Source organism: Onychostruthus taczanowskii, unplaced genomic scaffold (assembly GCF_017590055.1).
Source record: "Onychostruthus taczanowskii isolate IOZ18803 unplaced genomic scaffold, ASM1759005v1 scaffold105, whole genome shotgun sequence".
Taxonomy (NCBI): domain Eukaryota; kingdom Metazoa; phylum Chordata; class Aves; order Passeriformes; family Passeridae; genus Onychostruthus; species Onychostruthus taczanowskii.
In genome coordinates, this window is record NW_024497078.1 from 582,075 (window position 1) to 726,253 (window position 144,179).

General features: G+C 40.7%; 2 protein-coding genes across 4 annotated transcripts; one reads left to right on the forward strand and one right to left on the reverse strand.

Annotated features, from left to right (window-relative positions):
- Positions 1-5,561: 5,561 nt before the first annotated feature.
- Positions 5,562-41,318, forward strand: RDX (radixin). 3 transcript variants are annotated; one of them, XM_041414288.1, is made up of 14 exons: positions 5,562-5,814; positions 13,982-14,053; positions 22,732-22,815; positions 27,738-27,833; positions 29,127-29,401; positions 30,649-30,732; positions 31,176-31,322; positions 32,772-32,868; positions 33,490-33,653; positions 34,268-34,398; positions 35,631-35,791; positions 36,745-36,837; positions 37,684-37,926; positions 38,900-41,318. In XM_041414288.1, the coding sequence occupies exons 2-14, from the start codon at positions 14,042-14,044 to the stop codon at positions 39,062-39,064; spliced, it is 1,752 nt and encodes a 583-aa protein (XP_041270222.1). In that variant the 5' UTR covers positions 5,562-5,814; positions 13,982-14,041; the 3' UTR covers positions 39,065-41,318. The 3 variants fall into 3 exon arrangements, with proteins under 3 accessions (XP_041270222.1, XP_041270215.1, XP_041270232.1); XM_041414281.1 differs by lacking the exons at positions 5,562-5,814; positions 13,982-14,053 and adding an exon at positions 18,948-19,047; XM_041414298.1 differs by lacking the exons at positions 5,562-5,814; positions 13,982-14,053; positions 27,738-27,833; positions 29,127-29,401 and having other exon boundaries at positions 22,757-22,815.
- A 15,484-nt stretch (positions 41,319-56,802) lies between these two features.
- ZC3H12C (zinc finger CCCH-type containing 12C) lies at positions 56,803-100,713 on the reverse strand. The gene is made up of 6 exons (XM_041414408.1): positions 100,591-100,713; positions 80,601-81,367; positions 68,690-68,829; positions 65,717-65,951; positions 64,730-64,836; positions 56,803-63,977 (listed from the first exon to the last, which is right to left on the reverse strand). The coding sequence occupies exons 2-6, from the start codon at positions 81,293-81,295 to the stop codon at positions 62,581-62,583; spliced, it is 2,574 nt and encodes an 857-aa protein (XP_041270342.1). The 5' UTR covers positions 81,296-81,367; positions 100,591-100,713; the 3' UTR covers positions 56,803-62,580.
- Positions 100,714-144,179: the final 43,466 nt, after the last annotated feature.

Genomic DNA, 144,179 nt, shown 5'->3' on the forward strand with positions numbered 1-144,179 from the left:
GTACTGGCAGATTAACTCTGAAATAAGCCAGTGATTTCAGTGGAGGCATAGATCATTTAAAATAAGAGAGTAATTGTATTCAGTCTCTTGTTACCTATTTACATAATGTCAATGCTGAGATGTTTTTGGGTTTTTCTTGCTATTTTTAAAGCAGTTTCATGATTAAGATTTAGCTGAAAACAACTTTGGCAAAAATGGCTTGAGGAGACTGTTGTGGAACATCCCCTTTAAAGAGGCAATGGAGTGTTTCCTCCAGGCATTTTTGCATCTTTTGTGATGCTACTGGAATGCCATCAAAAATGTCCCATATCCGGAAAACACAAACCTATTTCAATTTTCACTCTTCCCCCTCAATATATATAAGAATTCAAAAAAAATTCCCATACTTAAAAGAGGCTGGATTTGTGAAAAAAAAAAAAAAAAGTACTTCTATTTTGAGGTTTTGACATCTGTATTTTTGTAAAACTGGGAGATGACAAAATGTTGAGAATATATTTTGCCTGAAAAGTTGTAACACTCCTTCTATGGTTTTGCTTATTTCTACTTGTTAATAAAGAAGCAAGTAAATGCAGTAAAATTAGAAGGGACTAGGACCTAAAAATGGTCCAGTGATGGATTCCTAGTAAAAAGTTCTACTTTTTATTATGATTTTATTTATTCACAAAGTTTATGGATGTCTCTCAGAATAGTGTACATCCACCTTAGAAGAAACAAATAAAAAACCCACAAAACACAAACCCAACTATAACATAACTCCAAAAATATTTGCTTTGGCTCTAACAGGTGTATACATTTTTCAAGTTTTCAAACACTTGCACCCAATTCCCTGGTAATCATATTAATTTTTTGGGTTTTTTTGCCTGCAGAAATAGAATCTTCAAAAAGTTGTCTGGATTGATGTCTTTAAGTGCTTAGTACATTACATACTATTTATTTTGTTATAACATTATTTTGCTGAAGTGAATATGGTTATCAATGACTTTGGTTTCCAGTGCTATGGACATGACACAGCTACTGCCACAATCTATCTAAATAAACACCACCACTAAAAAAACAGTGCTGTCACTGCAGAACAACTTGTACTTGTCATAATAATTATAACTATGAATGAGATAAAAATATTAAGTGGATGCAAGCAGGAACTGCAGCTAAGTGTCAGCTGTTGGATGACAACCTTATGTATCAGTGAAGGCACATTTGGGTGACACAACACAAGAGCAGTGACATACAAGAAATCAGACAGCTTGCTCCAACCTTTACTGCAAGCAGCTTTATTTGTTAACCTGTCTCTTGTGCAATTACTGAGGTTAAAAAAAAAAAAATCATAACATTATAAAGGTGACTGAAATAATAGATGGAATGTAAGTGCTGCATAATACACACTTGGTGTACAAAAGTTAAATGAGCGAATTATTAACAAGTGATATGAATACTGATTCACTTAGAATGAATTGCTGAGATCTATATTTGGCACTTAAATAAACAGTCCTCTACAAGTGATTCTTCTACTCCCTGTCTTGAGTAGAAAATGTATTAAGATTTGACTCTGCGGTAGGTGGACACCACTATGGTATCTTTGCTGTAGTACCAGTGACTAAAAACAAGGGAAAAGCCAAAAATCTGTTAATGGAAGAGGTCACCATTTGTGACAGACCCTCAGTGATAAAGCCTTTGGGCTTCTTGCTCACCTGGGTCTTAGGCTTTGGGTGAGCACAGTCAGCAAGAGAAACAATGTTCTTAAATATTACACTGGCAGGAATTGATTGGGCTGCAGGACAAAGCTTTTTAAACAATCCTTTGGATTTTCAACGGGAAAGATGTGTGGTGGCCAGCCAGGCTTCACAGTCAATATCAGAGGCTAAGTCTCCTCAGCTGGGGGATCAAATCAATGCGTGAAAGACGGAGCCAGCTGCGAACACTGCGGCTCAATCCACCACTGATTTCACTGTTCTACCACTGCTGTTCAGGTGTTTTGTCCAGGCTTTCAGGTGCTGATCTGTCTCTTCTGTTCTCACTGTGTGTCTCTGAAGAGGAGCATTCCCCTTCCATGTAGCTTTCTGCACACTACATCTGTTCTCCCTCATTACCTGTGCAGGGGATTGTCCTGGACATGGACTCCTGGACTTCTTCACTGGATTCTGGAGGTGCAGCCCAAGTGCAAGATCTTGGCCCTGGAGGGCACCTAAATAAACTTCACACACCCATGGTATTTCAGAGAGGGAAAACCCAAATTCCCCAGGATCATGCCATATTCTCCCTTTTGAACTTGATCAAAGCTAAGACTGTACATACGCATGCAACGAAGACAACTTGGAATTCTCAGTGTTGCTACTGGAACCCTTTCATTTTTATTGGAATCTGGTATGTTAATACCATGCATGAAAAATAATTTTTGGAATTAGATACATTTTATTTTAAATGACAGACAAATTTAACAAGAAACAAAAACTACTACTTTAGACATTTATTGTAATTTCACCAAATATTTAAAATATCTGTGAATTGGATTTATCTGATGACCACAGAATACTTTAAATTCCGTTTGCTTCTAGCAAAGACTTTAAAGGGCAATCTAACATACTGTTTGGAAAAATAATTATTAATGTCCATTATCCTTTTAACAAAAAAAAAAGGCAATTTGGTTTTAGACCATGCAATTAGTAAGAGTAAAATTACCCTGCAATAATGTTAGACAATGTCAGGTCTGCTTCTGTAAACATATTAATAGCTGAGTATGTGTGTTGAGTCATATGTATAATTATTCCCAGAATGGCTGCCTTCCAGGCGTGTAGGCTGAGTCCATGTATAACTCTTCACGTTAGGGGCATGGTATGGGTAGCACTACACTTCTATCCAGGCTGCTGGCATAAATCATAATTGAATTAGGTAAGGTCAAGGTGTTTTGCACACCATTTGAAAATAAAAAATCAGAAATTTCTCATGGTGGTTTTTGGGATTTTTTTTAGTTCTCCTTTCCAAAATGCCTTGTCTAGTAAGTGCCCCTTGAACTGTACATTTGGCTTTAATAAAAGTAAATTCCAACACACAGCTGGGTATTCACTGACTGCTGCTTTATGCTTTTGCAGGTGCACTGAAGAAAATAAACCTTGGCCCAGCAATCATTATTTTCTAAAAGGATTCTAAGATTGATTTCGCAGATCAGGCAACAGAAGTTTAAAATCTGTTTTTTAATGAAGAGCTGGGTTTTGGCATTACTGCTGAAAGACAAACCTTTATGTCTTGCACTTAGGGCATTCTTATCATTAGCTTTATCTTTATAACCTACCTCTTAAAGAACTGCGTAATTTAAGTTGATAGGGGTATCTGAAAGCTCTCTTTATTGCCTGTAGTTCTTTCTGTAGTTTCAGTTTCATGGCTACAAAGAATATGATCTCTAACTACACTTCTGTTTTTACTGCCCTGTTTTATCAGACAAACTGCAATTTTACACCTTGTTAAGGAAGCAAGGTGAGAAGAAAACCACATTATACTGTTGACAAGGAAGATAAGACTATTATTTACCTTGACATTTCTGAGCAATAATATTCTTCATGTAACAGGATAAGAGATAAAGCATATCCTGCAGTGATAATGCACAAACTGAAAGGAACTGGCTTCCACAAGCTATCAACGCCAGCAATGAAACCGAGCCCTAGTGCAATAACCCTACATTTGAGCCCGTTCAGAATGGACTATTTGAGAAGAAAGCAAGCCTTTAATTCGGTCAGCTAAAGTAAACACATTTTATCTGCGCACTCCAGTGAATCACAGCCAATTTATTTAAGTGGCTGAATGAAACAGGGTTTGTTTTTCTGCATTTTGTTTGTTTGTTTCATTTCCCTTGCTCTGACTTGCAGGTAAAGGCCATCTGAACGGGGAACAGTACAATGCACACTAAGGGTGGCTGGTCCGTGAAACTGCGTATCTGCAGACACTGCAAGATGCCTTAGAAGTTTAATGTGCTGCAAAATACCGTTTCACACCAGGATGTTCTTCACAATGAAGAACAGAGACAAGAAGGAATTAGCCACCTTCACTTCTCCCTCGGAGCAAAACGGCACAAACAAAGCTGGAAATGAAATTTAACCCATGTGAGGAAACTGAACATACCTTTAGTAGACTGAAATGTTCAGATTCTGTGATGATGACTTAAGATAAATGCCGGTTTGAAACATACAACAAAATGCATAAAAATATCACAAATTAAACTTAATGTTTCTCGAAAAAGTAATTATGTTCAACCTTATATCAATAATTAATTTTATAATAGTTTGTATTATGTGGTCATTTACATTATCAGAATGTTCTTTAATGTTCTTTTTTATTATTTTTGAAAATGAATGTTCTTTTAATTCTTTTTGAAGCAGCTTTTAATTGAAAATTCCTCACAGTTCTTCCCCCAACTTCTCTTTATCAGACAGCCAGAGGGTGAGGTGTATTAATAGCAGCTGCATGACTCAGAGTTGGTAGCTCGAGTGGATCCCTTTGCACCGAGCTTTGCTGTTTGGCCTCCCTGCTTGGGCTGCCACTGAGCTCCGGGAGCACCTTCACTTCCTTGCAAACAAAAATAAACTGAGAAAGCACAGTGGGGGCTGGGATTGCCTCAACCTCTCTGTCCTTCAGAAGGATTCTCCTCACTGCTATTTCTTCTACATTCCCATTGTGACTGTATTAAAAAAAAAAAAAAAAAAAGAAAAAAAAAGGTGCGATCCCATCCACCAGCGTGACTGTTTCACACGACTGAGCGATGAAAAGAGAGAACGCCCATCGCTGCGATGATATGGAGAGGAAGAGGTCAGTTCTCTCCACTCAGACTGCATTCCACGCTCTTTCCCTGAAGGCATCCCTGTTCTCATGAGCCACCACAGCTCGACCCTTCCCAGCCCCTGGCTCACCGCTCACCCCGCTCCTGCCCGCCGCACCCCAGGGCTGGTGGCATCGCCCGCTCCGAGCCACCCTATCAGGGGAGACACCCGGCCTCCCACCGCGCCCCGGAGCACACGCCTGCCAAAGAGGCGGCACTATGCCTGGCGGGGCTTTGTGAAAAAAGAAAAAAAGAAAACAACCCCCCCAAAAAAACCCCACAAACCACGCCGCCAACTCCCCCTCCCTGGCTCAAGCCTTTTTTTTGAGATTGTCCTTTCCCGCCCGCCCGCGCTAACGGGAGAGCTGCTTCTGCTCATCCCCTCCTCACTCCAGCGAGCAGGGGGTTCCTGAGGGCAGCTCCGCCGCTGGAGCAGCTGCCACAGGCCCCCACGACACGGGCAGGGCTGCGCGGGGTCCCCGAGCACCGGCTCCGCCAGAGCGCGCGGAGGGGCGCGCAACTCCGTACGGAAGGCCCTCCGTCTCATAAGGCGAGCGCTCGCCGCCATCCCCTCACGGGAGCTCCGTGCCCCCACCCCCGCCGGGAGCCGCGCTCCCCGGGCCGTCCCCGTCCCTCACAGGACCCCTCGCGACCACCGCCCCCGCGCCCCTCCGGGCAGCGGCTTCGCGCCGCGCGCCGCGCATGCCCCCCCGCCCGCCCGCGCCGCGCGTGCGCAGTGAGTGCGCAGGAGCCACATCTGATAGGGGGGAAAATCCGAACGGCGGCGCCGGCCGCCATATTGCGGAGCTGTCACAGCGCCCGCCGCGCTCCGCGCCGCATCCCCGGCGAGCAGCGCGGGGCGGCCCCGCAGCGCCTCCTGCCCCGCTGCGAGGGGGCGGCGGGGAGGACACACCGCCCCGCCAGGAGCGGAGAGCGCCGCACCCCGAGCACCCTGCCCTGCGGGCTCGTCGCCCCCTCGGCTCGGAGCCGCGGAGGGAGCGGAGACCCAGGTGAGGCGGGGGTGCTGAGGCGAGGGGTGCGCGGGCGGCTGCCGGTGGGGCCCCGGGGGGGGCAGCGCGGGGGCGGCAACCCCAGGCGTGAGCCCGCCCGCAGCCCTCGGTGGGCGGGGGGCACCGGGCGACTTGTTGCGGTGGCGGGAGCGCGGCACCGCGCCGCTCGTGTGCGGGACACCGCCTCCGAGCGGGACCCGGCTCGCCGAGCCCCGGTTCGCCCCGCTGTGTCGGGGGGGCCCCGGGAGCGCGCCCCGGCGTGCCCGCGCAGCCTGCGCTGCATTATTCATGTCCCCGAGCGGCGCGGCTCGGGAGGTTACACCGTAGTAGACATGTGGCAGTCGGGTCGGGCCAGCTGAGTGCGGCAGTGTGGGAGAATAATAAGGAATTACTTCATAAACAAGTGCTGTGGAGCATCTGTTGCTGTCTATTGTTTTCGACAAATGCGCGTTTTTAAGAGTCCTTAAGTACTGACCGACGTAATGGGCGCAGCGGCCCTGAATGAGCCTTTGTGCATTGTTTTTTTGAATGGATTAATGTTTTGTACAAGTCGTGGGCATTGGTAATTAACCTTGTCTCTTAAAGTTTAGCGCAGATAAGGGGTTTTAGTTTCAACTTTGTGGAATTCACTTGTCTTTTGTCAGTTTCTTAATCTGAACGCGAAAAAAAAAACCTCTTTGGACTCCATGCCAACACAACTAATCACTTTGGTTGTAAGGTGCTGTTAAGCCGTCTTTTCCAGTCTGCGTAACACCCTAGACAAGTATTTCGTGTTCCTCTTTCTAGTACAGACTTTTAAAAAGATTCCATTTTTCAAACTGAGTTACTGGAGTGGCATTTTCTGAGTTTTAAGTAGTTCAGTCTCTGTGGCTGGTTCGTGTCAGCCTTCAGATATATCGCTGCATGTGGCCCTGGTTTTTTTCCATCGGAGGTGCCTGTCGCCCTGTGTGTGCCGCGGGAGCATTTTTGGGGTTGCGTGTGCCCGCGCAGCGCCTCGCACGTGGAGAGGATTGTGGAGATGCGGTTGTTGCTGTCAGCTCCGGCTGCGTTGGCACAGCGCTGCTGGGCAACCTGTGCTCCCAGGGAAGATGCGGAGTTGGTGTACAGTAACATTATGGCTACTGCAATGAAGTTGTTTTTTAATCATTGAAGATGGCACAACTTGGAACTGTTGGTTTAAAAGACTTACCTCTATTGATCTATTGATTTAGCGTGAGGGACTGTGAGAAAAATAAACTGCGAGTCAGTGCAATGTTCCCAGATAAGCAGACTCCCAGCAAATGGCAATTGCAAAGCAGTGGCGTATTTCCAAGCTTTGTACTGAAGTGACACAGTTGTTCTACTAGGTTGGGAAACTGGAGAGCAAAAGCAAAACATCTTTAGAAAATGCATGAAAAAATGACATGGTATGACATGTCTGGAGCTGTCCAGAGAGTTTTTGTTGAGTGCTGACTCAAAGAAAAGGGGTGAAAGTGTGTGTGGAGATGACAAAAAGAGTTCTGCTCTGGCTGTTCCTGCCATTGCAGGGCTATGGTAATAGTACTGCCAGAAAAAGGTTGTTTCACAGAAAATTGGGTAAAGCTGTAAAGAGAGTGAGGATTTAGATCCACCTACAAGCTGCAAAACCAGGAGGGTAAGACATGTAGATGTTATGACGTGAGAAGGCTGTTCCTGGCAGCGTTCCTTTAGCCTTTGCCAGGATAGGTGAACGTCCTTTCTTCTTCAGCAGCCTCGCTCCGCTTTTTGAGAAGGGCTGCCTCTGTTGCCAGAAGTGAAGAGGAAAGTTGTTGTAGGCATGACATCTTTCTGTTGGATGTGTTAAATACATCAAAGCCGTCCTATCGCTTCATATTGCATTAGAAGTCTGTGGGAGTAGAGGAAAGGGAGGATTTTCAAGTTTGTAAATGTAAACAAAGCTTTATACAAACTTCTGGAGAAAGAACTGATTGTGGAAAGATACTGATCCATTAAAGCAGCATCCAGTGTATCCTGCATGCTCAGCAAGTTTACTCCAGAGCTGAAGGAGCCTAGGTAAACTCTTTCCTTTCAACACTAAAGAACTGCTATTGGCTAACTGTACCAATAGGCTAATACTTAGCTGTACTTTGAATATAAAAAATGGTTCTTTTTTCCTTTCTGCTTTAGATATTTATTAAGCACTCCGTGAAGTGAAACCTTCAAGTTGTGTAGTACAAAGAAAAATAAATATTACATTGGCCCAAAACAGCAGTTAATCTTCACACTAGTACATTGCAGTTTAAGAACTCTAGCTAGTTTATATGGAGAATGATGAGTGGCCAGTTCATAGGTTTCCTTTATTTTATGGAACTAGTTGTTAAACTAAACAGAGATTTAACAGCATCATTCAGAAAATACCATACTTGCCTTTGATATGAGATATACCCAAAATTCTGGGCTACTTCTTTGCTAACTGTATGTTTAGAGACAGGATTATTACCCTTGGAAGCAACAGTACTTCTATCAGTTTATATTCATGATTTCCATTTTTGATGGTGCATGCAATGGTAAGATTGGCCGTTCTATCATTGTAGGACTCTTCAGAATCTTTGAATTATTTCCTGTAGTGCACTTGCGGGTGCTTGAAGTTAAGGTTACTAAACTCAATAAATATTAAGTGTATGTAAATCGTGTAGCACGCCTAAAACATACCAGTTAATAAACTGGCAAAACTGCAAGTAGTGCACCAATATTCTTTGACTGGCATGAAGTTGCTTTTAATTGAATACTGTGTTGGCAATTGCCAGGTTTTCATTTTACTTCTGAAGTTTGTAGGAAGTCCAGTTCAAAAGAAATACTTAACTCTTCAAAATGTATTTTCCTATAGATATGTTGAATACATAAACTGTACTAGTTCTATTGCTGTTTTTTTCAGACACAGCAAGCCTATTTCGGGTGTTTCAGAGAAGGGTGGGTTGGGGGAAATGGTGGTTTTAAGAAGGGAAGGATACAGTATATAAAAAAAGTTAGCATGTAAAACTCTGCATGTGATGTCTAGCACTGGTCAAATGTCAATTTTTGCATATTGGGTGTACAATTCAGGGTTGGGTTTTTGGTTGGGTTTTTTTTCTTTTTTTTTTTTTTTTTTTTTTTTTTTAGTTTTTTTTTTTCTTTTTATTTTTCTTTTTTTCTTTTCTTTTTTTTTGTTTTTGGTGAGATAAATGTCTTGTTTTAGTTCCCGCCCTGGTTTGCTTATATTGCAGACAACTGTGTAGGCGGTTGCTCTGTCCGTCTGAAAAAGATTTATGCAGAAGTAAAGTCTGTGGCAAATGAACTTCTTTATTGGATTGCAGCAAGTGTGTCATTAGGGAGCTGTTAGTGTGAAAGATGATTGCCCTGCAGACATTTACAGACTGCTTTGGAGTAGAGACATTTTTGTAGAAATCTGAGACCACTTAGTCAGGTCCAATGGCCTGTGAGTTGCCTATTGCGTCCCCCGCAAAGATCTAAAACTTTTAGGTACCACAAGAAGTGTAATGAGATAAGACTTTGAAAAGAAAAAGTATATTATTTTTAAATAAGTTTCTGGTAATAAATGAGTGAATTATATTGCTGTGGGTAAAGCTCTGTGGTCCCTGACATCTATCTGTATTTAGGGAAACAGATGGTAAACCTCTTGCTCAAGTTTAGGAGTGATGCTGCTGGAGGGACTGCTTCTGAGAGAAGGCCCTAAGCTATTAGATAGGGATCCTGCTTTTGAGTGTTGCCTCTCTACCAGCCGAGCATCCTGCTCAAGCTTTCTGCCTGCTATCCCATCCTCACCTGACCTAGACCCATGGCTGTGTGTATGAATGTTTCTTTTGAAAACAGCTGCTGCATAAATTATTTGACAGAATTTTGGCATCAGGCATTTTATGCACCATCATTTTCTGAAGAAAGCTTTCATTGTCGTCTTTCAACAATTGCTTTATTTGTTGCTTTCTGTGGCATAACTTGAAACTTGGATGATACTGATTTAAAAATCTCAACTGCCTTGTAGTGAAACTACTGTAATTGAAATCATAGCTTTTCACTTCAAGAGAGTTCTTGATGTTCTGGATGATTTTTTATCTGTTTGTGATGTGGAGCCTGCTGATACTTTTGTTGTTTTGGTCCAGAGTCCAGATTACTGCATGCACTTCTGAATGTCCGGAGTGTTGTAGCAGTAGGAAGTCAGCAAAGTCACAGCCTTGTTAATCCTGACTTGGAAGAGGGACCTTTAGGATTTTAAACGCTGAAGTGATGAGCCTTTATGCCTTGTAGGTCACAAGCTGGTTTCAGAATGCAGGAATCAAAAGGAATAACATTCCCAATCCCAGTTGACTGGGATCTTTTTTGCTGTTGGTTCCCTCCCCCCCACACTATTTGCTATGCCATTTCCCATGAGTGTTAAGATTAAAGTAAGTGTAAGTAATTAGTTGCTTCAAAGTTAAGAATTTTGCATCTGCTAAATACAAATTTTTCTGAACTGGCATTAGCAGCAAAAGTGAACTGCCACTCCAGTAATAACAGTGGCAATACACGATATTTTGTCTGGCTGCAGTTTTTGGTTTCTTTTGGCCCAATGTTTCCCTCATGTTTGTTTTGTTTTTAATGTTAGCTGGTGCCAATGATTGGGAAAGATAGGGCGATTTTCTGTTTTTATTCAGTGCTTATTTGATGTCAATGTTTGCAGTTTTAAGATCTGTGAACTTCTTGATTTGTATATAAATATAATAGTTACAAAGCATTTATGTGAATGTACTGTTTCAAAATTGCACAGTATTTTGAATGTGTAAGCATATTCAGGCTGACACAGGCTGTTTTTTTGTATTATATATAGTAAGACTGGCACGGGTTGTTTTTTTGTATTATATATAAAATGAAAATAATGAAAATAAGTTCAGCATAGTTGACTATAAATTTGTATTTGGCTAAATTTTTTAAAAAGAAATTATAGATTTTTTTTTACATTTGTGAAAGATACTGCAAGCAGACACTTCAACAAAAAATACATGGGATGCTGTTTGTTTTGCATAGATTTTAATTTTTTTTCTGTTGCTCATATACTATGGTAATTTCTCAGGTCCATGAGATCTGTGGAACTAACAGTGAAACTTCATTTTTATTGAGTTTTACTTAAGAGCATTCTTACTTTTTGCTGATAACTTTGTTCTCTTGCGTGCAAAAGCATGTCTCCCAGTTGTGCTTTGATGGCATAGGATTAACCTGTAAAACTCTGTAGTAATGTTTCTGATTTTAAAAGTTACCTTCAGGTATTAAAGTAAGTTTTCAAATAAATAATTTATGGTTTGTTGGTAGTATTATAGCAAAATGTTTGAGTAAATCCCAAAGCAAAAATCTGGGACATGTTTATGAATGAATTTGTGGTGATAAAGTGTGTGAGGATATGACAGTCATTGTAGAAATTGCTAGATGCGTTGTCTCTTAGAAAGACCTCAGAAAGGAATCATTTGATAAGACAGCTCTTGGTCCTGTGCCATGTGCTGTCATTGCTCTCCTGGAGACTGGACTCCCTTATCAGTCATCTTACCGTACCCCTTCTTTTCAGTGCCGTGTAACTAAAGGCACAGGAAGGTAGCTGTGCTACTTTCTGTTCCTTTTGGTACTGTTGAGTTGGCACGCTTACAAAATGGTGGATGAGAATCTAATTTAGCTTTTGCATCCTTAATTAACTGAGTATAACTCTAGGACTTCAATCTGCCTTCAGTTTTTCAAGCACTGAGCCTTTGCTGTCAGAGGTGAGCGCAGGGATTACTACAGCTTGGAATCCTGCTAACTGTTAGCAGATATTAGAGCCAAGCTTGTTTGGCTTTCTGTTATTCTCTTGAATTTTTCCAAGGTGTACATTAGGGAAAAAAGGGAGAAGAGGAGGCAGTCTCTTCTCTGAAAGGGAAACATATAGTTGAATTTTTATCAGAAGCCATTTTTTTTCTTCCTCCCTAGGAAGCTCTTGTGGTTAAAAGCAGGGGAGAGGAATAGAGAAAAGAGCATTCATAATGTTCAAGGATATAGTTAACAGTATCTTAGAACAGTAGTCTTACTGCTGATGTCCAGTTGTTAGAAAGATAAATGACTTGTCAGTAGAATTGCCGTGTTAAGGTTTGGGGCTTGACATTCTTCAACCATCTCAGATCCGGGGAAAGTTAGCAAAGTTTGGAAGAAGGATATTTCATTGATAGTGGGCACAGGGAATGCAGAATTCACGAGCCACAAGGACGTTTGTCAGAACTTCCAAGATATGGAAGAAAGAAACAAAGCCAACTCAGCAACTGTGCTGAATCAGCTCCAAGTGGAGAAAATGTAATTCTGGCAGGAGGTGACTGTGACTACAGCTCCGGGCCCGCTGATTCCCTGAGCCCAGGACTCCAGAGGGTAATGGCTGAGCATGTGGCGTGATTGGCAGGAGAAGTGAGAGAATCACTGAACCAGTAGAAGGTAGAATGTTGATCAAGAAGAGAGCCATGTGACCTGTAGCCAATAAAACATGACTGCTTGCTGAAATGTATGAAAGGTGTGAAGTTTGGATGATTGGGGTGCCAGCCTTTGGTGTGTTCCCACCCAGCTCCCTGCTCTGAACAGATCAGAATAAAGAAATGGAAGTGCCTTGGCTCAGTGCGTAAATTGGCACTGCACATCAAGCAGTGAGCCTGCATTTGGGACATGACTGATACTGTCCAGTTCTCTAGAGTATCTTATGTAATTAAAAAAAAATCTAGTGGGATGTAATTGTCTTTATGCTAGGCAAGCAGAGTATTATTATACCTTTAGAGTTGGGCTGGATTAGTTATATCGTAGTGAATGCAACTGCAAGATAGTGTTTTAATGTTTTCAGTCTGATTGTTCATTAAACACAGTTTTGTTTCGTATCTGAATTATGCTGTTAGATCTCTGTTTCTGTAACCTTTAGTCTTATCATTTGTTTTCTTTACCAGCCAACAACAATTATGCTTCTTAAAGTCTGTTTTCATCCTTTACCTGTTTTTCTTTAAGTCTGTTTTCAAACAGATCTCTACAGATTAGAAGAAGAAATAAAGAATAAAGTGCTAGTACACCTTAAATTGCTGTGCAAATGTTTCTAATATTTACTGTATTTTTATTGCCAAGAAGCAAGGAAAATTTTCTGTAATTTTTTTGGTAAAAATACTTTATTTTTTCATTTTTCTTTATGAATGAAAGATCAGTTATACAAAAACTTGTTTTTCATAACTGGATTGCTCTCAAGTATTCTGTTTTTCTCTTGCTTTCTTTTAAGCACTTCTGAAGATTTTATTCATCTCTTGCAGCTGTGGGGTTATAATAATGAAATTTCATATTATTCTGACACTAGCATGTCACAGTCATTTTTTTTAGTATAAGTGTAATTCCAGTTAATATTATTTTTGAAGGCAATGTAGTCTTTGATGCTCCTTGCAAACCAGCAACAGTCTGATTTGTGGAAGTCATTACTGTAAGTGTGTGCAGGAAGGTGACTAGCTGCTTGCTCTAAGTTAGAAGGAGTTGAAAAGGAGGAGGTAGGATGATATCTCCCAATAACTTTGCAAGCATATGTTTTCAAGGCGTAAAAACTTTTTTGGAATACAAAACAATAATGAATACTTTCATCACCACATAGATATAGCCTTCTGCTTAAAAGGAAAAAATCAATGTTATTTTAAGTACAGCAGAATTTCTTCCTTTTTTTCTGTTGGTGTATTTGCATTTCTTTTCATTTGGGAAAAATTACTGTAATTCCTTTGCTGAGAGAAAGAAATTATTTTATAGACAGGAAATAAAAGTTTTGATGCTTGAAAATTATTAGTGGGATTTTTGTCTTCAGGATGTTTCTTATAAATAATGTTAGAGGTTTTTAATAGTCGATGATGTATGATAACAGAACCTTTAAAAGAATTTTAGCACTTAGGGAATTGTTGTCTCTTTATTGTAACATTACTGCATAAATGTTCTACAGAAAGTAGGAAGGGTGTTACTGCTTAGAGACCTGTAGATTCTGACTCTGGCTAAATTAGTTGCTCTTTCTATATGTCACCTATTGAGAAGTGTATTTTGTACATGTAGAGCACTTGCATACTTGTATAGGAATTTTTATACTATTTATACTGTTTACTGTGATTACTGATTAATTTTAAAACAACCCTTTTAATTTTTTTTTTTTTTTTTTTTTTGGCAGAGGGGTGCAAAGAGTTTTTGGAAGATTTAATTGGACAGGAGACTGCAGAAAACAAGAAAAATGCCGAAACCAGTAAGTAGCAGATTTATATTCATCTAAAATCTAGGAAGGTTTTTTTACAAAATGTAAATAAGAGATAAGAGATAATCTTATAACTGTTCCAGTTATTTTGACTCTGCTCTTTCTAGATTTCATAAGATTTGATCATGTACAATTGAAGTTGAGACAGTTTAGTACCAACATGTGGAAAGAAAGATCAAGAAAGCTTGGTACTGCAAATTGCATGGAGGACAGTTGGAAATGGGAGCAGTACTTGAAGCCCATTTGGCTGGCAGAAGGAGTGACTTTTCAGGAATTGTTGACTTTGCGATGAGCTGACTGACAGTAGTTACTGAAGGCAAAATTTGAGCCTGACTCAGTATCTGTGGGAATGGGTAGAAGGGTTTGCTGCAGGATTTGGCAGGGGAAGACAGAACACGTGTAAAGTGTCTGCACTAAGTTAGCAGTTTTACCATGGTAGAGGGTATCACATAAAAAGTAAGTCTGAATGGAGGAAATAAGTAGAGTTTGTGCTCTCCTGTTTCTCTCCTTTCAGCTAAGATAAGGGTTCATCCTCTTTCTACCCAGGGGAAAAAAAAAGATCTCCATCTTCTGTTTTGGTAATAATTCTAGAAGTCTTTGAGGAGATAATTATTCAGTAGGTTGATTCTTTTTCTGTTAATGTTATATTGCTACCTTAGGATTTCATCTGCCATGTGTTAAATGACTTTTGCTTGTCTCTTCCACTTGCATCCAGTGAGAAAAGCATTAAGAAAGGGAACTGAATTGTCAGATTATTTCTACTCAACTCGGTTGGTTTATGTAATAGCCTTTGGGCTTTCTTTGTTTACTGATGTTTCATTTTGGTAGCAGATTAGGAGCAGGGCAGGTCTATTGCTAAGAATAAATGTGTCTATGTGCATGTGTATACACATACATCCTGATTTGTAGATACAGAAAAGGTTTTTGCTATTAATAAGAAATTACCCATGTAAATAATCAGTTTTGTTATTTGGAACTGGTACAGCTTGATGAACAATGTGAGCATGGGACTAAGGACTTGAAGTTCTTTCTGAGCTTTGCAGTTGGTCTGATGACCAACTGGTCATACCTTGTTTCTGTAATTTCTTCTTTTCCTGCCAGTGGATTAGGGGCAGTATCTTGGCACTTTCTCCAGCTGGAAGTAGCTGTCTGTATCCTGCTCATTGGTGAGAGAAAGCTGCACTATAAAGGGCAGGAAAATGAATTAGCAGCGTACTGTTTTCTGACCTGTTTGAGTGCTGGCTATGAGAATTGAGTACTGCCTTTGGTGGAGCTTCTCAGCTTTGGAAAACTGTGTTTTAAGAATGAGGCAAAAAGTCATGGTGAGCTCATGCAGTTTCTGAGGCCATCAGCTCCATGCAGCGGGAGACCCATGGAGCCACAGAGGTCATGACTAGGAAAAAAAAAAAAAGCCTGGGTGAGGTAACTTCTTTTTTAAATTCTGGGATTGGAACCATGCAATTTAGGCAGGCAGGGTTCTTTCTATTTTAAGGACCAGGGAAAATTGAAGGAAATAAGAATTTTAGGGTTGTTCACGAGGAAAGCAATATCCTTAGAACTGAGATTGCAGGGGTGTTGAAAGAGTGCACAATCCACCCTAATACTGGATATTAGCTACCAGATCTTGGCAAAGAAGCTGGCCTTGTGCCAAAGATAATATTTTTCTTTTATAAGGACTTTTTATAAAGAGTTCATGTGTCTCTTGATGATGTAGGTGCATGTGAAATCCCAGAACGAAGACAAGCAAAAGGAGCCATTATAAATGAAATGAAATTGATTACATTTCTCAGTGTCTTCCTGTAAACTGCACGTTGCTGTAATTATATAGTTGGTAATCAGTGAATGAAGAAGTAGCACACTTGCTACTTCAGTAGTATTACCTATAAAAATCAAACCTCAGATTTTGTTCTGGTTGCTTCTTAAATGACAGATGGCTGTGGCACTCTCTTCCTTCCCCCTCCTCTTCCCCCCCCCCCCCCCCCCCCCCCCCCCCCCCCCCCCCCCCCCCTTTCTTCTTTGGAGACTGTAAGAGCCTAGCCATGGTTATGTTTAATGAATCCAACGTTGTTCTTTCAAGAGTCTTGCTGTTCTGCTCAGATTTGATAGTACTAGACAGTAGGAGGTCTCTTGCTATGGGTATTTACTGGAGCTCTTGGGAGCTGTCTTTATGGACAATCCACAATAACCAAAAGTACTTCTAGTCCAGAAATTATTTATGCTTTAACTCCTTGTTGCTTTTTTTTTGACAGCTGTTGCAATAAGACAGGGTTCTGTAGCTTTATTGCTGGAAATCATTTAACCTGAAAACTAATGAAATAATCATGGGGAAGAGCTAAGTTAACATAAGTGGTGAGATTTTTGACAGTGTTATTTTATCTCTTCTGTATTACTGCGAGCTATTTAGGTTTTCTTTTTTCAGACTCTGCTGTGATGATCCAGTTGATTGTTTTCAGAAGTCTGGTAGTCTTGTAAATATGTAAGCCTATGTAGTACAACTATAAATTCTTCATGGGTTTATGGGAGTAATTTTTGTTGAGAAAATAACAAATAAATAAGCCATAGATCAATTTAAGTGAAATCAGTACCCACTGAACCACATAAAAGGCAATTAAATAGATTTTGGTTTAACTTTTTTTTTTTGTTTCACATTGAAAAGTTACATAGTATTCCAGACAAAGTAAATGAAGACCAGTGGAAAGTCTTAGTGTATTGGAATTTTATAGCAAACATCTTTCATTTTTCTTGGAAGTCTCAGTCTGAAATAAGTTTCGTGCCACTGTGAATGATTCTTTTACATGGCAGTAAAAGGTAATGTGTTTCAGATTTTCTCTCTTAGAGGCTAGTAGGTTAAATAGTTTGGGTGAAGAGTCTGTTTTGAAAGGGTAAAAGCAACTTTATATATTGTCCTGGGATACTAAGGTAATATGTGACTGAAAAGTATACATAATTGAAACATTTTCATTTTTGATTGCTTCAGTAGAAAGTCTGTTCCTTCACTTTGCCTGGGTTTGTGACAAAGTGGCTTTCCAGTTTTTCAGCTGTTACTCAGCATCTACTCTGATTTCACAACCAAACAGGTTGTTTTTAAAAGAAGCTTAATATTCTCAGTTCTGCCTAGCAGTGTGAATTTTAGTTTCATGTAGCATGTTGTGATCCCTCTGAATAAAACTGATGGCTTCTTTGTTTAATTACATCTTTGCTGCTGTAATCAAAATTTGAGCTGTTGCAAGTGCTGTTCTCAGTATGCTTAGTTCTCAGCTTGTGGAAGAACAGAATATTTGTTGACTCTTATTTTCAGTGCTTTCTTCCTAAAAGAATAGATACAAAATGTTTCTCAGCTGTGTGGCATTCTCACAGATCTGCACTGAAAATAGAAACATAGAAGCTAAAATTAGACATCATGGGTTACATAACTGTTAATCATTTCATACGCTAAGAAGATTAGATTTGACTGAAATACTGTATTTATAGGGTGTGGAAGGAGTTAAATTATCATCTGCTTTTGGTGATAATTTTCAGTACTTTTGTACAAGACTGCAATGCATGAAAGAAAGCAAGCATTACACTAGGGAATAACAGACAGATATCAAAGTTACTGAGACTAAAAAGGATTTTTTTAGGTTTATTCAACATTTTATGATATGGCGTATTCAGAAGGATTAAATAACAAATTCTGGAATAATATTGTGGTTTAAAATTCTAATATTTGCAAGATCAAACTAATTTATTTAAGGTGGTTGAACCAAAACAGTGTATAATTTTTTTTTACTACAGTGCTGTTATCCAGGAAAATCTTTGAGTCTGTGTAATGCAGTATTTGAATTATGGCTTGAATTTATTATTTATGTAGTATAAATAGACAACTGATCTCAGCTTGGAGGACTGCTTTCTTGATTCATCTATTAGTAAAATCTGTTTGGCATTATTCTGTAGCCTTCTGTTCCTAATGCTGTTTAATCCTTACCTTTTTACCTTCTTCATAAAGTCTTTTTTTTTCATCTCTTCCTATATCTACTTTGATGTTGGTGTGGAGGGAGTGCTGTGCAGTCTGTAAAGCAGTGGGACTAATACACTGCTGCTCTTAACACAATTAAATATGCAAACTTGAGATTATAAATGGCTGAACCAGTGTGAGGAAGCTCTTTGAACAAACTTTTTTTTGCAATATGCAATTTTCTTATGAATCAGACTGGTTTTTGTGGCTTTTACAAATGACTCATTTGTATTGCATTTATTAAACCAAAGCAAAACCTCTGGAAACCATTTCAATGTTATTTTAAATGGCTTTTTTTCCTCAGTGTTGGTGCCTACTCAGTTTTGGAGTTCATGATGAAGTGCCATAACTAATATTTGCAAAGGATGGCTGAAGTACAGTAATAGAAAGTTTTAGATTATTAAGCTTACAGCCAGGTTTTGTGCATGTTTCATGGACTGTATCTGTTTGAGGAGAGGTTCAAAGGTTAATGTAGTAATGGTGTAATAGTCCCATAAATTGTGAAGGGTTGAAGTTAGGTACTACAAGAAAATGTAGACATACTTTTTCAAGTCCTTAAAGGTGAAAGAATGCATGCAATAAAAATAAAATTCCCTTATGAAGTGCGTGCTTTTATGAAGTGCACATCTGTGTTTGTTATTCCAGATAGTTTCAATGACTGTACTCTTTATTGGTTTTGATAAATTATTTATTGGATAACTTGCTGTGGAATATTTTTCTATAAATAGTATTTTGTGAGCTGTGGCAAATATTCTCATAACCCATTAGCTACATTTATTATCAAAACATCAGTTGCTCCCTTGGCAAAGAGTAATCAAAGTGTAATTCTTTAGTGTGTGTTCTTCCCTTTCCTTTGGCCATGTTTAATCGTTCTGAAGCAAGTCTGGTAAAATACAGATAAACTCGGCCTGCTGCTGATGCCAAGGATATGGACAAGCTCAAGAAGTGGGACAATGTGAATCTCCTGAGGTTCAACAAGGCAAAGTACAAGGTACTGCACCTGGGCTGGGGCATACCCCCATGTCAACGCAGGCTGGGGATGAGCAGATGTAGAGCAGCCCTGCTGAGAAGGGCTTGGGGGTGCTGGAGGGTGAGAGGCTGGACACGAGCTGTCAGTGTGCTCTCACATCCCAGAGAGCCAAACGTGTCCTGGGCTGCATCCAGCGGTGGGCAGCAGGGCCAGGGAGGGGATTCTGCCCCTCTGCTCTGCTCAGACCCCACCTGCAGGGCTGCTTCAGCTCTGGGGTCCCAGCACAGGAAGGACATGGTGTTGTTGAAACAAGTCGAGAGGAGGATCACAAAAATGGTTCGTAGAATGGAGCATCCCTCCATATGAGGAAAGGCTGGGAGAATTGGGCTTGTTCTGCCTATGGGAGAGGAAGGTGCAGGGAGACCTTATTGTGACCTTTCAACACTTAAAGGGAGCTTGTAAGAAAGGTGGGGACAAACATTTTACCAGGGCCTGTTGTAATAGGACAAGGCTAATGGTTTCAAGCTAAAAGAATATAGATTTGAACTACATATAAGTAATAAAGTTTTTATGATGCAGGAGGTGGAACTCTTAACAATTGCCTAGAGAGATAGTAGATGTCCCATCTTAGGAAATGTTCAAGGTCAGGTTGGATGTGTCTCTGGGCAACCTGATGTAGGGGAAGGTGTCTGTGCTCATTGCAGGGGGCTTGAACTAGATGACCTTTAAAGGTCCCTTCCAAGCCAAACTATTCTGTGATTCTATTTAATATGCAAACTTGAAATAGTAATTGGCTGAACTGTGTAAAGAAGGGAGCTGTCAGATTCTGTAACAAAGATGTGGGATCCTGGTGAGAGCAAGTTTGAAAAGCAGGCACTGAATGGATCTTGTGGTATGTGTAGCGGTAGCCTTACAGTACTTGCTACAGGAAGCGTTTGTGTGTTTCTCTTGTCACCATTGCAAGAGCTCCTTCCTGTTTCCGTATTTGTGTGGTAAAGTTGGTTCAGATTAGTGCCTGTCTTCGTAATTTGTGGTTCAGATAATTTCCCCACGTAAAGAGCATTGCTTCAAAGTATATATATACCCAGCAGAGGTTACATGAGTGACTGACCATTGCTGAAGCTCCTGGACCTTCTTTCTCTGTCTGTGTTTTCTCAATTCCATGCTGTATTTATGATGTGGAAACTTCCCCAATGACTCTTGTTAATGTAGTTTGCTAGCTTTATTTTACAGACAATGCAACTGATACCAGAGGTTTGATTTTTGCTGAGGGGCTGCTCTGTTGTCAAGGTTTGAATTAGATAAGTAGACCTTCAGGGCTCTTCAGGTTTACATAAGAAAAGTAATTTTCTTATGTTCCATGCCCAGAAATAATTGAAGGTGTGAAGTAATGTTACAAGTTCACAGAAGCCTGGTATTTGTATGCCAAAAATCAAAGTCGGTCCAAATTCCTTCAGAAAGAAAATGAACTGTAGTGTTAACTTTTGTCTTTTCTTAAGTAATTCATATCACAAAAGGTAATGTTTTAACATTGCCATCATTTAATTTTCACTTTGTTATTAAAACTGAATGTGTAAATACTGTTTGGCAGCTGAGTGATCTGTTAATTGGAAGTACAAAGATAAACAGAAATGCTGCAGGCTGAAGCAGTTACTGTAATGTGTATAAGTGGCTAGGTACTCTTAAGTTCTGTTTGTACCTGTTGGAGGTGTAGAAGCTGTGTACTCTTAGAGCACTTAGATTTTTTTGGGGCAGTAGCATCCAGAAGCAGACAGAATTTAGGGCTGTATTGTGTTTGTCTCTGTATTGCAGCTATTATTTTACTGTTTGGGTATTCTAGTTCTTGTGAAGGATAAACTTTCAGGTAGTATTTCTTGCATTTGTAGATGACGTTTGTTGTAAGGATATTTATATAAGAAGTTTTTGCTGCTGCAATTAGTTTTGAACTTGCTGTGCTTTGTAGATCTGTGACACTTCTTGTTTTGGCAGTAGTGTTGTTATATAACAGAGCACTTTGGCATTTAATGAAATTATTTTTTGGCCTTATTCTTTGTAACTTGCTTACTTGTGACTGCCCTAAAGAAGGCTTCATTTTTTTAAGTAGAAAAACTGTTGTCAAAAGTTAATATTTTTAAATTAAGGGGCAATCCCTCATGCTTAAACTAGTGTAACTGGCAGTGAGTTAGAACTACCATTTAAAATTAGTTATTTTGTTAGATGAATTATATTCTGTAAGGTGGTTTTTTTTTCTTCTTTTGAAATAGAGAGACTGAATCTACAGAAAACATCTTTTTCCCTCTTCCTGACACACACCCTCTATTTTTAAATTTTTTTTTTTTGCAATAAAACTAAACTATCTTTTACTCCAAAGTCTTCAACTCTTATTCTTTATCAGTGTTTGCACTTGCAAGTCTATGACCTATAGGTCCTTGGGCTCCTGCTATTCTTGTCTTGTATACCCCCCTCGTGTTTGACGCTGAAAGGAGCACTGGTCAAGCTTCATCTGTTGCTTGAAGACAAACTGCTCTGCAGTTTTCTTTACCCCACCTTAGATTTCCCTTCCATGTTTTGTCTTTCCTTCTTTTCCAGACAATCACTTCTCAAAGTATTCCACCTGGTGGCAAAATTAGGGAAATAGTTAAGGAAAATGGTTCTCACATGCATAGATCAAGTAGTGTAAGAACCTGTAATACAAGTCCTAATTTATTCCTGTGCCCTTTTTTACAGTAGAGATAAATTAGAATAGATCTGTGTGAGTTTGGTTTTTCTGCATTTATAGGTAGATGTATTTGACCTTTAATACTTTATATTTTTATGTACGAAAGATGAATAAAATGTGACTGATATCCTGGCAGTAGGAGTGGAGGACTGTTCTAACACTGAGAAGACAGTGGTGGGCATTTAAAACTTTGTTCTGTTTCATGGAAATTCTCACTTCTGTATGTACCAGATGAAGAGAAATTGGAAAAGAATGTTGTATTTACAAGTAAGGCTTTCAATTATCTCCTGCAGTAATTTGACTTCTTGTTTTATAACAAATAAACCTAGTGATTGTCAGGAGTCATCTGGAAAATGGTCCTTCCTTTCAGGAGAAGGAGGTTCATTGAATGGTGGCGACTTTTTAGTCTTGTAGTAAGGGAGTTGAAGGAGGCTGGCACTAAGGAGAGCTAACTGCTGTAGTTGTCCTTTCTGTTGGTGAAAACCTGTTTCTTGTCTGTTCTGAGATGTACAAGCTCTAGTCCTAAATACTTTGACCATCAAACTGCTTGGTTTTAGAGATGGCAAGCAGCAGGCTGCTTGTCTTTTTATATTCCTAACATAAATACCTTAAAATGACATATATGTGACCAAGAACTTTTGCATGCATTTGGGAAGCCCTCTGAAAGATACTGCCCAGTAGCTGAATATCCCAGTGTTCTTCAGCTGTTCAGTAGTGATGTCAGCTTCCCCATTAAATCAATTTTGAGCATGTTCTCTAATTTACCTTCCAACCTACTGGTAAGTATTGTGCTGATTATGCTTTCAGACTAAATAAAGATGAGAATTTTTTCAGATTCAAATTTTCTGTTTTTCTTACTGCTATGTTCTGTGTGTACACATGACCATTAAAATTGTAGAGCTTATTGTTTCTTAACAGACTAATCACAGGATATAGAAGCATTACACTGTTACAGTATGATTTAAATATTTCCTTATGTTCTGTAGATCAATGTCAGAGTAACCACAATGGATGCAGAGTTGGAATTTGCCATCCAGCCCAATACAACAGGCAAGCAGCTCTTTGATCAGGTAACTTACATGTCTCTACGTATATATGAGTACAAGCACATAAGAGTATTGTGGTCATTAAGGCATAGTCTGAAAAAGTGGTAGTGTTCTCATGTACAGATTGTTTTTCCTTATGTTATCTAAGCTATGCTCTGAGCTAGTGTGAATTTCCTCATTACTTCTCATGGAACATACTGAATTCAAAGACAACTCGCTAAATATGTTACCAGTGAGGCTTTGGATAAATTGTGTATGGAACTGCTTTGAAATTAATTGTGGTTTTTATGTCTAATAATATTATAGTTGCTACTGCAATATAGTTGTTAGAATTGCATATTTTAGAAATATGTATATAACAGTAAATTCATTAATGAGAGCTAACACAATTGCTTTCCAACAATAGACACTGTAAGATGATTTTCACTTCCCAAATGTCAGAACTAAATACTGTTGTCCTATGAACCAGTTTAGAATTTATGTTAAAAAAAATAAAAAAAGGAAAAAAGAATAGTTGAAAATTATGGCCTTAATGTGCTTACAGACTGTGAGTCTATCACAACTTCACACTGTCTCCTGATGGTGTGTTGTACATCGGTCAAATGGACCAAGTGAACGATTTCTTAAACAGGGCTGTTCTTGCACTCATGTGATGTTAGTCATCAGAATCTTGAAACAAGTTTTTGACCTGTGTTGTGGGGTGTTACAGGAAACCTTAAAAATAGTCACAACCTGTCAATGTGTTGTGTCGTTTTCCAACAAGATACCAATAAATATGTTTTATTATCTAGATCCAAGATGTATGCATTTATTTAGGAAGTGTGAAAATATCTGAAATTGCTCTTCAAAAATAGTTTAAGTAGATCAGCAATTATGTCTAGTAATTGTTTCTGTCCATTCCACTGTAGATGCTTGAAATATGTAATGATGAGTACTAAGAGAAAGTAACACATCAAAAAAGTTCTTTAAACTTTTAGTTGACCTTTTAGAGTCAATTAAATGTCTTATTATATAAATAGAAAAGAAGAGAATGTTTATTGTTTTAATACTGAATTTCAAGATGAATGAAATCGCCTTTGCAGTTTTTGTTTGAAATGACTGACTCTTTAACGCTTACTGCCTGCTCTTTTCTCTAATATCAGTAGCAGTATAGGGGTATACCTATGAACTAGGTCTTCAGCTCCTACACAGGCATAAACTTCATGACTCTTAAAAAGATGTCTTGAAAAAAGAGCCTGTTTTGCTTTTTGTCTGACCAGCATCATCAGCATCAAATAAAAGTATGGTATTCTGTGGCGCAGAAGGTTCAAGCTGTTACTTGTCTTTTGCCAGCCTTTGCTATCTTATGCCGCTCACTGTTGGGTGGGGTAACATTCTGCTGTGTGATGTCTTGTGCCCAGGTAATCAGGGTCATCCAAATTGGAGCATTCGCAAACAGGGAACAAAGATACAGTTCTGAATTTGTCGTCATGCTCTTTTCTTTGTTCCTCAGCTCTCTGTGTGGTGTTTGACATCTCACCAACTCTTACCTCTGGAGTTTTAAATTGAGAAAAAATATAGGTTAAGAAAAATCAACCGGAGTAGTGGTGTGTGAGAAACAACGTTTTAGCCTGATCTTAAATTCATGTGTGAATTCCACCGTATAACATCAAGAGCTGGACTGTATTGTGAAACCAGAAATTTCCAGACAAAAAGTTTTCTCCTTTCTCTATAGAAATAGAATTGAATAGCACTGTTACTGAAAGGATTGGCCTTCAAGGTTTATGCAGAAGTGGTGAACATGACAAGCAGGTTGGTTATTGTTTGCAGAAAATAACCTCTCTATGGATTCAGCTGTTATCTAGTGCTGCCCTACATTTTTGGTGGATAACCTTTTACCAGCCAGTGTTCTTTTAGGCTTTTAAGTGGCATTTTCTGGAGTTCTTTATTTGTTTTCCATTCCATATCTGTGTTCTCATCATCTTCATCTGCTAGCAGGCAAGAATGCAGCATTTGAAATCTGTGGCTTTCTCTTTTCTCTTCCATTGTCAAACTCAGTAAACTTCTTATTTATTGCACAAGCTTTTTTTTTTTTTTTTTTTTAATTTACTTGATTACTTGCATTTTAGAAGGTGTACTAACATACTTATCATTGGTCCCTCTGTCTATCCTGTCAGTGGTCAGAATAGGCAAGAGGAGATCTGTCCTCCTCTAGTCAACCAGTTAAGCATCTGTAGCTTTTCTGAGAGAGGGAGAACCCTGTGAGGGATGTTTCCACACACTGGTAGTAATTGTGGGGGAGTTATTCTGTTAGCACTGTGCATTAGTAGCTTTTGGTTGACTGTAGCTGCCATCCAGAAGGAATATGAGGGTTGTCTCCTTTATTTCATGTTGTAATTTTCCTTTATCCTTTTTCCATGGTCCTTTCCAGACGTCTCCAAAGCCTTCTTTACAATCTTGTGGAAGGTAACCATAAGAAATCCTTGTTAGGTTGTCGTACGTGTTGTGATTTGCCCAAACATACATTGTTCAGGTTGCTTTTCTTCTTCAAGAAGTTTTTAGTGCCTATTAATAGTCAAGTTGTAGGATGTGATGATGGATAAATCTGTTTTAGAGATGGGATGAACACTTGCCTGAAGCTACTTAATAGAATTTTGGGCCAGAATCAAACTCTGAAGTTTTTCATTCTCTACTTACTTTTTTATTAACATGCTACTGCAGTGCATAAGTGTATGTATTATCTTGGTATAAAGTTTCAGAAAGGTTATTTCTCTTTCCTTTGAGTTGAGAGGCAATGTAGGCAGTGCTTTTTCCTTATTTGTACATTCTGCTGGTTTTAGTGTTGATTTTGCAAAGCTGTGTAGCTCTGCATTGCTGTACCCAGTTGTCTGTATTTAAATCATGTGCATCTCAGTGGCCATAGTTAGTGGGTTGAGAGCAAAATGTTTTGACGTGAGCATAAGCACTTGTCTCCTTATGCCTTACAGGCAGAGCTGTTGAGCATCTGCAGTTCTCTGCAGCTCAGATAGCTGATAAGGTACAAGGGATCATCTTGGACAGCTGCTAAGTAAAGAGCATTCTCAGTCATCTGATAAAGCCATAAGTAGTTTGATCAACGTTGTATAAGAGATCTGTGCTAAAAGAAACAGCAGGTTTGAAATTCCTGAGTTGGGGCACCAAATTTAATGCTGTTTGGGACCTTACTAGTAACATACACCTGTTCTAAGCATTTCTTACGGTCCAAAGTAAATGATGTGGGAATTCTAGAGGAAATAACCATGCTTACTCAAGGCATCAATCAGGTTGGGTCCACAAACATTGTCCATTTTGTGCTTTGGAGTTTGAAGGTGAAATGATAAAGGAGGAAAAAAGGTGCATACTTCAATGGTTGTTAAGTGATTATTCAGATATGCAAGGGAGCAGAAGTAAGTTTGCATAGTTATCCTATGACATTTTCTAATTTTCAAAATCTTAATTTTGCAACCCGATAGTACTACTTTAAAATGGAGGAGGAACTATGTGTAAAATTCTATTTACTTCACATGCATCTGAATGCTTCCATAAAACAGCCTTCAGTAAAGCAGCTTGGCACCATGGTCCAACCTGAGGACATATGTAAGTACTACCATATGTGATCTTTGGAGCCAGAGTTTACAGTCATTTAATAATCTTTGCTGGACCTTTCTGATTAATTGCTTATTAAATCCACATATGCTCTTGCTGTGCAAAAGACTTGTGAAACAGTTCCACAGTTTCATTATACTCTGTAGTAAAAGTGCTTCTTTTTGTTTGCTTTGAGCCTGCTATGTCATGATTTCTGTTGATTCTCTTGATTCTTACATTATAAGAAATAATGAACAATGATTCCCTATTTTCCTTCTACATGCCATGCAAATTTTATAGACCTGTACCATAGCCTTCCTTATTTTTCTGTCAGTAGTCCTAGTTCGTCTTAGCTATGCAGAAAATGTTCCAAGTCACTGATCATTCTTTTCAACATTTCTGAAACATTTCCATTGCTGCAGCATCCTTTTTTATAAGTTGATGTGACCAGTCCTTATGTAGAGATTTGTGAATACCATACATGTGTATAGTAGTGTAATAGCTTTCTTGCGTTTTTGCTTCACAGCTAGAACTTTGTTCACATAATTTAAATTTTTGTCTTTTATGTACAGTGTTTTGCTTTTATTAAATATGATCTTTTATTGAGGTTCATCTTTTTACTGTTACTCACAGATCTTTAGGTAAGGATTTTTGCAGCAGATTTTTGTCACATCACTTTCATCCTTTTTTGAAGTCCTGGGGGGCTTCCCTAGTGGTTACATTACAATTCTATTATGAAAACAGCTTGTATTTTTCATCCATCTTTTTAAGCAGTGTATCCATAAAACAACCTTTCCTCTAGTCAAGGACAATTCTGCTTCTTTAGTGGCTTTTGGTGATGGACCTGGTCTGAAATCTTACAGGAAAGTCATGTATGTTAAATTAGGTAGATCATCCCCCTTTTATCGTTAACTTTTAGAAGATGGCAGAACTATTTGAAGGAGGCAGTTCATCCTCATTACTTATATTACTTATATTATTATACTTGTCCACAAATATTACTCTTTATTATCATTTTACCGGTTGTCTTCTGTTGAAGTGTACTCACTTCCCCATTGGGCTGTAGGTCACTTCCCAGATGTGCTTTATAACCTCAGGGTCCTGTTCCTACCTTCTGTTCCTCAGGTGCTGATCTACGCAGGGGGATGCACGCTCCAGTTGATAGCTTGGAGCGTTTGAGTTTATTTAGAGCTCTGGGGTTCTCTGAACCTGATGTTTTGCTATTACTTTATCTTTTTTTGTTCTTGTAAGACTTGATTACATTTCAATTTGAAATTGTTCACGTGGCTTTATTAAGCTACACAATGCCAGTTAAAAAAATGTATTGTAGTGATTACTGATGATTATGGCTCATTTATCTTTAGGTGGTGAAAACTGTTGGTCTTCGTGAAGTCTGGTTTTTTGGGCTGCAGTACGTGGACAGCAAAGGCTACTCAACCTGGCTGAAGCTAAATAAAAAGGTAACAATTCCCTCATATTTAGCCAAGTGTACAGTTTGAATATATTGTATAGGCTTTACTGATTTAATGTCTTAAGTGAGGTATAGCTGGTTTCAGTTTTAGTTGAAAAATTGCTTTTTGTGTGCTTTAAATGACAAAATAGTGTTAAGTTAGATTAGTTATAAAGAATGTGCAAAGCTGCATCAATATTTAATTTGAGGAGCTAGTTTCCAGTACTGTGGAATGCATGCATGAATGCATTAAGAAAGCTTGAATTTGTATGATTGTCCCATTTTCATGTAGCAGAACATAATAGAATTATTGTTTTACAGTTTGGGCGTGTGTACAGGAAGTATTTCAGCTTCAGGAATTTGTATGCATACAGCTATGAATCATTAAATAAGGCAAAATAATTGGCTTCTAAACTTCAGTTATCTGATAGGTAGATTATAGGATAATACCATTTTTTTTTTCCAAACGGCACTGAGTACCTTGTATCTCCCAGTTATTGGGAACTGGGTAATTTTACTTTAAATTGTATTTGTGAATTTGAACAGTCACTTCTTATTTTAATATTGGCTGTCAGATTATTTGTTAATGTCACTGTTTAGAGTGGAGATACTTGTTTTTTAGTTCAACCTAATCAAGAATACCTTTTTTATCCTCAATATAAGGAGGCAAATTGGGTGGGTTTTAGGAGCAAGTCCCACTGTCTGCACTTACGTAATCTTTGCTTCTCCTCTGTGGTAAATCCAGTGAGTTAAGCCTGCTAACCACCAAATCTGTCTCCTAGAATTTCATATGTGTCTTGTTTCATCCACAATAAACATTGTAGTGCTGCAGATACACAGGGAGAGGAACAAAGCACATATATTTATTTCAATAGTTGAAAGACTTTTAAAAGAATCCAACTTCATACTCACATTGAAGAAATGTGCTGTAGTTCTTGCTGAAGAGCCATTGTTAGACCCTAATTTATTACTTCCTGCAAATCATCCTTGGATATAGTTTTGATCTTTTTAATTTCTTGCAGCTTCTTAGTTTCCAGGTCTTTATTGTGATCAATAAAAATTCACACAAGCCTACAAAAAAAAATCTCTTAATCAGCCTTTAAGTAGTATTTCAGAATTGTCTGGCTTATTCAAATTGACAAACTTGTTTGTCAATGTGAGCCTTTCAGTGAGTTCCACAGTGGGCTTGTCTGGAAGCTCTGGGTTTCAGTGTAGAGGAGCTAAAGAGTTAAGTACTATTAAATCACATTTAATTTACCATTTAGTGCTCTTCTTTATTTTTCTCTTTATTCCTCTCCCCCAGGTAACACAGCAAGATGTAAGGAAAGAAAATCCTTTGCAGTTTAAGTTCAGGGCCAAGTTTTTTCCAGAGGATGTATCTGAAGAATTAATTCAGGAAATAACTCAGAGACTTTTCTTCCTGCAAGTCAAAGAATCAATCTTAAATGATGAAATATACTGCCCACCAGAAACTGCAGTTCTTCTGGCTTCCTATGCTGTCCAGTCCAAGTATGGAGATTACAGTAAGGAGATCCATAAACTGGGCTACCTAGCCAATGACAGGCTTCTCCCCCAGCGGTGAGTGAGAGGGGTTTTGCACCAAATGCTGCACATAAACTTAACTGTAGCACGTTTTTTATGAACAAAATATTAAGTGATAACATGAATGTAATGGTGGCTTTCTTAGAGTTCCTCTTTTTGCTAGTAAAATTTAGAGATCCTGATCTAGACTTTAACAAAGAAGCATCACAGCCACATGTTTCTGGAGATGTTTTTCCTGTCCACAAACATCTGCAGATTTTATTTTACACATTTCCAAAGTACTCCAAAATAATTTAATGTTAGTGGAGGCCTGCTTCTGCTAAATTAAAATCCAAATACTGCAATACAGAAGTAACAAAAATTAATTTAATACTCTCTCCTTTTCTTCAGTTTTCATGTTTTTGCACACTTAAATGACAATCATTTCCTGAAAGTAAGTGTACTGCAAATAAAATATATTGCAGTGCTTGAGTACAACACAAATTAATATACTTAAGGTGTTCCTTTTCAGTAGACAAATGCTCAGGTGATCTTTTAATTGTCCTTTAAAACAGCTTCTCTAGAAACACCTGAAATGCTGGGTGTATGGAAGGAAAGCATAATAAAGTCATCATATGCAACTGATTTCTTCCTGAAGTACTTCTGCAGTACTTCCTGCAGAACTGAAAGTTCTAGTAGGCCAAGATGTAATTCTGTCATTGCAGCCTCTTGTAGATTAAACATGAAATAGCTTTCTGAAGCTGCTTCCCTACTGATTTTATTCATAAAGGAAAAATAAAAAACCCCAAAACTAGAAAAAAAAAAACCTCAGCGAGGTTGTCTGCTAATTTGTTGTAATGTCTTACCTTTTCTTTCAAATGACAGCAGAATGAAAGCTTGGGTGTATCTTTGCATACCTAGAGATTAATTAGCAGCATTGTTGCCAGAGGATTCTATAGGTGTGCATTTTCAGCTGTTGTAAACATTACATTTTATGACTTAGCTGAGGTATGCAATGGTGTGACTTTTATATTATAAAGAGCATAGAATACCAAGAAAAAACAAGTTACTTTCACACTATTTTAGTGTGAAGGTCACACTAAAATTTTAGTGTGGGAATTGGAAATACAAATTAGAAGGGAATTTGTTGAAATACAAAGCTTTTGTTTCTGTGCTGAAAATATGAGCAGTATGTAGGAAGTCATCTTTTAAGTTTATTCAGTTAAAGCATATGTTGTGCTGTGCAACAAAAGAGGTTAAGTTTGTTGTCAGTGTCATTTAAGAGCAACAATTTCTATTCACAGCGTGTTAGAACAGCACAAACTGACAAAAGAACAGTGGGAAGAAAGAATACAGAACTGGCATGAAGAGCACAGGGGAATGTTAAGGTAATTATGTAAAAAATGTTCATGACACCTTTCCTTATTATTAGGGTGTATATGGGGAGGTATTTGTTTGGGAAGTGGCTTTCTTTTATTCTGACCATGGTAAGTAGTTATGAAAGACTTCCATGAGAGTTGAGTTTCCAGTTAGGTTGTTGGTTTACCTATATGATTTCTGGTAACACTGTCAGCTGCCTTTGTCCACAGTTGCCTGCCTCTAAAATACATTTAGTATTTGCTTAGCTCATGGGGCAGAAAGACAAAGTGCAATGATTGGACTCTACATGGATATTAGAGTGAAGAGCTCTTAAAAATATCTGAGCCAAACTATTTTGGAGAGAGGTTTAATTCAAAACTATTTTTACCCTAGCTGTTTGTCTAGTTCCCTTATCCTTACAATGTACTTATGATTTGCTGTCTAAACAATACCAATTTTTCTTCTTCATCAGGGAAGATTCTATGATGGAATACCTTAAGATAGCACAAGACTTGGAAATGTATGGAGTCAACTATTTTGAAATAAAGAATAAAAAAGGAACTGAATTGTGGCTAGGAGTTGATGCTTTGGGTCTGAATATTTATGAGCACGATGATAAGTAAGTGTGAAATACTCATTTTGCAGTTCTGTCCTAAAGGTTGCTATTTGAGATTGTACAACCCCCACCTTACTGCATGTTCAGTAGGATCTGGCAAAACAGGTTCTCCTTGTAATCTAAGAGGTAGCAAAAGAGAGAGAGAAGTTAACTGCCAGAATGTTTGAATTTTCAAGATAAGGGATGCAAAAAAAGGCAAAGGAAGAGCAGTTCTATGGGAGTTTAAATATACATTGCTTTATATGGATTACTACAGCTAGACCATCTTTATATGATTTCTTCTGATACTTTTCACTCAAAACATTCCCTTGGGTCAGGATGAAAAGGACTTTTTAAAGCTGAACAATGTATTTAATGAGAAACATTTGTAAAAGCCATAACAAGGGTTATAGATGTCGGGGCATGAAAAACCTAGATATTTATATGTGAAACCTTTTAGACACCAGAGAAAATAGGTCATTCATGTGTCCTGGTAAAGAGATCAAATCATCTCTTCTACTTGAAGAGGGAAGAGCTGAAATGTAGGAAATGTGCAGAATTTGGAAATAGAACAACAGACTTGCTCTTTTCTTTACAAGCACTTGTTAGTAATATCTCATGTCAACAGACCGTTCACAGTGATTTGAAGTCACATGTGATATGTCAAATTCCAGATGGGAGCAGTCAACTTTAAATGTATATACTCTAACAAAATTCTGTAAGCCTTAATTGCCATTAGATGGCAATATAACTCCTGAAAGCAGGAAATATTCAAAATGTTTAGATCAGATTGAGCTGTGAGGCAATTTTTTGGTATTTCCTGTCTCCTGATAGTTAGCAATCAAATACTTAAATATTTCCTGATATTTATAATTAAAATAATATGAATTGAAAAAAACTTCTGTGCTGACAGAAAATATTTACTGTTATGTGGTTGATGCATAACATTGTAACAATTTCTGAATTTAATATGTTTTGCTTAAGATGCAAGGGAAATAAATTTAACTTAGAATTCTGAAAATGTAAGAACACAAATCTAAGCTAAAGAGAAGTGCAACGTGACTGAAAGTTACTTTAATTTCGGTATTTGGAATGGCAATTTCTCACATTTCAATTGTTACTCTTTCAAGTGAAAATACTGTTACCAATGCTACGTAAGGAATGAGTAAATGATCGTGATGTTTAGCATCTAGGTAATAGTAGTAGAATAAGTCACAAATCAAAATTTCTATTGTTACAATGCCATGTAATTTATTAAAATGTAATTAATTTAATGGAATATTTGTAAAAAGAAAAATCTACCAAAATATGCTTGAACTGTTGTTAATGTTCACATTATAGCATAATGTTGTAATATTCTAAATGTTGCTAAGTGTAATAGTGAGAATGGTGCAGTCATAAGCCTTATTGAACTCATATATATATAAAGTGCACATCCTTGCTGCCTCTAATGAGAACTTTTTCTCTCTGAAGGCTGACACCCAAGATTGGTTTTCCTTGGAGCGAAATAAGAAACATCTCTTTTAATGACAAAAAATTTGTCATAAAGCCAATTGACAAAAAGGCCCCTGTAAGTAGTGTGTACAATAGTATCACTTGCTATATGAAGGGATTTAAGCCTGCAGGGACTTGCTCTGGCATTAAGGCATGAGTAAATATTGGTGACATTTATTATTTTTGCTGATAGAATAGTCAGTAATCAAAATAAAATGTTCATTTTGAAATATGGTGTGTTTGTTTTCTCTCTTTTCCTTCTCATTGGTACTTCTGACTTGTTGAGGGGTTTTAAGTCAACCAATACTTCCTGATGCATTGAAAAGACAGCGTAAGATACTGAATAATCTACCTCTTTCCTCTGTTGTTTTTATTTTTGCTTTTTTTTTAAATTACAACAGCACATTTCATGATACTTTCTAGGTCAAATGACTTCAGAATAGAGAATAGCGTCATTTAAAAAAATATTTTATATAAACCAGCTAATTTCTGGAGTATTCAAGGTGCAATTTTGAATTTATCTTATAAGTCTCTGACAGTTAAGTAGGTTTATAGATTATGGTGTTCATTTGCTCAAAATATCAAAATACTTTTAAGTTTTAATTTAACCAATGCAAGAATGCAATAATGCTTTGAATCCTGCCCAAGTGTATTTTTTTAGGTTAATGGATATACTGGAAAAATCCTTTTTTCCTAGGATTTTGTTTTTTATGCACCCCGTCTGAGAATTAACAAGCGAATTTTGGCACTGTGTATGGGAAATCATGAATTGTACATGAGGCGGAGGAAACCTGATACAATTGAAGTGCAACAGATGAAGGCCCAAGCTAGAGAAGAGAAACATCAGAAACAATTGGAAAGGTAATTAACAAACTTCTGTGAAACAGAAAAAAAATTCTACCTTTTTAAGAAGTTATAGAATATAGTATATTTTGGAATTCTAGAAAAGAGAGAACCGCTTTTCTTTCTGCACTGTGTAAGCAGGTTTGTGAATTGGCATGGCTCTCCTGTCTTAATATAAAAACGTATCTTTTTTAAGCTTTCAGCACAGCAATAGTAACTGCACTGTTGTTCCCTGCTATGTATTTTGTGCAAGTCTTACCTCTCTGTTGCTTGATTCTTAGGGAATTTTATACTCTACGGTGAACCCTTAAAGCAAGTTCAGTGAAGAATGTCCTGGCTTAGCTTTTGTGTATTTAAAAAATACTGTTGCTATTTCTAGCCCAGATGAAATATAATGCCTAAAATGCAGATATAATTGTGGATTTACCTGGCTTAACCAAAACCAAGATTGATTATCAGTAATGTCCATAAATTGTTCTTCTCTTGTATTTTGAAGCAGAAACAGGATTAGAAGCATTTAAAATTGTCCTTCCTTGCTAGCTGAGTAAACTGAAAAATTGGCTACCTGCATCCAAAGAGTATTTTTTAATATGTTGGAGAGTAAAAAAAACCTTTTCACTATTTTTTTTCAGAGCACAATTAGAAAATGAGAAGAAAAAAAGGGAGATAGCAGAAAAGGAAAAGGAAAGAATAGAGCGTGAAAAGGAGGAATTAATGGAGCGCTTAAGACAAATTGAAGAGCAAACAATGAAAGCTCAGAAAGGTGAGGTCATAGATTTCTTAAATCTAGTGACAGTGTTTAGTTTAGCTGGGTCGTTCAGTTCCACAATTCTTTTTGTATGTCAATAGTGTCTTTTGTTACTTTGGGAGGGGGATAAGTGTATTTTACTAAGAGTGGCAAGAATTTAGCGGTGTTTTATTTGATTTGAGAGATACTCTTTTTCAGTGTTTAAATGACAGTGTGCATGCTTTTGTCTGTATCTTTTTAATATGAAACCTATTTCTAATGTAGTGAAGGTTTTGATTTAGTAAAAAAAAAATTCATGCATACATAGTTCAATTCAGAATTATGAAATGCTTAAAGTGCTGAACACCTGGAGTTGAAGGGAGCAGGGAAATTAGAGGGGAAGGTTCAAAGTACTTTTTCTGGGATTTTTTAAAATTTAGCTTTTAATTTGGAAATTCCTTGTTCCTTCCTCCTTTCCTATTCCCTTGTAAGATTTGAGAAATTATCAGACATGAGTGACAAAACATGTAGTTTCACCAATCACAGTTCTTATCATTAGAGCCAGCAAAGTGCTTTAGAAAGACTTTTTTCATAGTCACCTCGTTTTTCTCATCAGGGGAGGAGTATAATTTTGTCTGTGTAAACCTAACCTTGCAGTACTCCTAGATTATTACTTCTTCCTATTTCGCTAAGTGTTCTGCCCTTTAGATTTCAATATTTTGCTATGCAGGCAGCTGGACAGCTATTATCTCTCCCTTGATTTGAAATTTTTCTCCTCTGATATACAAAGAATTTTTCTGACCATTCCAGTGGGTCTTAAGTCATTTTGCTGGAGGCACATGCCTAAACTTTCAGCTGTGATTAAGAAATCTGTCAGGCATTTCAATAAAGAAGAAGAGTTTCTTTGCTTTCTTTAAAAGAGTGATTTAATGTACATGAAATATCCTTATGGCAGGACCACGTGCAGGTATATGTATGTGTATTTGGGTGTGTTGTTTTATCAGTGAGGTGACACTTTTCTGAAACACTAGGCTTTCAGAAATTTCAGGTGAGTTGAAGGATATCCAAAGAATGTCTTAAAATGGGAGGGAAACCAGACACAGAACGGGGTAACATGCTCAACAGCTTTTTTTAGCTGGAGGTAGTCTTGTGAATCTTGGTTAGTGTTCTAGGTTACTTTATTTTGGGCATATTACAGCTGGTATCTGTGATACATATGAGGAAGAGCTAGGCAGTGATACCTTGTCTGCAAACTTTCCTCTTGTCAGAGCTAGAGGAACAGACTCGAAGAGCTCTAGAACTGGATCAGGAACGGAAGCGTGCAAAAGAGGAAGCAGAACGCCTGGAAAAAGAGCGTCGAGCAGCTGAAGTAGCCAAAGCTGCTCTAGCCAAGCAGGCAGCTGATCAAATGAAGAATCAGGAGCAGCTAGTAAGAAACTTTTTTTTCCTCAAAATAGAATTAAAATTGGAAAAAGTTGGAAATTTAGCCTTTGCCCTTAATTATGTCAAATGAAGAAGTACATTGAAACACAAAAGTACTTGAGATACTGTTATAGAGTGTTGTGGGAACTTTTAGAAAACTGCATTAGACTTGCCACTACTTTGCAAGGCAAAAATAAAACTCTGGATCTGTAGGAGATTAAAAGACCACCACCTTTCAGACTGACAATACTCATTACATTCTCTTTCTAATAGTCTTAGGCTTATGCAGCTGAGAACAAGAGTAGCTTCCTTCTGCAGCCCTCTGGGAAGCTTGTTCTCTGAGGCAGGTTTGTTCTGAACCTTGATGGTGATGGTGGAGAGCTGGTGACACTGGGGTTTGTTAGGGTATTTTTGTTGCTTTTCCTCTCCCATTGCCAGTATTTGCAGTGTCTTCTCACATTGTGTTAGACTACTTCTAATTCAAGATTTGTGCATAAGAATCAAGAAAGGCATGAAAACAGAAGAAATTATTTCTCAACTATAAATGAGCTTTTGATCTTTTGATCTTCTGTAAAATTGGCACATAATTCTGATGACAAGATTTAGCTTACTAGTACTGAGATTATGATCCAGAATCATAATCTTAATGGTGGGACCATTAAAGGTGTATTAGACTGAAACAGCCCGAAATGCTAGTTTGTAATGACAGCTTGCTGTTTCCCAGCAAGCTTTGGAAGTGCAGAAGAGAAATATTTTTTTTCTGGATGTATTTCCGTTAGGCAAGAGTACTCTGGTTCATTCCCTCTGTCATGTATGCTTAAAATTTCTATTTTTCACAGAGAAGTGGTGGATGGTAACTAACTCTTCTCAAGCTGGATCATAGCAAAGGCTCTGCTTTCTTCCATTGCAAAGCCAGACTGATACCAAATTAAAACTTCTGTGTTCTTTTGTTTGTTTCAGGCAGCAGAAATTGCTGAATTCACAGCCAAGATTGCACTTCTAGAGGAGGCCAAGAAAAAGAAAGAAGAGGAAGCTTCAGAATGGCAGCACAAAGTAATGAGCCCATGCTGTGTGCAGTCAGAACTTCAAAGAGGCTAAGGGAAATGAGTGCGGAAATTTCACTAGAAGTTCATGGGGTCAAATCTTTCTCTTTCTGTTAGGCTTCAGAAAAGTATTAAAAGTTTTTGTCCTCCAGTCTACTGAAGCCAGCCTATGCTTCTGTTTAGCTCATTTCTTGATATTACATAATCATGATGGGGGGGGGAACATTCTCATGACAAAAGTATGGTCAAAGATTAGAAATTGCTTCCTTTTGTGTGATGGTAAAATAGATTGGAGCTTTGTAATAGAGAGGAAAACACCTCAGGAGAAAGGTGTATAAAATCATGAGATTTGATGGAAAGCTGAACCAAAACAGTTAACAGAGGCATGTGAAATGCAGCTGGGCAAACATTTAAAGCAAAGTAATATCTCTTAATAAAATCTGTAATTAGCTATGCACTGTGAATAGTTATTGTGCATGGGTTCCAAAAGGGTTTGAACAAATTTTCTTAAGTTCTGATTAAATATGAAATTTGAAGTCATCACCTTTGATCTAGGAAATCCCTGAGCCTAAAATTAGCATCCTTAAAAGGAGACTAGGAAAGTTGGAAAACAATTGGTATGATTGCCCATTCCTTCACTCTTTTGTTTACTGCTAGAAATAGCTGGACCCTAGTACAGCTTATTTTGAGCCATATCTGGTGGTTTTTACTCTGTCTCTATTTGACAATTTTCAGTGTGTAAGCTAGTCATGTCAGTTATGAAGAACAGTTTTGTGTGTCTGTGTGTCAAATTTTTATTTTTCTGACTCTTGAAAAATCATTTTAAAAGATGCTAAGTACCGTTTACTGTATTTAGGCTTTTGCAGCCCAAGAGGACTTGGAAAAGACCAAAGAAGAACTGAAATCTGTGATGTCTGCTCCTCCTCCACCTCCACCCCCACCAGTTATTCCTCCAACAGAGAATGAACATGATGAACATGATGAGAACAATGCTGAAGCCAGTGCAGAACTGTCTTCTGATGGTGTCATGAATCACAGGAGTGAGGAAGAACGGGTAACAGAAACACAGAAAAATGAACGTGTTAAGAAACAGCTCCAGGTAATGAAGATTCATAGTTGTATGAGCACAATTCAGGCTTTGGGTTTTCATCCTTCTTTTCTAAGAAATTTCACTGATGTTATGGTCTGCCAAGGAAACGGCTTCTTTATCATTTATTAGGTTTATTACCAGTTTACTAACCAATATCGTTCATAGTGTTCTAAAAATGGAGTATGTAGCAAGATTGAATGTAAGATTGTGCTTTATAAAGTGTAAGTATGCTGTTGCATTGGCCAGTAAGTGTTTCTAATAATTATATCGTTTCCAGAACTCTGCATGTTAAAACATAATGCTTTCATTTTTCAATACCAAAACTAATTAAGTGGTATGAACAGATGCTTGCTTGGTAGTATTTATGTTTGTTTGTAGTCACTCATAGGTGTTGTAAATGCAAAAACTCAAATTATGCCCATTTTGGATTATTCTTATTTCCCTAAAACTGAGCAACTCCTCCCAGGCTAAGTCTTATCCCTCGAAGCATAATAATCTGTAGCAGTGGTAGCCCTTTTCCTGGTTACAACATGTTTATTTGGGAAGAAAATAGAAGAAAAGGAAAGCTGCTACTTTATCTGGCAGCATTGTCTTAGTAGCTTGTATGTGTAGTATTCTTGCTTGGTCAGTCACTGACCAGATGAGGGAGATAAGTCTTTAGTTACAGAAAAATTGGAAAGTAAGGTGGTTTTCCTGCTTTATCCTGCTGGTCCCTTTCTGCTTGGATTTTATGGTGTATGAGGCTTTTTTTTACTATAGTTTGATGTTTACAATCATGTAAGGAAAGAATCCTATGCTCTCTTTGTCTTCTGCATTCCTTCTGATAGACCTCACAACCTTAGTTACTGAGGAGCACAACAAGCATTCCATAGGTTGGCATTTAAGAAATTCTTATCCACATTGCAGAATAGTTGTTATCAGAAACTCCAGTACTGTTAAAGGATTAGTCAAAGCACTTAAATTCAAATATTTTATTCAACAGGCTTTAAGTTCAGAGTTGGCCCAAGCCAGAGATGAAACCAAGAAAACACAAAATGATGTCCTTCATGCTGAGAATGTTAAAGCAGGCCGCGATAAGTACAAGACTCTCCGGCAAATCCGACAAGGCAATACAAAGCAGCGTATTGATGAGTTTGAAGCAATGTGAGAGCTGGTATTTTGCATATGTGTTCCTCGTAAAGCTGAACCACCAACAGAGAAAAAAAGCAGGCCTTTGCAGAATTTGATGGATTGCACCCCACTTTGCCAAAGCACTTAATACCAGGTTGACTACAGTGACTAGAAGACAAATTTAGGGGAAGCTATTCAACAGTAAGGTAGTCTGTTAACCCTAGGTTTTGGGTGGGGGGAGGGTGTGGAGGTTAAGAACAGGTTTTTCCCCGTTGTGTTTTCAGTTTCATTGTTTGTTTGGGTTTTTTCCCCGCTTTGGAAACAGATGTGAAGCATTTAATGAGTGACAAGTGTATATATTGCTTAAACATTAAAAAATAGAAAGAAAAATGGAACTGTACCTAAAACTGGATAGGTACTATTTCAGTATGAAGTTTGAAATTAGTTTTCAATGTAGCTACTCCATTAAGGGCTTAATACTGCTCACTTTCAGTTTTGGTTGGGTTTTTTCGTTTTGTTTTGGGGGGGGTTTGTGTTTGTGGTTTTTGGTTTTTTTTCCCCAAGTGAAATTCTTTGGTGTTTCATGTCCTGTCATCATTGATGGTTTTCTTTGCCTACCTGTTCACAAAGGTCTGGATGGCAGGTGGTAGTTCCAGGAAATGTTTTTAAATGGAACACTACCTGCGGGCAGCACATGGCTGCTGATAGGCTTGAGTAAGTATTGCTTTTCCTAGCTGATTCTTTTAGATGTGCAAAATGTTCCAATGCAGCAAAGAGGGAAAAAATTAAACAAAGCTTAATGTGCTATTTGCTTGTAATTATTTTATTTGCAGTAGGGAGACCTGGACCTTTCTGGCAAGGGAGCATATGAAAACATCAGTCCCAGGGAGGGGACAGTATCCTACCTCACTACTATGTACATGATGACTGGTCCTTCAAACACCATGAAAATAACTGTTTAAATTGACTGTCACTGCACAGTAACATCAAAGATTGCTAGGAGCCCTTACTCCTAGGATTTTATTTTACTTTATTATGGATTTATTATGCTAAGTACTGTCTAACTGCCTTCTGTTGAGTTTAAATTGTAAAAGCAACTGGTGTGTTTTAAAGCTGTAACCTGTCACTGGTATACTATATTCTGGGAGGGGTGTAGAATGTGTGTGTCAGTCAGTTTGGGTTTCAAATACAAAATGAAACTTCCCAGAATTGGAGTAAAAGCGTTTGTAGCTTCAGTTTTCAGTGAAGCTAGTATTGTAATTGTCATATCTGATGTCAGATTATTAAGTCCTTTCCCTCTTGAAAAGGAAACCTGCTCTTTTGAGAAATTTGCTTAGAAATTGAACCTTAGTAATAACTTTACAGTTAGTGTGGACTTCAGTTACTCCCTGTGTTAGAGTACCCTAGTAAATATTGACAGTGGAAGAATCTAGGTTTCTCTGAGGATGGTTCAGCTTTTTTTCTGTTTGATATTATGCACTCATAAATTTACACTCATCTATTAAAATTTGCCATTTTATTAAACATTTTTTTCATGCACAATAGGTCTAAATTTCTCATGAACAGTCCAACTAAGTTTTTTTTATTTTGCGGAGTAAAAGTTTGGCTATGTGGGGTGACATCATGAAATTAAATAAAGATGCATTAATATATTTTTGGTTTGTGGGGCTAAACATATCTGCTTGACCTTGAAGACTGATGTGCAGATGCTGTGCACATGCTTTAAAATGCTTGGTGGAAGTTGGTGTTTCAACTTGCAGTGCATTGTACGAACAGTTTTTGTTTCACAGGCTTCATACACCAAAGCTTAAGCAAATTTCTGAAGTATTTGAACAGTTTGGCATGGCAGGTGAAATACTGTGCTTCCAGTGAGTTTTCATTTTTCCCTGAAAAGTGTGCACTAACACTGATCCGTCAGTTTCAGTGTTTGGAAAAAACACCAGTAAAGATTGTTGTTCATAAATCTACAACATGTAGAGTAGGACTGAATGGATTAGATCCATTTATAAAGCTGTGTGATTTTTTTTTTTTTTTTAAATTCAAACAATCAGGAACAACCATTTGTAATACAGGTTTTCACAATGAGCAAAGTGGTAATAGCTGCTGTCACCAGCAGTTGGGAACACTTACTGGTGCAGAAATACTAAGAATACATCTAATGATTACTCGGTGAAGTAATTTTCCACATGCTTTTTCTTTTAGCATCATGTTTTGTGTTGTACAATTAAGCTACAATTACATCTACTATTTTGGATAACATTCATTGGTTAACAATAAAGAGATACAGTTAATTTCTCTGAGGTCCATTGTTGTTATTTAATGCCCCTTTTTTCTGACCACTTTACTGAGCACAGTCCAATAGCCTCTCTTTCCAGAGCAGTGTAGAAATTTTGTTCATCTTTTTGTTTCACTCTCTGGTCAGAATGAAATAAAAAAAAATCAAATTGTACCCCTAGAGAATGGTATTTTGCTTAAGAAATTAGCACATACAGTTAGGAGGAAGCACTGGTGTTTGTCGATTCAAAACAGGATGTGAATCATCACAACAAATTTGCTCTCTTGAGAACAGAGGGTAATTTGGCCATATAAGAGCTCTGTGGGTAACGTAAGAACTTTCAATCACTGCCTACTTATTGCACAGCCCCAGGTTAAGTGAAATTTAGTTTAATGGGTCAATATCTTAATTATTGTGAAATCTTGATCTGTTTGTTTTTTGGCTTTTTATTTTTTTGATACTGTACCTTATAGTAGACAGTGCTGTCAAACACATGCATGGCCATGTGTTTTAAACAATGGCAAGGTAATGGGCTTTTCCTCTTCTTTAATGCATTTGATAAAGACAGGAACAGTCACATGTAAATAGGTGTACAAGTAACCTGCTAAAATGTTCTCACATAAATTAGACCTCCTTGCAGGTGCCATTCCATTCTCTCTTGAATTTGTTTGGCCTTGCACTTGGTACAAGTACTTGACCCTATCTGTTGCTCCATAGGGCAGAATTACCATGAGGAATTAAAACTTGGTACTTGTAAACGTGCATATTTCTAGTTTGATACCTCCCTCTTGTTGGAGCCCCTCCTGCTGAATCCTTAGCTCTGAGGTTTCTCACTTGTTAGAAGGGTTAGAGAACTACTGCATAGGTATGTAGCTTCCCAATAGTGTGGTTGAAAGGGGAGGCAAGTGCTTTGAAAGATTATTTTTTCAAAAATATGCTCTTGAGTTGGAGAGAAAAAGAGGCAAAATAATGCCACTACTCACAGACTATTACAATCAAACAGAATGCCTCGTTGTGCAAGAAGATGTTCTGTCTTCTTGAAGTAGTCCATTCTACACAACCAAACTTACATTTTCTTTCACTTGTGCCAGTTTGGAAGGAGGTATAGTGCTTTTGCATTTTTCTTAAAACATGTTCTCTAGGGTTTTTCAAATTACCTACTTTCAGCAAAAAGGAGAAAAAAGGAGGTTTGTTCTAAATGAGATATTTCAAACTTCTGCATAAATGTACCACAAATATTTTCTCTAAATTTTTGAAGAAAATATAGAGATTAAAATAATTAATTGAAACGTTTTGCTTTTGAAGAGGAACTTGTATGCAAGCATTTTCCATGTCTGTTTACTTATGGATAATCTAAGGAGTTGTTCTGCCCAAGACCTCGGGGGTTTTAACAACCATGATGTATCCAAGTGGCTGAGGTAGTTGATCTTGGTGTTTGTAAATATACTTAGAGTAAAAATGGCAACAAGAAATTGAAAGCTTCCTTACAAAAGAGCAAAGTCCGCTTATTAATAGAAGTTGTCTCATACACATAATTTAATTTATCTTGTCTGGGAGATAAGATTTTCCTGGAAAATGTAGTACAGAAAGTGTCAATGTATCAGCATACAAACGGTGGTTATTTCTTTGACCCCCTTGGGGCACATTCTGCTGTTTGTGCTTGTAAGTGGAGGGTACCTGCTTCCCAGTGGGAATGCTCTGCTGCCTGGGTGGCTGAGGAGATGCTTCTGACTGGTGGCCATGGGCACCTGCCAAGTGCCATGTCCCACTGCTCCCTTCCCAGGCAGCACAGTCCAGTGCCTTTCCTCCCCGCAAAATTGGTCTGCAGGCAAGGGAGTTCTGCCTGGCTGCTCCTTTTCCCAGTTTGGGGACCCAGTCAGCAGCAAGGGCCACCTTAAAGCTGAAGGGCTAGTGTGATGGTAGAGGGCTCAGAGAGGGGGGAAAACCCCGAATTCAAATGTGCACTAGATTCCCTTACTGGCTCATTTATTTACTTGTGTGGAGGACACCTTTTCAGCATAGTCCTGTGGCAGGTGTGTGACCAATAATCTGCTTAGCAAATTTAGCAGCCAATTTTCTGGAGCAAGTTGTACTTTTCATTTCACTGAGCTGAGTCTCGATCCATAGGCATGGGCCAGTTGCCTGATTTTGTTTTGATTCATGGAGTTTGTCACTTGTGTTCGCTTTACCGTCTGAGTTGATAAACTGCCACTTTGGAGTGCTGTTAAAGAAGCTTTGCTTTGCTTTGCCTTTTTTTTTTCCTTCCTTCCACCCAAGAGATTGCTGCCATATCAAATGTATATGTTTTGTTCAATGTGAATGAAGTGGACTCACCAAGCCCAAAAGACGTTCTCACCAAGCTATCAAATTTCTTCAGAAGGGACCACAATACTTGCAGCAGTGCCGCAGGAAGAGACAGATTATGCCCACATAGCTCATACTTTAGGGAACAACAAAGTTAGCAGGAGGAAACAGAGCATTTTGAATTGCTGGTATTCCATGAGGTGTTTATATTGGCTTTTGCAAATAATATGTCAAGAGTGTTTCTGTTCACAGCAGTAGGCTTTAGGCAGCAGAAGAAACGAGGGGAGATGGAAATGCATATCAAAGGAGGCGGCCTGGTTGGTGCATATGTTCCTAATGCACGTGTGCATGAGAGTTAATGTTTCCTGTGCTATGGATAAGTGGATCAGGTGAAAAGAGATCAAGCTCAGAGGTAGGAGAATTGCACTGCTTTTTCTGCTTATGTGTTTTTGGTTTTTTAAATTTGTTTCTTTGTTTGCTTTTAAGCTACCTTATTTACAGAGGAGGAGTTGCCATTATTTGAAGGCTTTTAGAAAACCTGCTGCCCAGCACTTAAAGGTCTTGGAGTTCTTAAGGCCACGTGCCCCCAGCCTGGCCTCTGTGTTATAACTTCCTCTGCAGTGTGGTAATTTTGCACATTTCTGCAGGGCCAGGAGCCATGCACATGCAGGGTTCTGCTGCCCCACTGCTTGTTCCAGCAACACGAAACCCATGTGTGCCCCTGTGAAACTGTAATCCCTCCACAGCCCTGCGGCTGCCTACACTCAGCTCAGTGGGATCTTGTATCCACAGCTCCCTACAGCCTCAGCTTTCACACCTCTTATTCACCCTCGATTTATTCTTTAAACTTGATACAGTATTTAACTTCTTAATCTGTGGCTTCAGTAACATTCTGCTGGACTAAGCTTATGGTGAATGGTTGACTGCTGTATCAAATGCTTTCTTAAAATACATCAATGAGCCACACTTTTATTCAAATACCACTTCTGATTAATTAATGATCTCTGTGAATATGGTAATTGCAGTTGTGTTGCCAGAAAGAGATTCATTTGCATTGAGACCAAGGTGCAAAACTTTTCTGCCAAGTCCATTTCAGTCTTCAGCGAATTTGAGAAATAACATCGAGAATCCACAGATGAATCAGTCCTGATCCCAGCTGCCTTTACTGCTGGGAACAAATTCATTTACTTCCAAGTGAGCAGATTCAGTGTTTGAGATTCAGGTAACCTTGTTCACACATCAGAAAAAACTCTAAACATTTTAAGAAATCTTCACACCATTAATCAGCACTCCACTGTTTGTTTCATGTCCTTAATAGTGTTTCTTCAGTTTAATTCACCTTTTGAATTCTTGGATCTTTTCTCTTGTGAGCAGTGTTTTGGGCATCTGTCACTGCTCAGTGCTAGTTGTACTTTTCCATACATTTGGAAACGCAGCTCTTCTTTTGCATTTGGGGTCTTAGTGTTGTTTTCAGCAAAGCCAGTGAACTCATCATCTTCAAATTTAGAACTATTACTTCTGCTTCTCAAAATAGTCTTTGGATTAATTTTGCATGCATGTTCTCTTACCAGACATGCATGGCATATGCCACCTTATAGCATAAATAATTGTATTGATTAGTTAATAATTGCTGGTAGCTTTCTGGAGAAAATGTCAGAAAACAAATATGTTAATGTAGAATGTGAATCATGGTGTTTATACCCATGAGGTTCAGCTTTGAGCCTAGCTCTGCTCACATGCACAAGGGAGTATGTGGGAGAGAGAGAAATTCTGTGCTTTCATTGTGTAGCTCATCTGGCTGTCTTGGACTAGGCAGGAGAAAGCACTGGGGCAGGATGGTTATTCCTGCTCAAACAGCAGAGCTGTCAGGCACAACTGCATGGTGCTGCAGCTTTGCTTTCTTTGCTTTTCTGCACAACAGGTGTCCTGGATATAAAAAAAAAAAATAATAAAAATGCAGCCATGAAATAGTTGGCTTTTCCTGTGGAGTCCTAAATTAAATGAGAGCAGGAGTCAGGTATCCCATGGTTCTTCAGCCTGCCCTGTTGTCCTGATTTAGGGCAAATTTGGAAGAAAACCTCCAAAGGGCTTTCCCTAGAAAGCAAATTCAAGTGGTCCCTCCCAGCTGGTTTGGGAAATATTTCCTTGGAGAAAAGTGGAAAAAACTGTTTATTTAACAGGCAAAGCTTTCACCAGCACAAAAAAAAAAAAAAAAAAAAAGAACACTATTAAACAATAAAACCTCTCACCACTCCAAAGACATGGCAAACTCAGAAAGTTCCCTTTGTGAGCTGTAGCTCGCTATCTAAAACTAACTAAAAGGCAAAAGGAGAGCTCTGTCCTGCTGTCTGTCTGTCTGTCTGTCCACAGACAGCCCAGTCCAGGAGCAGGAATTTGGAGTGAGTGCAGCTTCTGAAAACAAACTGCACACTTCTTCTCTCCCCCAGCTTTGCTCTCAGAGCCAGTCTTTAAAGGTGCACAACTTATTTCTGGGTTACAGATGAAAGGGAATACGAGCATCGTAAAGTCACCCCAGGACAACTGTCTGTAAAAATAGCGGCAGGTGTGGGGGAAAACTACCTGGCTCTGTTCATTGTAATAGAGGGCCATGAAAATAAATTCTGGAATTCTGCTTCTTTCTGGCAGTGGCTTCTGTATGCTTTGGGATGGTCCTTTCATATGTGCTTCTCCCAGTCATCTTTGAACTGGCTCTTACGTCTCGCTTCTCTTTGCTGCTTTACTGCTTGGTTTTGGTTTGGGCTTGTCTTTGTTGTTTTCTTTTTTCTTTTCCTTCTTGCTAACGTGTCATGCCTTTTATTTCATCTGAAGAACAGATTGCAGTTTACATCACCAACAGTTTCAATGCAATTAAATAACTTTGTTTCAATATGAGAATGCAAATTAAGACAGGGAAGGAAGATGTTGCATAACTATTAGTTTAAAAACATCGTGAGGGTAAGTTTTAGCCTGAAGTCCTAGCAAAAAAAATATGGTGCACTTAGCTAACTAATTAGACCTTAGACTCAAGGTGAAAAATGGAGGCAGACAGCTAGGTATGACAAGGTGGACTTCTCAAACTAAATTCATGATAGAAAAGTGCTTTGGTAAAACTCACGTGGCTTTTTATTTATTTGCACTTGCTGGATTATTTTGAGAGCACTGGAGAAGAAAATACTGACTCATTCTTCAGTAATATTTCCCTTAATTACTTCTGTTGTGTCTTATTCTACTAATTTAAGAGTAAAAATGCTTTTTTTCCTCTCCAGCAATTTTGTAAAATTATGTTTTGCCTATGACACTGAAATTATCTTTGCAATCTGGAGCTTAATGGAAGAAACTATTTTCTGAGGAAGAGGTATCATGATTGGTTTTGTGTTTAACTGAGCTTGATAATTTATATGAATGTATATATATGCACATATATATAAAAATATATAGATAGCATGGTTAAACTGGAGATTTCTAATACAGCATGTGGCCTTGTAATGGCTGTATTAAAGTGAAATGTACACATTGCTACTTATAGGAACTTTGATCTTGAGTAGTTTTAAAAATGAGACTTTTTAAAACTGTGTTTAAAATACAATTTAAAAAATATCACAGCAGACAGAGTGAATATGGTTCAGTTTTATTCTTGGTCTCAGAATCAAATCGACTTACCTGCATGTTTGATTTTAGCCACCTGAGAAGGACAGCTGTTCCCGGGGATCTCTTAGTACCAGGAAACATTTCACTGGTTTCAGTGGTGCCTTCCCAGCCTATGGTTTCACTCACTGACAGAAACCTGTTTCTTCACCCCACCCATGTCCAGGAATTGCTGTCTGACTTTTAAAACACCAGTATTAACCACATGCCGTATTTGCTTATGGTCAAGCCCTGGAAGTTCTTGCTGACTTTCTGAGCCAGAAAATGATCTGTGAGGGAATCAGGCTGTGGCATAGAATTTTGATGTTCCTACACGTTACATGCTGTACCTGCACTCATAAATTAAAAAAAAAAATCCCATTGAAGGCTTCATTGTTTTGAATAGATGCTTATTCCCCATGCTTACTAATATCAAAGAAATTTTGGTTATTTGCTGTTTTTCCTGATTAATTTTGAAGAGTATTATGATATATTGCTACTTATAGCTGAAGTGTTTCTTTCTCTAAAACAATCAGAATGAGATGTTCACAACAAAGGAAGGTTCACATAGGAAGGTTGAATACAAAATACAGGTTATTCTTTGCCTAGTTGTAATATATTTAAGAGAGTCATTCTCTGAAAGGAAAACAATTTTCAAGCCACTTCAACAATGTTTTCCTCTACATGGAAAGTATAAACTTTTGAAATGTGTCTCCACTCAAGTAAGTTTTAACTCATTGTAAAGATTTCCACCAGAGAACTTTAAACTTTAGGAGAGAAATAAATTTTAGAGAGATTCTTTATGCTGTCCTCACCTTTTCTCCAAAAGGCTCATGCAAAGGAACAAATGGAATCAACTAAATGCCAGAGCTTGAGCAGCAAACAGCACGTGTGCTGTGCTAAAAGGAAACTATGTCTGAAATCATACTGGCTGTGATTGAATGTTCTACAAATGTGTCCTATATTTGGTGTATTTGTGCACAAGGCATTTTATTTCAGCCATCTTTGGGAGCAGTTTTAACACAGTATCTATTGCACTCACATGTGGTTTGTGTTACCTGCAAGAGTGGATTGGTTCTTTAAAACTACCCTGGGTGGATTTTCAGTTAGGTTCTTTGTAATGCTAAAATTCGATACCAAAACTGAACTGCTATGTGCAAAAATTTGGCATAGAAGAGTACGTAGAGAGTTGGACCTGCTCTTCAAGCTGAAAGCTTGTGAAGATGGGTTCTGGGTGTCCCTGGGTGCCTTGGCCACAGGAATCGTGTCTTTCTGAAATCACTTTGTTTCTGATGCTCCCTCGTTCTGTTGACACCTTAGGAAAAAAGTTCAGTCAGAAATTAAATATGGAATAGCTGCAGGAAGTGAAGTATGGCTCATATGATGTTGCTGCCTATTTCTGTGTATTGTTTGGTATCCTTTTGCTAAATCTGTTTGATCTCTCTGTGTCTTTCTGTGCAGGTTACAAAAGTACGATCTCTTGCAACCCTTAGGATAGGAGCAAGGTAAAGATCTGCAGAAGACCTGGGGTCTGCCAAGGCCTGCTATTGCACTTCTGTAAATCTGGACAGTGTACAGTGCTTTAAATTAGGTGCCTGGTCTGTGAAGAGTTTTTGGAAGGACCAGGAAGTGCTGTTACGACATTTCATTAGTGTTTGATTCTCTCATGGTCTCTAAATCTTTCCTTTGTTGTCTTTTCCCAGGAGAAAATTAGCTATTTGAAGTATTTAAGCTGTTGTTCTTTCCAGGAAAACAGGAAATAATACTAATGTGTTAATCTTTAACTTGTAATGGGATGTGCTAGAGTAATGTGACCCTCCAAAGTGCTTGGGGCATCCTCTAGGCTTTGTCCACAAGTGATGTAGTGTGGGAAGCCTGAATTACATCCAGCCTGGGTAAAGTGAAATGACAGTAGATACTTTCCAAGTTTTATTGGTTTTCTACACAATTTCTAATAGCCTTGATGATACCTGAACAGTGTCAGATAATTTTCTAATGTAAAAATCCCAGTTTAATATGTCTGTATATACATTCCCAGTGTAAGCACCCGTTGCTCCTTGCCTTTTTGTATGCTGTCAGGATGTGCATACTGTGTATACGTAATTGCTGGACTGTGCACCCTGCACAAAAGCCTGAATAAATGGGTTTTAACATTCATCCAAAGAATCACTATTCATTTGATGATCAGTGGTGCTAGTGGATTTTCTTTCACTTCTCTGAGAAGGTTTAATTCATTTTGTAGCACCAATCCAAAGTGGAGTTTCCAGATAAATATCTGGTGCTATGACCAGGTAAGCCAATGAGAGACTTTATTTACAAAAAATGGATTACTCTTGAAGGAAAAGACAGCTGTTAATTAAGGAAGCTGTTAACTGAGTAAATAGACATCCAAATTGTTCTCAAATCCAGCTAGCAGCCCCAGGAATATGCCAAACCTTGGTATATTCCTCAGAGTGAACTTTGTGTTCCTTGCAGTGCCTTCTTGTACAATGGCCTCCTGCGCTGGGAAATGTCCCAGTAGATCCCTCAGAGGACTTGGATCTGAAGCAGCAGCTGCCAAAGCCTCCAGCATGTGCCCAAAATCATTGGGTGATAGCTGCCCAAGGAGGAAGCTGGCCCGGGGCTCTGCAAGCATCCCATGGACCTGGGACCTGCCTTGGAGCTGCTGCTGTGCCTCCTGTAGGCAGCACCTCTGGCAGCAGCACTCCAGCTTGGCTCAGGGAGGAGGGGCTGTGTGCTCTGGAGCCTCCATCCTGGCAGGATTGGGAGCCACATCCCCCACAGCTCAGGGCTGCAGGTGGGTAGGGTGGGCAGTGGGTCGTGGCCAGCCTCCTGCTGAAACCCTTGCAGAGACAGGGGCTGTCGAGCAGGAAGCCTCCCCTGCCTCTGACTGGCAAACCAGCACACCACCAGCTGAAACAAGGCCCTGGCTCAGCCCTTGGAAGACAAAGTTTGGGTTTAGGATGCCAAGAGGAACATAAAATCCAAAACTGTGGAGTTTCAGGGTCTGATTGCACACATAGGCCAGCACTGGGGTCGGGACTGGCTCAGCACGTGAGTGATTATTTAAAATTGTTTCTGCAGCCTCCCTCTCCCTGCATGACTGCTCTCCCTGTGGGAGCCATGTGGGGGCTTAGAGATGTTCCTGTTGCTCAGGGGACCAAGGCACAGTGGCCTCCCTGGGTTTTATGTCTTGCAAGTGTTTCTGCAATAGCTGCTGCTTGGAGCAGCCTTCGTTAGGACTGTGCTTGCTTCAGGTACCAACAGTTAAAGGTAGTAAAACCCTTCTGTGCAAACTTAGTACCACCATGAAATATTCCTGAGGATTTTGTCTAGTGCTGCCCTGGCTGCCTAGGATGCTTTCTAGCTTCTCTAGTCAGTGTTGAAGTTCTCTGGTGGATGTCCTGCAGAGCGGGAAATGGGCAAGATGAAGTGTACCTTAGCAGGCAGGTTTAAAACCAGAAGCGTGAAAATGGAGTTTGTGACACAAGGAAAGCTCTGGGCTCCATCTCACTGTTGATTGTAGCGCTGCTCAAGCTGGCCTGGTCTGGCTCTGACGGTCGGACTCGCAGCTCGCTAGCTGAACGTGCAGGGTTGCACCTGCTGTTAGTAGCCAGCAGGAGCTGGTCTGGGAAGGGGTGGCAGCTCTCCCTGGCACCTGCTGCAGGACCCAGCCTGGGAACAGTGCTCGCCCTGCTGCGGCAGCCGCTTTGGATGAGCAGGAATGGCTGGCAATGGCCGCATTCTGCCCTGCTGGGGAAGGGGATGGGGGCACGGTCCTGCCTCTGCTCAGACACAGGAGCTTTGTCACTCGCCGCGGCAGTCAGGATTTTGCCCTGGTTAGGATGTTGGAATTGCAGATTGGTAATTACCTGTAGGTAAAGGTCTGTCTGAAATGATGTAGCAGAGTAGCACGATGCAAAATGCTATCCAGCAGGGCGGGAGAGAGTGAATTCCGTCGTGCCTGAGAATGGCTGGCAAAGAGCGGTGTCTGGTCTGTAAGGCAGGAAGCAACTTGATTGCCACTTGAAACGGTGGTGTCCTTCCTTGTCCCTCTCTCCTCCATGCTATTTCCACATTTGATGGCTGGCCAGCAGCTTTGCTTCCCCTTGTAATTCATTCTGGATCTTTCCTCTAAATTCACTGGTGGTCTTTGCATCTGTGCCTGCAGCAGGGTGTGGATTTGGAAGTAGCAGGTGGCCCTGGCTAGGTGGGCAAACAATCGATGGAGTGCAGACACCCTGAGTCTCACAGCTGAGCCACCTCACTGCCCTGACTGCAGAGGGCAAGGTTGTAAACCTGCAGCCATTTGAGGTTTTCTTCCCAGTTTTTGTTGTGGTCTGGCTGAAGTTCTGTTGCCGCTTGGCTTTCCGTAGTGGATGTGCACTGAGGAGTTAGTCTGGAAGCCTGCCTGCCCCCTAGGGCAGCACTTGCTGGCCCTCAGCTGGGGGCAGGTACTCCATTCAATTCTTTTAAATGGTAAAAGGTGGGGTGAACAAGTTAACTGTCATTAGAAGTCTGATCCAGGTTTAGAATAGGGTAGCAGCCCCATTTCCTGGCAGCACATGGCACACTAACACTTTCCATTTCTATCATGCTGACGTTTTCCTTTTTCCGAAATCATTCTATAGATGTAGCCCGTGCCAGCCGCTTTGCCGCATCCCGTGTGCGCAGCTTCAGCATTAATTAAATCGCTTTGTCGCAGAGGAACCAAGGGAAGCTCATTTAATCAGGTATTAAATGAACGAACAAACAAACATAACATCATCCCTCTCTGCAGTTCCTGGAGCGCTCCTCGCCATCGTGACTGTGATGAGACCAGGGCAGAACACTGGGGGCAGCTCAGTACTGAGGACCACCATGGTCTGCAACTCCCAGAAAACCCAAAATGTTTAACTGGGTTTGAGCCCCAGCAGCTCTGTGCTTATAGGCACTCTGCAAACATGTGACTCTTGCCAGAGTCCCTGACAACTGCTGGAGGTGGCTGCAGTGGGAGAGCAGGTAGCAAAACACTGCCTGAGACAGGCAGTTCTGTCACTGAATTCCGTTCACTTTTTCTCCCCCCACCATGGAAAATAGACTTTCTGTTCCTGAAATTGGTAAAACAAGTTAAATCCAGGTTTGTGCATGCCTGAAAGTTTTGTAGAGCTGGACGAAACCCAAAAATTCCTTGTCCCAGGCACCCTGGCCAGACCCCAATGCATTTTTCCCCCTTTTAGGCCACTTCCCGAGGGTTGGAATGTTGGGTCACCCAAACCACCACTGCAGCTCTGGTTCCAGGGTGCAGTTGGGGATCTCTGTAAGGTGAGCCTGGCTGGTGTAAGGAACCTGCCTGGAGAACATTGCCAGCTCCTTATCCCCCACACTTCTCTTGCTTACGCTTCACCCAGCTCATGCAAATTAATAGCAGCGTTGAATTTCTGTCATATCTACCTGCTGCTCCTGGCACTTCAGCTGGGAAAGAAAAAGCCTGACTGTTGCTATAGAGACCATCAGATGGAGTGGCACCAGAACATCTGCACCACTGCCACCGAGTGCTCACCTGTGTCCCAGCACCCGACTGGTGGCCATGCTGGGAGTGGGACACTCCTGCTCCTCGAGCCATCCCTGTCCTGCCCTGCAGAACCCCAGGGAGGACTGATCTCCTGGGTCTCCTACAAGCTGGATTTATGCAGGTCCTCCTCAGCGTGAAGCTTCTCCCAAGCTCTCCTTGAACAGGCTTGTGGGTTGGACATGTGCCCAGGGATGGGCAGGGAAATGCAGGGCAGCAGCTCCCTCCAGCTGGTTGTAGGACTTTAGGTGCCTTTTCGGAAGGCTGAGTGAAACAGGGTGTGTGACAAAGCTGGCTGGTGGAGGCAGCTTCAATCATTTCCTACACTTGTGCTGCAGGCTCTGCCATGCCAGGTGTCCCAGGAGTGGTTACTGAGCACAGGTCCTCTGCTGTGACACTGAGGAGCAGGGTGATGCTGGTGTTTAATGCACGTGCTCATAATGGGCCCAGTTCTGTGCCAGCTTTTTCTTTACAGTTACAGCAAAGGGGGCACTTTGTGCAGCAGGACCCCAAATCTCTAAATGTCCCTTCCATTTCTTCACACAGAATGAGCTCAAAGACCCTGTGAGGCTGGAGGATGCTGCCCAGAGCAGCCCAAGTGGCACTTTGTCCTGCTTGGAAATGTTCTCGCAAGGAGCATCCCTGTGTGTTTGTACAGCAGCCTCTCCTTAGCTTCTCCAGACAAGGTCAATGCAGGTTGTCAAGTTCAGGTTTCAGCTCCAGGATGAGTGACAGAGCCCTTTCATCTCCAGTGTCACAACAGTTCTAGCTGCATCAGGGGCTGCTGTGATGCCTGCCAGGCTCACAGGCATTTTGTTAAAGCTTTTGCAAGAGAAATTTGTCAACTGGTGACAGGGTCTCTAGGCCTGCCCTGCAGGTGATGTAGGCTGATCTCATGGGATTTAGAGAATTGACTGAATTGGGGAAACTCACGGTCCTTGATCAGCCCAAGGGAGAAAGCAGAGCTACAGAGGAGAAGCCTCAGGTGGTGGTAGGAGCACCATCCAAAGAGACCAAACCAGATTATACAAACACCAGGAACTTGATGTTTTGAGAAAAAAATTGGCTGTATTTGGCATTCTTGAAGCAATCTAAAAAACTGAAATCCAACCTGTGCCAGCAAATCACCTATGAAGAAACCAGCATGTTCAGGGACGTGGCAAATCACAGTTGTGGCTTTATAACTCCTAGTTATCCAGCACACCAATTTCTTCCAAAATGAGGAATGAGTGTAAGCATGGTAGTGGCTGTGAGGTCTCACAGAAGACAAGAGTTACAGCTGGAATACGGATGTTTAAAGCAGTTCATCGGTCAAGATCAGCCACAGCACTTCTACTGCCCTTCCCTCAGCACTGCTGCTGCCGCTGAACACCCTGTGTGGAACAGAGGGGGTGAATCTTTACAACCACTTGTGGCTGGAGGTTGGGCTCTGGGGCTGCTTGACCCCCTTGCAGGGGAGAGGAGCACGATGGTCAGCCAGCATCCCACAGCTCAAGAGCTGGAGCCTCCTACAGCTGAGAGTCAGGGAAGTGAGCAGCTATTCTTTGGAAAATAACTTCAGTGTGCCAAACACCTTAGTAACAGAGAATGTTACATCAGATGATAATCTGTTAATTCCATTTTGTATGGTTTTACAGTCCAAACTCTGGACACGCCCCAGGCCCTGCTACCTCTCACTCTTTGCAGGGACAATGAGCTGATGGCTGTTGTTGGTTATCCACCCAACCCCACCATCTGCTCCTCAGCTCTCAGGAGTTACAGCTCTGAGCTTTGGAACAACACCGTGTCAGCAGCACTGTCAGTTTCTTCTGCATCTGAAACTGATGATGTGTTTTTTCTTTTCCTTTCCCAGTAAGCAATGCCTTTGAAAGAACAGGGATTTGCAAGGAAAGCAACACAACTTGCTGGAGTGGAGGCTGCAGAGCAAGTGGAGCAGGACGGAGCATCATGAGACATGTAGGGCCTTGGGACAACTCTGCTCAGCAGGGAAATGCAGCAGAAGTGATTCATAGTCCTGAGCCCATAAAGTGAACCCTTCCTTTACTTGTGCTTTGAGGGATTTTTGCCCTCTGAAATTGCATTTTCTTGCCAGGTGAATAATATGACTTTTAAAAATAATTAAGGAAAGTACACAGGAGACGTTATTTGATTTTCTCATCTACTGCAAATGGAAGGTTTCTGGATCCATCATGCAGAGGCACAACAAAAATACTTTAGAGACTACGCACCGGGCCAAAGGAACCAGCAGTTCTGGGCTGTGCAGATCAGCAGCCAAGGAAACCTCACCTCAGACCATCAATCCATCTCTTTTCACCAGAGATGTGATCATCCACTCAGATTCCTTTCTGCACAAGCTCCAAGCACTGATTTAATGAAAAGTAGCTATGACAATTCAAACAGCGTAATTCAGAAAAAATTATGTATTTCCTTGTGGAGAATATAAGGGCTCAGCTGAGCTGGAGGCAATGGGAGCACCTGGGCCAGCACTTCCCCTGCCTGAATTCTGACAAGGTGGCAACAGAGGTGCTCAGTGTCCAGCAGCAGATCAGAAAAATGCAATCTTTGCACTCACTAGAATAGTTCTAAACCATTCTACTCTAAATTCTATTCTGTTCTATTTATCCCTGCAGTATCCAGAGCTAGGCCACACTAACAATTATGCAGTGGAAAACAAATAAATATGGAGGAGTACCTAAGAGGAGACTAGGTCCACTGGCACAATGTCTAAGTCTAAAATTTGCTACTATAAATGAGTGATGTGTCTTCTTAACCCCAGAGCCTTTTTTCTTGGTAAACAAAATGAAGGGAAATAGCCTAGTAAATACAAATTACTACATTAAAAATGAACTGATAATCTATAATCATTTATGTTAGTGTATGGTCCCATGTGACACTCTTTGCTCTCAATTAGAGATGTGTATTTGATGGCTGGAATGTTCAGGAGGTAAGGAATTGGCTGGATTGGTGCAGCCAGAGGTTTGTGGTCCATGCCACAAACCAGATGAAGGCTGGTGAGATGGGTAGTGTCCCTCACAGCTCTGTCCTGGCACTGGTGCTCTTTAAGACCTTGACACCCTAGCACCCTTGCACCCTGAGCAAGTTCGCATGTGGCACCACGCTGGGTGGTGCAGCTGACATACCTGGAGGATAGGAGGCCATCCAGAGGGAAGGTCAACAAGTCCAGGTGCAAGGTAGGTCAGAGCAACCCTAGACATGAGTATAGACCAGGAGAAGTTAATGACAGAAGTCCTGTGGGGATCTGGGGTTTCTTGTGCAAAAACTGGACGAGTCAACAACGTGGCCTCATAGCCCAGAAAGCCACTTGTATCCTGCCTGTGGCCAGCAGGGTAAAGGAGGGGATCCTGCCCTTGTGAGACCCCACCTGCAAGGCTGCTGCATCCAGCTCCGGGGTCCTCAGCTCAATAAAGATGCTGACCTGTATGAGCAGGTCCAGAGGGTCACAGAGATGATCAGAGGGCTGGAGCACCTCCCCTGTGCAGACAGCCAAGAGAGCTGGGATTGTTCAGCCTGGAGAAGAGAGGCTCCTGGGAGGCCTTACAGCACCTTCTGGGATCTTGAGGAGGATTACAGAAAGGAGGGAATTGGACTCTTTGTATGGGCAGACAGGACAAGGGGCAATAGTTTTGAACTGAAAGAAAATAGGTTTAGATTAGATGTTAGGAATAAATTCTTCACGGTGACAGTGGTGAGGCACTAGAACAGGATGCCCAGGGAAGCTGCGGATGGCCCATCCCTCGTCTTGTCCAAGGCCAGGCTGACCAGGTCCAGTGAAAGGCGTCTCTGCCCACGGCAAGGGGGTTGGGACTGCATGATCTCTGAGGTCCCTTCTAAACAAACTTTTCTACGATTCTGTTTTTGAAACTGTTCCACTTTACTCAAAGTGAGCAGTTTTGTTGTAGGTTTTGCACAGGTAGGAACACAAAGCTGTCTATAACTCACTGCTAACTGCTCTGGAGATTTTTTTATTTTTTTTTTTAATGAAACAAAACCAGCCCATCAATGAGGAAAATGAATCTTTATTATTTTTCTCTAAAAGCAGAATCCACGTACATGGTTTTTTGTATGGTTTAGAGGTGGTATTAAGATCTGAATAGTCACATCACAGAAACAATACAGAACAACCAGTGAAGGAATGAAGAGCCAGTTTGACAATTGCTTTATCAAGTAGCCCAAATGTTTTTAGCTAATGGTTTTGCCACGGTGGACTTCGGGACAATATTAAAATCTCACCTACTCAACACAAATACAGAGATAATGACTGGGAAAAGAGCTACAAAATACAGTTATTGCTGCTGTATCTGCATTGCGTCTTCGCAGGATACTCTACTGTATGCTCGGAAAGCAGTTCTTAAATTTCAGTTTCATTAAGATGGTCATTTAGATAAATTAAAAGTAATGAACCAGCCAATCTCACAGGGTTAATTTATCTGAGACCAAAAGAAAATGGGTTGTTCTACAATTAAAAAAAAAAAAAAAACCCAGCAGAGAGGTTTTGTTTTATAAGGTGAAGAGTAGATTGTTATACTCTGAAAAAGAGAGGATAGATGTGCTTAGATATTTAAGTAAATTTGGTTTGTAGGTGTTCCCAAAGCCTGCAAAGGGCAATCCTGGCTGAATGACCTGCCAGCACCAGTGAGATCTCCCCTGTGCTCAGGAGGAGCGGCTCTCAGCTGTGCCCCTCAAGGTCCCAGCCCAGTTGCACTTACACACACGCCAGTCTGCCTCAGGTCTTCTCTCACAGGGCTGAACCAGCCCACACCTCTGCTCTGCTGAAGTCAGGCTACGTGCTGGTGTTTGGGAGACTGGGCCCTCCCACGGCTACTGAGTGAGAGAGGGAAGGAGAACTATTGCAATCATTTAGCTTAAAGGGCAGACAGAGCGATAAACACTCCAAGCACAAGTTATGACAACCCTTTAAGACCTGAAAATGGAAGGTGGAAAATTATTTCAAGCACACTGATAACTATGAACCACACATGGTATTTGGAAGTGCCTCTATAAACATCTGTGAGAGACTTGATGTGCACCAGCACATTTCCCTGTACTGCATGGCAAGGAAAGTCCAGCTCTCTGCAGGATGCTTCCCATGCAAATGTGCATTTCCCAGGTGATTGGGTGCCTAGGTCAGCAGCTTCTGATGAAACCTTGAGAAATGTATTCTAGAACACCTAAAGATGAAATTTGAACATCTCTCGTGTTACCAAGCAAAAGGTTAGCTGGAAAAACCATTTAATACAGGCGATTCTAGGTTTAGTTACATGATTAGTCTAAACAATGTGCCCAAACATACTCAATTTGAACAAAATTCTTAAACTATGCCTCTCTAAAATTTACAAAGTATATAAAACATGTGATTTGACATTTATAAAACCTCAGCCCTTTTACAGAAAACAAAACAAGGCCATAGAATTTTAAGTTTAAATCTATTGGTTTTTCTTCTCAGCAGTTTTAGTTCCTATGATAAAAAAACTTCAACAAACAGCATTCCACCATGGCCTTATAATGCAAGGAATAAATTAGCAAGTCACACTGTAAATAAAAATAAATAATTTCTAAGTTTTTTTTTTTTTTTTAACATGGTCTTTTTAATTGCACAGTATTTTAAATTTTCAGTAGCAATGAAAAGTCTGTTGGATATTTTTCTAAATGCTCCAGAGAGCAGGAAAGCATTGTGTCTCATTTTTCAAGCTTTACACATTGAAAATGCCTTGGTCAAGCCATCAATTGATAAAGCTGGTAGATGTTTTGGTAGTCTCTTACTGTGGCAAGACGCTGCAGTATCTCTCCCCCAAGGCATTCAGTCCCCCGGCGCTCACCCTGCTGGGGCAAACGCCCCCAGTGTCCCCTTCCAAGTGAGGTACTCTGGTTTACACTGGCATCTTCGGTATTTTTGGGAAGGTGTTCACCATTAGCTACAATTTCACAGCAGAAGTTCATCAACATCTCAGCTACATTCTGCACCCCCCGAGGCGGCGGGAGGCTCCTTTGAGGGCTTCCCCAGCCCGGCACGCCTTCTCTTTTCGGGGCGTCACACAAACACGTCAGGCTTTTGGCTCTCCCCAGAGCTACTCTGCAATGCAGGACCAAGCTACAGTTCAGCCATACCAAAGAAAATGGGACACCTGGAAAGGTGTGATCTTACCTCAGACCATTAGCAGTATCTTAAACCCACCTGCCAAATATATGTATGTATATATACAAATATATATATATTACACATATTTGAAAAAATAAAAAACAACAAAGAGATTAATACTGTCATAACCTGGGTATATTTAGCTCAAAGTTAGTTATCTACAGGACATACTTAAAAACTCTTAAATATTTGCAACATGTTGTTGTATTGAAAACAGTTGTGGGAAGATGCCTAATGTATGTGCATTAAAAATACTGTATATCTATATACTATTACTGATGCAGTTATAACAGCTTGGGATTTTATCTAAAAATACAGAGTTTCTGCTAAGTATCAAAACAACTCTCAAGTACTGAAGACTTGGGAAAAAGGGAAGTTTTGCCCTCTTCTTAGGTGAGGGACAGCTTTAACTTGAAGGTACTAAATCCTTCATTGCATCTCTGGCACTCAGCTGGGGCCAAGACAGTATCACTGAATTAGCTCTGCTGTTTAAGGATCATGTGAGGTTACAGCTCAGTTATTTGCATCAATGCAATTACACAGACAAAGGTAGTATTTGAACAGCATCACTGCATCCGTGTTTGTTACTGGTACACTCTTTAGAAGTTGTTAAATATACAAACTGATTTCATCATGGAGATGTTCACACACAATTCCTCCATCTGTTACCACAGCAAAACAAAAGGAAGTATCAAGGTGAACATTTTGTCCACAATAAATTTCCTTTACCCAACATAAGCGAGTCTAAGGGGAACTAGCACATCATTGCACAACATTAAAATCCACCAAATTACTCCTGCTCTTGTATTTTTAAAGCATTTTCAGTGCTTGGGTGCAAAGCACAGAACCTATCTCAAGAATTCCCTTTGGGGATGCAGTACTGCCCTGGCTGTGTGCGGAAGCAATGGACACAGGTAACTCAGGCCTGGGCCGTGCAGCTCCTCATGGATATCCCAGTGGCTGAGCCTGCTGAGCCCCTGCTCTAGGCCAGACTGTGATATGTGCATGGCAGGAGCATCCTGGTGCCCACACCACAGGAAAAACCACAAAACACTTCTATTACATATGCACGTTTCAGTTCATGCTTAAAGGAATTGAACTTTTGGCAGAAGTAAATACCTACTAATAAAAAATAAACGTAGAAACCCATTAAAACTACAAACACAATGACTGCATTATTAAAACAGCTGCACCTACACTATGGTGTAGTACTTCAGTGTAATTCAGTTTAACCAAATCTTAGCATACAACTAAGATGAGACCCATTTCCCAGTCCAAACCTCAGCGTCAGCGCTGCATCAATCTCTACATTAAAACACGCTCTACGGATGGCGACCAACCAAATCCAGGGAAAAACTGTTGCCACAGGTGAAGAGGTCTTCTCCCTGAACAGACAACGCAGGACAGATGGTGTAGAGCCCCTCTGGCCATGCCACGGGGACAGGCAACGGCAGAACCTGCAGCGCTCCAGCAGTGGAAGCTGCAGGAGCTCCACATCCTGAATTGGTTTGCTGAACATGGTTCAGATTATTGGATATGTCTATAGCACAATGCTCTTTAGAAGCATTTACTGTATACCCAAACCCTACTTGCTGCAACACATGGTGTCACACAAGTAGTGAAAATGTCTTCGTATTCAAAGGTGCTTGGACATCATTTTCAGGCAGCATTTTACCTTTATTTTAGTGAGTTCCCACTACAAAGATTTTAGAAGGAAGAAGATGGCAATAACCTATTTTTTCATTTTAGTATGTGAAATTGAGACAGACACCTAAATAAATATCTACTTTTACTTGCCTATATCTATTCTATGTCTGAAATCCCTAATTTTTAAATAAGGGATAAAATGTTGCCCAAAAGACTAGTTATAATTTTACATTTGTGTTTCTAATCTACAAATCAAAATAGTTCTCAGTTAAAAAGATACAATTTGTATCAACAGTAAAAGGTACTTTCTGGTTCTTCAGGGCCTTACTTAAAACTCCAGCAAGTGTACCAAAATTATCAGCTGTAATAGTGTAAACGAGTGACATTTTTTTAACACTGAACATCATTGCAATGGATGGAAACCTAAAACTGTCGGCAACTGATCATGTCATGGAAGTACATCTGACATCAATTGCAAAAACTACTTCTATTTTTCATATATATATATAAAAGCTAAAGAGGTGCTAGTAAAACCCATGACTTTAAACCAGAAATATCCCTTACTAATGCTAATAAATATCCCTTACTAATGCAACAGACTTGGCTTGTCTGTTTCTAAAACTACACTATTTCTGGCAAGAATCAGGCCTACACAATGCAAAAAGCGAAAAACTAACTCCAGGAACACATATGGTATCTTCTCTCCCCAAAACTCTCCCCTCCCCAGCCAAAAAGGAAAAAAAGAAAGTTTAAGTTATTATTTTGAGCTACAATATCATTACCATAGTGCAGATAATAAATGTTGCATATCCTGAACACACAAAACCTTTTCAGGCCAGCCTTGATAAATAGCAAGAAAAATCAAACAGTATCTTAAATACAAAACTTGCATTGAGATAATTAAATTCACTTAAAAACAGGTAAATACTTTATGAAAAGCATATTTTATCCAGTACAGTTGTGCAGCAATAGAAAGGAAAAACATACAAAACAACTAAACAGGGCCCTATGATTTCAGGTCCCCATCTACTGACCAGAAATACACAGAGCTGGGCAAAAACACACGGGAACTGAAACAGGGTGGCCTGGTTTTGGGTGGTTCTGAGCATTTGCAGCTCCTCTTAGCTTCCAAAGGGGCTGCAAATTCTCAATACCTCTGAAATCAGGCAATAAGGCTTTCAACATATCCATAAATAAGTAAAAAAAAAAAATTTTCCTCCTCTGTTTGCATCTGATCTTACTAATTGACTGCATCAACAAAAATGTGTAACTATTTAAGCAAAACAAAGAAAGCAACGAAAAGTGCCATACTATAAATTACCAATATATTGTTACCCATTTCACTGTTAACTGGTAACTTAATTATTTGTTTCAAAAAATGAAGTCAGTGCTGTAGGAAATCTTTGTTTTCTACAAACAGGTGATTACAGCACAAAAAAGCTCACAAAACCAAACAAACATACATCAGACATATTCGTGGCAGTTTAAAAACTTCAGAAACTTGGCTTGAAAATTGGCTTGAAAATTGCCTGCTGAAGTTAGCAAAATCCTCATTCTTCAGGTTAATATCTCACAGCCCAAGGATAAGCATCCAGCAAGTTAAAAAACAAAACCAAAAATCCCAACAAAATGTAACAATGATAAGAAAGTGCTGCATATAAACCCCTGATGCACCAAAGATTATAACCAGAGACCACAGATTTTTTATATATATATATATATATATATATATATATATATATAAATTTAAACTGGAACATCCCTCCAGATGTGAAAATAGCCATTTAAAAATTTTCAAACTAGAACACAAAACTTATCTGGTACTTCCAATGCATGGGGCTATACATACAGACTCCATGATACAGTATTTCACATAACCGGATTACTATACAACCTCCTTGCTGAGAAGGAGATCCCAAATGCTATTGTAGCAAACCTCCCTCAGCCTTAGAGCTGAGCTGAAAACTACGAGACACCACAAAGATGTGTCATCTCTCAATAACCTAGCTGAGATTTCTCCACTAAGATGGCAGCAGCGAGCTGCTGAGCGTCCGTCACGTGAGGGTTCTTCTTCATCACCATCCTCACGAGATCGGGGGGGAAGATGTTGCAGAGGTTAACATAAACCTTCTCCCGGGTGTCTTGGAGTCTTGGGGGGTCTTGCGGGATTCCACAGTAAGGAACGCGCCAGGGCTGGTCCTGCTGCTCGGGAAGGCTTTGGAAGGCGAACTGCTCGTAGCACGGCTGCGTGGGGTTGCTGGGCAAGGAGTATGTCTGGCGGTAGCCGTAGGCATCCATCCCGTAACTCTGCCTATCCCAACCTCCCAGCCCCTCCTGGCCAGAGTAAGGCTTCCTGTGTCTTAACGGGGAGTTTTCGTGCAAGCGCGAGTCGGAAACGCTGTCTATTCTCGTGGACACCAGGGCTCTCCCCAGGTGCAGCGTCTTGGAATGAGATGAGCTCTGAGGCGCGGAGTAGTCGTTCGGACAACTGGAACGAGCACCGACTGCTGGGTGCTGCAGATGCACAGCCATATACGGAATGGGAGATTTGTGGTGATGCTTTGGTTCTTCGTGACTGTAGCTCTGCACTCGAGTGAGGGGCTCGTGGTAGCCCTGCAGGAAGGGCTGAGCGTTAAGGCGGCCGTGGGCGTGCATGTGCTGGCACTTCAAGTTCTCCTCCAGCTGCGGGTCAGGCGAACTCATGTAGGAGCGGTCGCTGTAGCCCACGTAGGAATCGCTGCTGCCGCAGCTGACACTCCCCTCGCTGCTGCAGTCGGAAGCTACAGAGCTAATCCGATAATCTGTGTCCAAGGAGAAGCGCCTCTCGGGACTACGCGGCCCAGATATGCTGAGATTGGAATATGCACTCAGCATAGAGTAATACCCTACATCCACCGGAGACTCACATTTTGGATACTGGTCATAAGGCATTGGTGTTCCATGATTTTTGGTTGCCATCATCACTGTAGGATACTGTCCCTGTGGTCTTTGATCCTGAGGTGGGAAGTGAACTCCGGATGGAAGGCCGTTAGTTAAAGGTGCAGTACTTTGGGGTTTTCCAGCAGAGGAACTTGGTATGCTAACTAAAGAAGGTACAGACCTGGTTTCCAATTTGTTTTTGGTGGGAAGCTTTTCCTCCAAGTCTTGATAGACTTGAGTCCTTATACTAGGATCAGATTGCCTCTTTGGAGCAGCACGCTTCAGCTCTGAAGTGCCATCACTTTTAGTGCTACAGGGAACGCTATTGCTTTTTACCAGTCCTCCTTCACTTGTAGTTTTGGCAGCTGTGCTTCTAGACATGGCACGAAGTTCATCAGCTACGGATCGCTGAGGCTGATTTCCTCTTTCTGGATGATAGTATTTGCATTTGTGTCCATAGGTACATTTCTTCCCTATTAATACAAACATAATCAGATTTTAAAAACTTCAAACAAAATCTGTTAGCCGTCAAATAACAGAAATGCCCCTCATTTGAAGTTTTACTGTTGATTTGAAAGATCTCACAAACAAGACTGGCTTCGTGCAACACAGGGTGTGCTCTAAGAGCTCCCCTCCTGTTTTTTGGGAAAAAGGAGGTGGTAGTGTCCTGCAGCTGGTGCTCTAGGAATGCAGACCAACACTACCAGCCATGTTTTGAGCTGGATGCGGCACTGCCAGGGAGGCTGTACACACCTGCTGTGTTGGGCCAAGGCAATATACAGGGAGAAAATTTAATTGGGAAGTCCCACAGCCAAGGCCAGCAGGTTTCAGCTCAGTCAAGATGCCTGTAGGAATGCTCAGTAGCTAAACTTCAGATAGCTCAATTAATTCTCTGGAAGAAAACCTCAATATCTCATGACACTAGAAAAGGGCTTCTGGAACCTGCAGAATTTAGGTGCTGATTTGGATTTATTCTAATGAATGATTAATTAAGTAGCTCCTTTAGTTCAACTAGTAGACAGAAATGGTTTTTAAGTGGTACATGAAAAAATCGCTTTAGTTTCCACCATCAGCTCAGCATTTCAACCCATCTCAAGCTAAGACAACAACGTTAAAACCAGTGTTAAAGAGTTTTAAACACTTTTGGCAGTGTTAAAATAAATATTATGTACTGGGACTAGTCCCCAGTCCCAGTACATAAAAGTGACGGGTTAGACCAAATTACCATATGGACATGGCTGCTTCTTATGTTCTGGCACAATCGGCTTCTTCCTAAGAAAATTGTCCAGACTTGGACCATGGCGGCCAAGAGGATCATCAGGAGGCATAAATCTACAATGATAGAACAAAGTATTATGGAAGCAAACAAGCCTTTTCATACTTCTCATGCAATGACCAAGAATCTCATAACTATGCTACACCATAACTTGCCATCCTGTCATTTTTAAATCTGGGAACCTCAAGAGCAGTTTTGGAAGGACATCTTTCTGCTGCAGGTGCCTTAGAGGTAGGTCACAGGAAGAGATTGTGTGGACACCTCTAGAGTGCTACAGACACCTTTGGTCCAGCTCAGCTGATGCTTTGTGGCAAAGCAGGGCTGCAAATAACCCATCCCGAATTCCAAAGTAAGGGCTGCAATACAGGCAGCCATTTCATAAAACACCACTACTAGCTTTGCAAAACTGTGCTGACAGCCTGGGATTCTTGCATCAGCATTCGGGCACCTCAACACAAGTGCCTGCTTAGCGGAACACTCCCACCACAAGAAGCCACCAGCAGTAACTGCAGCTGATCTGTAGGCTGGGGTACAGTTAATATAGATGGATCTAATCAGACATTTGAACTACAGACCCCCTGAAGTTCATTCCAATTTGGGTTCTTCTATGACTCTAGGACTTAGGAGTCTAACCACAGGCACTCAGAAATGTTGGTTCAGTATATCAACACAGTTGGAATATTACACCATAGCATACATCAAATATACATTGGCATACAACAAAGAGGAAAAAATAGCATAAAAAGACATAAAAATGTTGCTGCAAAAACAATTCCAAGTACTTCTAACCAGAAGACAAAATTTATCATTGACTATTCCTCCCGTTTTCCTACATATACCTAATGATCTGGGTGTAAGATGAAAAATTTGCACAAATCTTCAAACTGTCCTTTCCTCAATTATTTTAGTGGCACATGTAAAGACAGAATGACTTACTTGTCATTAACAAAAGAATACATCAACAAGCGTTCATCTATGAACTTCTTCCATTCTGGCTTTTCATTAGCCAGGTCCCTGTAGTTATCATTAGAGACAATGATGCCATCTGACTCGAAGGCCAACTTCACTATAAATCGGTCATCGTAGCACACCACCCTTCTCCCTTGCACGCGCCGGGACGGTGTGAACACGAGAATCTTCTCCTTCTCTAATTTGCGTAAGATTTCTTGATCTACAAGGATTAAGAATCAAAAGCCAAACAAGAAAGAAGAGAAAAAAGTTTGTTTAACCTCTAAAGATATTAGATTCGAGGAAGAAAATCCAAGCATTTAGGACTAAAAATGTCTTATATGTTATAGTCCACATATGATATCTGAACTTATAGTCAGAAAACAGCTGCCAATACTTTCAAAAAACCCTAAAAACAAATCAAAGCCTCCTGCTCCACACCATTTCTCTACGACTAACACAGGGGACCTTCTTCATGTTCCTGTGGCTCAAAAGAAGAGCCATTTTATCAAAATGCCTGTGCAAAACTCCTCTGGCTGAAGAGGTCATTTTAAACACCACTGAATACAAAGACTACACCCAAGTACAGCCACAGTTTTCCCATAACTGAGATCCTTGGTAGAGCCCAGCAAGAAACATCTTTTGAAAGAATTCCAGTAGCTCATATTAATGGGACTGTCTCATATTAATGGGACTGTCATGAAAGTCTCTGCCCATCAACAGAAGGGGTACTCACAAGGACTAGAAAACCCACATTCTGTACAAGCACTCAGGTTCTCCACAAATACTAACAGCATTCCCCAGAAAGGCATCTGATGTAATTTCATAACCAAGAGCAAAAATGGTGGTGGTTTGTTTTGGTTTGGTTTTTTTGTTAACACCAGTAATAGTTTAGATTGTATCTTTCCTTGAATGGTTTACACATGTATATATAAGTTCTTATCAAAGCCAGATAGATTTCTCTTCAATCCTTCTAAATAAGCATATTTAGCATTTTATGTAGTTCCTTCTTGTTCTACACAATCTGTCACTCACATATCCCAGAAGTATTTTATTTTCCCTTTTCCTGTGTAGAACCTGGAGTTCCCAAGGAGCTTTGAAAGACTGACCTCAGGCTACTAAGGAAGCTGTACCTAGTACTGGGGCACCTACTCCTTACGTTGATTCTCCTACCCATCACTCTCCCTGGAGCAGAGAAGCTATGAAAGAAAAATACACTAATAAACTGGGCAACATCTAAAACAGCAGATGATGTTTGTATAGTGAATATGAGTCATGGCTATTAGCAATGGTTAAGATCTCAACTCAACTGTTTTGTAGCATAAGAAACTTGACAGGGAACATGTTCCATCTGGGAAAAAAAAAAGATTCCAACAGGGAGAGATGCAGCATTAATATTACATATAAACAATATATTTAATACAAACATTTATTTGCTTAGTAGAAAAAGCACAAAATTTTACATGAAACTACCACCTTTTTGTATTCAATCCCCAGCCCAATGAGAGAGTGAGATGGAAGGTGATTTTTTTTTTTCCCTGCTAAGAAAGAATAAAAAAAATCTGCCATGCGATTACTGGTGGGCACTGGTAAGAAAGATGAGGCTGTTGTTTAGTCCAAGAGGCTTCTCATGAATGCTGACAGTCTAGAACCATCCCCATACTAGTCATCGATGGCCTTTTCAAAACTCCAGCTGGCCGCGTATTTCAGGTGCGTATCTCTGGAAACAGAGTGCCAGCACCAGGTATTTTACATGCCTGGCAGCACACAGGTTTCCTGCATCTTTAGAGGAAAACAGAAGATGCAGTATTTTTACAGAAGATACAATAACCTGCTCTGATCTTTCTCCCATTTTCAGGGTTCATGATGACACAAGGAAAATTGATTTCTCATTGCTAAATAATTGACCATTGCTAGACAACTGACCATTGCTAGGTCAATTCTAGCTCTGCTGCTTTCTTGAAACACCTTTTGGGGCATTTAGCCCTACACACACTTCAAGCAGATGTCACAATTAGAAGTGGTCAAATTTTTATTACTTAGCCAATGCTCTTCTCACACCCCAAACACTAGTAAAGCAAAAGAGAATGGCTTCAAGAGGAAGGCTCCACACTGTGAGTGCCAACAGGGTAACAGCAGCTTTCCAAATGTTTCCTTGTGTTAACGCTCTATATTCTAGTAGCAATCAAGCAAATGGAATGAAGTGTTGAGAGGATCTTTCCAGATATTTGAAAATGCACATGGCAATCAAAACATGCTCTCTATTCTTTTAGAAGCTATGGATATTAGTCTCAAAAGCTTCCCCACCTTTAATGGCAGCTGTGTTGCCCCCCAGCTAAAATAAACAAACCCTTCCTCCTCTTTAACTTCTAGGGGGTTTTTAACCCCCGATTCCTTTCTATTTCAACTTTAGGGCAGTTGGAGGATGTCTCTCCAGCCTTCACAAAAAACCTGTTAGTTTAATGAAGGAATAAATACCTCTATACCAGATTTTTTTCTAGATAAACACATTCAAAATCAAAACTTTCAAAAGTTGTCTATCTGCTAATAGTAATGACAAAGAGGGGAACAATGCCCTTTCTCTGTGGATAATTCCCATAACCCAAAGCGTGGGCAGTGTCAGGCCAGCCTGGCAGAATCTGCTCACCACAAGAAATAATACCCAACAAATTACTAACTTCAAACCTCTTTGCTACTAATGCTGCATGGACACAGCAGATTTTAAAAAAGGCAATTACATTCCTCAAGAAGTAAGTAGCAATGGTATAGAAACTTAAGTAGATGATCAGAACAGGAGGACTTGGTGAGGGCATTGCTTTGTCTTTTTCCTGCCTATAGATCACAATGAAATTACTGCACCAAAGATACTTTCTGTTACAGCCTTGATGAAGATTTACTCATTTAAGCAGCAGCACTCCTGCTGGGCAAAGCACTGAACAAACAAGCAAAGATGGAGCTTACCTGTTATAAGAGCATCTGGTCTCGACTGCTCTTTCCTCCATGCTGGCACAAACACAGTAACATCCTTGTGGCCTCTTTCCAAAAACCAATCTACTGCCAACTTGATTCCTCGACAAGAAAATACTTCTTTGTTCCCATGGCTGAAACACACACATTAAAATTCTTTATTAGATTACTTTTTCTATGACCAGAAATGGAGCTCAGTAAAATGCAGATGCCATAGCCATGCTCGTCACTTGCTCCATGGTTTCTAAAGGCAGCTGGGGCTCTGTCTGAGCCTTGCCCAAACACAGCCATCATTTCCAAAACGGTGTGGGAGAGGGCTGCTAAATCTTCCAAACATATTTATTACCTGTACACAGATTTGACAAGCAAAGAAAAATATAAGTAGGAGTTTTTAACAATCCTCAAAGCCCAACCAAAAGTATGGGGTGTAACAGGCAGCTGAAAGACTTGCTGAAGGAAAGCAGGAGGTCCAAAATACCAACATGAGAGTGCACCGTGCTTAGGAAATGGTAGCAGATGAGCATAGGTGTGCACAGCAGCAGGGGAAGGGACAGCAAAGCCAGCTGCTGCAGGAGCTCCACAAGGTCCTGTGTGAACAGGGAATGAGAGAGGAGAAGGCCTCCAAGCCCAAGGGGATGGGATGGCAGGCACTCAACAGGACAAATTAGGCAAACTGGAGAGACAGTCCAAAATCAACACTGGCAAAACTAAGAATGTGCTTAGTATGTACTTCAGAAGGAGAAATTAATGTGTATTTAAAATGCTGTGTAGAGACAATTAACTGTGATCAGACAAAAGCAAAACAAAATATGTGTCTGTTGTGCAATAACTGTCTGGGGTAAGGCAAGAGACGCAATTATGTCATTTTCTAAAGGCAGACAAGTCCTTGCCCTATTTCCACATCCAGTTTCAGGCATGACATTATAAAAGACATAGATGAAATAGAAAGGATTCAATAGAAAGTGAAAGGAGACCTATGGGGAAAAGCTGAATGAAGCACATTTAGCTAATCTGGAAAAAAAAAAAAAACCAGCTTGTGGAAGAACAAACCAATCTTCCATCTATAGGAAGTAACTGAACGGGAGGACAGCAATCAACCAGTGGGTGTCCATAGGAAGGTTCTGGGAGTAGGGAGCTGCAGGGTGGTTGCTGTGAGAAAAATCTGGGATTGCCCCAGGATGGGCACACCCAGCTCTAGCCAGCTCCACAGTGCAGGAGATGGGAATGAGGGAATACCACGGCATGAGGATGTGGAGCTGCTTCATGAGGAGCAGGTACACCCCCAGAGGGACCTGCACACTAGAGAACAGGAAATGTGCAAGAAGAAAAGAGCAGCAGAGAGAAAATGTGACATTGTGACCGTAGTTCCCTGCACTGCTCACAGCTGCTCTGAAAGGACTGACTGCCACCTGCAGCTGTGACAAGGTGTAGGAGTGATGCCGTGGTGAGGTAGTGAGGAGGACACATGTTTGGAGTGAAGCAAGCCTGGAAAAGGGGAGACATTACTTTGAGCCATGGGTTTTCTTGCTTCTGCTCCTCCTGTTTTCTCTCCCATTCTGCTGGGAGGCAAGCCACAGCCAACCCACTACAGTCCCACTGGATAAGGACAGAAAAGTTCTTAACTAGAGCTAGGAACAGTTAAGCACTATATTAGTAAAAGCTTTCCCCCTGATCTGTGGGACAGTCTGGCCATGGATTCTGGGATCTCCTCATTGGACACTTTGCAGAACGAGGCAGACAGCTCCTCTGAGGCCTGTCTAGGTTCACCATGCACAGAAGACAAGCAACTTATGTGATGTCCCTCCCAACCCTGCAGCTCTGTGTAGCAGAAGAAACACAGGGGCATAGAAAGAAGCCATCACCTTTCACTTGGCTGGCTTGTCATGTACAGCAGGTATGCCACAATCTGCTTTCCAGAAGGGTAAAAGACAATTCTTTGTCTGTGATCAGTGAAAGGGACAATATTATGACAGATAGCCACAGGAATTTTAGAAGTCCCTTTCTCCTTCCATGCTTTGGGGTAAATAAAACACCAGAAAGTTATTTAAAAACTTTTTCCCCCCTCAGTAGGAAAGTAAGTACCTACTTTTTCCACCTTTCTAAAACATAGCACTGCTGTGTCTTTCACTGTGGGAGCTTGAGTAATTGCACAACAGACCAAGTGCCAAACAAAAAGTGAGAAAACTTTTGCAAAAATGTTCTGATTTCAGAAGCCTGTGAAGGAGGTGGCGTGCACTTGCACCTAAGTCAAGAGAGAATGAGTCATGGCTAACACTCCTTACAAAGCATCATTCTCAGCAAAGGCTGTGTTGAACATCACAGATCCAAACAAAAGGGGAAAAAAAAAGAAAAAGGAAAAGAAGGGCCTACTACCATTAACTGGATTTAAGTGAGGAAGTGTCCTACTTCCTCTTGTAAAGAAATTGGAGACAGTACCTGCAAACATAAGCATATACTCTGATATTGCAACTGTTGCCATAATGATCCAAGCTTGTAGATTTTAGCTGCCATGGGGCACTCATAGGATAGTTTAAGCCCATCCTCTGTGCCTTTACAGCTAGACTAGGAACACTGTCAGGAACAATGTATCTATGTACCTCAATATCCTATTCAGCTACAGTTATGGGCCTCTGCAGTAACACATTCCCTGTTTTCTATGATCACATCACACAATATTGTATTACATCATAACAACACTGTAATAATAAAACACAGACCACTATTTTTTTCTAGGCATTGTTTTATACTATACAACTATTCTCCTGCTTGTTTGTCTGCAAGAGGTATCTCTGTGTATTTCAGAACTTACCAGGAATAGGAAACCAAACCACACACAGATGTGACACACTTAAAGTGCACGTGCACACAATGCATAGCAAAAATGGCCAACAGTATTTCATCCATGCCCTAATTCCATCTTCCCTTGACAACACAAGATTGGGACACTTGGTGCACATTGAATGCCTGGGGGGCAGCCATAAGGGCTCCTTTGAAAAGCCTGAAACAAGAGATTACTGCTCATGCTATCAGCAGGCTGGGTGCAATCATAAACATATTGTAATCCATTTTAAAATAGTCAGGAAGATCTTGTTCCAGCTATTAAATTCCACTGGAATCACTGTACTTTGATTACGCTAAACAATCTCCATGGTTTCAAGTGGATAAATCCACTTTTCACTCCTGACAAAGAAAAAATGGTGTGCTAAACTACATTTAGTTTCTTTCGGCAAATCTGAGAAATAATTTCAGGAAAAAAATCCTGGACTCTTGGGAAAAAAGGGACATTCTTGCCTATTGCTTTCCATCAGGTTGTAGTTCAGTCCATGCTTTTTAAAGGCAAAGGGAGGACCAGGCAGTTCAGCTCCTTAGTTTTCTATTGCATAGTACAGACTATTAAAATTCTTTCATCCAGAATAGAAATTTTAAATATACATAAACTGTATGCAACAGAAGTGGGGAATGCATTACAATGCATATCAGCTATTCTGCACTGCTGAACAAGTGAATTTATAACTTGTATAAATGTTCACTCTTTTTTCTGCTCCTTTTCAGGCACATGCCTAAGCTTGGATCTGAGTGGATACAAATTCCAAGGAATTGAAATCATTAGTGAGAAAATCTGTGAAAGAGATATGCAATTAAAATTTGTTCTTTTGTTTTGTTGTTAGGCAGATTTGATGCTCTTCATTTTGTGATCTTTGTGCTTCATCAGCTTTATCATACGTCATATGATGAAAAGACTGAAATCATGCTGCTGCTTCTGACTTCTTTTCCTTCTTCTTAGTTGTGAAAAAGATGATAAATGTTTGTACTTCTTTGTCAAGAAACTTCCTTTTAAAAATCTCTTTCCAGTCATTAGGAATATGAGAAAGCTCAGACCAGTCAGGCTGACAGCTGTAGCCCTAGGTTACATACTGGTTTATAGTGCTTTGGTTCTGTTTGCTGACTATTTTTCATCCACCACTCTCAGTTGCAAGATAAAGTATATTCCTTTAGAAGTACCTATTTCTTTTCCACATTGTGTATGAACAATTCCTTTTACCATCATATTTATATTTGGTCTGTTGATAGTTGTAATTTTATTTTTAAATGAAGGAAAATAAAGCAGCATGTCTCCTAAGCAAAAAATCAACCAAGCATTTTCTAAGCCAGAAGAATTAGTAAAAAGTGTGAAACTTCTGATGAGAACACTTCACTTTCATTTTCTGTTTCCTTCCTAGACCCCAAATTAGATTTCCTAGTGACTGTCTTGGAAAGACTTGTGGTATACACGCTTAAAAGACTATTTAGAATACCTGCAAGACTTCTAGTGTGCTCTAACACAACATCCAAACCAACGCTCAGATTCTGGAAGCTACAGAAAACATGCACATTGATGACAAGAGGTGAGGTCTACAATAATGTCTGCTGCATTACAAGTTTTTATACAACTGAAATCTGGACACATCCACACACCTACCATGTAAAAGTATATTGACTAAAAGCAAGAACAATACTACAACACATACCTGCCCATTACAAGTTATTACAGAGTTACCAAACTCTTTTCTTCTACCATATCATGGGAGGAAGAGTGTTCAGTCCATAGCATGGACAGAGAAGAATTTCCATCCTGTATCATACCGGTGACTCATAACCCTGGCAGCCTGGCTTTGTAACTAGCCTCATCCCTTTTTAATTACTTTTTTTTTAAGCTCTACTAATTCCCTAATCACATGATTCATTTATCCCATTTCTCATTAACCTGAGCCTTCTATCAGTCCTGCATTTGTTCCCTCTATATATGTATATTTTGGTGCTGACATGAAGCAGATAGAACAGGTGCCAAATGTTTTGGGTTTTTTTTTTTTTCCATTAGCCCAAATTACTTCAATGCTTTGAGGTGTTTTAAAGAAAAAAGCCTTGGAAGCTGTCACATATTTCAAGATACCTTTTGCCTGTAGGGCTTACAATGCTGGAGCACTCTCCAAGTGCAGCAGGTGCTGTCTCCAGCCAGAACTGCACGTCAGTCTTTGTTGGAGCATGAGCCACACACTCAGCACTCCAGGTCAAAACAGGCAAAGAGAAGCTATGCTCAAAGCTGCCAGTGACAAGCTCCTATTCATATGATTCTTACTTGCTGGAAGAATATTTTTATCTATTCCTTACAGTGACTTCTCAAAATAAACTAAAAAAATAGATAGTGGTACTGAAAGATGAATGTCTGAATCAAGGTACCAAGACACAACCACATCTACCAAACTCAGCAACACAATCTGAGGAGAAGCTAATGCAGCTACACTGCTAGTTTGTTAAAATAAATGAGCAATTAAACTGTCACATGAAAACTCCATGTGGCACAGATAAGACAAGTGAGCCACCATCCTGACGCAAAGGATGCCATTGTGGAGAACCTTCTGTGTCAGCAGGGTATCAGTGAACCTTTTAGTACAGCCAAATGACCTGCCTCAGGGTTAACACCCGGGACCAAGGCTCTGTCTGAACAGAGATGTCTAACACTGGTTAGACACTCCAGTGACACCTTCTCCAGCTGAATGCCACTCTTGAATGGCACTGGGGACCTGCCCATGACTGTCAGGCATGGGTGTTTGTTTCTGATGCCACCAAGCACCTACAACATCCACAGCTGGCTGGATGGCTGGGCATGAAAGCTGGAAGAAAATTGTAAAATATCTGTCTTAAAACTGGGACTGTATTTAACTAAAAACCAACTCCCCAAATCAGCATCTTCCTCCTCCCAAACAAAAATTAGTATGTGGGATCTCAGCACATCACTGTGGATGTGCAGAGACACCAGGGGAGCCCCTGGGGGACTCGGAAACCCTGGAATGCTGCCAAAAGGGTTTGGTGGTTGGATTTCGATCCATCAAAAGGAGAAGAACCTGTGAAGGAGGAAATGAGAGCTTCTTGGGTGTGAATGATACATTTATGGAGGGAAACATAAATTTTAGAAAAATAGGTACAGGGGGGTCATGAAGGCAAGATGGAGGATTCAGGGCGTGGCCCTGTGTTCTTCTTTCTTCTTCATGTCTTCCATTTTGTGTGGTGATGTTGGCACTTGGGGATTGGTTCATGGTGAAGGTACACTTGTCTATAAGGGTGAATAGTATTGGGAAATAAAGGTAAATATGTCACACGTAATTTTTACTATAAAAGACACAGCCGCCCTGTGGGCGGGGGAGAGTGCACTTGACTGTCCTGCTGAGCGGACCTCGGCTGGGCAGAGAGAAAACTTTGTAGATAAGAGATAATAAACAGAACTGAAGACCGAGAATTTGAAAGACCAGACTCATCTTTAGCAATCGCGGCCGCCCAGAACCACCTTTCCCCGTGTCGGGGCAGAGACACATAACAGCGGACCCTGAGTCTAGTACACTATTTATCTCAGGCTGTGTTTTCCTTTGTGCAATGATGCACAATCAAGGACCACTTAAGTACACAGGCCAAGGTTTCCTAGAAAGGGAAGCTGAAATGTATAACCTCCATGGTCTGAGAAACCCAAGGGTAAAGTTTTCAGAGGAATCTAATTGACCAAAACAAGATCAATTGATTTCAATCTGAAAAACAAAACAACATGATCAAAATACTTTGATTCCTTTGCCCATAAACTTCTGGAAGTTGTTGTCCAAAACTAATAATAAAGCAAGTAATCAAATAATTTTATATCAGTGTTATCTTCATGTTGCGCTTTCTATAGGCAAAGCAAACTTATTTTCTGCCAATAAGTTTTCAGCATAAATTTATATATATATTTGAAACATTCTTTTCACAGTCAGCAAAGAAAGTCTGAAGGCACCCAGAACACCCAGGGAAAAGTATCAAGGTCCACTATAGCTCTAGGGGATTATCTAATTTGGTGTTCAGCTCTGATTTTAAGTTTATATACACAGAAAAATCAGTCTCATCTATAAGAGCATTCTAACAAAAAACCTTGATGTTTAAGACTTAAACTGTGGGCATCTTTCCTCTTCCAAAAAAGATTAATTCAACACCAAGAAAGATAGAATAACAAAACAAGACCAGACCTGAAGTATCCTATAGGAAGCTAAATAGCAATTCTTCAAGTCATAGCTTGCAAAAGCCTCCTTTCTGCTATTCAGTTGAAAGAGGGTGTTCTCTTTGTTTTTAAAACTTCAGCCAATTCATATTATTTAGACCATATTGTAGCTTTAAACTTGATATACAGAAGATGCATTTGATGACTCACTTACAGTTTAATGCACAAACGATAAGCAGTGTCATATGAGAGTTTAAGGAAAGCTTTCCAAATGATGCCAAAAGGCAGAAAAAATGACTGTTGGGTTTCTCTGAATCTACAGTTTGCTAAAACAGCTTGTCTGTAACAGGAGTAGTCACCAGACGACTGGCATATACATGGGTTCTGGCTTGCCAGAGTAAGTTGTTCTGACCCAAGCCTTTTTCCATGCTGCTCAAAAGAAATTCATGAATCCATCAGCTCATTAGATGCAACCAGTTCCACAAATATGAACATCCAGTCACATAATCAGACATATTCTTCCGCCTTTGTGTCGGATCAAGTTGTTCTCCCAATGACAAAAACATCAGGTTATGTTAACTTGTCTAATGGAAAAATAATCCTTTCTGATTCCCCTGCTCTCTGAATTAGGAAGGTGGATCAACTCATTTTGCAGCCACCCAGTCACTAGATGAGATGCAGACGGGAAAGCAGCCCTGGCAGTGGGATAGAGGCAAGCCTAAAAGTAAATCACTCTGTGTCACTCACCGGATGTCTTGTGAAACTACATCCTTAATTAGTCATGGAATGGAGACACCGGGTAGCACAGTGTTTGATCCTTCCAGAAGAGGACAGTCATCTCATCCTACTTGAATTATTGGACATCAGTCACCTCAACCTTCTCCATAAAACTTTCCCTCCCCGTCAAATACATCCTTTAAATGAAAATTAGTAGCTCTTCTCTAGAATAATTATAATAGCAAATGTTATCATCAAGTATGTGCATTACAACAATATGTGCGTAAGAATATAGATCACAGTTTAACCATTCCTGTGATAAACTGTGAGAAGGCTTCCAAGAACACATCTCAAAAGACTACCTACAGTCTTGCTTAGGGCACAGGCCCATTTTCCTTTAGCAATTCCAGAGTGAACTCATTGGCCACAGCCTGGAAAAGCAAAGACAAAACTATGACAATTTATCGCTATACATAACAGGACCCTGGATATTTACATACAGAAATCTGAAGAAGCCTGTCTCTCCTGCATGTAAAAGCTGAAATCTGTCCAGTATTTGAAGTGCTTAGTTACTAGTACTTATTTTCTTGAAGGGGAAAGGACAGATCCTGTGGGCAAACTGGTTGCACAACAGACGTCAGCAGCTGAGACTCATCTTTCACATAAATGGGACTGGCTTCCCTAACCAAGAAATGATTTCTCGAAAAAGGTGGGATGCACTGGACCAACCAGCCAGTTGGCAAAGATGCTTTTGTTCTGACCAACACAGCAAGGCATCAGTAATCCAGGAAGTTTCTGGAGTGCTTTTGCAGTAACTTCTTAACATGGGTGACTGAGTACCTAACAAGTGCACCAGCTGGGCCTCATACCTAGAAACAAGGGAGGAGACTGAGACGGGAAGGTCAGCAGCAGCCTCTGCTGCAGTGACTGTGAGAGGCAGATTCAGTCAAGAACGAGCAAGGCAAAAAGCAGGATTATGAGATCAGGATTCTGAAAAGCAGATTTTGGCCTACGGAGGAGAATCCCATGCAGAGAAGAGTGCACAGGAGAGATGGTGGATTTTTCAAGAATCACCCATGCCAAGCTCAAGACTGGCCCACAGCAATGTGCAGGAAGTTGGGCAAAAGTAGCAGGACAAGACTTTCCCTCAGTTGACTTTTGGGAACAGTGAAATGGGATATTGCCAAGCTTCTGGGCCCTGGCTGATAGGTGTTAAGGGAGCTGGCTAATGACATTGTATGGCCTCTCTTGGCAATTTTTGAAAGTTGTGGTGATTTGGGATATTCCTGATGTCTAGAAAAAGGAAATATCCTTTCCATTTTAAAGGGGGGAAAGAAGGGTAATTCAGGGACCTATAGAGCTGGTCAGCCTCACCCTGATCCCTGCAAAGGTGATGGAGCAAATTGTCCTGCAAACCATTTCTGTATGTAGACTGGATGAAGGTGACTGGGAACAGTAAGCATGGATTTTTGAAGAAGAAATATGCTTGAGCAGCCTCACAGGCTTTTATGGTGAGATGACTTGTTCAGTGGATGAGGAGAGCAGCAGACAGTTCATTGTGGCTTTAACAAAGCTTCTTACAGCTTTGCTCTTGTAGCAGCCTTCTCTTACCACAGCGTCACTGACAAACTAGGGAAGTAGGGGCAAAGTTAGAGCAGAGATGGACTGAAATCTGACTGAACTGCTGCACTCAAAGGTGTTTAGCGGCATAAAGTCCACTTGAAGGTCAATCAGTATCTGTGTACTTTAGGGACTGGCAGGGGGGAATGCATCGGTTAACATCTCCATAATGGTCTAGATAGAAGAACGGAGTCATGCTCAGCAAGTTTGCAGGATGTTCAGCTGGGAGGAGAACACCATATGGGTGTACTCTCATTGAGAGGGACCCTGGTCAGGGTAGAGCAACATGCCAACAGGTACCTCAGCAAATTCAACAGAGGGAAATGCCAATTCTCCAGCTGCTGAGGTCTAATGCTAATCATCAGTACAGCCTGGGGGCTGATCACCTGGAAAGCAACTCTGAAGTGAAGGACAGTGGGGTTCTGGTGAACACCAAGCCATCATGAGGCCCCAATGTGCATTTGCAGCACAGAAGGCCAACAGCCTCCTGGGCTGCATTAGGACAAGCACTGCCAGCAGGTCAAGGGAGGGGATCCTTCTCTACTCATGCATATGGAGTGCTAGGCTCATTCTGGGCTCCCCCATACAAGAAAGACATAGCCAACACTGGAGAAAGGCCAGTGAAGCACAACAAAATTAATCAAGGGACTGGAACACCTTTCATACAAGGAGGAGGGGCTGAGAGATCTAGGACTGTGTAGCCTAGAGAGGAGAAGGCTTGGGAAGATCTTATCCATGTGTCTAAATACCCGATTGGAAAAAATAAAGGGAACAGAAACTGATTTCTCACTGGTGTCCAATGACAGAACAAGAGGCAATGGCCACAAAATAGAATACAAGAAATGTTGCTTTAACATAAAATAAGGAAACTTTCTTACAATAAGGGCATTCAAACACTGGCCCAGAGAATACGTTGACTCTCCATCTCCTTAGAGACATTTAAAACCCAGCTGGACATGGCCTTGAAATGACAGAGCTCTGTGTACGGATCTCCAAAGGCCCCTTCCAAATGGAATAATTCTGTGATTACATTTGGTAGAAAACAAGTAAAGACCTGATAATTTGATTCTTGGATACAGAACAACCATTCTATGAATACATTTAATCTATTAAGGTCCTGCAGCATGCATCGCATACATTCATAGTTGGTTCATTTGATGCAGGTGGTCAAGAAAGTAAATTTAACATAGGAAGGCAGATCCTAAATATTTATGCTAATAGCTGAATAAACAATAAGGAAAAATTACAGATCTGGAGCTAATTCTGGAATGTGTTCAGTACAGTTTGTAGAAGTTGAACCTATGTCCACCCACCAAGTCTGAGCTGTGCTAACTAGCTAACACACAACCATTTGGGATTTATGTGAAGTACAATAAAAACCCATTTTAGAAGTCGCTAGGTAACTTCTTGGTTGAGTGCCACAATCGTGTTTGTTCAACTCGACATGCCTCCTCTACAACTCAAGCTGAACCAAGAGATAAGGAACGACACATCCAGCAGAAAGAACTCACAGGAATATACCATTTTAAAAAAGTAATACCCTTGCCTTATTGTGCTAACTCCTCTACTTAAAAAAACCAAACCCCATCATATTGGCATAAATAAGTAATATATTTAAATTTCATTTTAAAAAGCTTTATTTAAAGGGAATTGACTTGATTAGAAGCTAAAAAAAAGTACCATGGAAATGCCAGGTGTTTTCTTTTAGCCCAGGAAAGTCTTGCATTAACTTTTATTCCTGATGTAATGAAAACCACATCAAGTCATCAGAAAACTAAAACCGACCTCCTAAACCTTGTTCTTAGTAATCAGACAATCTTTATGACTTACTGAACCACTTACCAATCAATTTATCATTTAATCATTTACATTGCCATAAAAACCTAATCTCTCAGCATTTCTCTCTGCCATTTCCTTCTCTCTTTAATTACTGATGAAGCATGAACCTCTCACCATCACAGGCAAGTTTCTTGTTATGCACCCAGATGACTGGGTCAGGATCAGTGAACATGGCAGGTAAATGTGCTATCCATGGGCATGTAAGTGAAAGTAATCTTTTACATACTAATCTCAACAATTAATGGCAACAAAACCTATTTCCAAAACTGACAGCCAAGACCAAAGTTATGGGCAGATGAGTTCTCACAGATTAGCCAGCTAAGAAGTATCCTGTAAGCTGCTTAATTCTACATCACTATTTTATAATCTTAAGGAATCTCACATTTGCTGTAACTTTCTGTATGTAACTCCATCAAGCAATTGCCTGTAGCAATGGTGACTACCAAAAATTAAGGACTAGAGTGGCAGTGAGAAGAAGAGATTTGCTATCTGCCTACAAAGGGACAATGGCATTAACCTCTGGTTGTTCTAACAGTGACTAGTACACCACTGAAGTCCTACAGACCTGTAGCCTTATTACAGTATCAGCACACTGTGTGGTTGACACAGACACTTAAAAGAGACCCTGTATACAGTTTAAGGCAGTTACACCAAACATCAGTGCTTGAACTGATGGGTAAGAACCTTTCGTTTCCATTTAAATAGAAAAGCAAAACCTTCATGGTCACATACCTCATTGCAACATTGCTGCCATCAATAACTATTGGCCTCAGGTTGTCTCCATCCTCTGTCACATCCTCCTGCAGTGGAGACTCTGACCTCTGAGACTCTATGGAAGACGCTTCACGCATTACACTAGTGTTAGCATTAGTTACAGTCTGATCAGTCTCAGTTTTATTCCCGAGTTTGACAAGTTCTCCCAAAATATCATTTATTAAAGCATCAGTACCAAGTTTATTTAGTACAAGTTGAACCTGCTCTTCAGAGTAACCCAACTTAAGTGCAAACTCCAGTTTGGTTTGATATTCTTTCACCACATCAGGAGGCTTTTTGACTTCCTTAGGTACTATCTGAGCCTCTTCTATCCTAAAGTCTTGCAAGATTTCATTTCTTTTTAGTATATGAGGCTCTAAGCAAGGAGATCGGCACAGCTGTCGATGAGTCTTAGGCAATAAATGTGACTCTGATGCAGAATTTTTCAGTCTCTCTGAATCATTATCAGAATTTGTGCTTTCTTCGGAGTCACAGCTGGAGCTTCCAGAAGTCTCTTCAGATGTCTCCTTTTCTCTGTCTTCTTTCCTAGAATTAACCTTATCCATCGTTGGCTTCTCCGCCATTGACCAAGGTACAATTGCATTTATTTGTGTGCCAGTGCTCCCCACATAAAGGTGGCCTAAGTCATGCCCCAGATGATCCTTCAAGCCCATGAAGCTGCTGCATGCACTTGACTCCACTTTGCTGTTTTTCTTGTATTCCTGAATATAAAGTGTTCCGTATTCCTAAAGAGAAAACAAAAATGTTGCAACTGGTTACATGCATTACTTGTTTTCTATTTTCTTGCTGCTTCCTCAGAACTGCATTTATTCTCTTGCAGCTGAGAAATAGAACTTCTTTCTTTTTTTAAACATGGAAGACTTTTTGTGGAAAAAACTCTTCCTAAGGAATATCTATAGCTAGGTGGATAAATAACTAACCACCTGTCTTCTGAATGTATCAAATGTTTTTACTTATACATTTCTAGAAATGGATTTATGAAAGAATATGAAATCAAAGATTCCAAGTTTACTAGTGTAATGTAGAGACAGGAGTAAAGTAACTATTTAAAAACCATGAGATACTTCTGTATCTCATATACTATGCTGTAACACCAAAAAAAAGGTGACTATAAAATACACTAGAAAAGGTTTTCGAATTAAATACCTTACAGTATGTTGAACAGAAAGAAATTAGCATAGTGCTAGATTCTCTGGCTTATTAGTAACAGAAAACATAATTAAATAAAAACTTACTGGCCCTGAAAGACACTATCAGCTCAACTGAATACACTCAAACTATTTCTGAATTCCCTTATAAACTGATAATTAAGTCAAGAAAGACTAATTGCTCTCAACAGTGTTGTATTACTAACACATACAGCATTTAGGGACATGGATTGATCTAATGGCCCATAAAGCCAACGGAAGTCTTTGCACTAATTCCAACAGACCATTCATCAAGCCAACAAAGCAACAAAATTAAAAGCTGATTTCAGCTCCTGCATTAGAATTTTGCAAGCTTTTTGATAAACCAAAATTATACATGTATAGATATGAGTCATTTAGGAAGAATGGAAGTAAGAGGTTGCAGTTTTCTGGACTTCATATACTCTCCATATCAGATTTTCTTAAGTAATTCTGCATAGCAGTAGTTATACAGAAGTTAGTTACCCATTTCATCACAAACATTACTTCAACACCCTACATTTGAAGGCAGATTGCTACCTCTTTCCCTTACTTTGTTCTTTGAAATGGCAATTTTTGCTAACTGCTTCAATAAAGAAAATAAAACATAAATTATTTCTCATAAATAAAAATGGACCATATGGACCAATTGTACTGCAAGGTTACCATGAAAAAGAAGAATTTAAATTAAGGAAAGACTACGAAACAAAGAGTTCTTTCACACTTCCATCTTGTAAGGCAGATATAAAGCAAGAGACAAAGGACTTCACTTGAACTTAAAATTTCTGTCAGCAAGCACATTAACTCTCCCATTCCCTTACAGGTGACCATTTAAAATTGATGGGGTATTTTTAATATCCAGTGTACCTTCCTCTTCTTGCGATAATGATGTGTGAGTGTGCACCAGAGAAATTAATCCAGGTTTACGATTAGAGAGAATCAAACAAACAGTCCAATCCATGGCTCAGTAAAAGTAGATTCTATAGGCAGGGAGTGCCAAGACACCACCATTGTGGTAGAGCGTTCTGGTTATGGGGCACAAAAATCTTACTTTACCTAAACATTTCTACTTAAAATAAATATATCTTGTCTACCATCAGCACTTTCATCTCCAACACCTTAATCCTATCAAGGCCAATAAGGAAGAAAACAAAGTTTTATTTAGATCTTATCTTGCTACAAGGCAGTAGGGCTGTAATTCTCAGGCAGTGCATTAATGAATATTGCCTTCTCTTAACGCAAAGCTTTAGGATTTCAAGCAACCCAAAGATTAAACACCACAAGAATTTAGGAAATGCACCTTTTCACACGGAGATTTATTAAGTAAGATAATACACTTAATAGCACAGAGGTAGTAACAAATCACAATATTCCAATAAAAAGATACAGTCAAAAAACCAACACTGTGGCCTTCATAGAACTGACACACACACACACAAAATTAAAACAAATCGCAAACAAGCAGCCCCTATTGGAAGGCAGGCTGCCTAGCAACCAGCCTCTAGTTGCTAGGATGCGCTCCTTTAACATACCATCATGAATACTAGCACAGCCAAAGAATAATTTGGTATGAACAAAAGCCCATGAAAGAGAGCGGGACTTAAGTGCGTCTGGTTTCCCCTCGGAGAACAATGCAGCTGCCAAACCAATCTGGAAGCCCCGACATCATTGTTCCACCAACCCCACAATCTGCTCTGACTCGAGGAAGTCTAGTTAATGGGCAATACTTTTAAGCTGGACTGAAAAGTTGAGCTGGCTCATGTACTGCTGCTGCAGAATACAGGGAGATAATGGGTCACTGCCTAAATCCGTGTACTGTGAAATGTCATTTTAGTATTGAACTAAAAGTGAAGGGAGGGTTTTTTTGGAAGGGGGGGAAGAAGAGTTTGCATATTAACAGCATCAAATACCAAAAGCCTGAAGTGCATAGATTAGACAGAGGATTTATTTTTTTTTTTAGTGTTAGTTAAAATAATACTTAAGTCATTCTCCAATCACTTCTTTCTTGAAGTTTAAGTGCTTTACAGCAACTACAATCATAACACCCTCCAGTGCGATTCAAAGAAGGCACTAGCATATGAATGTGTCTGAAGATTAGGCACTATATGAAACGTACTTTAGATGATTTGCACAACAACTGCATATGAAAAATGACCATAGCCTGAGCTTGGTCCATTGTTAGGAATATATACATAATCAGCCTCACATCTATCTGCTTTAATTTCCCTGTCAATCTCCATTATGCTTCAATATATAATTGCTTGTTTTGCAAAGAACTCCACTGTTTTTCAGAAGCTATTTAAAGAACAGAATAATAAAAGCAGCAGCTTTAACATCTCCCACAGATAATATATAGTCACTATACTATTGCTTTAAAAGCGTAGTTAAAATTGTATTTGTACTGTAAATCCAAAGCTAAATATTTCTGAAATAGTTTTGCATAAGCAGTACACTATTCCTGCCATTTGGCCTAAACCCTGCATGAAAATTGCATTTATTTTCAGACAAATTTTTACAATGCCTGGAAACTTTGCATATTGTATTTGTGGCCAGTAGCCTATCTTAGAAACATTACACTTTGGAGCTCCCATCATGATGTCCTTTATGAGATTCACTGACTAGAACCATGAAAATCAGATGTCACTGTTGAATGCTGCTGATTATTTTGTCTTGGTTTGGTTAGTGAAGAGCAACATGCCAGGCAGTCAATTTGAATGAATTTGTATTCCAAATAAACACTAGTGTACCTATATACAGGACAACGAAGCTCATGAAAACTAGAAAAGGTCACATTTATCTAAGGAGCAACAGCAGCTAAGAATTCCTTTATTGACAAGGAGTTTTTGTTACACATATATGGTTTTAAAGCATGCTGACTGATACAATGCAATATAGCTAAGAAAAGCGTCTACTATGAATTCTGACTTAAATGAAAGATAAACAAAAATCATCCAAAAAATTCCAGTCATTAAAGTCTTCCCCTTTTGGTTATGCTCACCACAACTCAGTAAAAGAATGTGCATTTATGAAAAGGTTAATAAAACAGGTAACTCCCAATTTACACATATCTATGATAAGTTTTAAACTGTAGCCTATTTGAAACGACAGTATCACACACTGCGTTCACTGTTAAAGGCTTAAAGTACTGCAGATACATTTATCAGATATAAATATAACAATCCAGATGATCACTTCATTATAGAAGTATAACATTTTACCATTTCTTAGAAGTTGCACTATTTTCCACTAGCCATTAACAACAATCAGACCATCGGTTCACCTCCACACAAAACAGAAATATTTCTCAAAGGGACGTGGGCTAGCAGATCACCTCATCTTTTACTGTGTATTCAGAATACTTTCCACTTACAGTCGAGCATAAAAGAAGTCATTTAATGCAAATTTAGTTCACAGAGGAAAATAACAGAGAAAAGTAATGTCATGTGGCACAATATAAAAGAAAATGTTTATTCTCAGAAGATCATCAACAAGTTTCTGAAGATACAGTCTACAAGGAAAGAGTTCAACATGTTTTCACATAGGTATATTTTTTCTAAGTCTCCTAAACACAAAATGTAAAATATTGAAATAATTTTGTTGAAACATTCACTGCTTGTCACAAACAGAAGTGCAGAGTTGGTCAGAAAAGAGAAAAAAAGAACGTATCTGTTATCCAAATGATAAAGATACTGCAACAATGCAAATAAAATAATGAATATGTAATAAATACCTACTGCTGTAGTTTCTATGCATTTAATTACCATTGTATTTGAGCGAGTGCTGTTGTCTGCATCATTCTATCCAACAAAGGAGGGATGTCCCATTGAACAGATTGGTTAATGCTCTGGGGCAACAGATGTCTACTGGAACTGCAGGAGACCAGCAACTGGTGGCCTGCCCATCTTCTGAAAACTTTCAATAGACTCATGCATATGTTCACACAATAGGGCATGTGGTAGAAATGCAAACCTCTTTTTAACCCTTTTATATGCTCTCTTTCCCTCTCAACTGATATATGAAGGTCTTTGTTTTGGACTTTTTTTTTTTTTACAGGATCCTTGGAACATAGGCTCATGTGTGAGTACAGAGTGTTCTTCAACCTGACGTCTGAATGCAAAATATAAACCAAAACAGATCAGAAACTTTATAAAAACAGCCAGACTAGACCTGACACACAGATAACTGGTTTTAAAAACTCAAAACCTTTGACTGTAACACATTCCTATCTGAAAGCACCCTCATGCTCAATCTTACATGTCAGTCTCTTCAGATAGCCTATAATGGAGCTCTTCCTACTTCCACAAACATGGCAAATTTCACCCAAGGTGTGGTACAATGCAAAAGGTGTCTAATTCTGTTTTTCATTCTAAGAGCTTTTTCTACTAGTCACAATTTAAATAACAGCTTATTTGCAAAAAAGGGTAAATACCTGTAACTTAGAAGTTGAAACATCTCCTTCTCCCCATTGGGCTAGAGAATTCATTCTGTTGATGGCTACTCCTACCATTTCCAAATTCTGGGAAATGCACCATTACTGATGCTTTCAAAAGTTCCTTAACAGAATGCAGTGTGAGTCAATGCTCTTTAATATACTTAATCTTAGCACATAACTGTTTTTCTATCCCGCTTTTTCCAAGAGACACCCAAAGTGTGCAAATCTCAGCTGACACGCAGGCTAGCTCGTTGTCCAAATGCAAACTGATAAGGCTGCAACACCAGAAAGGTGAACCATCCCGTTCGTGCAGAGAGAAGCCCCCATACTTACGTTGGCTGGAAAACACACAGACATTGGTTTCTCTTAGCTGTTCCAGAAGCAACTCCTTAACACGATTTCAGCTGCAGACTTCAGGCAAGCAAGCAGAACAATGAATGGACGAACAGATGGACCCGCGATGTCTTTGCTTAACCTACTACTGAGCGGCCGCGGAGCCAATCACAGCCGGCAGAGCTCACAATTAGTTGGCTGGGCAGATGCAAGGCAACCTCCCCATCCTGCATCAGGTTCGGAGGTTTCTAAGATAAGCAAGTTGATGTCATTCTCAGGGTCTGCCCCGGGCAGCATGTGTATTAACGAGGGGTGTGCAGCAACAATAGGCCATACAAAAGAGACTAGCAGGCAGCTGCTGTATGAGAGCCAGAGTCATTAGGGAGCAGGCTGCCAACAAGAAACACCTGGCTTGGGCAGACTTCAGCTTCTCCTCATTGTTTCTAATTCATGAAACAAAGAAAAGAATTATTTTTTAAGTAGTAAAAATTCTAAGTTTTCTATTAAAATATATCAAGGAATATAACCCCTTCTATTATGAAAACAAAATGTTCTTTGTAAGGAAAAATATTAAAGAAAAATAAATTAATCAGGAGCTATTGTAGTCCCTTTTCTTGTTAGCAAAATTAATCATAGTGGTATAAAGCACAAGGAGGTAAGAAAGGAGCCCACACTTAACACTAAAATGCATTCAGAAATTGCATTCTGAATTTTCTGACACTTTTCTACATTAGTCAATAATTGCAACAAACTTGCATTTACACACAACTCTAAGAGTACTTGTGGATAATTTCAGTGGAGGGGTGAAAGTGTTTAAACCAAAACTACATAATATTAATATATGGAATAATGGATATTTTTAAGCAGTTGGAACATTAGCCCACTTGACAGAAAGGAACTACAAACCACCCTTTAGTTCTGGAGTCCCTTATATTGGTTTGCAACACAATTGCTTTCCTCTTTTACTTTTTCACAGATAGGTTCTAGATGCCAAGATCTTTCCATCTCTTCTCAATGAGAGAATATTTGAACAGAAGTCTGGAGCTAGGCTATAGCCAGCTCTTTATTGCTTTTATTTTCAATTGAAGTAATCCACACAGAAACTCCAGTGCACATCTCCCCTCACTGCCCAATATTTCCATTGCCCAACAAAGACATTTAGCAACATAACTGTAGCAAGGTTTGATGCTTGATTAAAAAAGGTGGTACACTGTGGACTTTCAAATAAGAATTTGCTACTGCTGATAACTTCAGCTGAAGACAGGTTAACACACATAAGGAAGAGATTCTGCATTTGCCAATGTTCATCTGAATGACTACTAGAAAAGCATATTTACTGAACTTCAGCATCATTACATGACTAAAAGCAATAATGAGAAACACAGAGCCAGCTGTCGCCCTCTGCTTGTGAGGACAGGCAAACTGCTGGGAAATATCTACTGTGATTTAACAGAAGAAAAGAAGGAGAATAGGTTTGTTAGAACTGTTTAGAGTAACTTTCCAAGCTTTATCTGGATATTAAAGCAATTCAACACAGTAAATGAAATTACACATTGTCATGCTATTACACTGATGCACCTATCACGTGCCTAGATATTAAACTTCAAAGAAGAAACCCCAACCATAGCTTCTCCACACTGTCCATTAAACACTCCTAAAAACAACTACTAACACCACAATTTTGGAGCTTTTAAGTCGGAGGCAGGAGGAGACTCCACACTAATTTCTGCCACTGTGAACACAAAGACTGAGAGAAAGCTACCCACGAGCACAGTGGGACGCCTGATCCCCAGCACTGGATTAAGCCTCTTTGCAAACAGCGAATAAAAGCAGTGATCTGAAAAAGCTAATCAGTCCCTGCTGTGGTATTTAGACTACCTCAGTTGCCGGTATATTAAGCATATAAGCATATTAAAACTTCTGTAGGCAAAATGGGAAGCCAGTCCAGTTCACCTATGTCCAAGAACTGCACTTAAATGCAAGTAGGATCACTTGGCTATTTGTTATCACTAGTCATTTGTTATCTCCCTGATTAGAGCCAGGCATTTCTTTTGCAATACAGAGATGCTTACTTTGCAGAGACACATATGATACCCTTTACATACATCTATAACAGAGAACTCTGTGGCAGAGAAGTGCTGTACTTATGGCTCTACAACCACGACTAGTGCAAGTGTATTGCCCAGCTTAGAAAACTGCCTTAAAAAGGATGCTGTAAGAAGTTCACTAGCAAAGACCTGCCCCCTCTACATCTTCTACAGTAACAATAAGAATACCACCCTGTTTCATGTACCCCCAAACTCTCCACATACCAAGTACATGTCCTCAGGAAACCAGGGATAAACTTTAGTTGCAGATTAAAGTTCATGTAAACACCATGCTGCAGCACTATGACCAAAATGAGAATGGATGCAACCTGAAGACTTATGTTATATTGTTAAATTTACAGAAGATATTCTAGTAAGTTATAATTGGGTGAATTAAGAAGACTAATTTCTAATTAGTCTTCTCAATTCTAGAAGAATTTTCTAATTTTATCTTATGCACAACATCAGTTACTTAAACCAGATGCCTCTTCTGGAAGCATCTTCTCAGCTTTTCCTTAAAAGAAGGTGGGTTGTTGAAGGTTTACAAGGTGTCAGATCACCCTATTAAATCATGCTTGTGATGACAGAAAAGCATTCATATTAAGGCTTATCAAGTACATGAAGCTTCCTTGTGGGAATGATGAGCTCACCTGTATGAAAGACACTGTATGAAACAGTGGGGCTGTGCCATCACATCTGTGAAAGGCAGATGTGCCTAAGAGCATCACCAGAAGGTACAAAGCAAGCACAAGGTACACAGCACAAAGGGACAAAGCAAGTTCTACTTTTTGTGCTAAAACCTCCAAATCCAATAATGAGTTCAACAGCTTCCTATTACAATACTCAAAATACAAAAAGGTAGTAAATTAAATCCAGACCCAGCAAACGTAACAGCTCCTTCAAATTCCTGGTCTTGCAAGATGAGTAAGCTATAAAAACTTGTATTTGTGGCTGCTAGGTATGGGACATTTTGCACACTGCTTATCAGGTCCTTAGTGCCACTTGATTAAACAGCAGGCCAGCACAAAATCCTGAATTGCCTGGAGGTGATGGGCTTGGAGACTCCATGGTGCAAGGAGATTTCAGAATGGCACAGTGAAGGGGACGGGATGCTGCAGAGAGAGACAGACAAGGGCACTTCTTGGTTTGGGTGAAGGATGGGAAGGAGAGCATCCCCTTTATCCTCCCTCCCACTCCTGCCCAGCGTGGTGTGAAAAGCACACATGGAAGGGTCAGAGAGACCAAAGCGGGGAGAGCTGGAGCAGCTGGAAAATTCAGACAGCAGAGGCTGAAGATATTGGGGAAGCAATACTATAAGGCAGAAAAAACCCTCTAAAACCCTCCAGAAAAGCTGCTAGTTCCAGTCAAATCTTGTTTCAAACACATTGAAAGCAAAGCCTTATTTAAAAATAAATTATTTTATGCAAGCATACAAAATGGTCATTCTGTAATTCTGTAATTCCAGTGGTATTACTGCAGTAATTAGAAAGACAATTTGTCCCATTAACATGTTTCAATTATCTTTTATTTTACAACTCCGTGCTAAGCCTCCTGCAATAAATGATGTTCTCTGCAAGAACATAGTGCACAAGTTAAATCAATCATGTACCACTGCATTTATGAAATAGAAATTAAGGTTATAGACTACAGAAAAAACCCAGCCCAAAAAAAGGTGAAAAACTTATGTTTACTGTTGGACTTGGGAGCTACAAGGGAGATGCCTATCTTCAAAATTACAAGGTGGCAATACAAAAAAAAAAAATTCTTTTCAAGTTATATGAATAAATAGAATGTCTTAATTAGAACACTTGAAAGAAGTTCACCTAGTTTTGAGGAGTGGTAAGTGGTGCTCTAGACTGGATCTACTCATAGTCAAAACCAGACAAAAAAACCACCACTCTACAGCCATACAAAGGACTGAATTAAATAACCCGTAAAGAGTGCCTAGAATTCAGAAAAAGAACTGATATTACGATAAAGATGGGTAACGTTTTGCCTAGAGAATGAAGAACCTTTCAAAATCACCATATTTGAAAATAATGTTCAACTGTATTTTCAAACGCAGTGCAATTGCTCTGTAGAAAAATATGCATTTTCAAATGCATTAAAACAAAGTGATGAAGAGTTCTTTCACTCTTTGAAAAAAGACTCATCTCTCTCTAGTTATCCTTAAAATTAAAAAAACAGAGATGCATTTTCCAGCAGGGCGTCATCTTAAAACAAGGCCAGAATGTCTACAGTTTATACATACATATAATCCCATTAGATCAACAGTATACTGGCTGCATGCAAGACTTGAGCAAACCATTGCAACATTTATCAGGATGTTCTCTGAAGTTTTGAAGAGAAGTGGAAAACCCCAAGTGTTATCATAAGTACTGATTACTTTTTTGCTAACCATGGGTAAAACAGATCCAGTTTTCATTTTTCTGTTGGTAGACAAAGCCAGTGACCATGAGCTGCTCATCACAGGACAAGGCACCAGCCTGCAGCTGCAGAGTTTGCCTACATGAGGAGCCCAAGAGGCTTGAACTACACCAGCCAACTACACAGAAAGCATAAAGCAGCATTCTGTGACACCAAAAAACACTGGCATCACCCTCACTACTACACTGAGATGTAGCACCTGAAATAAAATACATTTTCTGAAGCAGATTTTAATTTTAAAATTAAATAGTTTTGATCATGTGACAAAAAAAAGCCTCCCCTGTTTACCTAGGAGGATGATGATTTCCTCAGTACTGTAACTTACAGATACTCACTGTAGGCATGGATTCCTAAGACGTGCTCCTTTCACAGTGCCACAGAATCGCTGAAGTTGGAAGACACCTGTGTAGGACATCAGGTCCAACTCCCCTGCTCCTGCAGGGCTACCAAGAGCCAGGTGCTGCACCCTGTCCAGACAGCATCTGAATATCTCCAACAATGGACACTCCACAACCTCCCTGGGCAGCTGCCAGCACTTGGTCATCCTCACAGTAAAAGTGCAATTCCTAATGTTCAGAAGGAATAGTCTGTGCACACTGCTTCTGGTTCTGTCCATGGCACCACCGAAAAGAAGCTGGCTCTGCCTGCTTTGCACACACCCTTCAGGAATTTATATGCATTGATAAGAAACCCACAAGTCTCTTCTTCAGGCAGAACAGTCCCAGCTCTCTCAGCCTTCCCTCCTAGAGATGCTCCAGTCTCTTCATCATCTTTCTGGCCCTTTATTAGACTTGCTCCGTAACTCCATGCTTCTCTTCTACTGGAGCACTCAGATTTACCTCACCAGCGCCAAGCAGGGGGGAAGGATCACCTCCCCTGCCCTGCTACACAACCCCTCTTAATACAACCAGGCCACTGCTGGCTGCCTCCAGCACAATGACATACAGCAGGCTCAAGGATTTCCCATCTTTAAGTGGATGCTCCAACTCAAATGTGGTTAACTCCAGCACAAACATACAAGCCACTGTAAGCACACCAGGGCATGCACACAGATGGACAATCCCAGAAGTCTTGTTTCCAAGGGCAGTAAATCACGTGTCTAGAAATTCTTGGGGGGTTTTTTGGGAATAGACACAAAGCTCTGCTGGAAAGTATTCAGGGGTTTGCAAGCCAGAGAGCACTGAAAAACCCCCTTCTACACATTAAGGTGGCTGTTGAGCAACTGCACTTATCAACACCATCTCATAAACTTCAAGTGTGAAATGCACTGCCCATGTCTGCAACAAATGGGGGAACAGCGCTTACTTTAAGATTGCAACGGTTTATTTTATTTTTTAGTTTTATTATTTATGAATTGAAGGAGACACTGAGCTACAAAGCGTTCAAGGGGGAAAAAAAGTTTCCACCAATACATGCATGTTAGATTTGATCTCCTCTCACTTCCAGAAAGAGCACGTTGTCTGGATGCTTTCTGAGCATGAAAACTTGAACTGTCTAATTGACTTTCCCTGTGACAATACTGGGTGGCCAGACAATGCCTACAACTGTACAAAGTGTATACCATCATGCTTAGCAAAGTATTTTTATTCAAGTTTGTTCTGTCAGAAGAAAATCCTCTTACAAAACTAACACGGTTATGCAAAAAAAAAAAGTATTCTCTTCATTTAAATACACTTAGCTAGTCAACTTAATATCTTTTATCTGTGCCACACACTATTGTTAAGAGTTTGAAAGGTTTGTCAGAGGAAAATAGGCTTCTCAAACTGTCTAGAGACATGGCCAGGTTGTGTTTCAGGCCATGTTCCTGGCAATAGAGCCCCATAATCTCCAGGGTTCCTGGACACAGTTCAAGGTGTAGGTTGGACTCTGTGTCGCCCTAAATGGCTTCACAGTGTTATGCTTATTTGAGACACAATTCCTATGCCTGTACCACACGGCTGCAGTTGTCTTTTTGGCCTGGAGCCTTCTGCAAGAGAGCTGCCAGCAGCAGATTTTCTGCACGACTTTCAGCCTTGCCATTTACTCTCTACTGGGATGAAAGAGTCAGAGAATATGTTAAGGTTCAATTTTTTACCCGGATTTAGTAAGCTAACAATCAGAGAAGACAGAGATGATCATGTGGTTTGTCGAGACATACTGAGCACATAACTGTTTCTTTCTGAGGAAGCTTTTAATAGACCTCACAAGTGGCAACAATAGCCAGATCTTACACAAAGTGGGTTACTGTAGCTGCAAATCTAAGTTCCAAATGAACTAGGATTCTTGGAATGAAAGAAAATAGCTGCACAGACGTCTGTCTTATTACCTGTCATTTAAGTATAGCTCTTCTTCAGATTTCCTGTATTCCTGAACTCAGGAAAGACCATCAGAAAGTCTCCACACTGAGCTACATACTGGCTTGGAAATCCTAGTATTTTACAAGTTAATAAAACAGCTTGCTCATGTTCTATAACTTAATACATCAGAAAGAGACAAACCGTGTTAGTGATTTCACATAATTTTTCCAGCTATTTGCAGTCTCAGAGTCATTCTGGGCTCAGAAGTCTGCAGCTTTTAAAGTAGTAATTAATATTACTGACCAAATTTTCTTGTATTTAGTTGAAAAGCCAGCTATATTTTAGACCTGTGCATTCATGCACATATTTCTATATTAGGCTAATATTTTGAGCCCTTCTGAACCCCCAGTGCTCATACTTTGCCCTTCAGAGTCCTTGTCAAGAAGTTAGATCTGATAAAGACAAACAAATGGGAATACTTCATTCAGAACTGGTGATGCTATTAACATTTAGTATTAAATAATTTAGTTTGGAAGGAATCTCTGGAGGACAACTAGTCCAACAACCTCCCACTTCATACAGTGTCAGCTATGTGTCTTTTTCTTTTGGGCATTTCCAAGGCTGGAGACTCCACAACTTCCCCAAACGCCTACCCCACCATGTAAGTATTCTCATGGTGACATTTTTCTTCATCTTCAGCCACAATTTCTCACTATACCTTGCCAACTGCTGCCTCTTGTCCTTTTGTTACATGCCTCCAAATAGAGTACATTGTTACAGAGCTGAAGACAGCAGTAAGATCCCCTTTGTCTTTTCTTAAATAAGGCTGAACAAACTCAACTCTCCCAGTGTCTCTCCTTGTCACACAATCTACTCCAACACCCTAATCAAGCTGGTTGCCATCCACTAGACTGTAAGGCAGTGTCTTCTCTGTCCTTTAGAGACCAAAACTGGAGTCAGTGCTCCAAATACAATTTCACGAGTGCCAAAAAGAGGTAAATGATCACTCCACTTGGCCTGGTGGTGATCCTCTTGCTATTATGCCTTATCTAACCTTATTATCTATTTCTGCAACGTATCTTACACTCATCAAGGGATGAGGCTTTGCGGTCCACAAAAGGATCCCATGTCAGCAGATGAACTAAACTCTATTTACAATGCCCACTGGAGGTGTCTGTTTTCAGTCTGCCCACTACAAACATTTTCTCATCAGAAATCTCACAGCATAATGATGAGTGCATTCAAGCTGCAGATGAACAATTGAAACTGCTCACAGAAGTAGCAACAAAGATCAGCTTTATGATGATGATGCTTACTTCACACTAATGGGTTTGCTTATCTGAGGTCTCTCTTGCACCATATGTATATATCAAAAGCAAACTGATTTGAAACATACTAATGTCCAAAATTTATCAAGGTATTACATGTGAATTATAGAGAGTCTACCACAGCCTTATAAAACTTTGGAGCAGCCAGTTTTATGAACAAATCAGATGTCAGACTACCACCAAATACTGAATAATACTCTCCTCTTAGGGAGAGACCATGCACTCTACCAACACCATTAAAACTTATCAAAGAACAATTATTCTCAGTCCTGAGAAAAACTGGCTGCATAACTTCACAATGCAAACACACACTACATCTCTGTGAGATTTGTAGTTTAGCTTCTCCTAAATCAGGCAAGGGTGGTTTACCAAGTTTCACTTACAAGCAATGCTCAATTCAGAGAAGACGACAAAGAGCTCACACAAAACTCGTGACTTTGAATGAGTCCTGGCAGTAAGGTCAAGCTCCAGGAAGTGAGCACTAAACACATTTAGCCACACAGTCTTTTGGTAGAACCAGATGAAAGTCCCATCAACGTATGCATGATACCAGATGTTATTTTCTTCCACAGAACAGCTACAGTAAAAAGCTATGAAAAGAGAAGTGAACAAGTGGCTGGGAAAACGTAGCTGAAGCAGAAAACTCTGATTTTAATCTTTCACCAGAAAGCATGGACTGTAGCTCAACAACTTCAAGAAACCCACACTGCAATCCCAACATGACAGTTCCAGTAACTCTAATGAGTCCAACTCCCAGCTCGGCAAGGATGGCAAAAGCCTAGTTGGCAACCCAGTAAGAAAGGCAGTACAAACCCCAGAAGCAGCTGCTACTGAGACTTGTGAACCCAGCTGCACAGCCCTGGGCACTTGCACATCACAGTCCTTCCCTAGCCAGAATAAACCATTTCCAGAGGTGTATCTGGCATTACAAATAGCACGTATTGGCACTATTGCTGAAGGAAAAATCATCTGAGGTTTCCAAATTAGTTGAATGTTTTAAGGTGGAAAAGCCTTAGGGATTGTTGCTGCAAGCTATGAGGCTCTAAGGCTCTCGCTAAGATAAAGTTGAGATCTCTATGTAAGTGTTTATGGCACTTCTTATAAGAGAACTGTGTCTCATCAATAATGAAGCCATGCATCGAATCTGGAAAGATAGATAACTCAGCATTTATGTATTAGCTTTACAGATGACAAAGGACTGAAGAGACCTGTTGAGAGTCGAGCACCAACTATAATGGTAACTATGAGAGCAGAGAAGAAGAACGAGATACCACCTACTTACATTAACAGTTTAAAGAACAAAAGTAGACTAGGAAAGCAGCTTCCGCCAAAAGAAATGCAATTTGTCCCTTTTCCAGACAACCTCTGCCAAACCACCAAATTTCATTAATCCAAAGATAAAAGGTCTAGTCATAGCAACACTGAAATTTTCAGTTCATCACAAAACTTCAAAGCTTCATGGGACTGATTCACTGATTTCACAACTTAGCACATTGCTTTTTACAGCTCATAGGGGAGCATGGCTCACACAAATGGTCATTTAGGAATTATCATGTGAGCTTCTGTCAAGCAGTAAAGGGCTCAAGGATTTTACTCCTTAAGATGCTCCCCAGACTCTGAACTTTACCTACCCACAGCAAGCAAAATGCTTTTCAGGTATTTGCAATAACCTGTGTCACATTTACTGAAAACCTTCAGCTTCACTGATTCTCCAATCTCTGGCACTCCTCTGCAACTTTCAACCACCTCCCAAGACATTCCTTTCATACCAAAAGGAGCTACTCTATTTCTTCCATTGGGAGGATTAATAACATCCATTAAACTTTTCTGCACTCCCATCCACTGAATGTCTTGCCCCTCCCTCCTCTCTACCCACTCTTTTCTCAAAATACCAACCTCTCATAAAGTAAAATCCCTCCTTCTTAACAAAGCTTTAGTCTCCTCATTATCCACCCTGAAGAAAACTGTAATTTGAAGCAAGAATACATTTTAAATACTTTGTATAATACTGCAGAAATTTTATGCAAAGAACATCTTTATCCTGAAAGAATTTAGAACCAAATCACTTTGGTCTAAAACAGAGGTATTGGGAGCTACATTTATGAGCACATAGAAGGTTTCTACATTTAAAGGACAGCAGAACCTGGGAGGGTCTAGCATTCTATTCTGCATCCATCTACATGTACACACACGTACAGATAAATATATAAATAGACACCCAAACTCCCAGGGAGGAGAATGACGTATGTCAAATTTTAAAGTGTTACACTGGTATCATAAATCAAGCAAATATTACCTTAAAATGGTCAAGCCATCAGGAGAGGTAGTCTGGTGCTTGCTGAGACATAAGCCTGGAAGAATGATGAATCTTACAATTGCAGAGAGTGAGCTATGTTACTCCCCAGGGGAAACTTCGAAAACATCTCATCTGGACCTTTTGAGTTAGGAGAGTACAGGTGCAAGTCTTAAAACTGAGGTATGCTCTCAAAGCATTCTCATTCAGCAACTACAACTCAAGAATGAATGGAGCTTGAGTTTATCAAAGCCCTAAAATAATTCTTTAATGGGCAGTACAACAGCCTAGCAGAATGTGAAAAGTCGGTGTCAAATGTCAAGCCCAGTGCTTCATGCTAAGGAAAAAGCAATTTGGATTTTCGGCAGTGCAAGCTAAGCTTTTTACATAAGACATGTGATCTAACCTGAAGTAATCAATCCTGATAGGTAAAAGAGAAGTGCCTGGTTCATCTAAGCAGAAAGCCCCAAGGTTATGAAAACCTCTGTCAATTTCTACTCACCACTAAACAACTTGGTAAGGAACATGCTTTTTGACAGAGCCTCAAGCTGTTACACAGAAACATTTAAAGATGAAGACCTTTTCAATGAAAAATCTCCTCTAGCTCTGGAGATCTGCCTATTCCACAAGACATACAGAGGAAAAAATAGAGACAGTGAGGAAAAAAAATTAAAAAAAAAAAGGATTAAGAAAAAGGAGTGGGGGAGAGGGGAAGAAGAGAGAGTGAAATGCCTCATAACTCTACTAGAAAGGCGATTATGAGCAGATTACAATTGATTTTCTATCTATTTTCTGACTGAAAATAACTGCAATTTGAGGCCAGGAAGTTAGAAAAATGACTGATTCTTATTACACCATCTCACCTTTGCTTTTTTAATAGTCTACTTTTAACACATAATTTAGCAATTAAAATGAAGTGCCAATTCTTTCAAGCATAAAAATATGGGCTTGTTCAATTAATGGGTTTCTTGATTCAAACATATGGTAGAAGTAGTACATTTATTGTAAATATTTAGCAAGCTTGGAGACATGAGGCATTTTACACATAACTATACATGATAAGAGATATAAAGCATAACCCTACAACTTCAGTCCTAGGACAGAAATGATTCAGTCTCTTCATAGAAACAACTAACTGCAATTTTTGTACAACATCTGTTTCTTACAGTAGCTCAGTTTTCAGTACCCCAAGTCAAAAAACAAGGTGCAATCACCTCGATCATTAATAAGGCCGCTGGCTAGCTCCCATGGCAACAAACACTATGGAAATGACTGAATGATGAAATATCTCTTGAATAACTTAGAAAAACTCTTATCTATGACTACCTAGCTACATGTGAGACAGTGCTTCAGAGAACAGCAAAAGCAGCAGAATAATATTTACAGAAGAGGAAAAGCAGAAGTTTTACATCACACATTTTCTACCCTTCCTCCTAGTTACTATACATCTCTCTCCCTACTATTTACTACTGTTATTGCCACCGAGGCATTCCAGTTTTTAAGAATTATTTAAAATACAGATTATGAAGAGATTGATCACTGGAGGCTGAGGCTATCAAAATCTAGATTATGGTCAGTTTTAATTAAAAAAGAAATAAAGGACAATTAAGGAAAAAGTAACAGACTCTTTATTTCTCAAGGGCAGAAATTTTAGTAAGTGGTTCAAGACAGAAGTTAGGGAGATGATGCAGAAAATACTAAACAAGATTTTATGACTCCTGTAATGAAAGAAATCAAACTAAATCACACATCTCTTTTCTACCAAATTTGCTTAGCTGTAGTCATTTCTGAGTACAACCAAAACTGACCTGAGCCAAATAAGTTCCTCATTTTACTTCATACTGACTTTGAACTGCTTTTTCTCCAGCTTGCTTAAAGAGTACTTTCAACTGCATGTAGTATGCATAAGACCTCACAAAATAAAATTTCCTAAGGTTTTTGATTTACCTATGTAAAACTGAGCAGTAAATATCTAGTCAATAAGTTTCATCAAATATCTAACTGCATCTCAAATATTTTCAAGTCTCAGCAACTGCAAGCCTAGTTTTCCTCAAAAGTATCAACAGCTCTGGAACACCAATAATGTTTTTAAAGGTTGGTACAACCCAGAGAAGCAGGCAGTGAAATCACTGCAGCAGAGTGTTGTTCAGCACAGCAGTCAGCATGAAATGCACAGTCTGCACAGCTGAGTCAAGTCTGGATAATCCCTTCACGCTCTGTCAGGTTGAGGTTTGTTTTTAAATTGCATACCTTCAATAAACTCCACTTCTCTGCATTCACATTTTAAAGCAATATTTTTTTAACGTGTGTTTTGATTTGCAGATGTGTAGAAATACTGTTAGTGGAGTTTTGTCTATCAGGATCTTATAAATAATAACTGCCTTTTTAAAAGGATTGCAAATGGTAGTGGTAATTGAAGCTCCACTGGGTGGCTGCTGCCCAGAAGTCTGGTGTAGTAATAAAGGTGTAATAACCATGGTAAGATTTGTAGAGAGATGAAATACTCCTAACTAGTTCAACTACATCCATTGGGAAAATACAAAAAGTAAGTTTTTGAATTTTCAAGAGTAAGCGGTCTAATTAATAAAGAAAGAAGAGGAAGCAGGGAGAGAGAAAACAGAAAATTTTCCCCTGAATTCCCTAAAATAGTTGCAAATATGTTTTACACTGACATAATAAATTCTCTTTAAAATGCCAACATGCTTGAGTTCAGATTCATTAACGGCAGATTACACTCTGTTGAAGTATAGTACCACCCTGGAGCACTGCCAGTTAGAAAATTCAGTTCACTAAGATATATCTAATATAATCCTTGAAGAAGTCTTATTGTCAGTTCACTGGCTTACTATACAGGCAAATGTTACATGGTAAGGAGACAGTGGAAGAGGAAGTAACCTGCCAGTTTGAAAACCCAGACATACTTGAATGGTTTATTTTCCTTCCAGATCAAAAGACCGTGCCACTGCTATCTTAAGTATGTTGTTAATTGCATAACCCTAAGAGCTGCAACTATGCGCTATGTCTCCGCTTTGCAAACACAGATCAAGAGGACAAGACACAGTAAACACGACATTTCAATACATCTGCTGTTCAAGAAATGTAGCCTGCCGTTCAGTGAGATGCATTTACTTAACCCAACTTCTGGCAACACCATTGCTTATTTCGCCCTGTCAGATGCACCAAACCAGAGCCAGGCACGGGAGTGTGAGCCAGGGCCAGGTCCGGCTGCAGAAGGTGCTGCACAAGCACAGCCCGGCGGAGTTTCCTTCCCCGGGGGCATTATAAAATAGCGTCACCGCTCCACAAATACAACCCTACACGCCCGGCGCTACTCAGACATGCCTGCAGAATTACGCCTAAAACACACAGGTGATTGAAAATTAATTTTTACGAGAAATTAGGCTTAGAAGCCACAGCCAGATCTGAGAGCAGTGAAACCAACACATATTGCGGTTCGGTTAGAGCAAGCAAATTATGCAGCCTGTCCTCTCACACAAAGCGGAGGGAATAAATCTACACCCTCCTCACAGAATTATTAAAAACAAAACAACCACAAAAACAACCTCAAAAGTTAGAAGCGGGGGAATGGCAGGGTAGGTAGAGTACCTGAAACAAGTTTTAAATTCCTTGTCAGGCTCCCGGTGCGCGCGGTACGTGTGTCCCCCGGGCCGGCCGCAGCTCCGGCACGGCCGCGGGCGGGGCGCGGCGCGGCGCAGCGGCCCCGCAGCCACCCACCTGCGGCCATCGCCGGCAGCCGTCGCTGCGGGCGGGAGCAGCGGCTGCAAGGTCGCCTTCACCTCGCCCGCCGAGGCGCCGCCGGGCCGCCCCTCGCCGCCTCTCGTCGGGCACGGCCGGGCCGGACGGACGGGGGGCGCCTGGTGCCGGGGCGCCACGAAACCCGGCGGGGGAACCGCCCGGCCCGGCCTCGGTGGGTGGCGGGCAGGAGAGGGACACGGCTCACCCCCCGCGCCGCGGGTTCCCGCCGTGAATTGCGAAGATTGCCCGGTGCCCCACTCCCTAAACGCCGCTACGTTACCGGCTGGGGCCAGCGGGAAGGGCCTGGGCGGCGCGGCCTGGGCAGCTGGTCCTCCGGCCCGGCAAAGGTCCTGCCGCCATCGGAGAAAACCTCGCGGTGCTCACGGGCGCTCGCTGTGCAAGTGTCCCTGTGCCCCACCGCCCCGGCTGTGCAGGTGGAGAGAGGGCGGTCGGAAAGCTTTTCGCCAAGGATCACGAACTCCCTTTGTGACAGAGTTGGGAGAGACCTTAATTTCCGTCCCGTGTTCTAATTACGAGATGTTTCCTCCCACCCCGCAGTTACTTTTGTGCAGTTGAAGTAATCTACCTCTCACCATCCCACCCAGCCTTCTGTGCTGCTGCCGAGGCGGCTGAGCGCCAGGAGCTGCTTAGAAGATATGAATGAAAGTCTGGTGTTGTGCTTACGGCTTGTAGCTAATGGAGCACATCGTATACAAGATAAGACATACAGCCATTGCTACTCACAGGCTGCAAATGTGCCTGTGTGTGTATATATATATATATTTATATGTATATATGTAATTGTTACCCACTGCTATTCTACTATTGGAATTTATACAAACCTCTTCTGTACCCACCAGAAAATGGGCTAATTAAAAAAAAAAAAAATTACATCCAATTTACACAAATTCTACACAGAAATGTGAGCCAAACGTGTCACTTTGAAGGGATTATTTTTTCAATAAATGTGATAGATTTGCCTCAATAAAAGACTGTGGAGGGACAGGGCTATGTTGCTTTCCTGCATGTTTCCACAAACCCTCCCTCTTAGAGCTGACATAGCCTATAGAATGACGTAATGATTTTGTTCGTTTGGCTCATTCATTAAAAAAATTGAAAAATTGAATTTTTCAGTGGATCTCATCCCCATCCTAGGCAAGAGTTTGGAGGGTTCAGTTCATGATGCAAAAGGCCACCTCTCCCCCCTGGTTAGTTTACTTAGCTGTATGGAAGGAATTTGAGGCCTCTACTTCAGAAATTAAAATGCTTGTTCCCTCAGTCCCATATGTTGATGCTGTTTCAGAGCCAGAGTGGTGTCCAAATGTGACAATGAATATTAATTTAGTGGGAGAAATTGGTGAAAGAATGAGACACTTGTAGTGCTACTTTGCTGCTTATTATGGAAGCCGGTGATTGAGGAGCATATGAGTCAGTTAAAAGCACTGCAATGCTGGAGAAAATGATTCTCAATTATCAGAATAAGAGAGAACAGAGCAATATGGAATTGATTTTGAAACTACTTAAAATCACGAGAATTTTGCATTAACTTCTTTTTCTTAGCATACTATACCTCCTCCTGAGTTTGTATAAAGGGTCTTTTTGACCTCATATCCTGTTTAGAAGATCTTGTGATTCTGTCAACCTACAGTACCTTGTGAGTGATTAAAACATGCCACTCATGGGCATCATTACGTCTGCTCAAATGGGAGGGCTACTCAAAATGAAGAGAGCTGCTTGATGTCACTGTGCTGCTCGTCGGTAAAACCTCATTTCCTCCGTATTGCCTTAGGAAACAACTTGCTTCTCAATTAAAATAGAAACAGGATTCTGACTTGGGGATCAGAAACCAGGATTTTTCTGTTCCGTGACCACACACCCACGATATGGTAATCGTACTTTTGAAGGAGGGATTGTAAGTGTTAAAAGACTTTCTTGGGGTAGGACAGTTAGAGGCTGGGGATTTATATGCCTTCAGAACTTCCCGCATCTCTTTCTTCCTTCCCCATTGTATGTCCCCAGTCATTCCTACATCACTACTCTTCAGGTTTTGCTGAAACTCAGGATTTCCAGGGCTTTGGGACTTTTACGTGGCTTTCCATTTTGGGACTTTCACAACACTTTCCTGGTCAGCTAATGAAATAAAAAATTGTTAATAAATGAGAACGTACTCGCAGGATTAGTCAGTACTTAAAAGCAAGAAGAGGGAAAGCGGGATCAGCTGTCCTCTTTGGAAACCAGAACCTCCTTTTTTTCCAGAATCTGTATTGGCATAACTACAACGTAATATACAATACCAAAAGTTTATGAACAATACTTTTTCTGTAAAACTGATCTTCTGTGTTAACTCTGATTTCCCATGTCTTCCTTACCAATCTCTATCAAGTCAAACTTCCATTAACAGCTCTTCATCATTTATCTCTCTTTTTAGTATAAGAAATGTACATTCACCTTTTCAGAATTTCTTTACCTTGTCAATTATGTTGTGCACTTCAGCTATTTTCCATTACTTGAATATTTTCTTACTCAGACAGGGAATTGCTCTTTTATTCCTTCACTTGTCCAATGCACTGGCCAGCCCTTCTAATTGAACCTACTCCTCACCCTCTCAGGCTGGGAGACCTGTGTTTTGTGCTTCTATCCACAACCTGCTTCTAAGGTAACCCCCAAACTCTCTTGATCCACCTTGTGCTTCAGACTATCAGATATGCCAGAGCAGATAACTGATTTCAGCATAATGTCATCAGTATCAATGCCTGTTGCTTTTGTCCTCTTAAATAACTGCTGCTTTACTTGAAGGTCCTGAACATTAAATGTACTTTTTGTTGGCTTTCTGCATTGGTTGTTTGAATACCTTTGGTAGGTAGACACTTATCCTTTCCTTCCATTGAACCACAATCATGATGCCTGATTCCAAATGGACATCCTTGAAATATCCAGATGGTTTGTCAGCTCTTTGTTTAGCCTTCACCTAGCATTTTTTAACCTTTTTTAGTCATCACATTTTGTCCAGATATTTTTTCATCTGAGAATCTTGTGCTGCTTCTGCCATTATTTGTGTGGAAAAGCCTAAGTACTTATATGACAAAGCTGCTACAACAATGTACATTTTGTTAATTTATGTTACCACAGCAACTGAGCCATGCAAAAATGTAGTGTTTCATTGTTTGGTATTGCACTTTGGCTTTCTGATAAAAAGCTAGGGGAACGTAGTCTGTGTGCAGCTGCTATGGAGCTGGGTCTTAACTAGGTAGATAACTGTGCCTATTGAGGAGGTATCAATACCTGCTGTCAGAATGGGCTTACCAGGTAGGATCCTGTAGGAATCTAAATCCAGTTCTGTTCAGTTTTGTGAGAAATTGCAGGCATGCTGGAAGAGGGGATTAGGATTTGACATGTAGAAAACTGGTCTAGAAAACATAAGACGCAGGTTGGGGGAACAAAAGCAGTGAGCCTAGACAGGTATAAAAAATGGCACAAATTCAGGAAATGAGCAAGGGGTGAAAAAGTAATCTTCCAGAAAGGAATCTGGAGTCTACGAGAAGTCACAAGCTGAGTATGAGTCAGCAATGTGTTTTCCTGGCAAAAATGGTAAACATTACAGAAAGATACAGATGTGGGGAGAAGTCTGTGGGCTCTGTGCAATATTGGTAGGACATCAGTGGAAGGACTAATTTTGTGCACCACAGCTCCAGAACTACATGAGCCAACAGGAGTCAGTGCAGGGTGGACAGAGGACTGGGAAGACTGAGGAAGCTGGAGTTGTTCAGGCTAGAGAAAAGGAGGCAGAAGACAGACATGCTAAGACTTTTCATATACTTAAAAGGCCATTGCAAATAGAAGGGGAATCATCTAGTCTTGGTAGGTAGGGTAAGATGTAATGGACTTAAATTGCATCAAGGAGGAAAAGCTTTTCTAATGGTAACATTAGTGAGGCACAGCTTTATATCACAGGGTGTAATGGTGGCTCTGTTACCGGATGTCTTTAAGTATGTACTGGACAAATATTAAGTGCTATTGATCTGGCATTGGACTTGGAGGATGGACTAAGTGACTAATCAAGCTCTGTTACAGACCTATTTTTCTGTGATTACATATAATCTGAGGCTTCTCATTAATCATTGTTTCTTTATCCAGTCCCATTGTACATTCTGTTTTCTTTTCAAGTCGGATCCCTGGTCATCTCTCTGTTCTCTGAAGGACAAAAGAATATTTCGTCCCTTTTTTCTTTCTGTGTAGTTAAAGGCCAAAGCTTTTCTTGGTTTTTTGGTAGCCCACGACAGACACAAACTGATGAGTTACATTGCATTTTACTGCTGAGATATTGATTATAATTACATGTGAGTCAAACATGCAATAAAAATTATTTAGATGAATGTTGTTAGTCTGTACAGACATGTTCTACGTAAATGTACAAAATGTTAACATAAATCTGAGATTCTCTAGTCATATACTAGAAAAAATTACTCAATTCATAAAATGTTACTGTGTTTCAGACCAGTCTAATGCACGTAATCCCAAATTTGCTGATCTACACTGACAAGAGCCCATAAAACAGTTTTAAATGTAAACTGTACTATGCTACTTTTTTTTTAGGCATGATTTAGTTTTGAAAAGTCTTGTATATTTACTAAACTCCATTCACTTCTACATTTCAGTTTAAAATACATAGCTTATACCAAGAATAATTGGCATTTGTTTACTTGGCAGATCTGTTCAATGGACAACATTCCTGATAGGTTTTTTGGGTTTTTTCTTTCTGATCATTACTTTTTTCTAAAAACTTTTGTATTTATAGCCTTAAAGGAGCATCTCTGTCAGAGCAGACCCATGTGTGTTTTGGGAATAAAAAAAAGCTGTTGCAATAAATGCCAATGCTAAATACTTTATTTGCTGAGCTTTTAAAGTGAATGCTCATCAGAAGTTTAAACCTACTCTTTTTCACCTTAAGGACGACTTCTCAACTGTACAGTCATTTTATCCTGTCAGAGAATGAGAATTTTCTTTCTGTAATGATTTTTTTCTGAAAGACTAATAATGTCCTATTCTACACAGAACATGTATCACCCATGTACCTGTGCTGATGCACATATTCATAGGTGATGGGGAAGAATTAGGTGGGGAAAAAGGTGACAAAATTTCTCAATACTTTCTACAAAAGTATTATAATACAGGACTTCTCAAGGTCCTAAAACCTAAATTCTAAAATGAAGAACCATTGGCTTCATGTAAGGCCAAGGATATTGGAATTGTAATGAAAATGTCAATGTGGCTGAAAGAAATACATATTAAGAAAAGAATAGGAAACACACAGTATCATTATGCCCTTATTTATGGTGCTCCAGTTTTTTAATGCCACAAGCAGTTCTTGCCTTCACATCTCAGAAGAGATACAGTAGAACGAGACGAAAGTAATATGGATAATCAGGGATATGGGATATCTTTTCCATGAAGTGTGGCTGAACAGATTCTTTAGCCTGAAAAGGAGACAGCCAAGAGAGGGTGTGAAAGAGACCTCTAAACCATGGATGGCACAAATCCCATGAATTGAGTATCTGTCATAACACAAGACTGCCACAACATGGCTCCCTCCACATCTTTCTGCTTCACACCATACTCAGCCCCGTGTAAAAGGCTGCTTTTACAGCTCTGCCTAGGGTTAGGGTTCAGAAAACCACAGAGCCCAGAGCTCCATGCCCACTTCACCTGCAAAGTCATGCCAAGGAGCGCACAGGACTGCGACAATACGGCTTCCACCTCCCCTTTCTGCTTGGCACCAGTCTCATGCCCACGAGGCTTTTACTGCTCTGCCTAGGATTAGGGTTCAGAAAACCACAAAGCCCAGAGCTCCAAGCACACTGCAACTACAAAAGGCATGCCAAGGGGAACACAGGGCTTCCACAGCATGGCTCCCTCCACATCTTTCTGTTTGGAACCGCTGTCACCCCCAAGTGGCTTTTACTGCTTTGCCTAGGGATAGGGTTACTCCTCGGGTTAGGGTTCAGAAAACCATAGATCCCAGAGCTCCAAGCACACTGCAGCTGCAAAAGTCATGCCGTCAGGAGCACAGGTCTGCCACAACATGGGTCCCTCCTCACCTTTCTGCTTGGCCTCAGCCTCATCCCATCGCCGCTTTTACTGCTCCGCCTAGTGTTAGAGTTATGCCTAGGGTTAGGGCTCAGAAAAGCAGAAAGCCCAGTGCTCCAGGGACTCTGCAGCTGCAAAAGTCATGCCAAGTGGAACACAGGTCTTCCACAACATATTTCCTCTGTCTTTATATCGGACCTTTGGAGCATAAAATAAAATTGTCAGATGCAGTTTTCACCAATAGAAAAGGAAAAATTCCCTGAAACGATCTTATTTTTCAGAAAGCAAGTGTATATGCCCATGGAATAAAAATCCAGCTAAGGTGTAGAGATCTGTGTTTCAGTATGTCCCTAAGCCACCCCCAACTTCCAGCCTTGTATGAGCCTTTACTTTAATTCCTGTGTTAGGCAAAAGGCGTCTTCATCTGGCCACTGTCAGAGAGAGATTGTGGGCTGGACTTTGACACGCGCCCCAGTGTGAGCATTTTTACTTTGTTGTTAATTTTCCTGCTGAATGAGAAGTCTCTGACACCCTTTGAATTCTGTGATTCTGTGAGTCTACAACCTTACAGCACTGCAGGAGACACAGCCTGGGAAGTGATCAAAAGAATAAGCAGGAGGTAGGAATCTGCCTTTGATATGTAATTTTTTTAAAGTAAACTAAAAAAAGGGAAAAAAAAAAAAGATTACTTCTTGAATCCTTGGATACAGTCAAGCATGGACAGATGCCTGACACCATTATCACCTTCTCCTGCACCGTGATAAAGCCAAGCAAACTCTTAAGGCACTTCAAGGCCACAAAAAGGGTTAATAATGCCGGGGGTGGGTGAAAGAGTGAAGAAATTCTCTTGCTGTGCCTTCCAGAGAGTGAATTAGGTGGATGCAAAACTACTTTCTGCAGCTGGGAGACATCACAGGACATCCCTGAAGTGGGTCAGGGCAGGGGTCATGCTCACTGTTATCAAAATTTTCAGAGCATCAGCAAGAAGGAGAAGTATCCATTGTCATCATATCTAGCGGTATGAGTGAAAACTAGCATGGGAGTCTTCTTCAGTGCAGAACACAAGAAAGCAGGAATTTGATGCTTGAAAAAGTCTGACTGACAGGAATATTAAACAGGGTTTCAATTAGCAGAGTGTGTACCTGTTGGGTTCTGGAGCCCAGGAAGGGTGTAAGTCACCTCAAGCAGCAGCTTACTGGGAAACTGAGACTGTACAGGCAGAGGGGAAAGCCAGTGCTGAGGCATTCTTCATACCTGTGGAGAGCACTGGTAGAGGGTGATGGAGTAACCCAGCAGTAAGAAACCACTTTAAGGAGGTCTTTATTTACCCCATATAGTTCATCTGTTGTGATTGTCATGCTGTCATTTGGTGAACAAGGAGAGAAGGATACAGGAATGTAAAATGGTCTCATGTCATGTATTTAGTATTTGTTACTTGTATTTTGAAGCAATGAAGAAAATTCAAGCAAAAGTAGTTGCTGCAGCATTTCAAATTTTGAAACAAAACCCTTAAAATATTTAGCAGTTTTGTATTAATTTGTTTTACAGAATTTTTGTTAATTAAAAAAAATTGTGCTTCCATCTTTAATTGGAGTTTTGACTCTTTGATTAGGAAGAAATTTTCACTGAAATTTCCTTTAGTTCTTCTGAAAATATTTTAAATGCTAAAGATTCAAATGAAAGATCACTCGGGAGATAATTTTCAGATACTCAAATGTTTTATTTTCTTCACAACTGGCAAAAATTGGCAGAGAATTACAGAGGAACAAGCTCTTTTCTATTCTTCTTCAGCCAATATGGCTCTTAGTCACATTCTGCTGTTTCACCAGATAGTATTTTGATTGTAAGTTTTATACCTCAGTATTGTGAGAAGTTGGTGTTTCTTTAAGGTGAAGTGATACCATTTTGTTTCCTTCATTCTGGTGCAATCTGATCTTACTGATGCAAAAAAAACACAAACCCCAAACACCAGTGCTTGTGCTTTTTTTTTCTTCCTGGAGGGGGTTAGTGTTATTTCCTATAGAGTTCTGTTTCATAATGGCTCAGAAATGAACGTAACAGTTCCCACAAATGAACAAAATGGCTTTTGGTTGCAGTGAAAATGTATTTTTTTTCAGGAACTGTGCAATTTGCTCAAAAGCTGCTAACAACATGCTACTATTTTCTTAGTGGTTTTGCATATCATTAATGAGAAAGCAGTAACATCTTCTCTCCTAATGATTGCTGTTCTTTATACCTCATCTCCTTGGAGATGAGAATCTTTACTTTCTTTATTCCCTCCACTTATATAATTTTCTGCCCTCTTGTTTTGAACGAAGACCTGAAAACAAGCAAATTCAAGACAACTGAATGGTCTCAGTATTTATTAATTCATTATATTTGAGACAGAAATGCTATGATAGTTGGGACTGAGCATCCATGTTGTCAGACTTTGTCTGACTTTGATTTCTTTAACAATTTTTGAACCAACAGAAGAGTTTCCAGTGTCTGTATTTTAGTTGAGGGGCAATATTGACTTTAGACACTTACCTTCACTCTGCTCTGGTCTTTGAGTCTTTGAGTCTCTTTTGGAGGTTTTTTCTTCATTCCTGGCCACCTTTGTATGTTCTTTACCGTAATAGTGGTGAGGCACTGGCACATGTTGCCCAGAGAAGTTGTGGATGCCCCATCCTTGGAAGTGTTCAAGGTGAGGTTTGGTGGAACATGGTCTGGTGGAAGGCATCCCTCCCACAGCAGAGGAATTTGAAGTAGATGGTGTTTAAGGTCCCTTCCCACCCAAACAGTTCTATGATTTTGTGATTATAAGCAGAATTGTAGAAATCATAGAAAGTAGTATGAGATGTTATTTGGCCCATCATTATACTCCACAGCAGGATCATCTCCATGTAAATTAGTGATGAAGGCATTTCTCCTATTTCTAGATAATGTGTGTTGATGGAGACACCATATATTCTGTAAGAAAAATTCTCTAGTACTGGTCTGCACTGTTTTCAGAGTTTCCTGGGAAATGCCTTTCAAATAATCGTAATGGGATTAATTGTCTAATTGTACATGTCTATAGGTATATATCTACAAATACTTTGAGCTTCTAAGTTTCTGCTAGAAGAAGTGGAGATATTGATTGTTCTTAGTTTGTCTACAGATGGGCCTTTAGACCTGTCTGAGATGGAAACCCATTCCGTAGGACAAGGATGGAGTGCAATTCATTCCTTTCCTCCTTGTTGTGCCCTTTACCCTTAATTTTTCGTGTTGCTTCTCATCTTTTAAAGGCTAAACCAGTTGCTATTTCCTTAAACACTGTTTATTTCCAACTCATCCTTTTTGTTCCTCTTTTGATCCTTTCAGCTGGTTCACACAGTTCTCATAATAAGGAACTTGAAACTAAGCACGTGGTGCATGAGAGACTGCATGACATGAAACGTCCTCTGCGAGAACCTCGGCTTGTCTTTTAGGAGTGCGGCTGGGGAACTTGATCAGAGGAAAAGCCCTCTCCAATTACATCACCACCGAAGCAAAAGCAGTGCAGGCAGCTCTGCATTGCTTACTTCAGGCTGTGCTTGCTGTAGAGATGAGCGCTGCATATCAGTGAGCCACAAGGCCTGATAGGAGAGTATAGAAATCAGCAGGCACCACAGCAGCAAAAGAGTCTGACTCTTTCTTGGTGTTTTATGTCTACAATGCTTTAAAAAAGATGCATGCAAAAGCAAGATGCCCAAAGTGCTCTTTTATTGTCTTTATTGCAGATTTAAGAAGGTATCACCTTCATTCTTGAAGTTGTGGAGTAAATATTCAAATTAATATGTGAGGAAGGAATACTGAGAGGATTTTTTTCATAAATCTGAAAAGCAAGTTGATCTAAAAATATGGTCCATTTAGTTAAGTATTCAGAAATATTACTCTTTTCAGTTCTATTTTTATAAACGGCTTAAATAATAGTTCCTTAAAAAACATCCTTATTACTATAGTACATCCCATGATGGAGGATAATTGCTTCTGAATCTTCTACTTTTTCATATGTCAATCAATCTATATGAAACTCAGAAGAGTTTTGTCAGAATTACAGAACAAACTTCAAGTAGAGTGAATTGTCTGAAGTCAAATGAAATACAAAGGAAAATGAAATACAAATGACCAGACTGCTGTTGGGACTGTGAGAGAATGCATGAATACCTGCAAAGAGCATTTGGGATAAATCCATGCTACTTTGATCATACCCTAAGTTTAATAGCATTATGATACTAATAATGAACATAAGGCATATGTAACCTGGGATTCTGAATTTCATATGATTATCATTGGTTTAGAGAAATCATCAAAATTTCAAGGCTAGGAACTAAGACAGAAGATAGAAAATTTTATTTAATGGTTTCCAGTGTTTGTTCATCTGGAAACATCGTATTTAGCTCCTGCTTCTTTAATATTTTGGGTTCAATGTCATCTGAGAGGAAAGATAGGACATACTTGTCTTTGTGAAGACAGAGATTAATTAATTTTTCACGTATAAGCTGTCCTTGCACCTCCAGATCCCTATTGCAGAGCCTACTGGAATAAGATTTTTTGATCAGCTGTTTTGATGCAGACCCTGGGTGGGTCCCAGCTATGGGACCTGACAGATGGACTGAAGGCTCTTATGTAAAAAACCTGAGAATTCTTTGGTTTTGGGATTCTGAAATTGAAGATGAATCAACATCTTGATAGAATACCTTCTGCTTAGTGGTATTATCTAATAATACTTAAGATTTTCCACTAGCACTGTAGTGCTTTGAATTCGTATTGCTATTCATTAACAAATCTCTCCTGCAGTGATCTCTTACTATTGTTACTGCTATTGATATAATTTTAAAATTAGATTATCGGCAAATCAGAATCAGTTTATTCATAGAAACACAGAATCACAGAATATTCTATGTTGGAAGGGACCCAAAAGGATCATTCAGTCCAACTCCTGGCCCTGCACAGCACCATCCTTAAAAATTACACCATGTGCCACAGAACATAGTCCTAGTGCTCCTTGAGCTCTGTCAGGCTGGTGCTGTGACCACTTCCCTGGGGAGCCTGTTCCAGTGCCCAGACACCCTCTAGGTGAAGAACCTGTCCCTGATAGCCAACCTGAACCTCCCCTGACACAGCTTCAGGCCGTTCCCTTGGGTCTTGGCACTGCTCACCACAGAGAACAGATCAGTGCCTGCCCCTCCTCTTCCCCTCAAGAAGGGGCTTCAGATTGCAATGGGGTCTCTCCTCAATCTCCTTTTCTCCAGGCTGAACACACCAAGTGACCTCAGACGTGAGAGGGGGCTTTCCCTTAAAGGCCCTTTACCCATTCTCATTGCCCTCTGGACACTCTCCCGTAGTTTAATGTCTTTTTTATATGGTGGCACCCAGAACTGCCCCAGCACTGGAAGTGAGGCTGCCCCAGAGCAGAGCAGAGCAGGACAATCCCCTCCCTTGCCCGGCTGGCCATGCTGTGCCTGATGCCCCCAGGACAGGCTTGGCCCGCCTGGCTGCCAGGGCACTGCTGGCTCTTTGTGATGTACAACTGCTTCTATGTTTCTCCCTGGCTTTTGGGGTATGGGTTTTGTCTTTGTAAGGCTTTACATTTATCATGATTTGCTGACATAAAGGACAACCTGTTTCTTCCAGGTTGTTTATTCAGTTATTATTTATTGTTTGTATTATTGCTACACTTGTTAATAGTAGCACACCGAGTACTTGTTCTGGATGTTGTATGGGGAATGAAAATAGGATCTCTGTCCCCTCCGTAGCACACCTAACTTAGAACAAGAGAAGGCAGTGCCGCAGTCAAAGGCATGTGATCTGAATAACCATTGGTTTTGGAGATGTGAAATGAGAGATTTCAAGATTTACATGTAGACAGTTCAATTTCTCTCATTTGAAAGTAACTTTTCTACTGAAACTGATGATGAAAAAACCCCAAATCATCAAAACTGAACTGAAATCTATTTTAAACTCTGGTATTTTTTTTTCCCCCTGATTGATGCAAACACTGCTTATCTTGATTAGGGGTAGAGAATTTTTCTCAGTTCCTGAAAATTATTTTCAGGTGGGAAAATCATTTGCGATTTGCTTCTTCCCCAGAGGACCGTGGGATGATGGAAGGCCTTTTGGGTCTTTTAGCATAGACTTCACAAACACAAGCTTGCATACTGTAAACTCTACAGCTTTGGATCAATATTGAGCAATTTTATAGTCAATCTCCCTGATTTTGACTACTTCCAAGTAATATATAATAGCAATTACTAAGCATGTCACCAGTACTTCTCAGAATTTAAAGCTAACTGTGCTGTGGGTCATCTGTGTTAAAGGACATCTATTTGGAAGCACAATGAGAAATGAACTGAAACTATGGCTCACTGCCTAGGATTTGAGAGGTAGGATGTAGAAAAGGCCCTGACCCTGTTTCTCTTTTATTTTCTTATCAAATGTCAGGATAATTTTAGTTACCACTATTGTTTTTACTTGATGTTTGTCCCATCTGTAGTTGGTCTGAATTTGTTTGAGCACTGCAGGCTATTGAACTGAAGGCAGAGTGACACTTAGTAGGGTTGATTCTGTGTTAGCAGAAGATTTGTTATTGTTTGGGCACACTGTTGGGGGGTGAAATCTCACCATCTATTTAAAAATAGTGGCATGCAAAGCTGGACACCTTAGAGACGCATAATCTTTTCCAATTTGATGTTTCACTATGTCCTACTGCAAAATTGGCTGGCTGGCTTGATTGCTCTGCAGGCAATTTGTCAAAATTACTTATGCAAGGGTGGCATCTTAGGCAGTGGTGAAAAAAATGCTCAGAAAGCCTTTCCTAACCCAAATATCCTTGCCCTGTGCTAGGCCTGCCCTAAAAAGGGATGATTAATCTTTCACGTCTTCAAGTCCCCAAAAGAATTCCTGCATTTCACTGTATGTAGAACATATTAGCTACAATACATTGTTATTTCCTTCATGGTTCATGTAAAAATAATAGTGCAATTGTTTATTAAAACACAGGATTGATTTAGCACAGGTCTAGAGGAATGTACATAATGCTAGATGGAAAGCTGCTTCTCTGAAAACCCCCAGCATGTGGGTTTTCAGTAAATAAGAACATTTGGTAAAGTTTCAGTTTTCACAGATGAAAGGTAAGAAAGATTTACATTTATACATAAACATTCACAGCAGGGGGAAGGTTTGTCTGCCTCACAGCTTGTGGCAACTCTTCAAATGAAAAAGAACACTTCTGAGGAGTTCTATTCTGGGAAGAGCTACGAGTCCATGCTGCTCACTGTGCCAATGGCCCCAAGAGCAATACACCTTAGATGTACTGCACAACATGGCCTGGCTATCAAGCATGTCCTCAGCTCCAAAGGGTTATGGAGTTCAACATTTGTTTATTGATCATACATGAAAGAGCTCAGCAGCTCGTGGCAAAGGTTCCATCGTATACCAGAGATACCCAGACTTTATCCTAAGGAGAGACACTGGTTGGTAATGAAACAACATTAGTACGGTTATTAAAGCAGCAGGAGCTGGTGTGGCAGGAAGAGTCTGAACTGTGTAGCTGCCTTGGCACCAGAGCACTTGTATTTCTCATTTGAAAGAAGTGCTGCCCAGTTTGGGACAGGCCTCTCTTGCAAAATCCTCAATGGAGGTAAATCTGCCTTGACGTTTTTTGAAGGGATGAGCACAGAGCTGCTCAGTTCCTGGGATAGAAGGGATAAATGGTGTTCCAGATTTATGTGATGCTGGAGGATCCTCTTGTTGGGGTTGGGAGGAGTTGCTTGATGGCAACATTAAACAGCTTGGATTTTAGCTCATGTTGGTTGGTGGGTTTTGCCACAGCTAACAGTCCTGCTTCAGGGGTGTGCTCAGGGAGCTGCTACCTAGGTGTCCTGCGTGAGATTTATGTTCACTTTGAGTCCTTGGGTAGCCTTTGATTGGCAACCAAACTGTGCCTGTTTATTGAGCAGGAGAATCACTCCCTACCATGGAGAAAACAAATCCGCAGGCTGCTTCTTAGAGCCATAACCTGTTAGAGCTCTGTGTTCCTGGAACAAACTCATCATGTGAGAGGGAACCAAGTACTCTAAAGAAATCACAAGGTCTTCACCTCATCCAGGCCTTACTCAAAAGGGAATAATTTGGTTTCATATTCGCTGCATTTTAGTAGGTAGCAGCGAGACTTTAAAGTAAGAGATAGTTGCCTGACATCAACCAGGCCTTGAGTTTAGTCTTACCTCCTCCTGCAAGAGGCATTGCTAACCAAAGGGTAGATGCTTGTAGCCCAGGCTCAGCTTAGCTATCTTTATAACAGTTTACAGGTGTCTTGCCAAAAAATTAGCAAAATATGTATTAGGACTGGCTCTAGACATATTGCTGCATGAAGGAAGCCTCTTATATACTTCTCCAAATGTGTTGCTGAAGGCTACAGTTGCAGGAGGATGATACTCCAATAATGGTTTGCATAAGTTAAATTTGTATCCTGTTATCCGAGAAGAGCTTGCAGCAAGCCTGAATAAAACTTGCTGTTCTTGCTTCATTTTCTGTTAAAACATTTTCAGATCATCTTCTAGTGTTACTGCATGTATGTTTGCATTGTAATTAATCAGTATGATCCATCTGCCAGTTTTGCACAGGTGACAGTCTTCTGTATTAGGAAGATGCCTAGTCCTTGCCTTAGATGTCTCAAGAACTCTTCCTATATCAATTCTTATTTTGAGGATTAATTAAATTTTATTGAAATGATGTCATACCTTGGGATTAACACTTTTTATTTGTGAGTAGATAAATGTTTCCTTCTCTAATGTGATTTGTTGTTTGCCTGAGCGAGAGTTATGTGTTTGGAAGAAGGCTAACATGTGTCTCTCCTCCCACTCCTGAACCATCTACGAGGCTTCCAAGGAGTGTAGAAGGGAATCTCTTGTCTTCAGGATCACTCCTAACTCTGGTGTATTTTAGTCTCTACTTTTCCAACTATCCTTAAATCATACAGAAATATGTGAGGTTATTTCTTTTTTGTGCACCTACAAAGCTCTCAGGTTGCTCACTGGATCCAGTTCTTCAATGACTCACCCTCACATTTGCTTGTCTTGGTATGGATTCGGATTATTCTGTTTGAAACTTATATCACTGCTTTTTTCCAGAAGCCTTCAAGGAAGAATTCAAGGAAGCCCTCAAGTGAACCTCTGTAAATATATTTGTAGACTTTCGGAATACAATTTATAACTGTAAAATCATAACTGTAGCCACTGAAAATGAAATTTTATGTGAGCATATTATTTAAGTATTTGACAGAATGTTTATGTTTATAAAAAGGTGAAAAATGTAGGTGATTACTGGTGCTTTATAGATAATACCTATGAAGATCCCAAAATTAATCTGCGAGCAATAACATTGGTGGCAAATAACTCTCCTCTTTCCCTGTGGTCCCCCAGGTCTGGCTTTCTAACATTGGGATACCATGCCGTGTACTAGAAAGTTGATAAAACCTCTGACAGTTCTGTGCTGGTCATTGCAGACGAAATAACATTTTACCCTGAGCAGATGTTGTCACAAAGTTTTTACTTTGGAGGTGCCCAGTTCAGCTGAGGGAGCAGATTCATGGTGCAGTTTCTCACTGTTCGTTGATGGCCTGATGGCACTCATACTTCACTGCTCTGTTGAGGGGATGTGGAGGAAATGGAGCCTTTCGGCAGTTTTGTATTTTTTAAAAATTTTATTTCCATTATTGCAAACTGCAATAACTCCAGCTGGTGCTTGTGTGTTTTTAAGACCTCCAGCTATTGCTTGCAGGAGGCTTTATATATATATATATACATACTTACACATATACAAAAATAAGACTAAATACTTTCTGCATATTCATCTTTGAACTCCTAATTTATTAATTGAATAGAAATCAAATTGGGTATGTTTTAAATTTTTTTTTCACTGTGCTCTGATAGCTATGTAGTATCAGGGAGGGTGGCATTACTAATCCATATCATGTGATGTTCTGCACCTGTTGATTGTGCTAGTTTTTACTTTTCATTCTCAAGAAGTGCAGCACTTAACAGATACCTTGAAAAATTATTCTATCTTGCCATATTTTTCTTCATATTTGAGGAATGTTGTTTCACCATGAAAGATTTTGATAGAGGATTATTTTTTCCCCTCTGCTTTGTTATTTTGTGCCAGTCTTTATGAAATGTTGATGTGTTTTTCTGTCCAGAGAAAGCATTGAATAATGATATTAACATTTAAGGGGAAAATTACTGATCACAGAGGATTCACACTAGTGGCTATGGGACTTCAAATGGCTTGTTCACTTCAAATGCTAATAGGTATTGTATTAAACTAAAACAAAGTTATCACAGGCTTATTGCAGTTATTTGCAAACCAGCTGGGGTAAGACAGTCAGTTAGTCAGACAAGAGTCCCTGAGCTATTCTATTTAACTATACAGGTGTGCTGTAACAGATAGTCACATAAGCCTCATCATCTGTGTCTATAATTATTCTCTGTCATGTGAGTTTAGAAAGTATTACAGAAGTGCTTTGAGATAGAGCATATATTGAGAAAAGGCTGAGATCCTCAGAAAACCTGGCTCAGGACTGCCTAAGCACTATTGATTAAGTGAAGCCCAGTATTTAATTAATCTTGGCCATTTCTTTTTCTACCTTAATGTTCTTCCATTCTCAGCATAAGTAACACTCAAAAAGCAAGGGGAAGTAAGTGGATGGTATATAAGCCCTCCTCAAAATAAATGATAGGAGAAAAATACCCTTGTCATCAAAGGCACATATTACTCTACTGCTAAGCATGTGAAAACTTCAATTCCTGTAGGTGTGAGTTTTTCTCACCTATTGTGACTCTTTTTTACTCTCTTTGACATAAAGAAAAGCACTTTTAAAATCTCTTAAAAAATTAGGCAGTGTGCTACATGCTACTATCCAACAAAAGCATCTCTTTCTGCATCCAAGGAGTCTTTTTGGTCTCTCCTGCAGTACTTTTCACACAGAGCCTGACTGGAAGAATACAGCATGCTGCTGCATCCCTGCTGTCCCGAGGGCTGCCCCTGATCCCAGAGCACAGCCCCAGCTGAGATGTGCCATACACCAGAGCTCTTACATGGGTCTTAGTAAGCTTAAAGACAGCAGCACTTGATTGTGCTAAGTGACAGTGTGTTTGCTGTGTGACTGTGCTCTATTCTGTATTGTCTGTCCTCCCAGTACAGTGCCTGGTCCATGGACAACATGCCCTGAAAGCCCCTTACACCCCTAGCATGAGTCTCCTGGGCACCTGTGCTGGGGTGGTGTGTGATGGAAAATGATGGTTTTTTCTGGGGGGCATTCTGGACTTCTCCCATAGCCAGGCATACTCCAGCTTCCTCAAGGTCAAAGGCATTGCTATGCTCTGAGGCTGGTGTACTTAAAGCCCTGAGTGTGCCAGAGCTTGTTTAATGTCGGAGGAACTCACACATACTAGCAGCTAAATAAATACCAAACTAACTGCAGACTCACAAATATGGAAACCCCTTTCAAGCTGAGCTTTTAATTAGGAATCACCATTCCCAAAATATCCATCTAGCTTGTCCCATGGGTCATCCAGCTATCAACCATATTAATGAGATGAGGAATCACTCTGTTTCCCCAGTTAAAATATGTAACAGGTGTCAGCATCCTTTCCAAGGCAGAAGGCCAGGCTGAATGTTACCTTTCCAAATTAAAGGTCAGATGTGCCAGCAGAGAATTGCAGGAGCCAGAACAAGATGCCACTAATCAGATCTTTGAAGCATCTTGTTCCAAGATGAAGCACGGGATGAAGGAGCAGAGATCTGAAGTCCTTATCTCTTCTGTTACACAAGATATCATGGCTCTGAGCTCCAGCTCTCTGTGTTCCTTGTGGACACTGCCCATCAGATTCCTTGGTCTCTGAGCAGCAGGTGGTCCATCCCTCATACTCAGCAGGGACTAGCTGCTCGTAGCCCTTGTAAAGTGTATTCAAAATAATTTTTGAAGGGCAGCAGCCCAAGGGAGGCAGGGTAGCATTAAGGATTGGAAAGATGTTCACAAAATTACTAACATCAGTTTTTGAAAAGTTGTGACTTAGATTCCTTCATCCCCCCCTCCCCTTCCCTCTTCCCCACTCAAATTGCTGCTTTTTTCTTTAAAACATTTACTTATTTTTTCTTCTGGCCCTCCCTTCCCACTGCCTGCTGGCATCTCCATATTTTATTCCTACACAGTAAGAGTTAGAAATGGAATTAATTTGTCCTAAAGGCCAAGCTCCTCATGTGACTGCTGGCACCAGGCTTTAAGCTGGAAATGGGCAGGAGTTCAGATAACAGCTAAAATTGGTCCAGGGCTGGGACTTTCTTTCCTGAGAGTAATTAAAATGCATAGAAAAATATGGTTTTCCTTGTGTCTTTAGTGATTACTGCTGTCAGCCTGTTGCAGGCATTTTGGCCTGGATATGTCAGGATTAGATCTGATGTTAGTTGGTGTCCTGCGTGGGCTTACTCTGAGTCCATTTTATACTGATCCTGCTCTCTAGACCTGAAAGACCATTAGGATAAACTCAAAAATAATTTAGGTGCCGTGCTTTGAAGGGGACACTGGTGGTTGCAGCCAAACATGTCAGGATGTTTCTTTTCCACTATTAGTGCATAAAAACAGTGCTCATCACACATCTTTTGCAAAATATATCCCTCAAATATGCCAAAAATTTGTACATAAAATAAAATTTTTAAAAATCAGGCTATGCATTTGGGTTAAGAGGATTGTAAAAAAGAAATGTAAAATGGGTGAGCCCTAAAACCAGAATTTTTGCCCCTGTCATGAAACATAACTTCCCATTATCTGAACTCCTCTCCTGGTGGGTCAGTTCCAGCAGCAGGGCTGAACTCTCCTTGCATTTAACACCTCTGAATGCTCCTGTGGTCATTACTTGCAGTGATACCCAGAACTAATTTGTAGAAACAATAGGCAAGAGAGGGGAACTGAACATTTTGTCCTTGAAATTACAGGAAAAAGTTAATAACATAGCTGAAACCCTAATTAATATTATTTTTAATCTTCTTTCTGAAGCAGAACTACTGACATCTCTGGTGTAATCTCCTGGACACAAACCCATAACAGCCTTCACCCACATACCCCATATTGTAGGAACCAGAGCACCTGAGCATATCCTTGTTTGTTGTCCTGTTCAATCAACCTTATGTACCAGCAGCTTTGCCTCAGTGGCAATGCCTTGGGCATGATTCCCCATGCTCTGTGCCCTGACTCAATACCTTGCACTTCACCCTGAATGTAACTTTCCTTTTCTTTCTTCAGAGAAATTGAGGGCAAAAAACAATCTTCTGGTAATAATTCTGCTTTTATACTGATGAGAAAATATTCTATCTATTTATGGAAATGTACATTTGCCTTTAATGTGCTTATCCTGTTAGCTAAAAAGATATTGCAAGGGTTTCTTTTTTCCCTCAGTGGATTTTTCCACATAATTAGTGAGAAATGGCAATTGCAGTGCTCACCATGTACTTGTGCTGTGAGCAAATCACGTGCAAGCACAGTGAAAAATGTAGCGTCATTTCCCACCAAACTTAGTGAACAATACTGTGCCACCTACTGAGTGGCAATCCCTAAAGCACTGACTGCTCAGGAGCTGATGCAGAATCATAATTTAGTGGCTGACATTCTCTGTTTCCTTACAAAGCCTAAATAATATAAATTTGTAGTCCAAAAGATTATGCATAGCACATAAGTTTTATTTCACGGCGTCCCTTCTTGAGGGACTGTCATGGTTTTGTTTTGTCTGAAAACTGTCTATACAGCAGCCTCAGGTGTAAGGGCCATACAGGGCTAAATATGGGCTAGCTTTAGGCAGCTCTCTCAGATACTGCTAACAGTGATGCTTGGCTTGTGCTGCCCATTTGCCCTTTGTCCCAGCCGGCTGACTGAAGCTGGCAGCTTTGGGGGTGCAAAACAATTCCCATTAATAGTGAAATGGGATCAGAAACCTAGTAATTTCTTCAGCCTGAGAGGACTGAGATAAATAGGCAATCTTGGAGGATAAAAAATCCTCAACCGCTCCACTGAAGCCTTCCAGTGAATCCACCTAGGCTTTTGTTGAGATGAAGCAAAGAAACACTCACTGCCCAGTTCACTGTCTTGCCAAGCCAGCCAGGAAAATCTGAGGACTTAAAGGAAGGTCATTAAGTACAAGACACTATCCTGGTCCCTCTAGTGGGTGTAGTGTCCCTTAGTTCAGTTCCTCAGCTGGTATGCAAGGGCACATGCTGCATAGCTGGAATGAAATAGTATGCAAAGCTGGAAAAAAACAATTTTCAGTCATTTACTGTTACCTGTTTGGCAACCCTAATAGCAACAATTTAATAAATGACTCATTATTTTTTGTACAGGAGGCAGTAAAAGGTCAGTTTTTAACTGTTACAAGAAGAAGATTTGTATTCCAGGTGTCTGGGGTGCTGTAAACATACTGTGTGCAACATCCTGAGCATAAAATCTGAGTTTTGCTCTCCTGGCCAGTTCCTGACTCTGGAAGAGTACAAAGGCCTGATTTCATAGTCCTTCAAAAACAAGGAAATTACTGAAGTGGACTTCCAACCATTACAGAAAATGCTCTATCATGGATTGTTTAGGTTAACTTCATCCTCTCTTGAACTCAGTGCAATTGCTAAATATTTACCTGGGTATAGCAGAACAGGAAATCCAGCAGGTTATTTCTGCAGTGAACCTTAGTTCTCAAGGCTGCAAGCTCTCGCCTGGTCATAGGACACATGCCTTACTATGTGCTTAGAAATCAGTGCAACAGAGCTTGCTTTCTACTCATGCCTTTCATTGTAAATCAATTACAGTATTTAACAGCTTTCAGCCAGAGAAATCTTTCACATTGTATTAAAGAAGCCACTTTAACAATTACTTGTTAGATTAAATGGAAAAGCATAGGAAACCATGTGCTGTTTGTTTTAAATGGAATCAGAATCAGTACCCTTTTAAACAGATGTTTTTCTAGCAGTATCAAAGCTGGGGATGCTGTGGAACATGCTGTACTCCCAATTACCATATGGGAACCCAGGTGTGATATTGGACACCCTGGCCCCTTTTCTTGTGCCAGTTTCCTCTGTGACTGAGAATTATAGCTGAAAAAAACCCCAGGGCTGGATAGCTCCTTACAGGTCACCTACTTGTCCTTTTACCCAAGGGAAAATAAACTGGAACTATGCCATCCCTGAAACATGTTTATCCAGTAAGTTCTTATGGATGATGGGGATGAGCAGGCCTCAGCTGAGACCTCACCTGCTCTGAGCTGGTTGTGAATATCTTCCCCAGGTTTCCTGCTGGCTCATCTTCAGTGTATTCACCCATGAGGTGATTTATGTCTCTTTAAAAAGATTTTCTTTATCCCATGCTTCTGTCTAGCTTTACCCTATCCTGAGCTGTCCTTTGTCTTTCTGCCTGCATATAGCATCTGTAAATGGGAATTATGGAAGTATAAATATTATGCAAAGGAAAAACAGAAATATTTTTTCTCTTGTTTTTCAGGAGATTGAGAAAAAAAGGCAGCACTTCTCATCTTGTTTTGGCTAATGCATAGCAAAGTTCCCAGCTGTACTAGGTCAAAGCCATTACCATGCCTCTTGGTTGCTTGGATAATACATATCAGCTGGATGCATTGTGGATGCACCAACTCTCCCGTCCCCCAAGGCAGGAGAAACATGGAAAGTGACTTAGCTTTTTACTCAGGTATAAGCCTGGTCCAGACACCCTAAGTTTGAAATAGTAAGAGAAAGTGTCACTTGGGGCTGGTTCAATAGATGAATAAAGACTTTTAACATTTGCAGCTAAAGTTTGACATGGTCAACTTGCACCAGATTTATGAAGACATGCACACCCAGAGAGAACAGTATTATTTATAGGCGAGTGTCACAGATGGAACAGACTAACCGAGATAATGGTCACATCTTTTTAAAATTCAGTAGAAGACCTACATTTTAAGAGGTAGCTTTCTGTTTCCTCTCAGCTTAATTTCAGCAGGACAGAATTCCTGTTTTGAGGCTGGTTTGCACAGACAGATTATCTGGCAGAACATAATAGAGACACTTGAAGAATTAGATTTCTGTAGCTTGTTGCCATAATTCACAGCATATTTTAGCCTGTAAAATTTTGCAGCAGAAGGAAAATAGAGAAGAAAAGATGAGAAGCAGAAGAAATTATGCCAAGGTCATTTGAAGATCATTAAAGTCATGGAGAGGAGATTAATTCTTTTCCATAGCCTTTGGTTTGGGCCCATAGAAGACAATTTATGAGAGCCCAAGGGCTTTGGAGTGAATTTGTCTCTGCAGTTTATTACAGGTTGTGGGATTACAGCAAGACTGAATTTAGTGGAGTCATCAATCTCTGGAACAACTCCTCAACATGCCTCCCCTTTCTCTCCTTCTATTTTGCTGTTCCTCCTTGGCAGCTCAGTTTTGCAGCATGTGGAGTAAGAGGCAGATGCCTTTCAGGTCAGACTGGGTTGGGGTATTGAAGGCTCACCTGATTAATATGCTACGGGAAAGGAGAGTAGGTCAGGGGAGAAATGCTGACATGAGGGAAAGTTTACCTAAGAGTCTCCTGCTTGAGAGCTGCAGGCACTATCTACTTCCAGAGTTCCCTGCACCTGTGAAAAGAGAATTTCTCCAGGACTTTTGAACCCATGAGTATTGCTAAAGTCCTGAGTATTAAAAGTCTCTAGAGGCCACCCAAGCTTCTTTGGCAAGAGAGTTAAAGACAAGACACAATTGTCCAACATTCAGGGTAGGACTCAGTTTGAGATTACAAAACCTCAGTGTAGGGGACTGAGAGCTGTAGTGCCAAGGAACCCATCACGGGTCATGGCATCCCAGCTGAGATATCCCTGGGAGGGAGGGGTAACCCTGCTCAGTGGCCAGGCACTAGAGACCTGCACACTTTGCACACCTGGTTGGGTGCCAGCACACAGTGTCATTTAAGTTGCCTTGCCTCCAGCAGGCCATGGTCCTTTGTAGGTTATGAACGATGTCTGCCAGCTACATCTTGGGTGCCCCATGGCATCCCAAAGAGCACTGCATCCTTGTGTATGCAGAACTTAGTCAAGCAGTAGGCAAATATACCAGGGTGAACTGAAATGTTTTCTGAGGTCTTCTGGCTGTACTTTCTCAGGATTCAATGCAGTTGTTGGCATGTAGGTGCCTATGCTGTCGAGATATGTTTGAGTATCCAACACATCCATGTGGGCTGGTACACATGGCGTAGGCACCCATAGGAGGTGAATGCTTTATGTAGCTGCAGTTGGGGACCACAAGTGTCAGATGGCACTGAACACCTAATCTGAACTGAGCTCTGTATCTCCACTGAAAACAGTGGGCCCTTGCTGCCTAATTCACAGGTAGACTTCTCTGAGTAAATTCCTAAAAGTACAAGGACACTGCAGCTGCTGGCTATTCTGGGCTAGCCACTCTTATCACCTTCACTAACCACACCTTGAGAGAGGGATGTCATCGGATAAACCCAGAAGGCACTTTCACTAATTAAAAACTGTTCTGTCTGTAGAGTACAAGATCCTTACCTTTGAACAAATGAGGCAAAAAAAAAAAAGTGAATATGGACCAGAACTTTTATTCCTTGCTTGAGCAAAACAATGTTCAGGGTTGCTGGCAGGGCTGGTGAAGAGCATTAATTCATATTGAATAATTATTCAATACAGTGCAATCATGCTGAGATATTGCAGTAATTTCCCAGGCACTAATCTCTAACCACAGAGACTAATAAATTGACTAACATCCATTGATTTGTTTGTGATAGTATTTAAAAAGTAGAAGTTATCAAAGCACTGTTTAGAGCAACACGATTTCACTGATTATATATCTCATCCATCTTGCTAGGTTGATTTCCCTCTATATTATTAACTCTGAAACTTGGTTTCTTCCAACAAAGAGTTATTCTCAACCCAGTTTTTCCATCTAGTTTTTGCACATGTACTGCTAACAGCTGAAAAGTCAGTGTTAGCAACATGGTGTTATGTGAAGTACCAAATATAGGAGAGGAGGTACCCCAAAATGCTGACTGATTAGTGACAGACACTCTTCATATACTGCTAACATGCTTGAGAAATCAATGCCACAAGGACACCACATCACCTGGAACATTTTCTTCACACCACAAAGACCCTCTGTGAGGGGTCTGTACCAGTGGGGCCCTGAAGCTATGGCAGACTAACTCCAGTCATCCAAAAGTAAGGTCCAGGCTGAGCATTTGAATAGGTTCCATCAATGGCCAGAGGCAGAGGAAGACATTTCAAAGGGTGATTCTCTTCCTCCTTGGCTAAAGAGGGAACTTAATCTCTAACTGAGGCTGGATGCCTTACTTTTAGACAGCTGAAGTTATGTGACATGAATACCTCCAAGGTCCAAAATCTGTCAGAGTATTACTCTGGAACCTTTTGCTCTGTACTTAGAAAATTGCTGTGTCTGCTATGATTTTAAGTAAAGGTCTTTTGTCAGTAAAATTGAGGCTTGAGTAATAAGCTTGACATTTAAAATTGTCTTAATGAATGGAGAGACCTGGAAAGACCATTTTAAGTTCTATGTCTTTCCCTCTGTGCACTGACTGTGACTGTGCACCAACTAATGTTGGTTTGGTTACTAATTTCTGCATGGTATAGGAGGTTACTCAGCCTATTATCTTACTTATTTCATCTACACCAGAATTTGAGACTGACAAGTATCACTGTGCATAATATTATCAATCACTGCCACTCATTTCTGCAGTTGCCTTAATTGTGCTTCATTACTTGTACCTGTCTCTTGCATTCCAGGACTTTAAATAAAATAATCTTAGTGTTAAAGGTGCTAGTGGAGAGGCTGGTTTGGACTTTGACACCTCTGAAGACTGTTTGACAGTGAAAAGTTTGCCAAAAGGCAGAAAGCTTACAATTCTTTCTCCTACCTGATACTAGCTTTTCTATAAGTGTGATGTAAACACTTATTTTCCATTTCAATGAATCATAGGTAATGGACTGTATTTTGATAATCAGCTTTGATTTTAGAGTAAGGCTTGAATCTCCTAAAAAGGTCTTGATTTTCAATCACATGAGCCTATGGGTTTTTTATGATAGCACCAAGAACCTTGATTTTCCACCTTGAGCTGCCTTTTACAAATCCAGGGTTACTGTTGTAAATAGGAACCCATAACAGAAATACCAAAAAATGGGCAATGGTTACCAGCAGCACCCTAAGTTTCATTATGGTTACAAACTATTTTAGGATTCATTGAAATGATCAAATTTTGAAATGCAGATCTTGGCCAGTACCCTTCAGAGCTGACAAATCACTTAAGACATCTTATTTCCTAAGTAAACACCTTGACACCTTGACAAAAATTGCTGGATTTGACAAATGTGCCAACTCTCAGCCTCTGAAAAATCAATTATTTTCATTCAGTCAAACTAAAAAACTCCAGAAGCATTGACTGCTAAATGTACTGATCTTAAGTTTAGGAGCAAAACACACACTTCTAGCTTCCCAAGCTATTTTTTCAATCAATCAGATTAATGACCTATCTTGGCTTAGAAAGTATTTTCTGTACAAGTTTTCTTTTGACCTTGAATATTAAGTTTGGCTCTGACAAACAACACCAGTCAGAATTTAAATATATAGACTTGAAATTTCAAGGTTTGTTTTTATATTTGTCCCCTTTATCTTGTGCCAAAAAGTCTTTTATTACAGAATTATTTCTTTGCTCCTTTTCAATGAATATGTAAAATTCAACCTATGGCAGAAAATGATCTCCCTTTTGATAGGTATGTTTGTAATACTTTTTGCGCACTTCCTCCTCTCATCCCAATTCTACTGAATTTGAACTGCATAAATTTGCAGTTATGATCAACAACAAAACTAATTCAGTTTTCCAACTGCCTCACTGAGGCATCTGATTATCTCAAAACAAAAGAACCAGGAGGCTTGTATTTACAAACTGTGTCTTATCAAGATGAGAGAATAGAGTTGTGATATTAAGATGATAAAGGCTGTTTATGATACAATCTCACATCCAAGACTTAAGATTTCCTTTATTGAGATGAGGAAGTATTATGGTGTAACCCCAGCCAGCAGCCAAGCCACATGCAGCCTCTTGCTCACATCCCTACTGGTGAGACTGAGGAGAAAATTGGAATGGTAAAAGATAAAAAACTTGTGGGTTGAGGTACAGACAGTTTAAAAGAGAAAGCAAAAGCCATACACACAAGCAAAGCAAAACAAGGGATTAATTCCCTGCTTCCCATGGGCAGGCAGGTGCTCAGCCCTCCTCGGGAGAGCAGTGATCCACCAAGTGTAGCAATGACCTAGGAAGACAAAAGTCATTACTCCAAACGTCCCTTCCTCCTTCTTGTCCCCAGCTGATACACAGACCATGATGTCAGATGGTCTGGAATGTCCCTTTGGTCAGCTGGGGTCACCTGTCCTGGCTGTGTCCCCTCCCAACTCACAAGTACCTCCAGCCCCCTCCCCAGCATGGCAGTACAAAAGCAGAAAAGGCCTTGGCTCTGTGTGAGCCCTGCTCAGCAATAATAAAATTATCTTGACATTATCAGCACTCTGTTCTGCACAAATCCAAAACAGATCCACTGTCAAGGAAATTAACTTTACCCAGCACAGGAAGAAACCACCTATGACTCCAAAAAGCATCTTACACAGAAAGACATATAGCCTATAATTTAGCCTTCTTATTTTGATGTGTAAGTCTGAGAGCTCCATCAGACACTGATTCTTTTAAACACGTCTTTTTCTTTTTCTCTCCTTGTTGCCGCTAGTAGCTGATGGGAATCTCACCTTTTCAATGCCAGCATCAGCTTTTGTGCGAGAGCTTTATTCTCCTTTGCTGATGGGTCATCCTCAGAGAGCTGCCTGTCTCAAAGCCCATATAAGGCACCACTTCTACAACACTGAGAGCTGTAACATCCCATTAGATGACATTCCCTTGCATACCCGAGGTCACGGCTGATGGGTCTATTTGGCACAGAACACCTTGGAGGAGAGGGCAGATGTGGCAGTGTCCTTGCCCTTAGGTATGAAGAGACTGCTGTCTCCTGGGTGAACAGGAATTGAAAGGGTTGATGTGATTTGAAAGATTTTGAGAGACTTTATGGGCTGGTAGGTAAAAACAGGCTGCTCTCTTCTCTTGAGCTTTCCTTTTCCCACTGCCTGTAACCCATCCAGCAATAAAAATGACAATGCAGAGCAATCAATCAGAAACAACTACTCTAGGATTAGACTTGGATGAGAAAAGTCAAGAAGAATTTGTGTGATTTGTAGAGTCGGAGGCTCTGTGCCATGTGCAAATCAGACCTTCTATCCAGCTTCAGGTCAAATTTCTCAAGCTGGTCCTCAGATACCAAGGTCACCAGAATCAGCATCTGCTTTTTAAAATGTGGACATTAATCCCAAATGTTTCATACTGAGATCAGAGTATGCAAATGAGATTTGGTGGAAGAGACATGAATATTAAGAGACTAGGAGATGATTTAGTGGATTTGTCTGATGTTACTCAGAGTGCACCACTTAAGTGAACCTACAGTTTCAGCTTACTTGTGGAATTTTCATCGTGATGTGAATGAAGAGGTCACAAAACTGTTTTGCCAGACATTTCAATAAGCTTATCCCTTGGAAGCACAAGGAATTGATTCATTGACTCAGTGAATTAAATCATGTTTTAAGTGTTAAACTGGCAGCTGCTAAGCAATTAAAGGATATGCCTATTTCCAAGTTCTGCTATAAAGAATATAGCCAGCATCTTTAAAAAAAGTGTACCATTACAGCATACTTTATGACAGGTTTCAGTCTCTTACACTTCATGAATTATTTGCAAGTTTGACAGTGTAGGAAGGCTTTGATCAAACCAGTCCAGAGCTACAATATTTCCCCAAAATTGCAGACATGAAATCCTGAAGAAAAATGAAATAACTTTCCTCCCTGCTCTGGGCTGCAGTGAGGGGAGTGTAATTGCTGTTCCCATATAATTTTGTATTTGTAATACTGAAGCTTTTTTTTTTTGTTTTTAAATCACCAAGGAGCCAGTATCACAAGGAAAGACTGAGCTGTTTGTAGGCATCCCCTTTGAACAGGCTGATTAGGAGCCAGACACTGTCTGCCAAAGCCAGAGCGAAGCCTCCCTCTGAGTCTCATGTCCCGTCCCAGCATAGCGTGGGGGTGACAAGTGCCCCACCAGCCAACACCCACCAGAGACACTCCTGCATCTTTTTTGTTATCACAAACTTTGGTCATGGGGATGAACTTTCCAAATGCAATACATCCTAACAGTATCTTGAAAAGATCCTGTATCTGCCTGCCTGTTAGGTTCAAAATATGTTTTTGCTATTAATTTTCAAAATGTTTTTCAGTAATTGTGTCTCTTGCCTTCTTTTCCTTGGCATTTCTTTGGTGAAATAAAAGGGTCTGCATAGCTGTCTGCATGAAGAAAACCCCTTGCCTGCTTCTGAAGACAAGCAGACTGTACTTTGGGTATAAATTTCCTGTGTTAAACCCTACTTTTGAAGAAGCTTATGATTCACAAGACATGTATAAATGCTACCTACCTACTGTTCACCACCTCTTGCTATTACACAATCTCTCAAATCTGATAAACACTTCTAGGGCTTTGTCATATTGTCTTTGTTCAGGTACGTGAACAGTCTTCTGTAGGATAACACATAATTGATATAGTTTGACTTTCACTGTATTGCAGATTTACATCCCCCTGGAGCATCCTAGTTTATCAGAAGAGAGAAGTCTTCCATTTGGGAAAATGGGCTTAGTTCAGTACACACTACTCTAGTCAGGCTAAGAGGGAAAAAAGAAAACTAAGCTGGAAATAAAAAAAAAAAAAAACCTGTTAATCATCAAGACCTTGATGCAAATAATAAAAAAAATCTTACTTCCAGGCCAGTTACAGAGACTGCTGCAGAGAAAACACTTTAATGGCAGAAAGGCAGCAAGCTGCCAGAGTTGGAATTTATCCCACTGGTAGATCCCTTGTGTCCCATGAGGACTGCACCAGAGATATTCCATTTGGGAGTGCCATGGGAAATTTCTCCTCATGGATGGGAAGAGGCAATTTAAAGTGGAAGATGCTTTAGTTGTCCAGCATGTAGCATGTCCAGCATACCCAGTTATCCATGTTAACTGGATTTTTGATGCCAACTAGATGCAACAGTGGGAGATCTAGATCTCTGCCTAACTTTTAAGAAGTAGCTGCACAGTGGTCAGCCTTTTCCCATGGCTGTCTGCTGAAATGCTCCCAGTGCCATATGTCAGCACAGAAAGCCTGAAAATGAGTCTCAGGCTGTGATTTAGAAAATGAGGAAAAGAAATATGCAGAATTGACACACTTAGGAAGCTCTTGAAAATGTGGGTTCTACATTAATAAATGGTAGAAATGGAAAGTGGTATTCATAGTGGAAAAAGTTGTATGGGAAATAAATAAACAACTGTGAGAAAGCAAAGAGCTATAGCATCTGAAAAGCACATCCTCTGGCTCAAAGGCATGAAGAACAACATCTTCAGATGAGTGGTGGTGTAGAGGCTGACAGCCCAGGAGAGGAACAGTGAAGGTTATTCTGAAGAAAAAATTCCTGAATTCCTATTAGAACAAGGTGCATGTGCATATGAACACACACACACACACACACACACACACACACACACAGAGGTAACTGTATCAAGGGGTGTGTGCTTCCCTGAAATACTAGAAGTCTAAAAGCTGAAATTATGGAACAGGTATGTTTGCTTTTAAATTTGAAAGTTGACATAGCAGACACCTCAGAAACAGAAAGTAAAACAATAATTATTAGGATATTGTAACAATTAGGAAAAATTATTATTATTATTAAAAAAAAAACAAACATGGAAGGAGTGGCTGCCTAGCTCTAACAGTGCATCTGTATATTAAAGAAAACATGCAGTCTAACCAGGTAATTAGTTTAAATGATTGACTCAAAATGCAGTTGCCATGCATAAAAGCTCCAGATCTAAATACCAAAAATGCAGTTTTATGACTATACTTTAGCCTGGGATGGATAGATAGAATAAATACAATGATGACTAATGTAGGAAACCTAATAAGAATGAGACACATGAGCCTCTTTATATAAATGAAATATGTGCAGTTTGATTGTATATTGTATGTATGTATATATAGTATATATATACCACAGAGGAGCTAGTCAGAGAAAAGGCAGGTGGAACAGAAGCTCCAGACTGAAAATGGAGTTATGCACAGGCCTGGGGTTAAAATCCTACTGTCAAAGCCACAATGTTCAATTAAAAAAATCCTAAAGCAACAAACAACAATATAAACATTAGATTTGGAAGGAAACAAATGAAAGGGTGAAGTGTTCACAGATGACATAAGAATTGTCTGACAATACCACAGATTTGAACAAATGCATGATCATTCAGCAGCAGGAAGGCAAACAAAAAAATCCACCATCAAGATTAAGGCAAAGCCATCCTTAAAAAATTATCATGGGATCTAAGGCAATCTGGTTCACATACTTGGGTTTCCAGAGGGCTTTCAGGAACAACAAAGCAACACTAAAGACTCTTCAAAGATAATAAGTTGCCAAGGATCAAAGAACACATTTGCTCATGGATTAATAGCTCATTTAAAACTAGGGAAAAATGAAGACATGAATACAGAGGTATTCAAAGACTTTTGAATCTTTGTGGGAGTTATTAAATCTCTTACTGGAGGTGGGATGGTATCAGACAAGTATTTTGAGGAAGTTCATAGCTGTAACTTTTATGTAACAGCGTTTCCTTCTAGAGTGACATGTGATAAATGAAACAAATGATTATTAGTTGCATAAAAGCAGCAGTATGTCAGGACCTCACAGGATTTCATTCAGTTCCTTCTTTTTCTGTCAAGTCTTTCAGTGAAAGTGATTCTGCACTGTGAAGACTGGTGTTTCTATTTTTTTCTTCTAATGTATGTGGCTAAAAAAAGAATCTTTCCATAGAATCCGCAGAATCATAGAATTATTTAGGTTGGAAAAGACCTTTAAGATCATCAAGTCCAACCATAAAATTAACTCTGCAAGTCCAGCATGTCCCTAAGTGCCACATGTACATATCTTTTAAATACCTCCAGGGATGGTGTTACCACTGTTTCCCTAGGCAGCTTATTCCAGAGCTCAACAACCCTTTTTATGAAGGAATTTTCCCTACTATCCAATCTAAACCTCCCCTGGTGCAACTTGAGGCCATTTTCTCTCATCCTATCACTTGTTACCTGGGAGAAGAGGTCGACCCCCACAGGCTGCACCCTCCCTGGTGTTATTGTGACCCCAGGGCAGGGCCTGACACTTGGCTTTGCTGAACCTCATTTCCTGTGCTGAGCCTTCCAGCAAATCAACACTCCTGCCAAATGTGGTGATATCTGCAAACTGACAGAGGGGGCTCTTGATTCGGGTCATCAATGAAGAAGTTTAACAGAGCTGTCTGTAAACTTGATCCCTGGGGAACACCACTAGTGATCAGCCCCCAGCTGTATGTAACTCCATTCAGCACCACTCTCTGGATTTGGCCATCCAGGTAGTTTTTTGCCCAGTGAACAGTGCATGCATCTAAGCCACAAGCAGCCAGCTTCTCCAGGAGAATGCTGATGGAAACAGTTTCAAAGGCTTTACTAAAGTTAAGGTAGACAACAGCCATAGATTTTCCCTTATCCACTAAGCAGTAGAAGTCACTTTGCAGGAGAATTTAGCCTAAAAGAGGACTTGCCTTTAACAAACCCATGCTGTCTGGTATTGATTCTCTTGTTGTCCTGAATGTGACATGTGATGTCACTCAGGACAATCTGTTCCATGACCTTCCACAGCACCGAGGCTAGGCTGACAGGTTTGTAGTTCCCTAGATCCTCCTCTTGATCCTCAACATCGATGGATGTGACATTCACCACCAGTCTCCTGGGACCTCCCTGGTTAGCCAGGACTGCTGATAAATTATTTGGCTTCTATTTAGGCTCCTGAAGGTTAATACAGTAATTCTAAAAGTTGACCTGTCCAGATGACTCAATAAGCAGTGTACATTGATAAATTCCATATCTCAAGACAGAGGAGTGCCCTGCAGGGGTGCCTCTGGAACTGTAGAACTCCTTTACCTCTGCAGCTCCTCTCAAGGTAGAGCTTTGTGCTGCAGCCTTCTCTGGTGCCTGTACCCCTCTGAATAAAGGGTTACGATGCCTCTCAAGGCTCACATTGATCTCCCAGAGTCTGTCCAGTGTGTTGGTGCACCTGGGGTGTGTGTGATGAGCACCCTGCTGTGAAGGCTCCTCTCAGGTGGGTGCTGTCCTGGGCAGGGCCAGCCATGCCCCAGGCCCTCTGGGGACATGGTGCAGAGGCCCCCAGTGCTGAGGGCTGACTGAACATTTCCTGATGCTGCAGGGCCCACAGGACAAGCTCCCATGCACGAGCCTAGGCTGTCCTCCAGCTGCAGGAGGGAAGACACCGATTTGGATATTTGAGAATCATTGGGTCGAAAATGGGTCTCTTCCATGGTTTGCAGCAAGGGATTCAAACTCTGCATTGGGCCCAGAAAGCCTGAGGGCAGGTGACCAAATTTATCCCCTCAGTGCTGAGTGCTGCCATGGGAGGCAGAAAAGCCGAGGCTTCACTGACTTCCTCACTGTGGGCTACAATCAGTGTAAACCAATCATCTGCCATTGCAAATTTTAAGAATGATTTTAAAAATCCCAGATACATATTTTGTTTTTAATATAAATCCCTGAAAAAATACAGTTGGTTGTGATGAAAACTTTCAAAATATATTCTCTTATTTTGTGCAGCCTACATCATGGAGCTAAAAATGATACTTGCGTTTTCAGTGTTGCTGTGGTTACTGATACTATTCTTCTGAGTCTTCAGAGGAAATGAATTGATTGTGTTAAGAAGGGGGTTGTATAGAGGAGCTAACCTTGGACCTTCACATTGGTTTCATTTATATTGGTTTAATTTCAAACTTCCATGGCCTAATCTACACTTAGCCAAAGTAGCTGTAGTTTAATTTTTCTGGTTTTGTACTGACAAGTTAAAACTTCTACAAACAAGGCTGAAAGTTTGGGCCTGAGCTCCCAGATGACAGAATTTATTTTTCATTTATTATTGCTTCCCAAAGCACTCCATGAGATAAGTATTTTGTTGAACGTTCAGGTAGACTTTTCCTTTTAATTTGATGAATTCCATATATTTAAGAATGGATAAAATACTTTTTTCTCTCATAGTAGGCATGATGTAACAACCAAAATATTTGTTGTTTGAAGCATTTTCCATACTGTTTCTCCCAAACTCAGACCAATTCTATGTGCTATTTGATGTGAATCACAGCACCACAGGACTGCTCATGCTGGAAGGGAGCTCTGGAGGTCTCTGCTCCAGCCTCTTGCTCACAGCAGGTTGGCTCTAAGATCAGACCAGGATGCTCAGGGCTCCATCCAGTTGAGCCTTGAAAACCTCTTAGTGTTGGTTCCTGCCTCAAAACATTTGTGACTTCCACATACAGGAGACACAGAGGCAGAAGAGGAGCCAAGTCACTGAAAGGGTTAGGACCATACAGAGGGCTGGTGACAGAGCCAGGCGCATAGGTCTGATCTCTGGTACTCGAGTTAAGTCAAGAGAAGCCAACAAACTGTTTCACCAATACTGCTTTTATGTAGTTCCCAATTTCTCCAGAAGCAATGCAGCTATGCAGCCCTTCACTGTAGGCAGGTCTCTCCCTGGAAATTGCAGTCATGTGATAGTTAAGAAGACAAACTCATAGCTCTGTGTCAAAACCACTCAGCCACATTTAGCTTGTGGCTGTGCTGGGAGAAGATGAGAACATTAAAGCAGACAAGATTCTGCATTAATCTTGCTACCTGGTTGTGCTGGATGAAAAGTGGATTATGGCTATTAGCATGTGATGGTGGAGTAATGCCCCAGAGGAGCGAAGATAAGAGGGGCTGCTGCTTGATGATAATGCCTCTCAGCAACAAACTGCAAGTGGTTTGAGTATGAGGATGATTTAAAATCAGGAGCCATGCAGGACTGGCCGTGTTCTCGGTACATTTGTGCTGTGAGCACGCTGTGCTGATGACACTCATCTTCAGCTAACACATCAGCTGCATTCAGAGCCTGCTCATGGCAGCTTAGAGCACATCTTGTCCTGCAGTCTCACTTACTAATGAGACCATTTGTTTCTCCTCTGGAGAAGGTGAAAGCATATGCAGTGGTTTACAACTAACATAATGTCGTAGGGACAGCTTAACTTTATTGAAACTCAGTTCATCTTAAATCAGTTGGGTAGTTGTTTGAATTCACATGCACAATGCTTGTATTGTTTTCACTAACTCTGTTTGGAAATTGCTCTAGCTAAATCAGGGCATCCCCTGGTGTGATATAATGAGGTCTCTCCACAGATGAGTTACACTGATATAAAGAAGCTATACAGGAATGGTCAATGCAGCACAAAATTGTTTGTAAATAAGCCTTAAGGCACAGCAGATTTAGATAGCCCGCTCAGGCATTTGCACTAGTTCAATTAATTTGCTTTGTTAATTGAATTCCATTAAATTACAGAAAGTTTTGATTTTAGACAAAGCCTCAGGCCCTGATCTTCTGTTTGGACCTGTCAGTAGCACTGGGTGAACAGCTTTTGGTGAATGCTTCATTTGCAACAGCACAGTGTTGGTCATCACCAGGTTATTAGTGAGTATGACCCAATTTGCAAAATGGTTTCCCCAAAAAGCAGTTTCGGGGCTGATGATGAGGTGGTTTCCTATTTACGGTCTCTGAACTCATCTGGGTAAGACTCAAGTTCACTTTGAATCATCTGCCCAAGGGGATGTGAACTGATAGCTCCTCAGCTGAGCAAAAAGGTTTTCTTCTTCCTCTGCCTTGAGATCTGTGTGTCGTGCTATGCCATTTCTTGTAGGGTTGGTTCACAGAGAAGCTTGGAGTATCTTGGTTGTGGCTGCTCCTAGACTAAGGAAAATTAGAGAGAAATAATGGGAAAGCAAGAGGAACATTCTGGCTGAAGAAAGGAAACACAGCCTTGTTGGTGCCCCATCTGGAAATTGTGTTAGGTGACTGTGCCTTGTCTGAGGAAAAGCTGTGGGCTGTGCTGGCTCCTCCTTAGACACAAGGTGACATTTTAATCTGGTGTGGAAGAGACTTAAAAGGGAATTTCTCTTGAAACTGCTATGAAGATCTGATGCTGAGATTGAACCCCTGTTCTAATTCATTATGTTTCCATCTCTGTTTGCTTATGCCACGTAAAAAACAAACAAGGAAACCTTGGAGTTTTGGACAGGAGGGTAAGTCACTCAAACTGGGATGGTGGTATAGAGCATAACAGGTTTTTTTGTGAATTGCGTGGTTGTAGAGGTGTAAGATGGGACCTTCACATCACATAAAAGCATACAAATGTAATGTAACTTGATGAAGCTTCTTTGTGAAGGGTACATATTTTCTTAGAGTGACAAATATGAGCAAAAAGAGATAATCCAATGAGTAAACCGCAGCATTTTCTTGGAAATGATTCCCTAATTCCTGCTTCAGATTTCACTGGCAGTGATGCTGGTGCCTCTTCTGAGGGTCTAGAAATTACCTGTGTCTCATGGGAGTAGCAATTTGGGTGACTAACCCTTGTGTTTTCCTCCTCAGGTGTGCTCTGTGCCTCAGTGACACTTTCCTAGGGCAGCACATCTCTAGGGATGCCTGGTGGCAGTGGCACAGCCACTTGCCACTGAAAAGGAGATGTGGTATATCCCAGAAAACACAGCCCCTCCAAACAGCCAGGTTCAGGGAGAAGGGAGCCAAGAGCCTTCATTTGGGCAGGGCTGTGGTACCTCTCAGCTTGTTCGTTTGGTGCAAAGTGGGAAACACCTGGCATGAAGTGATAACCACTTTGATAACCCAGTTTCATGTGCTTGCAGCTCTGAGATGCTGTCAGGATGATGTGAAACCCTTTCCTTACCCTGCAGCCTGGCACTCTGTGAGGAGGGAGAGCCCTTCATTTCACCAGCGAAGGGGAGATGGGATGAGACACCAGGAGGTGAGCAGCAGGTGGAAATGTTGGGTATTTCCTGGGTCGAGGGCTGGACTGCACACAGGGCTGAGCTCTGCACCCTCCAAGGAGTTTGTGCTCTGCCTGCTTTGGGAGTGACTGTGCTCCTGGCCATGGCATGCAGGCGCATCTGGGTGAGGAAATACACCAGCACTTCCTTGGAGATTTTGCTCATCTGGTGTGACTTGCCACTCTGGTGTGGCTTTGTTGTTGTTGTTGTTGTTGTTGTTGTTGTTGTTGTTGTTGTTGTGACTTGCCACTCTGCAAGGAGACGTGCCTGGCGCATCCATTCGGGACTGACCGGAGCACCCCGGCATCCCCGGGCCTGCTGTGGCATTCCTGCCGTGCTGCCTGTGACCGACAGGCCTCACGGGTGGGATTCAGGATTCGGGCCCGCAAAGGGGTCTTCCTGCGGCCCCGGGCGCTGCTCCCGCAGCACAGCGCCGGTGCCCTGGGCACACGGAGGGCATCTTCCAGGAAAAATGCTTATCTGGATCCCAGCAGCGAGGGTTTTACGCCTTTAGGACGGCACCGTCTAGCGGGCCGTGAGAGAACAGCTGAGAGCAGCTGGAGACTGCTTCTCGCAGGTTGGTGAGGGGAGCGGGGGAGAGGAGAAATTGTGCTCCTGTGCCTGCAGGGGTGCTAGGCAGGATGTGGAATAGTAGCTTCAGGGCCAGAGGATAGGCGACAAAAGTTACTCACTGAAAAAATCCCAAATTTGTAAAGCCCTGAGCCACCTAATCTTGTTTTGAAGTTGTCTCTGCTTTGAGTAGACACTGGACTACATGAGCAGCAGAGGTGCACTACAGTGTGAATTACTTTGTGATTCTCAATTTGCTCTATGTCTGCATTTTAAAACAGAATTCTCCTTTGATGATGTATGGTCTTTTGAGAATCATATTACTGGCATTAGCCTTATAAAACTGACCATTTACTTCTCTAAAGTACTGGCACATCTGTATGCAGGAAAGCACATTTCAAGTGTTACTGGGGTCATCTCCTTTCCTTGGAATTACAGACATTTTCTGCCAGCTTTGGAAAAGAAAGACTATACTGCAGGGTATAGCTGTCAAATTAAGGCTTGGAACATTGACTGCGTTCTTGAAACTATGTTTTAAGAAGGAGAAAAACATATTTGTTGATCACAAAACTGGCCCCACGTGGGACAGAAATGAAAAAGTTTTAGTTTGAGGGAGAAAAACGCAGTGGATATTTCCTGACTCTGCAGAGTTTGTAGCAGTAGCATTACTCCATAGAAGCAAGAAGATGTGCAGATTTATGGAAAGACAAGAAGTGCATGTTTCAGGAACACTTACAGTAAGTAATAATTGAATTTCTGAAAAAAGGCTGCAAGGTCAGTTAGTGCCTTCTGTTAGCACAAGCAATAGGTAGAGGAAAGGCTTAGTTAATTTTTGAGATCAGTGAACTTGAAAGATGAAAGTGCAGGTGACATTGCTTGTTTCCCCTGCCTGCTGCAAAAGTGGTCCTGCCAGATATTTTGTTCCCTGCAGTTCAGGGTTACTCATGACTATTTAAGGGTGCAGTGACTGAGCAGTGCAGGCACACGACAGTGAGCAGGGCTGGGCCGTATTGCACAGGCCACTGTGCCCTGCTCAGTGCCACTCTCCTCCCCTGTGCACACAGTGGGTATGGGATTTACTGCTTCCCCCACATGTCTCAGCAGAATTTGGAATAGCTGCCTAGGCTTAAGTTCATAGAGGCATCAGGAAAAGAAACTGTTGTGATTATTCTGCATAACCAAGGCATAAGAGGCTGGGAGAGGGAAAGGACCCATGTCTGGAGCTGTCTGCAATGTTACACAGCCCACTAACTAAAAGCTCGTTTGCCCTTCAGTAGTTTCCACGTGGTTAATGCTTAGGAAGAAAGGGGTGAGCTCTGCAGAGATCTGAGTGATGTGGGGCATGGCAGGTGCCCAGATTTGAAGCCACATAAAGTATCAAGGCAGAACCACACCAGACTTCCAGCCCTGCTGGCTCTACCTGATCTCCAGTGGCTGGATTTTCTCTGGGGTGTCATATGGCCCTGTGTGCCCCCCAGGGCAAAGCAGCCCCTGGAAAGGGGGTCAGGGAAGGAGTTGGTGTGAGACTGGTGCCTGATTCCCAGTGCCAGTGGCAGAGCTGGAGCTGTTGGACACATGGGCCATGGTCCTGCATCCCCTGTGAGCTGCCAGACTGAAAACTGGAAAAGAAACAAAATAACTGAATTTTATTAAAGAAATTCCCTCAGAAGCAATGTAAAGAAAAGGATTTGTGCTTGCTTGTGCCTTCTAATATAACCATGAAACTGAGCAATTTTGCGTACGTATACTTCTATTCCACAGACACCTGCTAAATATTTATTATAGTAATGTCTCTTGTGCCTTTCTGTCTGTTCATAAACAGCTCAATACCAGTGTTTTGAGCATTCATTGCTTTAAACTGAAACAAATAGTTACTGAAAATGCTTATTGCACACAAATTCCCCACATCTTCAGCAGAAAAGGTGATTAAGGGACAACTGCAACTCTAGAATATGACAATGATTCCCTGCCTTTGGGAATGAGCCATAATTAATTACCTGCCTTAGTGTGATTTGATTCTTGCTGGTGTGTTCCAGACAAGCCAGCTCCCAGGTGCACTTCTCATTTTCCTTGTAGGAGGAATAGCATCTGTGTAGTTGAACTCAGCATTCCACAGCTGGAAGTCCTGGATCTCTAATGGTCTGGAAGTGCCTGTAAGCAAGTGCCTGCAAGTTAAGAGCAAGGACTTTTTTGCATGTAGGCAAGGGAAGAAACCAAAGGAGTGATGGTGAGTCACTAGTGATGTGGTGCCCAGAACTGCCCCCAGCACTGGAGGTGAGGCTGCCCCAGAGCAGAGCAGAGCAGGACAATCCCCTCCCTTGCCCGGCTGGCCATGCTGTGCCTGATGCCCCCAGGACAGGGTTGGCCCTCCTGGCTGCCAGGGCACTGCTGGCTCATGTCCAGCTTGTCACAGACCAGGACCCCCAGGTCCCTTTCCACAGTGCTTTTCTGCAGCCTCTCATACCCTGGTCTATACACGCAAGCAGGGTTCCCTCATCGCAGGTGCAGAATTCAGCACCTGGCCTTGTTAAATATCATATGGTTGGTGATTGCCCATCTCTATTTAATTGTTTTTTGGAAGTAAGAGCGTCACAAAAAAGTCAATTCCCCCCCCCCCCCCCAAAAAAAAGTCCTTGGTGGAAAAATAACCACCTGCTGCTCACTCCTTTGCTTGGGCTTCACAGTTCATAAGTCCTTCTCAGTCAGATCTGTGGGATTAGGGATGCTGATGAAGAAATCCAGGCCATGGAGCATGTGCTTAGAGCTGAAACTTAGCTGGATACCTTCCCTGAGTTCCTGCTGATTCCCAGGGAGGCAGCACCCGAATTCTGGAGCTGATCTGGCGATGGGAGCACATGCTCTCTGGTTCTTGCTGGCAAAGCCCCGTCAGGATGCTTGTCACTCCATCAGAGCAGTGACCTGCATTATTATGGGATCTGTAGTTAGAAAATATCACCATCTCTCTTGGCCAAATTTCTTTCTTCTCAGAATGCATTTCCTCTGGAGCTGTACTGGTTTTGCCTGTCTTTTCTTTTTAACATGGGAAGGTGAGAGAAGGATTGGTGTAGCAGATAAGGCCAGTGGATCCACACCAGGACTATGACTAGTTTTGGCTGTCTGTTCAGACAGTCTATCTACTGTTTCTTGGCTAAATTTTCTCAGGAAGTGAGGTTTATTTAATCAGGCCATTGTGCTGTCCCTCTGTGCTTCTCCCACTAGTACTTTTGGATTCAGTTGCAACCCCACTGGACAGGAAAGTAGATAGATAACCAAATAATGCAAAATGTCAGCACATATTTAGTGAAATTAGTTGGAGAAGCTTGGTTTCTCATGGAGGGAAAAAAAGGAGGTCCTGTCTTACAAGACACCAGAGAACCCAGCCCAGGTGGCTAGAATTGAGAGGGAAATGCTGGATGCTGGGACATCCTGGTTCTGCTGCTCACACAGCTGTGAGAGTGAGTGTGAGTCAGTTCAGCAGTGGGAAGACATAACCCAGATCATCTCCAGTCCCTCACCAGCAGGGCACTGCTATGAGCAGCAAGTCCTGGTTTCTGCTGCCATCTGTGAATGGCTGCTTTGGGCAGTTGGGGTTTAGAGGAAGGTCTGGCCCCACTGCTTGAATAGGGGTGGTCAATGTGATGCCTTAGGTTTTAGCTTATATATTTTTCAGATTCTGTACTGTTTTAGTGTCTACTTCTGAGCCTCATATAAGGGATGGTCAGTTCTCTTCACAGAGTAGCTAGACAAAACAATTTCTTCTCTAGCTGGGGACCAAGGACAGCTGATCCAAATCTCAGGCCCAAGAGCACAAACAATGGTGGAATGAAGAAAGAAAAGAATGGGACTTCATAACCTAAAGCTATAACTGGACAATTAACTCCAATATGCAAATGGACCAGAACTTATAAAAGTGAGAGACCCCATGACCGGTCATTCATTTTTGTGACCATTTTGGGTTCATCTTGGGTGTAGCCCTGCCTGTGCTCTTTTACTGCCCAAGGTCTATCCATTGAGGCCTTTTAATAAATACCTACTTTATTCTTTAACTCTGTCTAGCCTCTGTTCTAGGTCAGCCTTCTCAAGGCATCAAATGACTGGGCCAACAGTGCCCTCAGCATCTAGTGGAAGAGACTGCTGGATCCTAACTGGGAGACTGGATGGTGCAGCCTCGGCCCAAACACTCCTCTGCAAGTGTGGTTTGTGGTAAAACTTGGGCACATGTGTTGGCTGTACTCATTTTTTTCAGAAGAGACAGCGAGGCAAGTGGGGACAGTGTCTTTCAGTGCTCCAGAGGGGATCATCATCCAGCGGGACTCAGAATGTGCCATTGCAGAAAGGGAAGTAGAGCACCAAGCTGTTAATCCTATCACTGTGCTCAGAAAAATGCAGTAGTGTTTGAGTATGGTGTTCACTTTCTTTTTCCCCAAGCTGGGTGCAGAACTGAGAGAGAAGGGTGCAGTCTGTATTGACAAGGACTGTCCTCTCTAAGAAAGAGTTTTGTTCATCCATCCAGCTTAGTGTCCATGCAACAGCAAAATGGAGCAGCTCTTGCATATTTATATCCTTGTTCAGCCTGCAGCATTACGAGAGCCAAATGACACGATCACAGGGGCGTCTGCCTGTTTAGAAACACTACAGCAACCATAGCAGGATAAATGCACACTGAATGTTATAATTTAATTTTTGTTAATCAGTGGTGGAGCTGTCCTTCAGTACAAGAAGTGGTTCACATGCCATATTGAAGCAGAAAGCACAAGGCCAGGCTTAAGACAGGATAGCCTTTGGTAGGGTTAGAGTGGCTGTGAACAACTAATTGAGAACATGGAGGTAGCCAGGGGTAATCTCAGGGCTTCTGAACCTTTCCCATGAAGAGACAGGTTAAAATGACTTCTATGGACAGTTCCCAGACACAGTGTGAACCTGCTAAAATATTTGCCACTATAGCCACTACTGTGTAAAAGAACACTATGGCTCACTGGATTTTTCATGCTACAGCAGGATGGGTATAACACACTTTTCTATGTGTCCAAGATACACACCCATATACACGTTCAAAAGAGATTATGGTGGATAGAGGCAAAGCAAACACCATGTGCAGAGGCAGAAATGGCACATATTTTGGAAATTGCCTATGGAATAATGTATTTAAGAAGGGGAAAAATGCTGCTCAACTGCAGCCAGAGAGAGGAGTGAGAAGATGTGAGAGGAACAGCCCTGTTCCCAGGCCATTTCAGAAGGAGAGGCAGAACATGCCCCAGCTCCAGAGCAGAGATTCCTCTGCTCATTCCAGCCACCATGCGCACATTTTCTCAAAGCTTGAACTAAGATTGAGGACATATCTTATTGGGGACTATTTGCCTTCGATTTGTTGTGACTGGTGCTTGAGTTGCTGGTTGCCTGACAGAAAGTATGGATGGGTCTGGGCAGCAGTAGCTAGAGGTTTTGAGCAGGTGGGCATCCTTACAGGCCTCACATCTCTTTTTGGGTCAGGCTTTACAGTTTGTTCCTTTTCCAGTTCTTGTGGTTTAGTTAATTTGGGTTATTGTTCTTAAAAGGCACTAAAGTTTGCCCCTCTGCCAGCATTTATGTTTTCACCTTAAGTCCTCAGCTCTATGATCTGCTGAAATTCCCTTTCTGTTTCTGCCTCCAATGTTCTGCAAAATTTCTGGCCTTTGTCTTAACTTTGAAATACTGGTTTTCTCCATTAACCTTCTTTTTTATGGAGCAAAAAATTTGTGACATTGTTGCTGCTTGGATTGTTTCACAGACCTTATTCTTTCTCTTTACGTCTTCTAGCTATCTGTGCCTGGTAAAATTGTTCTGCCAGAATGATTTTTCTCTTAAGCTAGAGCTGAGTCAAATGCTGTTGATTATGGGTTCAGTAATTGCCCTAGCAGTTGGTACCAATTCATCCATCACTACAGGTTCAGTTTTGAACCTCAGCATTAGGTTGGTGTCTCGGTACCTCCTGCATGAGAACTGCTCTTGTATTCAGTACCTCTTTCTCGATTAAAACCACCCCTCTGGTCCTTGCTCAGTTTTCTCTTCTTCCAAACTGAACACCTGCACTGTGTTAGGGAGAGCAACAGTGCCTCTGCAGTCCTCTGCAGTGGGCCCTGCTGTTCTCCCACAGCTTCTTCCCCCAGTGCTGCTGACACTGGGACGAGGTTTGACAGTGCTGCAGTGGGGTTGTGATTGCTCCCAGCCATTCCCAGGAGTCTTGCAAGTCTCACCACTCCTGTGCAGCAATATCCACACCTGGTCCCAGCAGACACCGTGCAGCTCTGGCTTGTGCCAGGCTCTGACTGCAGTCTGGGTCAAACCTGCTATTGCATCTCCTCAGCAGCAGCTCTGTGCCAGCGGTCACCAGGGACATGAGGAGGCTCAGGGGTCCAGAGCTTTGCTGAGGAGAGGTCAGAGGGAAAAGAAGGACCTGGTAGCTGCACATGAGGCACCCTGGGATCAGACCACCTACCTCCCTTCCCTTGCCCAGGTGTTAATATCCCCTCTGGAATCTTGGGCTGCAAACCACAGCCTGGACAGCTGTTCCAAAGACTCAGTCATCCTCTGGCAAACCAAAGCTTCAGATCCATGTCATTTATTCTCTCTTGCCACTGTGCTCACAGGTCCTTGTTGCCAAGCTGGATCCTGATCTCAAGTGTCTGCT

Excerpts from the sequence above, each read along its gene's own strand:
- ZC3H12C (XM_041414408.1), bottom strand. The coding sequence starts at position 81,295 with ATGGGCTTGAAGGATCATCTGGGGCATGACTTAGGCCACCTTTATGTG. Across the intron at positions 68,830-80,600 it reads GGCAGCAATGTTGCAATGAG|CCATGGGAACAAAGAAGTAT; the intron begins GTATGTGACCAT and ends TGTGTGTTTCAG. Across the intron at positions 64,837-65,716 it reads TATTCTTTTGTTAATGACAA|ATTTATGCCTCCTGATGATC; the intron begins GTAAGTCATTCT and ends CTATCATTGTAG.
- RDX (XM_041414281.1), top strand. The coding sequence starts at position 18,985 with ATGGACAAGCTCAAGAAGTGGGACAATGTGAATCTCCTGAGGTTCAAC. Across the intron at positions 19,048-22,731 it reads TCAACAAGGCAAAGTACAAG|ATCAATGTCAGAGTAACCAC; the intron begins GTACTGCACCTG and ends TATGTTCTGTAG. Across the intron at positions 29,402-30,648 it reads GACAGGCTTCTCCCCCAGCG|CGTGTTAGAACAGCACAAAC; the intron begins GTGAGTGAGAGG and ends TTCTATTCACAG.